The following is a 144,179-nucleotide window of genomic DNA, read 5'->3' as shown; positions in this document are numbered from 1 at the left end:
TTTTGATCAACATCCACACTAATCTGTACCTCCCAGCTCCAAGATTTCTCCAGAGTTGCGCCAATCCTTTGGAATGCTCTACCCCAAGAAATTAGAACCACAACTTACACAATTTCAGGTGCTCCCTAAAAACACATCTGCTTAGGGCGGCTTATCATGTTCCCTAATCGAAAATTATATATATATATATATATATATATATATATATATATATATATATATATATATATATATATATATATATACAGTGGGGCAAAAAAGTATTTAGTCAGTCAGCAATAGTGCAAGTTCCACCACTTAAAAAGATGAGAGGCGTCTGTAATTTACATCATAGGAAGACCTCAACTATGGGAGATAAACTGAGAAAAATAAATCCAGAAAATCACATTGTCTGTTTTTTTAACATTTTTTTTGCATATTATGGTGGAAAATAAGTATTTGGTCAGAAACAAACAATCAAGATTTCTGGCTCTCACAGACCTGTAACTTCTTCTTTAAGAGTCTCCTCTTTCCTCCACTCATTACCTGTAGTAATGGCACCTGTTTAAACTTGTTATCAGTATAAAAAGACACCTGTGCACACCCTCAAACAGTCTGACTCCAAACTCCACTATGGTGAAGACCAAAGAGCTGTCAAAGGACACCAGAAACAAAATTGTAGCCCTGCACCAGGCTGGGAAGACTGAATCTGCAATAGCCAACCAGCTTGGAGTGAAGAAATCAACAGTGGGAGCAATAATTAGAAAATGGAAGACATACAAGACCACTGATAATCTCCCTCAATCTGGGGCTCCACGCAAAATCCCACCCCGTGGGGTCAGAATGATCACAAGAACGGTGAGCAAAAATCCCAGAACCACGCGGGGGGACCTAGTGAATGAACTGCAGAGAGCTGGGACCAATGTAACAAGGCCTACCATAAGTTACACACTACGCCACCATGGACTCAGATCCTGCAGTGCCAGACGTGTCCCACTGCTTAAGCCAGTACATGTCCGGGCCCGTCTGAAGTTTGCTAGAGAGCATTTGGATGATCCAGAGGAGATTTGGGAGAATGTCCTATGGTCTGATGAAACCAAACTGGAACTGTTTGGTAGAAACACAACTTGTCGTGTTTGGAGGAAAAAGAATACTGAGTTGCATCCATCAAACACCATACCTACTGTAAAGCATGGTGGTGGAAACATCATGCTTTGGGGATGTTTCTCTGCAAAGGGGCCAGGACGACTGATCTGGGTACATGAAAGAATGAATGGGGCCATGTATCGTGAGATTTTGAGTGCAAACCTCCTTCCATCAGCAAGGGCATTGAAGATGAAACGTGGCTGGGTCTTTCAACATGACAATGATCCAAAGCACACCGCCAGGGCAATGAAGGAGTGGCTTCGTAAGAAGCATTTCAAGGTCCTGGAGTGGCCTAGCCAGTCTCCAGATCTCAACCCTATAGAAAACCTTTGGAGGGAGTTGAAAGTCTGTGTTGCCAAGCGAAAAGCCAAAAACATCACTGCTCTAGAGGAGATCTGCATGGAGGAATGGGCCAACATACCAACAACAGTGTGTGACAACCTTGTGAAGACTTACAGAAAACGTTTGACCTCTGTCATTGCCAACAAAGGATATATTACAAAGTATTGAGATGAAATTTTGTTTCTGACCAAATACTTATTTTCCACCATAATATGCAAATAAAATGTTAAAAAAACAGACAATGTGATTTTCTGGATTTTTTTTTCTCAGTTTGTCTCCCATAGTTGAGGTCTACCTATGATGTAAATTACAGACGCCTCTCATCTTTTTAAGTGGTGGAACTTGCACTATTGCTGACTGACTAAATACTTTTTTGCCCCACTGTATATATATTCCATTCACTATCTCGGAATATAATTCTCCAACATACTCCACCGCACCCAAAAGCACCATAAATACTGACTGGTGACTAGCTCGTGCGCAGCTTTATCTTTCTCCATTTCCTCAAGATGGCTGAACCATCATTGTAAATAAGCCCCTGTACCTTGTGTCACACCCACCTCATTGTAGATTATAGCTCTTACAAGCGGGGTCGTCATTATTGTGCTTTAATTATTTTATTATCTTTAACTTTGTTACTTATGACTGTTGTGTATAAACTGTTGAATTGTAAAACGCTGCGGAATATGTTGGCACTATATAAAGATTATTATTATTACATGTTTGTATAATGGTCACATAGCGTACTTGTGCTCCTGTACATTAATTTAATACTAAAAAGGTGCACAGGCCCTATTTTTCGTTATATAGTGACAAACACTAAAGTAGTGACAACCATTTATCTGTACTTATCAGAGGCAGAATGACAATGATGGAAAATGCTAAGGAGTCTGCTGAAAATTATCCCTTTAAGGAAAAGTAGTATGAGTCTAACCTCCCCCAGTGGCCTGAATGAAAACTGCAAGATTACTATATACCGTATATACTTGTGTATAAGCCGAGTTTGTCAGCGTATTTTTTTGTGCTAAAAACGCCCCCCTCCCCCCCCGACTTATACTTGAGTTATTGTCCCAGAAGACGGTGTGGGAGGAGGCTGCAGAGTTGCAGGTCCCAGAGGCAGGAGACGGCAGCTGCAGCTAAGTCCTGTGCCCCTGCTAAAGGGAAATGAATATTCACTGCGCTGGCAGTGGATATTAATTTCTCTTATAGCGCGCACATTTACAGCCGCAGCCTTTCAGCACACATCCTACTTACTTTCCCTGTGCACCCTCGCTGCATCTCGTTCCAGGGCCAGCAGCTCTTCAAGCTGAGCGATCATGTGGCCCCACTCGTTAAGGTAATGAATTTTCACCTCTCTTTACTCCCATAGGTGTGGAGTGAATATTCATTACCTTAATGAGCGGGAACACGTGATTGCTCGGCCAGAAGCGCCGCTGGAACTAGATGCAGCGAGGGCGCGCAGGGAAGGTAAGTAGGATGTTTTTTTTTGTTTAGTTTTTTAATAGGAACCATGCATACAGGTACGGGGGAGTCAGGGATGGGGAGCTATGCATACCAGGATAGGGATGAGTGGACAATGCATACCCGGCTTATACGCGAGTCAATAAGTTTTCCTATTTTTTTGTGGCAAAATTAGGTGCCTCGGCTTATACTTGGATCGACTTATACATGAGTATATATGGTATATTCTTTTAAATAAAGATCGTAATCTGAAAGCAAAACAACAATTGTTGCCTTAGCATTACATGCAATACAAGAAAAAAAAAAAAATCAAGATTTCTGATGATTACTTCTCTTTACATTTCTTTTAAAGGTGGTCCTATGATGGCAATAATGGTGGTAAATAGTCTTCAGCTGGGTGAAGGCCATATTGAAGCTCAGTGGCAATGGTGCAGGAGATTGCTGAGTATTTATGATTTACAAATGTTGCACATGGTTAGTTAGGTGTGACATGTGTCATGTAGGAGTTTGCATAGGTTTGAAGGTAATCCGAGAAATATACAGAACAATTGGAACTTAATTGTAATGTGTTATGAAGTACATAACTGTCTGCAGTTTACAGTCCAGCAATATGCTATCAGAAATCATTTCCATTACATGGTTAAAGACTAGTGTTTTACATTTGGTTAAGGGGCATTGAAATGTTAAGACGTAAAAATTCCCATGTGCCATAAAAGTACCAATGAGCAGATCTCATGCAGTTAAAGGCTTATATAAGACATTTAGGCTACATATATAAGCATGTAAAACAGATTTACTTACATACGGCTATAATCATCTGATCAATGCATAGGTAATTGATTACTGAATATTTGGTGTATTATTATTTTACCTTATAGTGTCTTTTTGACAAAATCTTCAATAAGTGGATTTGGTGATTTTCAATGTCTATCAGTGCTATCTCATATCTTTGGGTAACATCGATCCTTAAGTGAACCGTCTCTGCACAGACGGAGATGTCCCAGCTCTCCTGGAAAAAGAACGACTGAGAGAGGTTTTCTCACATACAAGCCCCGGACCTAGAGAACTGGCAATGTGTGCCTGTCAGTCAAAACTAGCCCATACTGGCAGGCCTCTCAAAAATTGCCACTATTTTTATCCTTGCATTCAGTCATGGCAAAAAAAAAAAAAACAACGGTTTGCAGTGTCAGTTCCCAGCGAGACATAACTTGTGTGAACTGGATGGAGCAGGCATAGCTGCCGCTGTATGAAGGGTTACATTGGGTAAGAGTTCAGACACACATTACATTCGTGTTTAGAATTGGGCACAGGAACCACAATCTACACTGCACTCGTTTCTACTTAGTTGACTAAATATGTCTCCAAATTTAATGAAAGCAGCACATAATTTAAGAACAGTTTCTGGATATTTATTATTAGGCAGAGGTGTATCTAGGCTTTCCGGCACCCGAGGCAAGAATTCACTTTGGCGCCCCCCTCAAGCAGTTTGAGTAGTCATCGTGTGACCAATCATTCATATGTGATTTGCACACTTACAGTCACATGCCGACAAGCTGCTATTCCTAATTCTCTCCATGTTCAGTGAAAAACTGAGAAAAGCTAATTGTCATGTGACTAAGTGTAAAAATTGCATATGAGTGAAGCGGCTAGGTGATGACTGAAGGAACCAGCAAGCAGAGCTGAATCCTGACTGAGGATATCACACTCCGTTAGGATTGGCATGCTACAAGGCTTCATTTTATAATTTAAGGGTGCGTACAGGTTTGAGATAAAAGTCTTTAATCACTTTAAGTGACTACAAGCTTTCCAAATTCTCATAGTGTAAGCACTGCACACTTTTGGGGTTCTACCTTTCAGGTGGCAAGAGTGGACGGTCATGTGAGCACAAGTATGCGATTTGTATACTTATGGCCACATTCCGACTAGACACTTGCTCAATTCATTTTGATTGAGCGAAGCAATGCATGTCTAATCATCAAGTGACCACATGTATGCAAATTGCATACTTCCAGTTTCATAACATCCCATTCTCACCGTTGGCACCAGACAATCTTGACAGCATGCTGTGGGCGCTGTGAGAATTCAGCAGTTACAAAGAATTACTGATGACTCATCACTGATCCTCTGCGGATTTGATAAATCCGCAGGGCAAAAACTGTGTGTTTTACCGCGGTTTTTGCACGGATTCCACTGCGGTTTTACACCTGCGGTTTTCTATTATGAAGCAGGTGTAAAACCGCTGCGGATTCCGCACAAAGAATTGACATGCTGCGGAATGTAAACTGCTGCGTTTTGCGTTTCCCATAGGTTTACATTGTACTGTAAACGCATGGGAAACTGCTGCGGACCCACAGCTGCGGAAACGCTGTGGATCCACAGCAAAATCTGCAGCGTGTGCACATACCCTGAATGCTCCTAACATATAAAACATACGAAACCTACAAGAAAAATGAGCAAAAACCCTGCTGTAACTAAATAAGTAAAAAGCAAAAGCACATTTGAATAACAGAGTTCTTAGCAATACTGTTTTTGATCAAAAATAGCATAAAAGCCATCCCACTGTCGACAAGGTGAGCCTGATCGGGACGGTCCTACACTGTCTAAAATTGACCTCAATGTGTGAATAAGGGCTGACAAAAGCATAAGAGCACCATTAGAACAGGCCTTACTGATTTGCCAATTCCCAAACATTTTCTGGACAATAAACATTCGGTTAATCAGTTACGTTTCAGAGTAATAGACAGTGTCCCTACTTTGAGAAGAGGGGGTGATAGATTAACACTTCTAAAAAGGAAGGAAATGAGCTGGATCTATGAATTAGGGTCCTTACAACCCAGGGGCCTGAATCTAGACTTTAATTTACAAGTATGTGTCCCCAAAGAATAGCTGTACTTTGATTGTTGTTATGTCGTCATCAGTGTTCTTGTTTTTATTCACACATTTTTGTTTGTTATATTTTATTTTTTCCAATAGACAATGGATGCGACAGTCGGTGGACAGACTATTGGAGTTTTTTGGAAATTGCATTTAAGATTTTGTCTTCTACTCAATGAAGAATACATGGATTTTGTATACAGGCCTCTGATGTATTGTCTCCCGACTGCCTCATTATATGGGTATAAGGTGTGTTTATGGGATTGGGCTTGGCTTGTGTTGACACAATTTGTATATTGTATATCATTTTTGTATTGGAAGGTGGCTCTGTATGAAATCGTTTTTTTTCCTATCGCCACGACAGCACCCACAACGAGAGAGGGGATCCGCCCCCCTTCCGGACAGGAACCTACAGGTTAAAAAGGGGCGGTCCCCCTCGCCCTCCAGTTTGGGTTCCTGTCCGGACGGCGGGAGCCTACAGGTCTCGTTCACCTACCCGGGTCCGCCAAGCCTCTGTGCGGTGTCCAGGTGAGAACGGCAGAGTCGGGGGCCCGGAAGCAGCGTCGGGGGAAGTCCTGTGTCCAGCTTCCCCCCTCGTCTGGCAAGGAGCGGCTGAATGTCGGAGTGGCGTTCCCAGGGGAAGGCACGCCGCCCTGGGTCGTCCACACGCGCGCGACGCTGCGGGAGCAGGTCGGCGCTTATGACCCGGAAGTGATCTAACGACTTCCGGAGGAGGCCGGGAGGAGGAGCACGGGACCTTTGAAAAGAAGGCAGCGCTTGGTGAGTGGTGTGCGGCAAGATATCTTCCACAGGAGACGCCGAACACCGAAAAGGAGAGCAGCAAAGGAGCAGCAGCAGATCTCAGAGTGGAGATGTGGCACGCGGGCAGCAGGATCCTGGCACGTCACATCGCACCTCACCCCCTCAGAAACCGGTACTCTAATTTCATCAGCAGTGGTGAGTGTTATATCTGAGCCACTGGCTGATACAACTGTCTTCTATACTATGTTTTGTTATAGGGGAAGAAGGTCTCAAAGTCCAAACATAAGCAGTGTGCGTTATGCACGGAGCCACTACCTGACACCTATGTAAAGAGATTATGTCAGACGTGTATATGCCGTACGTTAGAGGAAGAGGCTCCCCTTCGTGTATCGGATTTGAGGGAAGTAATTAGGGAAGAAATAAAATCTTCTCTTAAATCTAAGCGGCATGAGAAGAGTAGTATGGAAATGGTATTCGATTCCAGCCCTTCATTGCAAGAGGGCGAGTGCTCGGAGAGTTCATCACCATCCTCCTCAGATGAGGAAGGAAGGCCTTGCTTTGCCACAGATAATATGGAGACTTTAATTAAGGCAGTCCGTGCGACTATGGGTGTGGCTGAGAGTAAAGGGCCGAAAACAACCCAGGAGATCATGTTCGCAGGGCTGAGCCAGAGAAGTCGCAAAGCTTTCCCGGTGGTAGATACCATTAAAGATCTGGTCAAACGGGAGTGGGACAAGCTGGATAAAGGGTTCTTACCTTCGGCCGCAAAAAGAAGGTACCCCTTTGAGGATGACACCTTATCCCAGTGGATGAAGATCCCTAAAATAGATGCAGCAGTAGCCTCTACCTCGAAAACAGGCTCGCTACCGTTAGAAGATGTTGGACTCCTTAAGGATCCTTCAGACAGGAAGGCTGACATGCTCCTTAAGAAGGTATGGGAAGCATCATCTGGAGCCTTTAAGCCCGCAATCGCAGGCACCTGTACGGCAAGATCAGTTATGGTCTGGGTGACTCAGCTGGAGGAACAGCTTAAAGCAAAAGTACCCAGGGATAAATTGTTAAACTCCCTGTCTCAGGTCAGGGAAGGAGCGGCTTATCTAGCGGATGCCTCGATTGATTCCCTGAAATTGGCTGCAAGATCGGCGGGTCTCTCAAATGCAGCCCGACGGGCACTTTGGCTAAAAACCTGGAAGGGGGATGCTCAGGCAAAAGCCAAATTGTGCTCCATTCCATGTAGGGGTGAGTACCTATTCGGCCCGGTGCTGGATGACATCCTTGCAAAGGCAGAAGACAGAAAGAAGGGATTTCCTAAAACGTTTAATCCCACTTTTAGGAATGCCTTCCGGAGACGCATGCCCTTCAGAAGATTCCAGTCAGACCAGCAGGGAAATAATCGCGACTGGGAAACATCGGATCAAAATAAGAAAGGTGGATACTATAAGAACCCTTCATCTTTCTCAAGACGTAGACGTAATTACAGATAAAGCTGATCTACCAGTAGGGGGAAGACTAAAGTTCTTCTCGGATAAATGGAAAAAGATTACTTCTAGTGCCTGGATAATGGGGGTGGTTGAGTCAGGATTAAAATTAGAATTTTTGAGAACTCCACCAAATCATTTTGTGATAACATCACTGGACACTCCGGCCCAACAACAGGCCTTAGAATTAGAGATTCAACAATTGCTTACAAAGCGAGTTATTGAAGAAGTACCAAAACATCAGGAGAAGACGGGTTTTTATTCTCCGCTATTCTTAATCTCTAAACCTGATGGGTCCTTTAGGACTATCATAAATTTACGTAAATTGAATAAATATCTTCAGTACCACGCTTTTAAGATGGAATCCATTAAGTCAACAACTAAGCTTTTGTTTCCTAGGTGCTACATGTCGGTCTTGGATCTAAAAGATGCGTACTACCATCTTCCAGTTCACAGAAATCACCAGCAATTCCTCAGGATGGCAGTATGGGTAAACCATCAGATTAAACATTTCCAATATTTGGCAATGCCCTTTGGTCTATCCATGGCACCTAGAATTTTTACTAAAGTTATCTCGGAAGTAATGGCCCATATTAGGGAAAAGGAAACCCTTGTAGTGCCCTATCTAGACGATTTTTTGATAGTTGGAAATTCAATTGCTCAGTGTACGTTTAGGGTAAATGCCATAATATCATCCCTACAGGAACTCGGGTGGATAGTCAACTGGGAAAAGTCAAAACTGGAACCCACAAGACGTCAAATCTTTCTAGGAGTTCTTCTAGACTCAGAAGATCAGTCATCCTTCCTACCAGAAGAGAAGAAGCAGAAGATTATTCAAAGAATCACGGCTGTAAGGAAAACTCCAAACTTAAGTTTAAGAGACGCAATGTCTCTACTAGGATCTTTGACTGCGTGTATATCGGCAGTGAGATGGGCTCAGGCTCATACTCGAATGCTTCAATACGAGGTTCTTCAAGCGGAGAAAGATCTTCACGGTGCTCTGAGCAGAAAATTCGGTCTATCACCCGCCACTCTTCACGATCTGAGATGGTGGCTCAATCTGGCACATTTGTCAAAAGGGGTTCTCTGGACCATCACTCCGAACAACGTAATTACAACAGATGCCAGTCCGTTCGGTTGGGGGGCCCATATGGGAGACATTCTAACCCAAGGGCAATGGTCGATTCAAGAATCCCAGAATTCCTCAAATCTAAGAGAGCTAGTGGCAGTCAAACAGGCTCTTCTTTGCTTACTACCATCCCTGAGGAATGCACATGTACAAATACAAACAGACAATATGACTGTGGTAGCCTACATCAATCATCAGGGGGGGACAAGATCACGATCCCTAATGACCACTACAGCACAGATATTGTCTCTGGCCGAGAATCACTTACAATCCCTGTCGGCAGTTCATATAAAAGGGGAACTCAATATAGAGGCGGACTATCTCAGTCGCCATTCCCTGCGTCAGGGAGAGTGGTCCCTAGACCAACAGATATTCGATCGAATAGTCAATCTGTGGGGTTTGCCGATAATAGATCTATTTGCTACGAGGAAGAACAGGAAGGTCAGGAGGTTCGCATCCTTACACATAGCAGACCAACCATTCATAGTGGATTCCCTTCGTGTCCGTTGGGACTTCCAGCTGGCATATGCCTTTCCTCCTATGTGTCTGATTCCGATAGTTCTCAGGAAGATCCGGGAGGAAGGAGCCACAGTGATCTTAATTGCCCCCTTCTGGCCCAGGAGGCCTTGGTTCTCTCTCCTCAGGACAATGTCAGTGACCGATCCCTGGGTGTTGCCAGTGGTTCAGGAACTCCTTTCTCAAGGTCCATTTCGTCATCCAAATTTGGAGACTCTTCACTTAACGGCTTGGAACTTGAGAGGGAGCTTCTGAAGGAGAGAGGGTTCTCCAATGCTTTAATTACTACCTTATTGAAAAGCAGGAAGGAGGTTACTACAAAGATCTATACAAAAATTTGGAAAAAATTCCTTATGTTTCATCAGCAACCATTAGGAGATAAGGCTCCGATTTCAGCTATTTTAGAATTCCTTCAGAAGGGCTGGGAATTGGGTTTAGCAGTCAACACTCTGAGAGTTCATGTTTCAGCCTTGGGAGCTCTATATAACAGTGATGTAGCTGGTAATAGATGGGTTACTAGGTTTATTAAGGCATGTCAGCGTTCTAACCCAATCCATATTGTAAGAATCCCCCCTTGGGATCTAAATTTGGTGCTTGAGGCGTTGACTGAACCTCCTTTTGAGCCATTAGACTCTATTTCGATAAAAAATTTAACTTTAAAGACAGCTCTACTTTTAGCATTAACGTCTGCCAGGAGGGTCAGTGATATACATGCGTTATCAGTAGATCCTCCCTATCTTATAATTCTCCAGGATAAGATTGTCCTAAAACCTGATCCTGCATATTTACCAAAAGTAGCAACTAAATTTCATAGAAGTCAGGAGATTTATTTACCATCTTTCTATGAAAATCCAGGTTCAGAAGAGGAGAAAAAATATCATACCCTAGATGTAAAGAGGGCGATATTAGAATACCTGGATAGGACACAAAGCTGGAGACAGAGTAGGGCTCTGTTTGTTTCTTTCCAGAATCAGAAAAAAGGTTCTGGTGTCACGAAGAACTCTATCGCTAGATGGATTAGAGAAGCGATATGTCTTGCCTATTCTGCCAGGGGAGTAACACCACCAGAAGGCATCAGGGCGCACTCCACTCGGGCCATGGCATCATCCTGGGCGGAGAAGGCAGATGTCCCCATTGAAATGATATGTAAGGCGGCAACTTGGTCATCACCTTCCACCTTTTATAAGCACTATCGCCTTGATCTATCTGCTAATTCCAGCTTACAGTTTGGCCGTTCAGTACTTAGTGCTGTGGTCCCTCCCAGTTAAATAGTCTTTGAAAGTCTCTCGTTGTGGGTGCTGTCGTGGCGATAGGAAAACCGGTTTTTACGTACCGGTAATAGGATTTTACAGAGTCCACGACAGCACCCATACATTCCCCCCCGTATTTAGTTACTTATTCCTGCACTCTGTTGGAAGGTGTGCCTTAGAGATCACTCTATAGAGGTGGTGGTATTTAGTAGTGTTTAAGATAATATTGTCATGTACTGGTTCATTGGCGGTAACCCTTGTACTCTGGAACACAAACTGGAGGGCGAGGGGGACCGCCCCTTTTTAACCTGTAGGTTCCTGTCCGGAAGGGGGGCGGATCCCCTCTCTCGTTGTGGGTGCTGTCGTGGACTCTGTAAAATCCTATTACCGGTACGTAAAAACCGGTTTTCTTTTTTTTCTTCTAGCAGCAGTTAAGCTGCTGTCCTCTGTCGCGGTTACGTGGGTCCGCTCTTGGGGGTGTGTGCGCATCTTCGCTTGATTTGTCTACCTCGTGAACTCACGGGGGGCTTGTCGGGCGGATGATGTGCGGGTGCCTGCATGTTGCGGTGCCCACCGGACCTGCGACTTGATGTGACAGCTTGCGATTAGGTTACCTAGGTTACCACTTCCAGTCGCGGTCACATGGGCCCCAGGTGGTGGGAGTGGCGTTTGCTGTGCTGCTGTACATGTCCACATCGCGGTCATGTGATGTGGGCGTGTCTGGTGGATGTGCGCTTGCGCTCTCGCAGTGCGGTGCCCGTGGGACCTATGACCCGGTGGTGTAACCCGAGGATGGACGCACTTGTACTATGAAGGTATGGAGGTATTATGTTATGGATTATCTGATTGGCGTCCTTAGGAGCACACCTATGTGTGTGCCGATACCATTCGCTGCCTTTGTTTTTTGGCGCCGGTGTAGGTTGATGTCTGATTGGCTTTGCGGATTTCAATATGAACATGGACATTGGCTGGATACTACCATGGAAATGAGGATGCCTTGCTTCTATTCGCCGAACAGAAGATAAACACATCATCTATTTATGTTTATGATTGTATAGTGAGATTATCTATGTGGGATATTGGATTTTATGATTGTCAGAGTATTATACGTTTATCTGATGTGTCTTTTGTATTATGTTTTTATGTAATTGCTGGCTGGATGGTGATTGGTGCCCTGTGTGGTATCCACACTATTTAAACCAGCCTACTGTGCTGATATGTATGCTTGAAAAAGACCATATTTTTGGTAGAAACGTTGCTGTATTATGGCTTAATAAATTTTTCACTTTAATACTACTACACCCGGTTGGAGCGCTGTTCATCTATTTTGAAACTTGTCTGGATATCCGGGATGGTTCCCTGGACATAGAACGGGCGCTCCATGGAGTGAGTGCTGTCCGTCCCTCCTTCTCTTTATTCCTGTGGGCATGCATGAATTGGCCAAATTATGTGCCAAGCGTCCTAGCTTTTGCCTAGTATCCAGAAGCAGTATTGCTATTCATATTTCATATATTTCACATTGACATGCTTTAGCACTACAGAGTGCAACTTTTTTTGTTTATTGTATATGGAGGTAGCTGCTCCTAGTTGGCCCCTGTTCACATTAGCTTGGAAGTGCCAGTCAGTTTTTTGTCACCACCCTGAAATGAAGCGTCATCAGTAAAGTTCATTTTAGGGACTGGACTAGTCCAAGCTCTACCTGAGAATGAGTTGGTTGTCAATTCCAAAGTATGCTTAGTACAAGCCCCCATCGTACCGTGCAATATCCTTTTCAGCCCACAGTGACAGTGCTTTCTTGCCAGCTCAAACTAGAATTGACGAGCTGACAACAGAGCAGACTGTCAGTGTGCATTGAAAGGAGAGAAAGTGGTGAGCAGGGAAGAGCCGTGCCCCCGAAGTGATGCCTGGGGCTGGGTTTGTCTCCGCTCACCTAATTCTCTCCTTACAATGCACACTGACATGGCACTCTGCTACTGGCTCATCACTTCCAATTAGTGGTGGTGATGGGGCATTGTCACTGAGAATAATACTAATAATTTTATTTTAGTCCATAGTAAGAAGGGAGCTCCTACTGAGCATACAAAGGAACTAACAACCAACGCATTCTCATTACAGCAGGAAGTAGCCCAGCCCACTGATGACACTTCGCTTCACGGTGGGGACAGAGGCTGTGGCAGTGACCGCGGCATCTGCCCTCTGATGTTTGAGCATCCAAGCATGCACTGGGGATTTTTAAATTAATCATCAAAACGGAAATAGGCAAAAAAAATGAAAACAATTCACTGCCTTATAATCCCCGTATTAATATTTCCACCATATAACAATGACCCTGTATCGCCATATAATAAAAACAAGTATACATAATAAAAAGGCCAATGGCCTACTAAATAATATTATGGCCCCCACAGCTCCCCTATGCACTATATGATGCCCCATACTCTCCCTTTCCCAAGCCCCATAATAATAATGACATAAATGTTTTTTTTACTCAATCCTGGTTCCACGTAAGTTCACCACAGCTGCGGTCTCCTCTTTTCGCTTGCATATGGGCAAATGCAGGGGATGGCAGACAGCACCCCCTGCAAAGCGCTGGCCGTCTACAGGCCACAGGAAGTAGCCTGTGCGCTGAAACAGCTGTTGATAGCATTGGCGTCATAGGGGCACCAATACTATTAATAGTTTTCCAGGCTGATGCAGCCCATGGCCTAACTGGCCCATCTGGTATTTTTTTAGATTTGCCATATGGCCATGATGCCAAGTTGGCCAAACGTGACCTGCGGAACATCTTATGAGTATGGGCACTTACAGACAAATGATGCTGGGAAAGAGAGAGATCAAGCTGGTTGAATTTCAACACTAGTTATTTTTTTCTCCTGGGAGACAAGCAGTCACCAGGTATACTGGTTTACTTTCCTTTCCCCATATAGAAATATTGAGAGATACCTACTTATCAAATGAGTTATCAGTCGGTAGCAATCTGATGTATATGGACTTTAGAGATGATTTTAAATGTGAGATGTATACAGTGGAATGTAAAAGTTTGGCCCCTTGGTCAAAGTTACTGTTATTGTAAACAGTTAAGCAAGTTGAAGATTAAATGATCTCTAAAAGTTAAAGATAACAGATTTCCTTTGTATCTTAGGCAAACTGTATATATATATATTTTTTTCATCTTAAACATTAAACAAATTTACAAAAAGGAAAATGGACCGTTGCCCAAGTTTGGGTACCCATGGAAAATGGTGAGCTCAGATAACTTTGACCAAGTCTTCAGACCTTAATTAGCCTGTTGGGGTTATGGCTTGTTCACTATCATGGTTAGGAAAGGTCAGGTAATGCAAATTTTCCAGCTTTATAAAAACCCAGTGTCCTCTAACCTTTTATAAAAAAAAAAAAAATAGCAGCCATGGGTTCTTCTAAGCAGCCGCTTAGCACTCTGAAAATGGTGGAGGCCCACAAAGCAGGAGACAACTATAAGAAGATGGCAAAGCTTTTTCAAGTTGCCCTTTCCTCAGTTCGATATGCAATTAAGAATGGCAGCTAACAGGAACAGTGGAGGTCAAGATAAGGTCTGAAGACCAAGAAAAATTTCAGTGAGAGATGCTTGTAGGATTGCTAGAGAGGCAAATCAGAACCCCCGCTTGACAGAAAAAGACCTTCAGAAATATTTAGCAGACTCTGGAGTTGTGGTACATTGTTCAATATTATTAAAGATGACTAGCTAGATATGTTCTAGACTGAAGATTTACTGCCAAAGACTATACCTTCAATATCAAAACGAGGCTAAGCTGCTCAACAACGCCCAAAAACATAGGAACTGTGGTACAGAAAATGGCAGTAGGTGCTCTGGACTAATGAGTTAAAATGTGAAATATTTGGCTGTAACCGGAGGCATTTTGTTTGCCATAGGGCTAGAGAGCGGTACAATAAGGACTGCCTGTTAGCAACAGTGAAGAATGGTGGAGGTTCCTGGCAAGTCTGGAGCATTACAGCCAATGGAGTTGTGAATTTTTGTATTTTTCCATCATGCAGTAAAATCAGGGAGACATCTGACTGGCTCCACATTTATTCTGCAGCAGAACAGGAAATGTAAAAGAAAACTGGTTCCAGTTCCTGTGCGGATATTAAAACTTGATGCTTCATTTAAAACTTCAAAAATAGCAAATGTACATGTGGAAGAAAGAAAAAAAAAAAAAGTAATGTGTTTCGAACACTAACAGGTGTTTGTCACAGCTAGCTGGAAAATGTTCCCAGCAACAAAAAGTATTCTCATTGATCAATGAAAATATGATGAGAACAAGTGCTAGTGAAACAACTAATTAAAACAAATCAGTATATAGAGAAAATAATAACAATGAATACTAAAAACAGAGACATAATCTATGCAAAAAGAAAAAAAAAAAAACAAGACAGTTACAAAAATACAAAATAAAAAAATATAAAGATACATTAGTGTAAGTAATGATACATAATCTCTCTCTACATAAATTCCCAAGTTAGAAATCCAAAACGCCTCTCTCGTTAGCAAACACCTTATGGCATCTCTTCTTTGTGCCAGCCTGTTAACCGCTCAATAACTACAACTTGGAATGAAGAGCACTGTCTTTGATGATGGTACATAAAGAGTTAAGTAGCAGCAGAAACATTGCAATTTGGAAAAATACTGGGTAAAATAATTTTTCCTATAGAGTGAGCTTTTGTGGGGGCAGAATATGACAGCCATCATGCAACAATAAGGATAAAATTTGATCCTCAAATAAAAACAGGAAGATATTTAATTTTGAATAATATTTTTAATGGACAAAAATTATGAACTGTTTTGGAGAGACAAAATAGGTTTGGATAATCAAAGATTATAACTGATTGAAGATCTGTCATATATTTTGTTTATTTTTTATAAATCAGGTTTATTGAAGCAAATAAACAATACAAACAATGGTACAGTGCTGAAACAATTGTTAAACTCGACGGGGTACAACCCGTAAATCGTACAAAAGGAGAAAGTCTCAGCAAGTATTAAACGTAGTTGGCCACTGCCAACGACAACACTTTCAAGTTAGCAATGATACTTTTCATAGTTGAAACATATAAACAGCATCAAAGGCAATCAAGCATTACTAGCTATATTTAATTGTTTATATTAGTATAAAATGTCGCTAGATATAAGAAGTAAGCAGAAGTAGAAAGAAGTAAAGAAACGGAAAGAGGAGGAAAGAAAGAAGAGAAAAAGATTAAAAAAAAAGGAGGGGGGGGGAGGAGGAGGGGTGGAAGGAAAGCGGGTGAAGGTAAGAGGGTACGCTAGGTATGAGGAATGCGGCACCCCTCCCGGGCTGACCCCAGGCCCCATGTAGTGGAGAGAAGAACATTGAGTCACCAACATTGGCTTTATGCCACGACAGCAGGCCAGAGGATAGGGGCAACAACCGTTACGCGAACGCTCCCATATCGGCTCCAGATAAGAGATGTCATATTTAATCCAATCTGCGCTCTTTTATGCTTTTGTTATAGATCTGCCTCTCTCCATCATCCAGTTAGGGTAAAAATCGATCTTGTAGTCTATAACAAGATTTTTTTTAATTTCTTATGTTGCATCTGATGGGTCACTGCAGTTCTTAATGATTCTTGTACCGGAATGGCTTTTGTTACATGTTTTGGATGACAACTTGCAGCATGCAAGATGGTACTTCCAGAAAGGGGTTTACGATATAATGAAGTACTGATCAATTTTTTAGGGACTCCTCATGGTTGCAAATCCAAAAAGTTGATGTTGAAATAATGGTAAAAAAATGTAAATTATAAGTATTTGAAATAGTGTATTTAATGAATGCATTTAATAATCAAGATGAAGAGCAGATCATCGATGTATCTGCCATACCACACAATAGAGTCAGTGAATGGACTCAACACAAAGTAAAGATGTTTCAAATTCCCAAAACTGCCAAAGAGGGGGACCACTTAGCTCCCATTGAAACTCCCTTACGTTGGAAATATTTTTTTATCAAACAATAAGTGTGTGACATAAGGAAGATTGTAATTTGAATAATAAATTGCAGCAAAAACTCAGTGTACATGTCAGATACTTTGAGATGGAATGTCAATGCTTCAATAGCAATATCCTGTGGGATTGATGTACACAAGGAAATAACATGGCAACTGATCCAAGTATATCCATCAAACCAATATCTCCCCAACATCTGGTCTAAAATGCCACCAGAGTCCCTGACGTAGCTTGGGATACTTTGGGCAAGGGGCTGTAATCCACTAAAATGTTCATTAGATGAACCGTTTCCAGTAATAATGGGTTTCATCGGAGTAGGAACAATACCTTTATGCACTTTAGGAAGTACCGTACATGTAGTGTAGGATTTTCCACAATTAGACAATCAACTTGTTTTTTTTTTTTAGAAAAGATATCTAATGCAAAACCCTCATAAATTAGATAATCAGATAATCTAGAAAAATTATCAGTTGGGTTAGCTGGTAATCTAGAATAACCAGAGGATTCATCAAGCATGTTCAAAATGTTAAGTCCCATACATGTCAATGTTCATGATAACCACCATTCTGCCTTTGTCTGACATTTTAACAAATACAGTGGGGCAAAAAAGTATTTAGTCAGTCAGCAATAGTGCAAGTTCCACCACTTAAAAAGATGAGAGGCGTCTGTAATTTACATAATAGGTAGACCTCAACTATGGGAGACAAACTGAAAAAAAAAAAATCCAGAAAATCACATTGTCTGTTTTTTTTAACATTTTATTTGCATATTATGGTGGAAAATAAGTATTTGGTCAGAAACAAAATTTCATCTCAATACTTTGTAATATATCCTTTGTTGGCAATGACAGAGGTCAAACGTTTTCTGTAAGTCTTCACAAGGTTGCCACACACTGTTGTTGGTATGTTGGCCCATTCCTCCATGCAGATCTCCTCTAGAGCAGTGATGTTTTTGGCTTTTCGCTTGGCAACACGGACTTTCAACTCCCTCCAAAGGTTTTCTATAGGGTTGAGATCTGGAGACTGGCTAGGCCACTCCAGGACCTTGAAATGCTTCTTACGAAGCCACTCCTTCGTTGCCCTGGCGGTGTGCTTTGGATCATTGTCATGTTGAAAGACCCAGCCACGTTTCATCTTCAATGCCCTTGCTGATGGAAGGAGGTTTGCACTCAAAATCTCACGATACATGGCCCCATTCATTCTTTCATGTACCCGGATCAGTCGTCCTGGCCCCTTTGCAGAGAAACAGCTCCAAAGCATGATGTTTCCACCACCAAGCTTTACAGTAGGTATGGTGTTTGATGGATGCAACTCAGTATTCTTTTTCCTCCAAACACGACAAGTTGTGCTTCTACCAAACAGTTCCAGTTTGGTTTCATCAGACCATAGGACATTCTCCCAAAACTCCTCTGGATCATCCAAATGCTCTCTAGCAAACTTCAGATGGGCCCGGACATGTACTGGCTTAAGCAGTGGGACACGTCTGGCACTGCAGGATCTGAGTCCATGGTGTCGTAGTGTGTTACTTATGGTAGGCCTTGTTACATTGGTCCCAGCTCTCTGCAGTTCATTCACTAGGTCCCCCCGCGTGGTTCTGGGATTTTTGCTCACCGTTCTTGTGATCATTCTGACCCCACGGGGTGGGATTTTGCGTGGAGCCCCAGATCGAGGGAGATTATCAGTGGTCTTGTATGTCTTCCATTTTCTAATTATTGCTCCCACTGTTGATTTCTTCACTCCAAGCTGGTTGGCTATTGCAGATTCAGTCTTCCCAGCCTGGAGCAGGGCTACAATTTTGTTTCTGGTGTCCTTTGACAGCTCTTTGGTCTTCACCATAGTGGAGTTTGGAGTCAGACTGTTTGAGGGTGTGCACAGGTGTCTTTTTATACTGATAACAAGTTTAAACAGGTGCCATTACTACAGGTAATGAGTGGAGGAAAGAGAAGACTCTTAAAGAAGAAGTTACAGGTCTGTGAGAGCCAGAAATCTTGATTGTTTGTTTCTGACCAAATACTTATTTTCCACCATAATATGCAAATAAATTGTTAAAAAAACAGACAATGTGATTTTCTGGATTTTTTTTTCTCAGTTTGTCTCCCATAGTTGAGGTCTACCTATGATGTAAATTACAGACGCCTCTCATCTTTTTAAGTGGTGGAACTTGCACTATTGCTGACTGACTAAATACTTTTTTGCCCCACTGTATATCTGACATACAGTATGTGACAGTTCATACAATGCTTTTTTAAGTTGGGGAGAAAGATTTGAAATGGATGGAATTGTGGACAAATTGTTCTAGTGAATTTCTTTTATAACTGTAGTTTATAAAATGTTATAGTTTTAGCAGTTGAAAATAATAAATTAAACAATCACATAAAGAAAAACAACTTCAAGAATCCTCAAAGATGAAGTACAATAAAAATGGATTATTGGGGAACACTTCCTGTTCGGGAGAATTTTAAGATCTTTCAATAAAGGTCTTGGAAATAGTCCATTCATTCAAAACGGGATTGAATTGGGTAAAACAGATTTTTTTTAATTTGTAGTTAGGTGCTTAATTGAGATCACCCAAGGTAGTAGTTGTGTCCACATCTCCCACATTCAAAATTGCACTTCGCAGAAGAACAACCCCCACCATACAGCCAGTGTCATTAAGAACCATCTTCAGAGGAAAGAAGCACGTGGCAGCCGGGAAGTGATAATATGGCTCTGATCCTAAAATCAGCCAGTCTGTCTACAATTACATGATGACACAGAAGGATTTACAGAATCCAACATCCACAGAAGAGCTGTGGTTAGTTCAGTGGTGGCCACAGATGGAAGAGGACTCCTGTGCATAAACAATATATGGGCCCCACTTTGTGTCCATGAGAAAAGCTGCTTACTGCTTGGAGGTGGAAATTCGCCCAGCCCAGTGCGGCTGCAGGGGGCCCAGGGGCTAGTTCTCCCAAATCTTTGGAACCAACTGTTTACGCTGTTAAGACAAAGAGCACTCATGCCAAATATTGATTTGATTTATATTTGTCTATTATTTACTCACTTTGCATTTTGTTAATTTTAAAAACTAAATTATGAAAAGGAATCTGTCAGCAGGTTTTGCTATTTAACCCAAGAGCAACATAATGTAGGGGTTGAGAGCCTGATTCCTGGGATGCATCATTTGTTTTATCATCAGGAGATAATTACTACTGGAATAGTTGAGGTACCACTAGGGTAGCTGAGACCCTGAAGAACATGGCTGTGGTCGGTTTTTACCGTTCCCAGTCTTGTGATCACTTATTTACTGAATAACGGCGATCGCAAACAAACAAGTCAAGATTTCCCATTCATTTCTCTCTCCTCTGATATGATCTACCATACCAGAGGAGAGAGAAATGGGGACCCCCTGAGACCCCCCCCCCCGGTATCCCTGGACCCTCTGTCTCTGTCCCCCAGGATCTTCCTCCTGGAAGAAAATGGCGGGCGCATGTGCAGTGCGTCCGCCATGAACTGCCGGCTGGTACCTTGCAACAGTAGATTTTTCCTATTGGTTCATTTTGATCACCGTGATAGGGTCTAAATCAAACCCCCTGTATCACCCCGTTAATTAGGTAAAAATAATTTAAAAAAAATGTATTTTTTTCCCCATTCTTTGCAGTTAAGGTTAGGGCTACGGTTACAGTTGTGGTGTTGGGGTTAGGGTTGGAGTTAGGGTTGTGTTGAGGATACGGTTGGGATTAGGGTGGTATTGGAGTTGGGGTTATGGATTAGGGTCAGGAGTAGGGCTGGAGTTAGAATTGGGGGGGTTTCAACTGTTTAGGTACATCAGGGTTCTCCAAATGCGACATGGTGCCACCATTGATCCCAGACAATTTTGCGTTCAAAAAGTCAAACTGTGCTCCCTCCCTTCTGAGCCCTGCCATGCGCCCAAACAGTGGCTTTCCCCCACATACATGATATCGGTGTACTCAGGAGAAATTGCACAACACATTTTGTGGTCCACTTTCTCCTGATACCCTTGTGAAAATAAAAAAAAGTTTGGTTCCAAAGTAAATTTTTTGTGAAAAAAGTAAAATGTTCATTTTTTCCTTCCACATTTCTTTAGTTCTCGTGAACCACCTGAAGGGTTAATAAACTTCTTTAATGTGGTTTTGATCACCTTGAGGGGTGCAGTTTTTAGAATGGTGTCACTTTTGGGTATTTTCTGTCATACACACCACCCAAACCAACTTCGAATGTGAGGCGGTCCCTAAAAAAAGGTTTTGTAAATTTTGTTGGAAAAATGAGAAATCGCTTATAATATCCTAACCAAAAAAAATAATTATGTTTCCAAAATTGTGCTGATGTTAAAGTAGACATGTGGGAAGTTTATTTTGTGCGATATGACTCCCTGATTTAAAAGGGAACCAGCCCCCCCCCCCCCCCAGGCGTTTGTAACTAAAAGAGCGGGAGTGGTAGTTTAGCCCGGGGGGGGGGGGGTGTGTGTGGCTTCACCCCCCCGTGGCTACGATCGCTCTGATTGGCTGTTGAAAGTGAAACTGCCAATCAGAGCGATTTGTAATATTTCACCTATTATAACTGGTGAAATATTACAATCCAGCCATGGCCGATGCTGCAATATCATCGGCCATAGCTGGAATCACTAATGTGCCCCCACCCCACCGATCACCCCCCCAGCCCCAGGATCTGTCCGGTACACTGCTCCGGCTCCCCTCCGTCCTGTGCTCCGCTCCCCCCGTGCTCGTGTCCGCTCCCCCCGTGCTCCAATCACCCTCCCCGTGCTCCAATCACCCCCCCTGCACTCCGATCCACCCCCCCGTGCTCCGTTCCACCCCCCGTGCTCCGTTCCACCTCCCCCGTGCTCCGTTCCACCTCCCCCGTGCTCCGTTCCACCCCCCCGTGCTCCGATCCACCCCCCCATCATACTTACCGATCCTGCCGGGGTCTGTCCGTCTTCTCCCTGGGCGCCGCCATCTTCCAAAATGGCGGGCGCATGCGCAGTGCGCCCGCCGAATCTGCCGGCCGGCAGATTCGTTCCAAGGTGCATTTTGATCACTGAGATATAATCTATCACAGTGATCAAAATAAAAAAAATAATAAATGACACCCAAAAGGTAGGGACAATAAAAAAATAAAGAATTTTTTTTTTCCACTAACGTCAGAATAGGGTTAGGGGTAAGGTTAGGGTTAGGGCTTCGGTATGTGCACACGTATTCTGCTCCTCTGCAGATTTTTCCGCTGCGGATTTGATAAATCCGCAGTGCTAAATCGCTGCGGATTTATGGCGGATTTACCGCGTTTTTTCTGCGCATTTCACTGCGGTTTTACAACTGCGATTTTCTATTTGAGCAGTTGTAAAACCGCTGCGGAATCCGCACAAAGAAGTGACATGCTGCGGAATGTAAACCGCTGCGTTTCCGTGCAGTTTTTCCGCAGCATGTGTACAGCGATTTTTGTTTCCCATAGGTTTACATTGAACTGTAAACTCATGGGAAACTGCTGCGGATCCGCAGCGTTTTCCGCAGCGTGTGCACATACCTTTAGAATTAGGCTATGTGCACACAGTGCGGATTTGGCTGCGGATCCGCAGCAGAGTTCCATCAGGTTTACAGTACCATGTAAACCTATGGAAAACCAAATCCGCTGTGCCCATGGTGCGGAAAATACCACGCGGAAACCCTGCGTTGTATTTTCCGCAGCATGTCAATTCTTTGTGCGGATTCCGCAGCGTTTTACACCTGTTCCTCAATAGGAATCCGCAGGTGAAATCCGCACAAAAAACACTGGAAATCCGCGGAAAATCCACAGGTAAAACGCAGTGCCTTTTACCCGCGGATTTTTCAAAAATGATGCTGAAAAATCTCACGATTCCGCAACGTGGGCACATAGCCTTAGGGTTAGGGTTGGAATTAGGGTTGTGGTGGGGTTAGGGTGGTGGTTAGGGGTGTGTTGGGGTTAGGGGTGTGATTAGGGTTATGGCTACAGTTGGGATTAGAGTTAGGGGTGTGTTGGGGTTAGTGTTGGAGGTAGAATTGAGGGGTTACCACTGTTTAGGCACATCAGGGGTCTCCAGCCAATCTCGTATTCAAAAAGTCAAATGGTGCTCCCTCAATTCCGAGCCCCGACGTGTGCCCAAACAGTGGTTTACCCCCACATATGGGGTACCAGCATACTCAGAATAAACTGCGCAACAATTACTGGGGTCCAATTTCTCCTGTTACCCTTGTGAAAATAAAAAAAATGCTTGCTAAAACATCATTTTTGAGGAAATAAAAATGATTTTTTATTTTCACGGCTCTGCGTTGTAAACGTCTGTGAAGCACTTGGGGGTTCAAAGTGTTCACCACATATCTAGATAAGTTCCATGGGGGGGTCTAGTTTCTAAAATGGGGTCACTTGTGGGGGGTTTCTACTGTTTAGGCACACCAGGGGCTCTGCAAACTCAACGTGACACCCGCAGACCATTCCATCAAAGTCTGCATTTCAAAAGTTACTACTTCCCTTCTGAGCCCCGGCGTGTGCCCAAACAGTGGTTTACCTCCACACATGGGGTATCAACGTACTCAGGAGAAACTGGACAACAATTATTGGGGTCAAATTTCTCCTGATACCCTTGGGAAAATAAAAAATTCTGGGCTAAATAATTATTTTTGAGGAAAGAAAACGTATTTATTATTTTCACGGCTCTGCATTATAAACTTCTGTGAAGCACTTGGGGGTTCAAAGTGCTCACCACATATCTAGATAAGTTCCTTTCGGGGTCTAGTTTCCAAAATGGGGTCACTTGTGGGGGGTTTCTACTGTTAAGCCACATCAGGGGCTCTGCAAACGCAACGTGACGCCCGCAGAGCATGCCATCAAAGTCTGCATTTCAAAACGTCACTACTTCACTTCCGAGCCCCCACATATGGGGTATCAGCGTACTCAGGAGAAACTGGACAACAACTTTTGGGGTCAAATTTCTCCTGTTACCCTTGGAAAAATAAAAAATTGCAGGCTAAAAGATCATTTTTGAGAAAATAATTTTTATTTTTTATTTTCATGGCTCTGCGTTATAAACTTCTGTGAAGCACTTGGGGGTTCAAAGTCCTCACCACACATCTAGATTAGACCCCCAAAGGAACTAGTTTCCAAAATGGGGTCATTTCTGGGGGGATCTCCAATGTTTAGGCACACAGGGGCTCTCCAAACTTGACATGGTGTCCGCTAATGATTGGAGCTAATTTTCCATTTAAAAAGCCAAATGGCGCGCCTTCCCTTCCGAGCCCTGCCGTGCGCCCAAACAGTGGTTTACCCCCACATATGAGGTATCGGCGTACTCGGGAGAAATTGCCCAACAAATTTTATGATCCATTTTATCCTATTGCCCATGTGAAAACGAAAAAATTGAGGCTAAAAGAATTTTTTGTGAAAAAAAAGTACTTTTTCATTTTTACAGATCAATTTGTGAAGCACCTGGGGGTTCAAAGTGCTCACTATGCATCTAGATAAGTTCCTTGGGGCGTCTAGTTTCCAAAATGGGGTCACATGTGGGGGAGCTCCAATTTTTAGGCACACGGGGGGTCTCCAAACGTGACATGGTGTCCGCTAAAGAGTGGAGCCAATTTTTAATTCAAAAAGTCAAATGGCGCTCCTTCCCTTCCAAGCCCTGCCTTGCGCCCAAACAGTGGTTTACCCCCACATATGAGGTATCAGCGTACTCAGGACAAATTGGACAACAACTTTCGTGGTTCAGTTTCTCCTTTTACCATTGGGAAAATAAAAAAATTGTTGCTAAAAGATAATTTTTGTGACTAAAAAGTTAAATGTTCATTTTTTCCTTCCATGTTGCTTCTGCTGCTTTGAAGCACCTGAAGGGTTAATAAACTTCTTGAATGTGGTTTTGAGTACCTTGAGGGGTGCAGTTTTTAGAATGGTGTCACTTTTGGGTATTTTCAGCCATATAGACCCCTCAAACTGACTTCAAATGTGAGGTGGTCCCTAAAAAAAATGGTTTTGTAAATTTCGTTGTAAAAATGAGAAATCGCTGGTCAAATTTTAACCCTTATAACTTCCTAGCAAAAAAAAATTTTGTTTCCAAAATTGTGCTGATGTAAAGTATACATGTTGGAAATGTTATTTATTAACTATTTTGTGTCACATAACTCTCTGGTTTAACAGAATAAAAATTCAAAATTGCAAAATTTTCACAAAATTTCCGTTTTTATCACAAATAAACGCAGAATTTATTGACCTAAATTTACCACTAACATGAAGCCCAATATGTCACGAAAAAACAATCTCAGAACCGCTAGGATCCGTTGAAGCGTTCCTGAGTTATTACCTCATAAAGGGACACTGGTCAGAATTGCAAAAAACGGCAAGGTCTTTAAAGGTCAAAATAGGCTGGGTCATGAATGGGTTAAGGGCACAAAAATTAAAAGTTAAAAAAAATTGCAAAATTTTACCACTATCATGAAGTACAATATGTCATGAAAAAAAAAATTCTCAGAATCAGTGGGAAACATTGAAGCATTTCAGAGTTATGACCTCAAAGTGGCAGTGGTCAGAATTGTAAAAATTGGCTTGGTCATTAAGGACAAAATTGTCACTAAGGGGTTAAAATGTTGTATGTTAATATTTTTCTTGCCTTAGAGAGGTGGAAATTTTGCTAAGGACCACATCTAAATCTCACCATTTATTATTATTATTATAATATATTAATGGAACATCTGAGCTAGTCAGCTGATTCTGAAATGCTGCATCATAAAACGTGAATCCCCTTCCTCATCTTTAGCTTGCACAAGTATATTTGTATATATATTTCGTTAACCACATTGATTAAATGCCTGGTAACCTTCCAGCAGAAACATAAAAACTTGTACAAGTAAACCATGCACTCGAATCATACTGCTGAAACCACTTACAAACAATGTACCGTATGTCCAAGATGTTGCTCCAGAACATAACATGGAATCACTGCATCCTACATGGCGGATGGATAGAGACGCTTAGAGGGCATACATAAATCCCCTCAAACAGAATATTGATACATTGACATACAGTATTTTCAAGTTAGAAATGTATTCAGATCTAATACAAAGTCTATGGGATAATATAAACCATTTTATAAGCTTATTTGAGCCCAACAGTTTGTCACACCGGTAACTTGCACACCTTCTCAACGCTGTCCTACTCACTGCGGTTACCGCTCTGCTCCACCAAATGTCAGGCCATCGCGCTGAACTGCCTCTGCAGCTCTCCCACCTCCGCTGCATTCCCATTGCTGGAGAGCGTCCACCTGTCAGGTTTAGCTTCCCTAGCCCATCGGGATATATTAGGCAACTCCTCCATCCACACCTTGCCTCAACTTAGGTTCCTAGTTGCAGTCTGTCTCTAGAAATCTGTTAAGGTGCATGTTCGTTTGGATTTGCCTATTACTAACACAGCTTGTTCTCTTATCTCGTCTGACCTTTCTGCTCCTGACCCTGGCTTTGTATTCTGATTCTGTGCTGCCCGCTAGACCACGTCTCTATCCTTGTCCTCTGTAACTCATGTTTTGCCTCCGACCCTTTGGTTGGTTGCAGGTTCGTGGACTGCCTTGGAGTGGCACCTGGTGGCTGACCAAGCTTTATCATCAGAGGCTCTAGTGAAAACCAGGTTAGATACTTAGTCAAACCCCTCCAGGGTAAGCCTGGCCAGTGGCGCAGTAGGTCTATATGCATCGTTGTCACACAGATTGACCCCATTTCTATGCAATCATAGTAATATTCAGTTGAGGGAGCAGCGATGGTCACCACTCAGAATCATTCTTTATACGGAGCGTTGGCCGGCATTTTGATTGACCGCTTGGTCTACAGCGCATCTGTCAAAGTGTCGGGGCGAGCCTAGAGCGGCTGATCACAATGTAGTGAACAGTGATTAAAACTGCTCAGGGCATTTCTTTATGACTGAGAGCTGGTGGCTCCAGGTAGGAATACGGTTCATGTTCTCCCAGGAGCCATGGTTTCTGGATAGCACAACAACGGTATTAACCAGCAGAAACACATCAGTGGTTTACATATGAATTCATGCCCGGACCAGGACACATCAGCAGGTAGTGATAGTGCAGTGAACTCCTTTGTCACCATGGTGTTCCATGTCTTCTAGTTACATGCGCCTGTAAGAACACAACATGAAAATGTAGGAAGCTGTATAAGAACATGAAAAAATAAAAAAAACAAAATACATCTAGTCTAGAGGAAGGGACTGACATGTGACACCTTTCAGACAGACTCCCCATGTCCCCTCCTTACACAGAATGCTCTCATCACACACACACACTATTCCTTATGTATGTCCCTGTATCTCACAGACTGCTCCCTATACCACTCGTTACACAGACTGCTCCTTATACCACTCCTTACACAGACTGCTCCCTATACCACTCCTTACACAGACTGCTCCTTATACCACTCGTTACACAGACTGCTCCCTATACCACTCCTTACACAGACTGCTCCTTATACCACTCCTTACACAGACTGCTCCCTATACCACTCCTTACACAGACTGCTCCTTATACCACTCGTTACACAGACTGCTCCCTATACCACTCGTTACACAGACTGCTCCTTATACCACTCCTTACACAGACTGCTCCTTATACCACTCGTTACACAGACTGCTCCTTATACCACTCGTTACACAGACTGCTCCTTATACCACTCGTTACACAGACTGCTCCTTATACCACTCCTTACACAGACTGCTCCTTATACCACTCGTTACACAGACTGCTCCTTATACCACTCGTTACACAGACTGCTCCTTATACCACTCCTTACACAGACTGCTCCTTATACCACTCGTTACACAGACTGCTCCTTATACCACTCGTTACACAGACTGCTCCTTATACCACTCCTTACACAGACTGCTCCTTATACCACTCGTTACACAGACTGCTCCTTATACCACTCCTTACACAGACTGCTCCCTATACCACTCGTTACACAGACTGCTCCTTATACCACTCCTTACACAGACTGCTCCTTATACCACTCGTTACACAGACTGCTCCTTATACCACTCCTTACACAGACTGCTCCTTATACCACTCGTTACACAGACTGCTCCTTATACCACTCCTTACACAGACTGCTCCTTATACCACTCGTTACACAGACTGCTCCTTATACCACTCGTTACACAGACTGCTCCCTATACCACTCGTTACACAGACTGCTCCTTATACCACTCGTTACACAGACTGCTCCCTATACCACTCGTTACACAGACTGCTCCTTATACCACTCCTTACACAGACTGCTCCTTATACCACTCCTTACACAGACTGCTCCTTATACCACTCCTTACACAGACTGCTCCTTATACCACTCCTTACACAGACTGCTCCTTATACCACTCCTTACACAGACTGCTCCTTATACCACTCGTTACACAGACTGCTCCTTATACCACTCGTTACACAGACTGCTCCTTATACCACTCGTTACACAGACTTCTCCTTATACCACTCGTTACACAGACTGCTCCTTATACCACTCCTTACACAGACTGCTCCTTATACCACTCGTTACACAGACTGCTCCTTATACCACTCGTTACACAGACTGCTCCTTATACCACTCCTTACACAGACTGCTCCTTATACCACTCCTTACACAGACTGCTCCTTATACCACTCGTTACACAGACTGCTCCTTATACCACTCGTTACAGAGACTGCTCCTTATACCACTCCTTACACAGACTGCTCCTTATACCACTCGTTACACAGACTGCTCCTTATACCACTCGTTACACAGACTGCTCCTTATACCACTCCTTACACAGACTGCTCCTTATACCACTCCTTACACAGACTGCTCCTTATACCACTCCTTACACAGACTGCTCCTTATACCACTCCTTACACAGACTGCTCCTTATACCACTCCTTACACAGACTGCTCCCTATACCACTCGTTACACAGACTGCTCCTTATACCACTCCTTACACAGACTGCTCCTTATACCACTCGTTACACAGACTGCTCCTTATACCACTCCTTACACAGACTGCTCCTTATACCACTCGTTACACAGACTGCTCCTTATACCACTCCTTACACAGACTGCTCCTTATACCACTCGTTACACAGACTGCTCCCTATACCACTCGTTACACAGACTGCTCCCTATACCACTCGTTACACAGACTGCTCCTTATACCACTCGTTACACAGACTGCTCCTTATACCACTCGTTACACAGACTGCTCCTTATACCACTCGTTACACAGACTGCTCCTTATACCACTCGTTACACAGACTGCTCCTTATACCACTCCTTACACAGACTGCTCCTTATACCACTCGTTACACAGACTGCTCCTTATACCACTCGTTACACAGACTGCTCCTTATACCACTCCTTACACAGACTGCTCCTTATACCACTCCTTACACAGACTGCTCCTTATACCACTCGTTACACAGACTGCTCCTTATACCACTCGTTACACAGACTGCTCCTTATACCACTCGTTACACAGACTGCTCCTTATACCACTCCTTACACAGACTGCTCCTTATACCACTCCTTACACAGACTGCTCCTTATACCACTCGTTACACAGACTGCTCCTTATACCACTCCTTACACAGACTGCTCCTTATACCACTCCTTACACAGACTGCTCCTTATACCACTCCTTACACAGACTGCTCCTTATACCACTCCTTACACAGACTGCTCCTTATACCACTCCTTACACAGACTGCTCCTTATACCACTCCTTACACAGACTGCTCCCTATACCACTCGTTACACAGACTGCTCCTTATACCACTCCTTACACAGACTGCTCCTTATACCACTCGTTACACAGACTGCTCCTTATACCACTCCTTACACAGACTGCTCCTTATACCACTCGTTACACAGACTGCTCCTTATACCACTCCTTACACAGACTGCTCCTTATACCACTCGTTACACAGACTGCTCCTTATACCACTCGTTACACAGACTGCTCCCTATACCACTCGTTACACAGACTGCTCCTTATACCACTCGTTACACAGACTGCTCCCTATACCACTCGTTACACAGACTGCTCCTTATACCACTCCTTACACAGACTGCTCCTTATACCACTCCTTACACAGACTGCTCCTTATACCACTCCTTACACAGACTGCTCCTTATACCACTCCTTACACAGACTGCTCCTTATACCACTCGTTACACAGACTGCTCCTTATACCACTCCTTACACAGACTGCTCCTTATACCACTCGTTACACAGACTGCTCCTTATACCACTCGTTACACAGACTGCTCCTTATACCACTCGTTACACAGACTGCTCCTTATACCACTCCTTACACAGACTGCTCCTTATACCACTCGTTACACAGACTGCTCCTTATACCACTCGTTACACAGACTGCTCCTTATACCACTCCTTACACAGACTGCTCCTTATACCACTCCTTACACAGACTGCTCCTTATACCACTCCTTACACAGACTGCTCCTTATACCACTCCTTACACAGACTGCTCCTTATACCACTCGTTACACAGACTGCTCCTTATACCACTCGTTACACAGACTGCTCCTTATACCACTCCTTACACAGACTGCTCCTTATACCACTCCTTACACAGACTGCTCCTTATACCACTCGTTACACAGACTGCTCCTTATACCACTCGTTACACAGACTGCTCCTTATACCACTCCTTACACAGACTGCTCCTTATACCACTCCTTACACAGACTGCTCCCTATACCACTCGTTACACAGACTGCTCCCTATACCACTCGTTACACAGACTTCTTTCTATTGCCTATCCTCACACAGGCTTGTGCCCCCTCCTTACAGCCTTCTCCCTATGCCCTCCCTACTTACAGACCTCTCCGTGTGCCCCCTAATAACACAGACCTCTCCGTGTGCCCTCTAATAACACAGACCTCTCCGTGTGCCCCCTAATAACACAGACCTCTCCGTGTGCCCTCTAATAACACAGACCTCTCCGTGTGCCCCCTAATAACACAGACCTCTCCGTGTGGCCCCTAATAACACAGACCTCTCCGTGTGCCCCCTGCTTACACTGACTTCTCCCAATGCCACCCACCACAGCCTGCTCCCATCTTTCCCACAGCCATCTCCCCTCCCCCATGACCCCGCCAGTCTGCTCCATCCCCGTATTGCTGCCGCCGGTTGCCCCCAGAGCAGCGGTCCGTCCGTGTCTCCTCCGTATAGCGCTGTACACAGCAGCACGCCCCGCCCCTGCTCCCGATCACATGCCCTCCTTACACCACTCCGCCGTCGCTGCTAGCTGTCATGGCCAGCGCTGCTGTGGGACTATGCCCGGGGAGGAGGCGGCGGCGGTGGCGGCAGTGAGGCGCGGGTCACCCTGCAGCCCCTATGGATGCTATGTGCCCAGCCAATTCCCAGCGCATTGTTGCACCTCCAGGACGCGCCCTTGTGCTGCCGCCCAGTAGCCGGACCCTCCGCCTGCAGCATGCTGACTCAGCAGTCCCAGCGCACGGAGATCCCAGCGGCAGATTCCACGGGTGAGTGCAGCCTGGCACCGCCGTGTCCGTCCGTGCAGGGATGGGGAGCAGGGCAGTGACGTCAGCAGCACCCTGGATGTGACTAGTCACTGTGCCATCTGTGCCTGGCACCTCCGCACTGTGCAGCCCCCGGCTGTGTGGCAGCCAGTGCTCTTTCCATGAGTAGCAGAACATTGGGCTTGTGTCATGGCGTCTCTTCCATCACCTTGTGTGTATCCGTGTCCCTCAGGCTGCACCTCATGTATGAAGGTGACATGGTGACTGTCCCATACGTGTCCCACCACGTCCAGCTCTATGGGGTCCTCTAACGTCTCTGCTTTCTGGGGTACTCTGCATGCCAGTAAGGCTTTCTTCAGATTGCCTTTTTTTTCTATTCCATTTTCATACCTGAAACAAAAAACCTGAAACCTGTGTTTTGTTTTTTTTAACCATTGATTGCTCTGTATTGGAAGCTTCATTATCTGGCTTCATAGAAGATTCCCTAATTTTTCTTCTGGCTCCACCTAAATAATCTGTGTTTGGGGGTCTTGTTAAGGTGGCAGCAGATCTACAATGACAGCCGTCGATCAGGCATGTTGTATTCAATATGTCTGATCCCTCTTCCTAGGACACAGACTGAACACATCCGATTGTTGGCCAGTCACCACCTTCTCATTTGCAGGGACACCTAGGCTGGATTTACAGATTTAAGGCCAGTTTTTGTGGCATTTTGCCAGGACTTTTGTAAGTAAGTTGGCAGTAGCCGGACGTTTGATATCGGTCATATAAAGGGGGTGTCAGAATAGGGTCTGCAGTCACTTTGTGCTTCTCCTGAATCTTGGTGGTCTACATGATTCCCCTCTGTCTTCTGACCTTATGTATGTGATTTGCTTTCTCTTCACCACAAGCCCTCCAGACCCCGGAGCTCCTCTAGTCTCTTCTATTGCGAGAGTCTAGTGGGGTCATGACTGTATATCACATATATACCTTCACATATACACCTTCCACCTGCATGGGGTATCCTGGGGCATTGTGCCATTCAATCTGCAGTCAGTGATTTTGATTGCAAGCTTTGCTTAAGTCTGGACAATCCCTTTAAGCTGCTGTTCGCTAAAATTTTGGACAGCCAAAAAGTCTAATCCAACTCATATTCTGCTGACTTGCCAAGTTTTCTTTCCACTAGTGAGTGTGACAGATGCTGGTCAATTGTGATTATCGCAAACGCTTGATCTGCCTTGTTGGGTTTTGTGTTCGGGTAATGTACTTTAAGGGGTTGTCCACAACTCGAACAATCCCATCTCAATCAGCATGTTTGCACCAGTAAAACAGCAATACTTGCTTGCACCGTTCCAGCAGGGTCAGCACTCGCTCCTCTGGGCTTGCGTCACATTATGTCATGCGAGCCCTGCGCCCAATCAGCGCTGGCTTCACCCTTCTCTCCTTCAGACAAATGAGAGATGAAGAGGACGTCAGCGCTGCGGCTGGTTGCTCAATTCTTCATGTTTGGTCCCGCCGGGGGGAGAGTGAAGTCAGCGCCGACTGGGCACAGGGCTCTCGTGACATAAAGTGATGTGAGCCCTGGGTGATTGTGCGCCAGCACCTGCCGGGATTATAGGTGTTATGTTACTGGTGCAAGCATGCTGATTGAGAATGTTGGAGTAGTAACCAACCGCTTTAAAAAGTCATTCATGTCCATCAGTGACAGGCCACAGGTCATGGCAGAGGTTCAGAGGCCATTTATTTTTTTTAAAGTTCTCTGCTTGATGTTGGGATCATTTATCTTTTTTTACTGTCTTTCTTTGGTTATTTGTCTCCATGGCAGTAAATATTTATTCTGTGCAGATATTGGATATGCAAACATTTTCCATGATAAGCCTCCTCTTTCTTGCCTGTTTATATATTTGTAGCTCTCCAATTCTTGGTGGTTGGGTGGTGCGTGACAACTTTTCTAGTGTCAGTCTCAGAGAAATAAATGAGGCTCTTAGCCCAGGTCAGAAGACCTACGGTTGGGATGGCCAACATGGACCCCAAAATACCCCCTACGGCATATAGCACACCATGCCTTTATCATACTTGGAGAGCTTCAGAATCTGATGTTGACGCTTCTCTGGTTAGTCTTAAAATAGATCTTATGTTTTTAATAAATCATATTCCTATACCACAAATGTATACAGGGAGGAACTGCCGGGACTGAAGCAGTATTTCATTACTGTTCGCTCTGATGGTTATTTATCCTTTCCATACCCGGCACATGGTTATAACGGCATCGCCTTTTTGTATCTTCACCGAATTTACAGTTGCCGTCTAATGCAGAGTTTCTCAAACTGTGAAGTGGGTCCCACTGATGAAGCACCCCGCCACTGTTGGTGAGGGTTGGCGCCTGCTTTAATCATTTAGTTTATCGGACTGTGGGTGGGCACTGATTGTTCCTCCGCGCTGCTCTAAGAAATGAGCTGCAAAATTTAGCTCCACTTTAGCATTGGACGTCCAGGATAACTGCCCCTCCAGACCCCCCTCCATACACTACTCCAGGAGAAAAACTTGAAAATAAATAAATTATTAACTAAACTTATCTTCTCATAAATCAGCCATATGAGTGGCAATAAGAAATTTTGTAATATGTCTTTTTAGAGAAATATTACAGTTGAGGTAAATTTTTGCAGGACCCTGGTCTGGCAGCCACATCGGTAGTCTATGGCATTCAGTTCAGAGCACTGTGAACCTCCTGCGGCATCCCAGCTCCCCTCCTGATCAGTAAGTCCAGTGATGTCATTACATGGTGAGGTATGTATGATGTCATAGGGGCCTACAGATCAGAAGAGGCTCCAGGGAGGGAGCAGGCAGTAGCAGGCTCACAATGCTTTTCTTTTTATTCACCTCTTTCATACTCAAAAATTGCTCAAATCTACAATTATTAGTGTGGGAAAATGCTACAGCCTTTGCCTATGTTAGCCTACAGAGAGAAAGGACTAAGAACAGGCAGTACACAAAGAGAGCAAGGGAAAATAATTGAAGATCTATGAGCCATAATGGCAATGTTAGGCTCACCTGGTGAGGTGGATTCTCTAAGCCTCAGGTACGGGTGGGCACATTGGCCCCGGGTGCTGATGCAGGAGGGCATGTGGGCAGCGAGGACTTGGCACACAACAATCTCAGAAGCAGCAAGACAGATGAAGCACCCAACTGGCATGAATGCACTCACACCAAACATAGGACTAATCTCAAGACACAGGTGTGTGTCTACATGGGCCTTAAAGGGACACTGTTACCTGAATTTGGAGGGAACAATCTTCAGCCATGGAGGCGGGGTTTTGGGGTTTTTGATTCACCCTTTCCTTACCCGCTGGCTGCATGCTGGCTGCAATATTGGATTGAAGTTCATTCTCTGTCCTCCGTAGTACATGCCTGCACAAGGCAATCTTGCACAGCGCAGGCGTGTACTATGGAGGACAGAGAATGAACTTCAATCCAATATTGCAGCCAGCATGCAGCCAGCGGGTAAGGAAAGGGTGAATCAAAAACCCCAAAACCCCGCCTCCATGGCTGAAGATTGTTCCCTCCAAATTCAGGTGACAGTGTCCCTTTAAATAGGTCTATGGAGATGATGTCATTGATCTACTCAAGGCAACTTGCAAAACCCGACGTGGAGCACAACAGACCCAGGGCAAGGAAATGAAGCCTGGGATACCTGGAACAGGTGTGTAACCGGCAAGAGATGGTGTTAGTACACATGTAACACAAACGGCAGCTTATTCTGAAATGTCACCTGTAAGTTCAGTTATACTAAAGAACAGTCTGTGCAGCTGCTATATAATGCAGGTGAATTGGGCCACATTGCGACCCCCCCAGGGCACCATGACCTTAGCAGTGATTTGGAGTTTTTTGTATGCTTGTTGTTGTTCTACTGTAGGTATCTCAATGCGACTCAATTTTCCTGTATTATGATGCTACGTAACAGTCAGGGTTGTGGAGTTGGTATACAATGGACCGACTGCTAAAATAGATAGTAAAATGGGTTCAGTGGTACAATGCAGTGTGTGCTGTAAATGTTTTCATAATAATTTGGGAAAGTTATGAAATGTCCTATAAATGTCTGTTCTGTTCCTAATCTGAGGATCTCGGCATTTAGTTGAGATGAATCTGTGCTGCACTTTATGTACAGGCTCTGTAGTGACCAGTGCTGGGCAGTCGTAGATAAGATGAATCTGTGCTGCACTTTATGTACATGCTCAGTAGTGAGGCGGTGCTGTGGGGTCATAGATTAGATGAATCTGTGCTGCACTTTATGTACATGCTCAGTAGTGACCAGTGCTGTGGTGTCGTAGATGAGATAAATCTGTGCTGCACTTTATGTACAGGCCCAGTAGTGACCAGTGCTGTGGGGTCATAGATGAGATGAATCTGTGCTGCACTTTATGTACATGCTCAGTAGTGACCAGTGCTGGGCAGTCGTAGATGAGATGAATCTGTTCTGCCCTTTATGTACATGCTCAGTAGTGACCAGTGCTGTGGGGTCATAGATTAGATAAATCTGTGCTGCACTTTATGTACATGCTCAGTAGTGACCAGTGCTGTGGAGTCATAGATGAGATGAATCTGTGCTGCACTTTATGTACATGCTCAGTAATGACCAGTGCTGTGGGGTCATAGATGAGATGAATCTGTGCTGCACTTTATGTACATGCTCAGTAATGACCAGTGCTGTGGGGTCATAGATGAGATGAATCTGTGCTGCACTTTATGTACGGGCCCAGTAGTGACTAGTGCTGTGGGGTCATAGATGAGATGAATCTGTGCTGCACTTTATGTACGGGCCCAGTAGTGACTAGTGCTGTGGAGTCCTAGATGAGATGAATCTGTGCTGCACTTTATGTACATGCTCAGTAATGACCAGTGCTGTGGGGTCATAGATGAGATGAATCTGTGCTGCACTTTATGTACGGGCCCAGTAGTGACTAGTGCTGTGGAGTCATAGATGAGATGAATCTGTGCTGCACTTTATGTACATGCTCAGTAATGACCAGTGCTGTGGGGTCATAGATGAGATGAATCTGTGCTGCACTTTATGTACATGCTCAGTAGTGACCAGTGCTGTGGAGTCATAGATGAGATGAATCTGTGCTGCACTTTATGTACATGCTCAGTAGTGACCAGTGCTGTGGTGTCGTAGCTGAGATGAATCTGTGCAGCACATTATGTACATGCTCAGTAGTGACCAGTGCTGTGGAGTCATAGATGAGATGAATCTATGCTGCACTTTAATGTACATGCTCAGTAGTGACCAGTGCTGTGGTGTCATAGATGAGCTGAATCTGTGCTGCACTTTATGTACATGCTCAGTAGTGACCAGTGCTGTGGTGTCGTAGATGAGATGAATCTGTGTTGCACTTTATGTACATGCTCAGTAGTGACCAGTGCTGTGGTGTCATAGATGAGATGAATCTGTGCTGCACTTTATGTACATGCTCAGTAGTGACCAGTGCTGTGGTGTCGTAGATGAGATGAATCGGTGCTGCACATTATGTACATGCTCAGTAGTGATCAGTGCTGTGGTGTCGTAGCTGAGATGAATCGGTGCTGCACTTTATGTACATGCTCAGTAGTGACCAGTTCTGTGGAGTCGGGGTCAGGAAAATTGAGGAGTCGGAGGTTTGGCTTTCCGACTCCATAGCCCTGGTAGCAACGGCACAGATGATCTTTGGCTGTATGACCTGTGTCACTGGTTAAATTCCCCATGTAGCCTCAGCCTTAAGGGTAAGTTCACACAGGGCGTTTTTGGTGCTTTTTTCTGCAGCAACCTGATCTTCTTGGCAGAAAAGAAGCTGCGTAAAAAACGCAAGTTTAGTTGCCTTTTTTTTGTGCGTTTTTTAGTGCCTTTTTTTCTCTCTGTCCATGCTAATGTCCTTGAATTTTCAGCATAAAACCGCAGCAAATAATGATACCTGCGTTTTTGCTGCGTTTTTTCAACACCCATTCAAGTCAATGGGTGAAAAATGCAGCAAAAACACTGAAAGAAGTGACATGCTCTATGTTCAAAAAACGCAGCAAAGCACAAAATACTGATCACACAAAAAAAAAACCAATGTGTGTGCATGAGATTTCTGAAATATCATAGACTTTGCTGGTACTGTAAAAAGCATCTGAAAATTAGCATAAAAAAAGCAGCAAAAACTCCCAATGTGAACATACCCTAAGGCTGTTTTTATAAATGTGGCATGCAATACTAAAGGTACCGTCACACTTAGCGACGCTGCAGCGATACCGACAACGATCCGGATCGCTGCAGCGTCGCTGTTTGGTCGCTGGAGAGCTGTCACACAGACCGCTCTCCAGCGACCAACAATGCCGGTAACCAGGGTAAACATCGGGTAACTAAGCGCAGGGCCGCGCTTAGTAACCCGATGTTTACCCTGGTTACCATCCTAAAAGTAAAAAAAACAAACAGTACATACTTACCTACAGCCGTCTGTCCTCCAGCGCTGTGCTCTGCACTCCTCCTGTACTGGCTGTGAGCACAGCGGCCGGAAAGCAGAGCGGTGACGTCACCGCTCTGCTTTCCGGCTGACCGACGCTCACAGCCAGTACAGGAGGAGTGCAGAGGACAGACGGCTGTAGGTAAGTATGTACTGTTTGTTTTTTTTTACTTTTAGGATGGTAACCAGGGTAAACATCGGGTTACTAAGCGCGGCCCTGCGCTTAGTTACCCGATGTTTACCCTGGTTACCAGTGAAGACATCGCTGAATCGGTGTCACACACGCCGATTCAGCGATGTCTGCGGGGAGTCCAGCGACCAAATAAAGTTCTGGACTTTCTTCCCCGACCAGCGATCTCCCAGCAGGGGCCTGATCGCTGCTGCCTGTCACACTGGACGATATCGCTGGCGAGGACGCTGCAACGTCACGGATCGCTAGCGATATCGTCTAGTGTGACGGTACCTTAACAGAGTGAGGCACAGGCAGCCCCATGTTTTGGTTGAGGAAGTCCCATTGGAAAACCATTAAACATCTGTGCTTGTATTATATTCTAAATGGTCGAATTATTCTCAGGCAGGAAGAATTTGGCTAATTTCTATGATTTCCCCCTGTTCCCACCTCTGTACGGTCGGTACACTAAAGGACTATGGCTGATTTGATCAAGGCTGGCGGTATCGCATGGCAGCCTTGAGCCTATAGCCCGCTGGATGTGCCAGATTTCTTAAGAGGCGCTCCACTTTGAATTATACTGGCACATCTTTTGAGCAGTCTGTGCACTGGAAAATGAAATCTATGTAACCTTGTTCTGAAATTGGCAAAAGAGGTAAAAAAAGGTCTCCAGGTGCTAATGACACTTGTGACAAAATTTGCTCCGTTTGAATGCAAGAAAACTGGCGTCAAGATGGTGATAAATTCCCTCTTCTGTTTTATGCACCTGCACTAAGCGAGGTCCACAGCAGCGCTCCTTTCTCCACTGACAGATCCGGAAATAGCTGTAGTGCAGAGGTGATCTCCTGCCACATTTGGAGACTGTAGTGATTGATTCCAGCCATGGTGTAATGACGGCATTGCAAAGGAGACATTGCCAATCGCCATGAAATTCCAGGGCGATCCATTAATTAAGGCCCTTTTTGCCCTGTCTGTAAAAAAAAAAAAAAAATATTTAAGGCGTCTGAGATTTTGTTTGAGGCTGAAGTAATTATTTTGACTAATTATCATTTTACAGTGAATGCGGCTGATGTGTCTATGTATCAGAATTATGGGCTGCAGACGTATCTCTTATAATCTTATTGATTTATTATAGATTTCCAATGTGTGTGTATAAAAATATTGTCTGTGCGGGATTTTTTCATAAGCTGTCCAGAAAAAAATAAAAAGTCAAGTTGTGAACCCTACAGGATACTTGTCCTGTCATTAATGACGAGATTAGGGTAAAAACGCGTCATTTTCTTTCATGTGCATTTTGGTGTCAATTCTGCAAAAAAGGTTCAGATTCAGATTTTTGCAGCCAAAACCACTAGTCAGACGTTAACCACATGTTTAAGGCATGTTAAAGGGAAACTGTCACCAGGTTATGGCTGCCCTGAGAGCAGCATGATGTAGGGGCTGAGATCTGATTCCAGGGATGTGTCACTTACTGGGCTGCAGATCTCTGAATGCTGAGTTCTGCATAACCCCGCCCACACCACTGATTGGCTGCTTTCTGCCTACACAAAATCAGTGGTGGGGGCGTGGCCACAATCAGTGGTGGGGGCGTGGCTAGACTACCTGCCAGCAGATTTACTAGTCCTCTAGTGATAATCTCTTGCTGATCAAACAGTGATTTTATCAAAACTGCAGCAAGCAGCCCAGTAAGTAACACATCGCAGGAATCAGAGTCTCTGTCTTTATTTTGTGCTGCTCTCAGATTAGGAGGCAAAAATTGGTGACAGATTCCCTTTTAATTATAGTTGAGAGAAACAAGTGGAAGGCAAATGATAGGGACATAAGTGATTTTGAAATTCTATGGACCTATAAATATATTTTGTGTCGCTAAATTCAAGCTAAAATTCAGAAACATTACTGGGCAGCATCTGTAGAGTGCCTGTGAATTAATTCCATCATTCAGAGTTTTATGCAGAATTCAGGGAAATATAATAATAATAATAATCTTGCAGTCAATAATGTGCATCCATTGCCCAAATATAGGTCACAATGGGAAATGCTGGCTGCATTGTTCACTTCCTCGGGTCTGTAATTGGGAATGTGTGTTTCTGCAGTGCACATGTTTAGTATTTCATCATTGTTCTATATGTTCTATATGTCGGATACTCAGGACACCATTATATTAGGAGGCTGCACTGCCATTGACCTTAGTGTGTACAGTGCTCTGCATCCTTGCTGTTCCCAGGTTATAGAGATTTCTATTGTGATGACACAGATTTTTCCACTGTATACAGTGGATTAACCACGTGGTATGCAGGCCGCTGCAGACAGCGCGGTGTATCTGCTGCTCTGAGTGCTAATGCGGCGCTCTGATGTGTCTGCCTGATGTACGGTAATTACGGTTTTCCAGGCGGCAGGAACAACCCTCATTACACTTTCATCATGCATCCTCAGCCTGTGTACCTCCATAGATCACTTGTGCAGGGGCTGCTGCCTGTCATGGGTCCACTGTGCTGTTTTCTCCCCGTTCTATAGATCTGTCCTTACTGTTCTCAGATTTACTTGTTTTGTGCAGACTGTATACTCTTCTTAACAAATACGCTTCTGCAGGGGTGGGCAATTAATTTGCCACATGAGAGACCGTGACTGTTATGGAGGGGTCGAAACAATAGGCTGAAATTAATTCTACTCAATATTAATATTGATATATTATAATGATGATATTATTTATAATTATATTAATATTAATTGTAGCACTTAACCCCTTTCTGACATCTGGCGTAATACTACGCTGATGTAGGACTCCCTCCCTTAGATGTGGGCTCCGGTGCACATGTCAGCTGTTTTGAACAGCTGACATGTGCCTCTAACAAATAGAGAACAAGACTAGCACATCCAAGCTAGTGTGAACAGGCGCCAACCAAAAAAACATATAAGTTGAAAAACGATAAAGGTTGCACCGTTATTTACCAAGAATGATTACTCTAGAACATTGAAAATGCATTACTGCCATAGAAAATTGGAAAAAAGCGCTATATAATGTACACATGAAATATTTATCTGTAAAAATTGCTATGAAAAAAGGAAGGTACGGTACTTCGCGCATAAATTGGCAATGTATGTGAGCCCAATTGCCACGTCAAGGCGTCCTTCGTAATTGGGTCCCTGTCCTGTTTTGTCACCTCTCCTGTCAAAAAAGCCTACAATTTATGGGTCAGGAGTGGACCAGCTAACTGCTTAAAATAATAAGTAAATAATGGTGCAACCTTTATTGTTTTTCAACTTATATGTTTTTTTGGTTGGCACCTGTTCACACTAGCTTAGATGTTCTGGTCTTGTTCTCTATTTGTATTAGGCCTTTTAGATAGCTGGTCCACTCCTGACCTATAAATTGTAGGCTTTCTTGACATGGCAATTGGGCTCACATACATTGGCCAATTTATGTGCAAAGTACCTTCCTTGTTTCATAGCAATTTTTGCAGATAAATATTTCATGTGTACATTATATAGCGCTTTTCTCCTGTTTTCTATGGCAGTAATGCATTTTCAGTGTGCCTCTAACAGCCGCAGGTGGAATCGCGATCAACCTGTGGCTGTTAACCTGTTAAATGCCGCTGTCAATCTCTGATTTCCCTTATATACTGTTAGAACCCCACGCAGCCTCTCCATATACAGCTTGAGCCCCACACAGCCTCCTCTATATGTAGCATGAGCCCCGCACAGCCTCCCCATATGCGACATGAGCCCCACGCAGCATCCCCCATATACGGCATGAAGTCCACAGCCTCTCCATATACAGCTTGAGCCCCACACAGCCTCCTCTATATGTGGCATGAGACCCGCACAGCCTCCCCATATGCGGCATGAGCCCCGCACAGCCTCCCCATATGCGACATGAGCCCCACGCAGCATCCCCCATATACGGCATGAAGTCCACAGCCTCTCCATATACAGCATGAGCCCCGCACAGCCTCCCCATATGCGGCATGAGCCCCGCACAGCCTCCTCTATATGTGGCATGAGCCCCACACAGCCTCCCCATATGCGGCATGAGCCCCACGCAGCCTCCCCCATATACGGCATGAGGTCCACGCAGCCTCCCTCACATACGGCATGAGGTCCACAGCTTCCCCATATACTGCATGAGCCCCACATAGCCTCCCCATATACTACAAGAGGGCCCCATCGCCTCCCCATGTGCTGCATGACACCCCTTTGCCTCCCCATGTGCAGCATGTCACCCCAATAGCCTCCCTATGTGCAGCATGTCACCCCCATAGCCTCCCCATGTCCAGGATGAGCCCCCATAGCCTCCCCATGCCCACCCAAACATCCCATATGCATGAAAAAAAAAGAACACCACATACTCACCTCGGTCCTGTTCTCCGGCGCTCTGCTTCTGCTCCAGTCTCGCTGTCTCCGGGGCGCTGACTTCCCGCAGTACACAGCTGACACGATAAAATCACGTCAGCTGTTTCACACGCTGATTGGTGGAGGAAGTGGCCGGAGACCTCTCCTCCACCAATGCAGGCAGCGTGCGGGCACGGTGCAGACCGTGGGCCACTGTTTTCTGCCCCTCAGCTGTCTCGGTCCGTGGGCCAGACTGAGACAGACAGAGGGACGGATCTGGGCCGCACTTTGCCCAGGTCTGTGCTTCTGCATACACACTGTAGCTGGATTATTGATAGATGGCAGGTACTGAATATGGTTACTCCATTGTCAAAGTTGCCATAAATGTGTTCTTTTTTATGCAGGCTACAAAAAAGTCAGTCTTGTTATCCTAAGAAAATAAAAAACATTGTTATTATGTGCCGGAGTCTTTGCCAATTCTTTGCATTATGTAATTGTATACTGGCAGGCTGATAATAATATAGTGTACTAGATGGTGTCCCGATTCTAACGCATCGGGTATTCTAGAATATGCATGTCCACGTAGTATATTGCCCAGCCACGTAGTATATTGTCCAGTCACATACTATATAGCTCAGCTACGTAGTATATTGTCCAGTGACGTAGTATATTGCCCAGCCACGTAGTATATTGCCCAGCCACGTAGTATATTGCCCAGCCACGTAGTATATTGTCCAGTCACATATTATATAGCTCAGCTACGTAGTATATTGTCCAGTGACGTAGTATATTGCCCAGCCACGTAGTATATTGCCCAGCCACGGAGTATATTGTCCAGTCACGTAGTATATTGTCCAGCCACGTAGTATATTGCCCAGCCACGTATATTGCCCAGCCACGTAGTATATTGCTCAGCCACATAGTATATTGCCCAGCCAAGTAGTATATTGCCCAGCCACGTAGTATATTGTCCAGTCACGTGGTATATTGTCCGGTCACGTAGTATATTGCCCAGCCACGTAGTATATTGCCCAGCCACGTAGTATATTGCCCAGCCACGTAGTATATTGTCTAGTCACGTAGTATATTGCCCAGCCACGTAGTATATTGTCTAGTCACGTAGTATATTGCCCAGTGACGTAGTATATTGTCTAGTCACGTAGTATATTGTCTAGTCACGTAGTATATTGCCCAGTCACGTAGTATATTGCCCAGCCACATAGTATTCACTTGTATTGAGTGAGGCAGCACCCTGTCTAGTGACATGGCCGTCCAGTGGGCATGACCGACTAGAGGGAACAGCGTTACTCCATACAAGTGTATGGAAGTGAGGCCGCTCCTACTGGCCGGGAGTTTGAATAACTCATACAGTGGAGAAAATAATTTTCAATGCTCTTACTGAGGGAAGGAGGTTGTTTGCCAAAATCTCGTGATATATGACCCCATCCATCCTCAGTTTCTTCCTGAAAATGATTGCAAACACAAAATTCTTTGGTACTATTATCTTCATTTAATTTGTCTTAAATGAAAAAACACAAAAAGAATTGTCCTAAAGCCAAATTGGATATACCGTATATACGTATATACTCGAGTATAAGCCGAGATTTTCAGCCCAAAATTTTGGGCTGAAAGTGCCCCTCTCGGCTTATACTCGAGTCACGGTGGGCGGCAGGGTCGGCGGGTGAGGGGGAGAGGGCGCTGAGGCATACTCGCCTAGTCCCGGCGGTCCTGACGCTCCCTCTGCCCGTCACACGGTCTTCAGTGCTGCAGTACTTCCCCTGTTCAGCGGTCACGTGGGACCGCTGATTAGAGAAATGAATATGCGGCTCCACCTCCCATAGGGGTGGAGCCGCATATTCATTTCTCTAATCAGCGGTTCCGGTGACCGCTGATAGAGGAAGAGGCTGCGGCACCGAAGACCGTGTGACAGGCAGAGGGAGCGGGACGCCGGGAGCAGGTAAGTATGTAATATTCACCTGTCCGCGTTCCACACGCCGGGCGCCGATCTGTCTTCGCGTCCTCTTGCTCTGACTGTTCAGGTCAGAGGGCGCGATGACGCATATAGTGTGCACTCCGCCCTCTGCCTGATCAGTCAGTGCGGAGAGACGCCGGGACCGGACGCTGAGGAGCTGCAAGCAAGAGAGGTGAGTATGGCATTTTTTTTTTATTGCAGCAGCAATGGCACAGCTTTATATGGCACAGCTATGGGGCAATAATGAACGGTGCAGAGCACTATATGGCACAGCTATGGGGCAATAATGAACGGTGCAGAGCACTATATGGCACAGCTATGGGGCAATAATGAACGGGGCAGAGCACTATATGGCACAGCTATGGGGCAATAATGAACGGCGCAGAGCACTATATGGCACAGCTATGGGGCATTAATGAACGGCGCAGAGCACTATATGGCACAGCTATGGGGCAATAATGAACGGCGCAGAGCACTATATGGCAGCTATAGGGCAATAATGAACGGCGCAGAGCACTATATGGCACAGCTATGGGGCAATAATGAACGGTGCAGAGCACTATATGGCACAGCTATGAGGCAATAATGAACGGTGCAGAGCACTATATGGCAGCTATGGGGTAATAGTGAACGGTGCAGAGCACTATATGGCACAGCTATGGGACAATAATGAACGGTGCAGAGCACTATATGGCACAGCTATGGGACAATAATGAACGGCGCAGAGCACTATATGGCACATCTATGGGGCAATAATGAACGGCGCAGAGCACTATATGGCACAGCTATGGGGCAATAATGAACGGTGCAGAGCACTATATGGTACAGCTATGGGGTAATAATGAACGGTGCAGAGCACTATATGGCATAGCTTTCTATGGTACATCTATGGGGAAATAATGAACGGTGCAGAGCACTATATGGCACAGCTATGGGGCCATAATGAACAGTATGGAGCATCTATTTTTATTTTTGAAATTCACCGGTAGCTGCTGCATTTTTCACCCTAGGCTTATACTCGAGTCAATAAGTTTTTCCAGTTTTTTGTGGCAAAATTAGGGGGGTCGGCTTATACTCGAGTATATATGGTAATTCCACACATAAAAAAGGGGGTGGACAAAAGTATTGGCACTGTTTGAAAAATCATGTGATGCTTCTCTAATTTGTGTAATTAACAGCACCTGTTACTTACCTGTGGCACCTAACAGGTGTTGGCAATAACTAAATCTCACTTGCAGCCAGTTGACATGGATTAAAGTTGACTCAACCTCTGTCCTGTGTCCTTATGTGTACCACATTGAGCATGGAGAAAAGAAAGAAGACCAAAGAACTGTCTGAGGACTTGAGAAACCAAATTGTGAGGAAACATGAGCAATCTCAAGGCTACAAGTCCATCTCCAAAGACCTGAATGTTCCTGTGTCTACCGTGCGCAGTGTCATCAAGAAGTTTAAAGCCCATGGCACTGTGGCTAACCTCCCTAGATGTGGACGGAAAAGAAAAATTGACAAGAGATTTCAACGCAAGATTGTGCAGATGTTGGATAAAGAACCTCGACTAACATTCAAACAAGTTTAAGCTGCCCTGCAGTCCGAGGGTACAACAGTGTCAACCTGTACTATCCGTCGGCTTCTGAATGAAAAGGGACTGTATGGTAGGAGACCCAGGAAGACCCCACTTCTTACCCCGAGACATAAAAAGCCAGGCTGGAGTTTGCCAAATCTTATCTGAAAAAGTGCCTAAAACGTTTTGGAAGAATGTTCTCTGGTCAGATGAGACAAAAGTAGAGCTTTTTGGGCAAAGGCATCAACATAGAGTTTACAGGAGAAAAAAAGAGGCATTCAAAGAAAAGAACACGGTCCCTACAGTCAAACATGGCAGAGGCTCCCTGATGTTTTGGGGTTGCTTTGCTGCCTCTGGCACTGTACTGCTTGACCGTGTGCATGGCATTATGAAGTCTGAAGACTGCCAACAAATTTTGCAGCATAATGTAGGGCCCAGTGTGAGAAAGCTGGGTCTCCCTCAGAGGTCATGGGTCTTCCAGCAGGACAATGACCCAAAACACACTTCAAAAAGCACTAGAAAATGGTTTGAGAGAAAGCACTGGAGACTTCTAAGGTGGCCAGCAATGAGTCCAGACCTGAATCCCATAGAATACCTGTGGACAGATCTAAAAATGGCAGTTTGGAGAAGGCACCCTTCAAATATCAGGGACCTGGAGCAGTTTGCCAAAGAAGAATGGTCTAAAATTCCAGCAGAGCATTGTAAGAAACTTATTGATGGTTACCAGAAGCGGTTGGTCGCAGTTATTTTGGCTAAAGGTTGTGCAACCAAGTATTAGGCTGAGGGTGCCAATACTTTTGTCTGGCCCATTTTTGGAGTTTTGTGTGAAATAATCAATGTTTTGCTTTTTGCTTGACTCTCTTTTGTGTTTTTTCATTTAAGACAAATTAAATGAAGACGATAATACCAAATAATTTGTGATTGCAATAATTTTCAGGAAGAAACTGAGTATTATCTGACAGAATTGCAGGGGTGTCAATACTTTTGGCCACAACTCTATGTTGACTTTTGAATTCATGTGGTTGGTTGCGAAAACAGACTTTTGATTGTGTAAAGGTACCTTCACACATAACGATATCGTTAACGATATCGTTGCTTTTTGTGACGTAGCAACGATATCGTTAAGGAAATCGTTCTGTGTGACAGCGACCAACGATCAGGCCCCTGCTGGGAGATCGTTGGTCGCTGAACAAAGTCCAGAACTTTATTTCGTCGCTGGATCTCCCGTGGACATCGCTGGATTGGCGTGTGGGACACCGATCCAGCGATATCTTCACTGGTAACCAGGGTAAACATCGGGTAACTAAGCGCAGCGTCGCTGTTTGGTCGCTGGAGAGCTGTCACACAGACAGCTCTCCAGCGACCAACGATCCCGAGGTCCCCGGTAACCAGGGTAAACATCGGGTTACTAAGCGCAGGGCCGCCCTTAGTAACCCGATGTTTACCCTGGTTACCATCGTTAAAGTAAAAAAAAACAAACGCTACATACTTACCTACCGCTGTCTGTCCTTGGCGCTCTGCTTCTCTGCTCTGGCTGTGAGCACAGCGGCCGGAAAGCAGAGCGGTGACGTCACCGCTCTGCTTTCCGGCTGCCCGCCGCTCACAGCCAGACCAGAGAAGCAGAGCGCCGGGGACAGACAGCGGTAGGTAAGTATGTAGCGTTTGTTTTTTTTACTTTAACGATGGTAACCAGGGTAAACATCGGGTTACTAAGCGCGGCCCTGCGCTTAGTAACCCGATGTTTACCCTAGTTACCAGCGAAAACATCGCTGAATCTGCGTCACACACGCCGATTCAGCGATGTCAGCGGGACCTCAACGATCAAAAAATGGCCCAGGCCATTCCGACACGAGCAGCGATCTCACAGCAGGGGCCTGATCGCTGCTACATGTCACACATAGCGAGATCGCTACTGAGATCGCTGTTGCGTCACAAAATTGTGATTCAGCAGCGATCTCGCTAGCGATCTCGCTATGTGTGACGGGGCCTTTAGTCTGTAATGTTGACAATTTGTTGTGACACATTGTGCTCTTATCCTGGATAACTAGTGATGTTTGCTGATGCTAATTACACATTGTCTAGGCCAGCTAGTTTGTTGACTTTTAAAGTAGAGTAAGAAAAACTATGCAAATAGATTAAATAATCAAACAGTGCTACTTGATGTTGTCAATATTCTTCCCCTTTACCTACAAATACTGAATGAAGGACACTTGTTAATCATAAATGGAGGTTATATGCCTCTGTGAGTGACAGAGAGAGAGTTTCAACCAAGACATCCAAACATCCAAAGGACCAGAGACGAGACAGCAGCCATGACATCGTGTCTCCATCACAAGGAACGCAGATTTATCCTTCTACAGGATGCCAGTGTAGGGGACCGCTGCCCCAGCTGGAAGAATACAGATCTGTCCAATTGACCATCGTGAATCCATGTATACGTTTGGAGAAAGCCAGGATTGGGACACGCCGATTGCCTGGCTCAATGGATATGTTCGAAGAAGCCAGGTTGTGACCCTCCGGTCAACTGGCCTTTTACCTGGATGAGCTGTCATCTTCCTATGCTTGTCATTCCCGCCTCTCTGTGCGTGCCGCAGGTGGAGAAAAAGGCCCTGGAAGATCTAAAGTAACAGGTGCATTCCCAGTGAGTCAACGGAAGGGTGAGACTCTGTAATGTGCACCATCTTGGGTACTGTGCTGGGACTGTTCTATGTGTTATCTGCCTGTTTTGTGGTTCAAGTATTGCCACACTGTTTTACCCTCAACCCGTGTTGTCTGGGTAGTGTTATGTCCATGGTAAAAGTGGAGCGGGCGTATGGTGGGACGATCCATGGTCCATGTGGTTTCGGCTAGCGAACCGGGGCACCCACCACCCCCTTGCCCCGTGTCTCCACAGTTGGCTACTATTTGAAGGTTTATGCTGTTCCCCCTTCCTTAAAGATATATATGGTCTTGCTTTATGATGTTGCAGGCAGCAAACTATTCGCCATGGCATTTCCAACCTCTTTGATGTGTGTCACATGTGCTCAGTATGATCACCCGCTCATCTGTGAGAAGAACAAAACACCAGTGGCAGACCTGGCAATTGTGGTGTTCTCTGGTAATTGTGAAATGGAGCTGCATGGTGCTGGGGTGTAAGCACAGATCCATCTACAAGATGTCAGACCCTCATGTCACCCTCACAGAGTCTGTTTCTGACAGTTTGGTCAGAATGATACACACAAGTAGCCAACTGGAGGTCATTTTGTAGGGCCCTGACAGTGTTCCTTCTTGCACAAATGAGCAGATACCGGTCCTGCTGCTGAGTTGCTGATCTTCTATGATCCTGTCGGAATTTCCTTATGTAATGGCCAATGTCCTGGTATCTACTTGAGACTGTGCTGGGCGTCACAGCAAATCTTTTGGAGATGGCATGTACCGATTTGCCATTCTATCGGATTGTGCCTGACGGCTAAAACCTGATGTGTGAAAGCAGCCAGATATATGGATAGATACAGCTATGTATCTATAGATATATCTATCTATAAATATATCTATAAATAGATATATCCATAGATATATAATCGAAAGGCCGATGTTTCTAAAGCTACTTTCACACTTGGGTTTTTAGCAATCCGTCGTTTTGGGAAAAAAAAACGGATCCTGCAAATGTGCTCGCATGATGCGTTTTTTACCCATAGACTTGTATTAGCGACGGATGGCCACACGTCGCGTCCGTTATGCAACGGAACCGTCGTGTTTTGGTGGACCGTCGGCACGAAAAAACGTTCAAGTGAACGTTTTTTTTGTCCATCGCGTCCGCCATTTTCTACCGCGCATACGCGGCCGAAACTCCGCCTCATTCTCCCCGGACTTCAGAATGGGCAGCGGATGCGTTGAAAAACTGCATCCGCTGCCCACGTCGTGCACAAATTTCACAACGTGCGTCGGTCCGTATGTCGGCCCGACGCATAGCGACGGACCCGTACCGACGCAAGTGTGAAAGAGGCCTTAATGAGCGTTTAATTTAAAAAAGGAAAAAAACGGCGTTGGCTCCCGCGCAATTTTCTGCGCCAGAGGGGGAAAGCCGGGGGCCAATATTTGTAGCCTGCTATGAATATCAAACCGCAGCTGTCTGCGTAGCCTTTACTGGCTATTAAAATAGGGGGACCCCCCCAAAAAATGACGTGGGGTCCCCCTATATTTTATAGCCAGAAAGGCTATGCTGCTGGCTGATATTCATAGCCTACAGAGGGCCATGGATATTGCCCCCCCCCAAAGCTACAAATACCAGTCCTTAGCCGCCCCAGAAATAGCGCATCTGTGAGATGCGCCAATTCCGGCACTTAGCCCCTCTCTTCCCACTCCTGTGTAGCGGTGGGATATGGGGTAATAAGGGGTTAATGTCACCTTGCTATTGTAAGGTGACATTAAGCCAGGTTAATAACGGTGAGGCGTCAATAAGACGCCTATCCATTATTAATCCAATAGTAATAAAGGGTTAATAAAACACGCACACATTAGGAAAAAAGTATTTTAATATTCTTCATTTAACCATACTTACCATTTTTCAGCGCCTCCAAAAAATTTAAAATAATAAACCGTATACTACCTGTCCGCCGTAGTCCAATTAATAACGAGTGTCCGACGATGATCTCCCCTATAGAACAGTGACATCGGGTAGTGTCACTGCTCTATAGGACCCTAAGTGACACACTGACAGGAGACAATGGCTCCTGCAGTGCATCACTGAGGTTACTATAGTTCAAAGTCTCACTTTATGGCAATTGCTGCGTGGGAAAATTTCTCACACAGCAATGCCAAAAGTGAGACTAGGGACTATTTTTTTTTTACAGCAGCGGAGGAATACAGTGCGGAGGGATACCTTCCTCCCGTCATTGTGTTCCTGGAGCCCCTGGAGGAGAGCGGTCGCATCAGCTGATGCTGCCGTTCTCCACGGGAGATCGTCGTGGGACACTCGTGGATTTCTACGGACAGGGAGTATATTGGTTGTTTGTTATTTTAATCTTTTTTACAGATGACACTTGGTTCGGGGAATAAAGTGACAAGTAATGGTGAGTATGTACTCTGTTTAATGTACTGTATGTCTGTATGTATAGTCCGCAGAGAGCCCTGGCAGCCTGCACAGAGCCCCCGGCAGGCACGCACATACCCCCGGCAGCCCGCACAGAGCCCCCAGGCAGTCACGCACAGAGCCCCCAGGCAGTCACGCACAGAGCCCCCAGGCAGTCACGCACAGAGCCCCCAGGCAGTCACGCACAGAGCCCCCAGGCAGTCACGCACAGAGCCCCCAGGCAGTCACGCACAGAGCCCCCAGCAGTCACGCACAGAGCCCCCAGCAGTCACGCATAGACCCCCGGCAGCCCGCACAGAGCCCCGGCAGCCCGCACAGAGCCCCGGCAGCCCGCACAGAGCCCCGGCTGCCCGCACAGAGCCCCCGGCAGCCCACACAGAGCCCCCGGCAGGCACGCACAGACGCCCAGCAGCCCGCACAGAGCCCCCGGCTGCCCGCACAGAGCCCCCGGCAGGCACGCACAGAGCCCCCGGCAGGCACGCACAGAGCCCCCGGCAGGCACGCACAGAGCCCCCGGCAGTCACGCACAGAGCCCCCGGCAGTCACGCACAGAGCCCCCGGCAGTCACGCACAGAGCCCCCGGCAGCCCGCACAGAGCTCCGGCTGCCCGCATAGAGACCCGGCAGCCCGCACAGAGCCCCGGCAGCCCGCACAGAGCCCCGGCTGCCCGCACAGAGCCCCCGGCAGCCCACACAGAGCCCCCGGCAGGCACGCACAGACGCCCAGCAGCCCGCACAGAGCCCCGGCTGCCCGCACAGAGCCCCCGGCAGGCACGCACAGAGCCCCCGGCAGGCACGCACAGAGCCCCCGGCAGGCACGCACAGAGCCCCCGGCAGTCACGCACAGAGCCCCCGGCAGTCACGCACAGAGCCCCCGGCAGTCACGCACAGAGCCCCCGGCAGCCCGCACAGAGCTCCGGCTGCCCGCATAGAGACCCGGCAGGAACACACAGAGCCTCGGCAGCCCGCACAGAGCCCCCGGCAGTCACGTACAGAGCCCCGGCAGGCTGCACAGAGCCCCGGCTGCCCGTACAGAGCCCCCGGCTGCCCGCACAGAGCCCCGGCAGCCTGCATAGAGCCCCAGCAGGCCGCACAGAGCCCCGGCAGCCCGCACAGAGCCCCGGCAGCCCGTACAGAGCCCCCGGCAGCCCGCACAGATCCCCGGCAGGCCGCACAGAGCCCCCGGCAGGCCGCACAGAGCCCCCGGCAGTCACGTACAGAGCCCCGGCAGGCCGCACAGAGCCCCGGCAGGCCCGTACAGAGCCTCGGCAGGCCCGCACAGAGCCCTGCCAGTCCCACACAGACCCCCGGCAGCCCGCACAGAGCCCTGGCAGGCCCGCACAGAGCCCCAACATGCCCGCACAGACCCCCGCAGGCACGCACAGACCCCCAGCAGGGCCGCACAGACCCCGCCCGCACACACAGACACGCAGTCTCCGCCCACGCACAGCCCACACTCCATTATAGTGCATCATTGCACTATGGGAACTTCCGATTCTGGTATCCGATATCGCAAAAGTATCGAAACTTGGTATCGGAATTCCGATACAGCGAATATCGGCCGATACCCGATATTTACAGTATCGGAATGCTCAACACTATTCAGCACCGATCTTTTGGTGAACGAACAGTTATCGAACAGAAACTCGAACCCTGGCAGCCTGCACAGAGCCCCCGGCAGGCACGCACATACCCCCGGCAGCCCGCACAGAGCCCCCAGGCAGTCACGCACAGAGCCCCCAGGCAGTCACGCACAGAGCCCCCAGGCAGTCACGCACAGAGCCCCCAGGCAGTCACGCACAGAGCCCCCAGCAGTCACGCACAGAGCCCCCAGCAGTCACGCATAGACCCCCGGCAGCCCGCACAGAGCCCCGGCTGCCCGCACAGAGCCCCCGGCAGCCCACACAGAGCCCCCGGCAGGCACGCACAGACGCCCAGCAGCCCGCACAGAGCCCCGGCTGCCCGCACAGAGCCCCCGGCAGGCACGTACAGAGCCCCCGGCAGGCACGCACAGAGCCCCCGGCAGGCACGCACAGAGCCCCCGGCAGTCACGCACAGAGCCCCTGGCAGTCACGCACAGAGCCCCCGGCAGTCACGCACAGAGCCCCCGGCAGCCCGCACAGAGCTCCGGCTGCCCGCATAGAGACCCGGCAGGAACACACAGAGCCTCGGCAGCCCGCACAGAGCCCCCGGCAGCCCGCACAGAGCCCTGGCAGGCCCGCACAGAGCCCCAACATGCCCGCACAGACCCCCGCAGGCACGCACAGACCCCCAGCAGGGCCGCACAGACCCCGCCCGCACACACAGACACGCAGTCTCCGCCCACGCACAGCCCACACTCCATTATAGTGCATCATTGCACTATGGGAACTTCCGATTCTGGTATCCGATATCGCAAAAGTATCGAAACTTGGTATCGGAATTCCGATACAGCGAATATCGGCCGATACCTGATATTTGCAGTATCGGAATGCTCAACACTATTCAGCACCGATCTTTTGGTGAACGAACAGTTATCGAACAGAAACTCGAACAGCCGAATTTTAAGCAAATTGTTTGAGTTCGACGAACGACTCGAACACCGCCCAAAACAGCTCGAATTTGAAATTGGCGAACAGTTCGACTCGAACACCGCTCATGTCTAGTAGTGACCTGAACACCAGCTGAACACAAAACTAGAGAAGAAGAATTCCGGAAGGATAAGGAAAGAGTATTTGTTTGTGGCCACCACCTGCAGAACCATAGTCTGTTTGGGGGGCAGTGTTCCTGTCACCTATCTGATGCGTCTGTTCTCACTTTCATTTGTACCCAAACTGGTGAAGATGGTTCACAATCTCTTACACTTCATAACTGGACCCATTGATATTCCTGAAGTTAACTGACCTGAAGTTAGGTAACACTCATTCAGACGTTGGTGTTTTTTAAGCATGATGCAAAAACAAGGTGTCATCAGTATTTTGGATCCGTGCTTCATCATGGGCAATGTCAGTTTTTACTATCGGTGATCATATATGGCTAAATAATTTACAAAGCGTCTCCTATCCTTTGCAGTGGTAAACATGGACAGCACACTGATGGCACATAGACTATAATGGGTAGGTCTGTGAAAAATGTGGATAGAACACGTACGTGCAATACAGATGTCTGAATGAGGCCTTATACTGTGATGTGCAAGTGCTCCCTTCATATTTTTGAGCAATGTACTTTTATTCAGCAATTTTTCCATATATAATATAGACATTTTTGACAGTCTGATGCGTTAGTGCTCGTCCTTGTGCTGTGTCCATTCTCGCGGAGGCTTTCGTCATTACTGATGATATTGCTGTCAGTCATTGAGGGGATAGATAATGGTGAACCTATCAGGCATGAAATTGTAGATGAAATGCCCCGGCTCATTCCTGGGGATTAGTCTGCTCCACATTTATGTCATAATTACAATAGGAGACAGACATCAATTCTTACAGTGACCTCTCACTTGGATGAGAGGTTGTCCAGATAAAAAGGCTTATCTGTCAGTCTCACTGAAAAAAAAGAGCTCAAGTACATTGGAAAATACAGTACAAATAAATACCGTAACTATTATATATACTGTAAATATATTCCTTTTTACCAATCGGATGAGGGTTTTTCCTCTGGGTAGACAGCTAAGCACTTGCAAGCAATCACATAAATTACGGTATATGTACCCGCATTGCGTTTGTCAGATCTGGAAAATACGTGCAGGAATTCTTCAGTCAAATAACAAATTTGTGAAGTATGTTTTTAAAATGCATGCTTTTGGTGACAAAGCAATGGACAAGAAGTATAATTAAAGTACAGGTTGGAAAAGTAGCAATTACGATGGCATGTCCAACTCTACCAGGCCCATTAGCCACCTTAGTCCTTACAAATGGGAGCGGGAGGCAGGTGGAACTGGTGTGATGACATCATACCAACTGCACGGTGATATAATTGTAGATAAGGTCAAGGTTTTGGCCTAGGTATATGTTTTGGTATTTGGCATTGGGTACCCTAGACAATTTCTGTAGATTTGACATATGGTTTAAAGGTGACCGGATAGGATATCAATGTCTGATCAGAGGGGGTGCGACACCTGGCAGCTCTCCCGATCAGCCGTTCCCTGTGTCAGCAGGGACCGGAACTGCTCCGTTCCAAAGCTACACAGAACAGCTCCGTTGACGGTACAGTGACTGCGGCCTGGTGATGCACCTACACCCTCTATTGATTTGAATAGGTGACACATGTGCATTACACGGCCAATATACAGTCGACGATGTTGTACAGATCCATAAATGAGCTGTTGGCGGCCGACACCGAGAACAGCTGATTGGCAGGAGTGCCAGGTGTCACATCCCCACCGATCAGGTATGATGACCTGTGTCAAAGACTATCAATATTAAAGTCTCGGACAACCCCCTTTAACAAAGCTTATGAACAGGAGTTGCGTCGATGAGACAATCCCTCCTGTAGACTGCAACTATTTCATGGTGACTAAAAAAGTGGCCATTGTGATGAGAGGAGTATAACGTGTGCCAGGGGTGGTTTTCTTTAATCCCTCTTATGTATCGATGTGTTAGGATAGTTACACACGGCATCTTTATTTAGGCGATTCTGGCTTGAAACCGCTATCAAAAAAAAAAAGAAGCTCAATAAGCATTAAAAATAATGAACATACGCACAGCAATGTCAAAACGACTTGCTGTGCATGTGTAATGTCTTTTTTCACTTCTTCCACCTGCTTCAGGCCATGTTCACACAGTGCGTTTTTTTCTGCGGAACCGCAGCGTTTTTGCCGCTGCGGTTCCGCAGCTGTTTTCCATGCAGGGTACAGTACAATGTACCCTATGGAAAACAGGAACCACTGTGCACACGATCCTGAAATTCAGAAAAAAAGCCGCGCTGAATAGCTGCAGGAAAAAAGAAGTACCATGTCACTTCTTTTTTCGGAGCCGCAGCGGTTCTGCACCCATAGACCTCCATTGTGAGGTCAAACCCGCAGTAAAACCCGCAGATCAAAAATATATCTGCGGGTTTTATTGCGGTTTGTGGTGCCGAACCGCTGCAGCAGGAAGTGCGGGGAAGCGGGCGGAAGTGCGTGGGCGGAGTGTGGCTGCCCCGATCCCACCCCCCATGCTCCGATGCCCCCCCCGTGCTCCGATGCCCCCCCCTGTGCTCCGATGCCCCCCCGTGCCCTAATCTCCCCCCCTTATACTTACCGGGACTCCCGGTGTCCGTCCGGCCGTCTTCTCCCTGGGCGCCGCCATCTTGCAAAATGGCGGGCGCATGCGCAGTGCGCCCGCCGAATCTGCTGGCCGGCAGATTCGTTCCAAAGTGCATTTTGATCACTGAGATAGGTTATATCTCAGTGATCAAAATAAAAAAAAAAGTAAATGACACCCCCCCCCCCCCCTTTGTCACCCCCATAGGTAGGGACAATAAAAAAATTAAGAATTTTTTTTTTTCCACTAAGGTTAGAATAGGGTTAGGGGTAGGGGTAGGGTTAGGGTATTTTCAGCCATTTTAACCCTAAAAAACTTCCTAGAAAACACACAGACTCTGCATAGAAAACTGCATCAAAAAACGCATCAAAAAACGCACCAAAAAAGGACCTGCGTTTTCTGCAAAGAGCTGCGGTTTTTAGTCCTGAAAAAAAGGATAGAAATCAGGAACGTGTGAACATACCCTCAGGCTTTGAAACCTGTGAAGTGACCGGTCCATTTTTTATGCGGCTTCTGCTTGGAAGCTGCTACAAGTTTATTTATAAAATTTAAAAAAAAAATGCTAGTGGGAAAGACACTGCAAAAAATGACAAAAAGATGATAAAGAAAGCGGTTCAGAAAAACACCTTCAAAAACCATGCCGGTACGTTGGCGCTTAAAAGCTGCTGTGTGCACATACCCTACAGGGGTTCTCCGATCTCAAACATTTCTTACATGCTCACAGGATATACCTAGATGAGGCGACTACCGGCAGACACTCTATACACAGTAGTTCAGATTTCCGTGAATTGCTCTCCATGCTCTAGGTATGGGAGTTGGCCGCCATAGAGGGTGACCTGCACACGTCGGTGTAATCCAGATAGAATGCCCCTGTGTCTTCTGAACCCGATTTAACTTGTACTCTGTAAAAAGTAACTTCATATGGTGCCCATACCCCCTTTATAGCTACACATTCTACAGCCATCATCATCTGTCAGTGAAGACATCGGGAGGTCTCGTACAAATAAGATAATCTTCTGGTCCCCCCAAAATCTGTGAGTTTTTCTACAATGTGTATACAGGCCTTAAAGGGAACCTATCACCTAATTTTTGAGCTATGAGCTGCGGCCACTGCCTTTCGGGGCTTATCTACAGCATTCTGTTATGCTGTAGATAAGCCCCCGATCCGACCTGAAAGAGAAGAAAAACAAGTTTTATTATACTCACCCCGGGGCGATCCGGTCTGATGGGTGTCGCAGGTCCGGGTCCGACGCCTCCCATCTTCATGCGATGTCGTCATCTTCCTTGCTTCGTGTTGCGGCTCCTGCGCGGGCGTACTGATCTGACCTGTTGAGGGCAGAGCACAGTGCTGCAGTGCACAGGCGCCAGGAAAGGTCTAAGAGGTCCAACACCTGCGCACTGCAGTACTTTGCTCTGCCCTCAACAGGACAGATAAGTACGCCTGCACAGGAGCCGCAACACGAAGCAAGGAAGATGATGACATCGCATGAAGATGGGAGGCGCTGGACCTGCGACACCCATCGGACCGGATCGCCCCCGGGTGAGTATAATATAACTTGTTTTTCTTCTCTATCAGGTTAGATTGGAGGCTTATCATTGCAGAATGCTGTAGATAAGCCCCGAAAGGCAGTCGCCGCAGCTCATAGCTCAATGAGGTGACAGGTTCCCTTTAAAAGAAATCTGTTACAAGGTTTTTGCTATGTAAACTGAGAGCACTATGATGTAGAGGGCAGAGACCCTTATTCCAGTGATGTGTCACTTACTAGGCTCTGTCATTGTATTTCAATACAATTTGTATTTTATCAGCAGTAGGTTATCACTACAGGACTAGATGTCTTGTACCTTGTAGTCCAAGCGCACCCCTCAGCCCCCTCAGCAGCTTCCTGTCAATCTACACTGGACACAGAAGGCTGTCAATCAGAGGTGTGGGCGGAGTTAGACAGAGCCCAGCATTCAGAGCTCTGTTTGATCTGCAGCAGAGAAAACTGTGATTCTGTCCCAGTAAACTAAGTGACACAGTGCTGGAATCCGGGTCTCTGTCCCTAGATCGCGCTGCTACCAGATTACATAGGAAAACCTGCTTACAGATTCTCTTTAAAGTCCGGTACCAGACATGTTTATTCTAAATGTTTGGTGCATGAAAATTTAAAATGAACCCATACAGCACACAGCTCAAAGAAGAAAATTTGAATATCACCACAATTTTTTTTGGGGGGGGGGAGGGGGAGGAGCAGGAGGAGGCAATTAGTAAGTATCATTAGCAAATATTGATATTGAGCTTGTATTTTACTGATGCAATAAATCTCGGGGCTGCTGTGCTCTGCCTGTAGGTAACTTGCTGTCTGTCTTCTTGCCAGACGCTAATATATTATGGGCAATCAATGATCGTTTTCAGATGTAAATATTTAACAAATCTGCTCACAAGCCAAGCTGAGCCTGATCATGGCATGTATGCAAATGTCGGCTCTTTGCCTGTGTACTAGCAGCAAACTGAGCCCCATCCGAAGACTGAAGCCCCCAACACCTGCTGCAACCTAATACATGTTCTAGGCGGCGGGGCCAGGGGGCGTCCAGACAGCTGAAAATATCAGGATGACATGATTGTGCACTTAGCCCACGCATCAGCCGCTCAATCATAGACTCCCTGAAGTGGAGCATTAATTAGTCTTCTATTTCTAATAATCATTAATGGAAAATTATAGTTTTATGTCTGTGGCCATCCCGCCAAATGGTGCAATGTCCAAACCTTTACCAGTCCTTGTACACCAAAGCCAGGAGCCAGTGCAAATGAAAGATTTACTTTAATTTGTGTAGGCCCCACTCTTGGTTTTGGCTTACGACTGACTAAAATACAGCAGTGTGAATGTGGCCTGTATGATTCTACTACTTTTAAAAAAAAAAAATGTTAAAAAATGTTGTATTCTATAATTTAACCCCCCTAAATGATGTGTCCTATTTGGGATCTTAAGATGCAGCCCCAGTTTGCAAATCCGATGTGTCACTTTATGTGATAATAACCTTGCAACCCTTCTACTTATCCAGATGTTTCTGGAAATGTCAATTGTTAATTTTACACTCATTTTCTTTTATAAGTTTTGAGATTATTTCCAAATCTTTTCTTTAACACAACAGGTGTTACCAGACACATGCAACTTCAGAATTCATTCCAAGATATTTGTTCGTTTTTAGAAATTTCCCTAGTTTGGTGCAAACCCAGGCTTAGAAATGAAGGAGCGTCTCGCAGATTTTTGTGATTCCTTGTTTAGGTGCAATGTTTTCAGGTACCATTTCAGTTGAGGTAAAACTTGCATAAAACAATAAGCAAATACCCTGTGGTAAGTAAATACAGTAAGTAAATAGTAATAGTACATGTAAATAACATAGGGCACTTTCATAAAAATAAGTGCAAGGCTGTGTGCACACGTTCCGGATTTTTCACGTTTTTTTCGCTATAAAAACACGATAAAAGCGCAGAAAAAAACGCATACATATGCATCCCATCATTTATAATGCATTCCGCTATTTTTCTGCATATGTTGCGTTTTTTTCCACGAAAAAAACGCAGCATGTTCATTAATTTTGCAGATTTTTTGCAGATTTCCAACTATATTATTGCATTGGGAACCTCCGGAAAAATCTACAAAAAAAAAAACTAGCGAAAAACGCAAAAAAAAAACGCATGCGGATTCCTTGCAGAAAATGTCCGGTTTTATTCAGGAAATTTCTGCAAGAAATCCTGACGTGTGCACATAGCCTAAAAGCCATTCCACCGTGTCAAGGTGACCCAATCAGTATGGTGTTATCTTTAGCATTAAACCTCACTATGTGCCCTCAGACCTCAATAGACGGTAGCAGAGCAGGACTCAGGCCTGACTGTTTTGTCCCTCAAATGGAAAGTTATATAGACAAGATGCCCAAATCAAAAAGAAGGGGGGCATTCTTGCAGGCACAGAGAGGTGAAATGCTAGAGATGGGTCCATTCCGATTGGGCACACCTTGTCACACTTTTTGGATCAAAATAGTGATAGACAAGTACCTTATTCTGTCATGGGTTAATTGACCATATTGGAAAACTCTGAGCTCAATTAGCCACTCCCTTCCCCTTTATAATCTGCGTTCTGATGCATATCCATGTCAGAGCTAGCATTTGCTGCATGGCTTCAGGAGGAAGAGGTGTTCATATGAGAAGGAGTGTTGAAGGAGTTATCTTTGACCGTTGCGTGGTTTGTAAGTGTGGTAATTCCCTTCACTTCTCTACTTTTGTTTATTCCCCATCCTCCACTTCCCGGTTAATTTCTCTGTTTTATGTGATTGAATATTTTGTATGCCTGAAGTTTTTTGTTAACCTTTGTGTGTATAGCCTTGTTGGTCAGTTTGGTATACTGCCGTGCACAATAGCGCCCCTCTTCCCCGGGTGGGGGGGAAGAGAACAAATGGAGGGCTATCTCAGGAAATAAGGCAAGGGTGGCGGCTTCGGCATCTTCACCTTCAGAAGTATCTCGGGGAATAGGGTGAGCTAGGGCGCCCCTTAGTGGTAGGATCAGGGAAGGAGCCCCTGGTCCCGGGTCACCTGACAGCTGTGTTGTGACACTATCTTTTTATCCTAGGTTTTGTCTGTTAATGGCCACAGTGTGAATGTTCACCTACATGTTGCATTTACACCAGCATGTGTTTCGACCCCATTTGAAAATGAAACCCCTCTCCCTCTAGGAATTCAACTTGGGTTGTAGTCATTATTTTGACACCAAAGATGTTTGATAGTTTTATAGCGTAGGCCATGAAAATGTAAACTATTTTGTTTTCCAAAATTTAGTTTTGGTAATATTTTATTATTTAACCCCTTTCTGCCAATGGACATACTATTCCGTCCATGTGGGGTGGGCCCTACTTCCCAAGGACGGAATAGTACGTCCAGCGCGATCAGCCGCGCTCACGGGGGGAGCGCGGCCGGGTGTCAGCTGCCTATCGCAGCTGACATCCGGCACTATGTGCCAGGAGCGGTCACGGACCGCCCCCGGCACATTAACCCCCGGCACACCGCGATCAAACATGATCGCGATGTGCCAGCGGTGCAGGGAAGCATCGCGCAGGGAGGGGGCTCCCTGCGGGCTTCCCTGAGCCCCCCGCAGCAACGCGATGTGATCGCGTTGCTGCGAGGGTCTCCTCACCTCCCTCCCTGCTCCAGACCCGGATCCAAGATCGCCGCGGCATCCGGGTCCTGCAGGGAGGGAGGTGGCTTCACAGAGCCTGCTCAGAGCAGGCACTGTGAAGCCTGCAGTGCTGCAAGTCAGATTGTTGATCTGACAGAGTGCTGTGCACACTGTCAGATCACCGATCTGTGATGTCCCCCCCTGGGACAAAGTAAAAAGTAAAAAAAAAAATTTCCACACGTGTAAAAAAAAAAAATTCCTAAATAATGAAAAAAAAAAAAATAATTATTCCCATAAATTCATTTCTTTATCAAAATAAAAAAAAACAAACAAAAGTACACATATTTAGTATCGCCGCGTCCGTAACGACCCCACCTATAAAACTATATCGCTAGTTAACCCCTTCAGTAAACACCGTAAGAAAAAAAAAAAAGAGGCAAAAAACACGGCTTTATTATCATACCGCTGAACAAAAAGTGGAATAACACGCTCTCAAAAAGACAGATATAATTAACCATGGTAACGCTGAAAGCGTCATCTTGTCCCGCAAAAAACGAGCCACCATACAGCATCATCAGCAAAAAAATAAAAAAGTTATAGTCCTCAGAATAAAGCGATGCAAAAATAATTATTTTTTCTATAAAATAGTTTTTATCGTATAAAAGCGCCAAAACATAAAAAAATTATATAAATGAGGTATCGCTGTAATCATACTGACCCGAAAAATGAAACTGCTTTATCAATTTTACCCAACGCGGAACGGTATAAACGCCTCCCCCAAAAGAAATTCATGAATAGCTGGTTTTTGGTCATTCTGCCTCACAAAAATCGGAATAAAAAGCGATCAAAAAATGTCACGTGCCCGAAAATGTCACCATTAAAAACGTCAACTCGTCCCGCAAAAAACAAGACCTCACATGACTCTGTGGACCAAAATATGGAAAAATTATAGCTCTCAAAATGTGGTAACGCAAAAAATATTTTTTGCAATAAAAAGCGTCTTTCAGTGTGTGACGGCTGCCAATCATAAAAATCCGCTAAAAAACTCGCTATAAAAGTAAATCAAACCCCCCTTCATCACCCCCTTAGTTAGGGAAAAATTAAAAAATGTAAAAAATGTATTTATTTCCATTCTCCCATTAGGGCTAGGGTTAGGGCTAGGGTTGGGGCTAGGGTTGGGGATAGGGTTGGGGATAGGGTTAGGGTTAGGGCTAGGGTTAAGGCTACAGTTAGGGTTGGGGCTAAAGTTAGGGTTAGGGTTTGGATTACATTCACGGTTGGGAATAGGGTTGGGATTAGGGTTAGGGGTGTGTTGGGGTTAGGGGTGTGGTTAGGGTTACCGTTGGGATTAGGGTTAGGGGTGTGTTTGGATTAGGGTTTCAGTTATAATTGGGGGGTTTCCACTGTTTAGGCACATCAGGGGCTCTCCAAACGCGACATGGCGTCCGATCTCAATTCCAGCCAATTCTGCGTTGAAAAAGTAAAACAGTGCTCCTTCCCTTCCGAGCTCTCCCGTGTGCCCAAACAGGGGTTTACCCCAACATATGGGGTATCAGCGTACTCAGGAGAAATTGGACAACAACTTTTGGGGTCCAATTTCTCCTGTTACCCTTGGGAAAATACAAAACTGGGGGCTAAAAAATAATTTTCGTGGGAAAAAAAAAGGATTTTTTATTTTCACGGCTCTGCGATATAAACTGTAGTGAAACACTTGGGGGTTCAAAGTTCTCACAACACATCTAGATAAGTTCCTTGGGGGGTATAGTTTCCAATATGGGGTCACTTGTATGGTGTTTGTACTGTTTAGGTACATATGGGGCTCTGCAAACGCAATGTGATGCCTGCAGACCAATCCATCTAAGTCTACATTCCAAATGATGCTCCTTCCCTTCCGAGCTCTACCATGCGCTCAAACGGTGGTTCCCCCCCCACATATCGGGTATCAGCGTACTCAGGACAAATTGGATAACAATATTTAGGGTCCAATTTCTCCTGTTACCCTTGGAAAAATACAAAACTGGGGGCTAAAAAATAATTTTTGTGGGAAATAATTTTTGTTTTATTTTTACGGCTCTGCATTAGAAACTCCTGTGAAGCCCTTGGTGGGTCAAATTGCTCACCACACCTCTAGATAAGTTTCTTAGGGGGTCTACTTTCCAAAATGGTGTCACTTGTGGGGGGTTTCAATGTTTAGGCACATCAGTGGCTCTCCAAACGCAACATGGCGTCCCATCTCAATTCCTGTCAATTTTGCATTGAAAAGTCAAAAGGCGCTCCTTCCCTTCCGAGCTCTCCCATGCGCCCAAACAGTGGTTTACACCCACATATGGGGTATCAGCGTACTCAGCACAAATTGTACAACAACTTTTGTGGTCAAATTTCTTCTCTTACCCTTGGGAAAATAAAAAATTGGGGGCGAAAAGATAATTTTTGTGAAAAAAAAAATGATTTTTTATTTTTACGGTTCTGCATTATAAACTTCTGTGAAGCACTTGGTGGGTCAAAGGGCTCACTACACCTCTAGATAAGTTCCTTAGGGGGTCTACTTTCCAAAATGGTATCACTTGTTGGGGGTTTCAATGTTTAGGCACATCAGGGGCTCTCCAAACGCAACATGGTGTCCCATCTCAATTCCTGTCAATTTTGCATTGAAAAGTCAAACGGCGCTCCTTCCCTTCTGAGCTCTCCCATGCGCCCAAACAGTGGTTTACCTCCACATGTCGGGTATCGGCGTACTCAGGACAAATTGTACAACAACGTTTGGGGTCCATTTTCTCCTGTTACCCTTAATAAATTAAAACAAATTGGAGCTGAAGTAAATTTTTTGTGAAAAAAAGTTAAATGTTCATTTTTATTTAAACATTACAAAAATTCCTGTGAAACACCTGAAGGGTTAATAAACTTCTTGAATGTGGTTTTGAGCACCTTGAGGGGTGCAGTTTTTAGAATGGTGTCACACTTGGGTATTTTGTATCATATAGACCCCTCAAAATGACTTCAAATGAGATGTGGTCCCTAAAAAAAAATGGTGTTGTAAAAATGAGAAATTGCTGGTCAACTTTTAACCCTTATAACTCCCTAACAAAAAAAAATTTTGGTTCCAAAATTGTGCTGATGTAAAGTAGACATGTGGGAAATGTTACTTATTAAGTATTTTGTGTGACATATCTCTGTGATTTAATTGCATAAAAATTCAAAATTGGAAAATTGCGAAATTTTCAACATTTTCGCCAAATTTCCGTTTTTTTCACAAATAAACGCAGGTAATATCAAAGAAATTTTACCACTATCATTAAGTACAGTATGTCTCGAGAAAACAATGTCAGAATCACCGGGATCCGTTGAAGCGTTCCAGAGTTATAACCTCATAAAGGGACAGTGGTCAGAATTGTAAAAATTGGCCCGGTCCATAACGTTCAAACCACCCTTGGGGGTAAAGGGGTTAAAGACGTATGTACACTATCATATCTTACACAATTACCCCTCTTTTGGGGCATTACCCTGTATGTGGCTATAAGCTGGTGGGACTGAGAAAGATAAAGTGAAGTTCAGGTTGTTATGCACATGGTGATATTCTGTTTATTTTTATGTTTCAGCACTTTTATCCAATTTAATCACTTTAAAAGAAAGTGCTATACTTTAGGAGACATAACTTTTTTGTGTTGAATGTGGTGTGTGAGGTTTGATTTGCTGCAGGAAAATCTGTGCTTTTATTGATACCATTTTGGATAAATGTGACTTTTTAATTGATCTTTAAAAAACTTCTCTTATAGACTAGCATGTTAGCCTCTATGTTAATATAGCAATAGCCATATGGATTGTAATTGGGGAGAAATCTAAACCCTCATTCATATGCACTTGCACTTTTATATTTCGAATCTACATGGAGATATATACTTTAAATATGATTAATATTACATTGAATAATGCCATAATTCTATAATTTTTGATTACGATATTATTGCCTGATTGTTTTTTTTCTAGTTGTGTCAGATTTTTATAAAAACTTTTTAATCTATTAAGGGAATTCCACCCCTTTATACTGAAAAAAGTATAATAATGACTATGCAAATAATTTGAACTGATGGATGCATAAAATTACTGCTATGATATGCAGAAATTATTTGTTGTGCAACTCCTCACAAAAGAGGCACCTTTTGTTTTATGAAACTATATGTTGTTTTGTTCTTTTTTAAATAATTTGACTAATAAAATATATTATTTTAAAAATAAATCCGTTGAAGAGGTCACTTCTGTGACGAAAAGAGTCGGGCGGATACAGATATCTCCCTTGCCGTCACCAATCTGTGACGGAACTTACATAGTTACAACCTCTGGCGCCTCCCTTACCCTCAGGTCAGTCAGGGAACTGCACCTAGGATCAGTAGTCACCAGAGAGGCTGCCCTGTTACGTACTGGTTATCAGGGCACCCTGCAGTGAGGGTGGGGTATATATCACCAGTCCCAGACCGGGAATATATATATAAACCTCTGGTCCATCACTGTCAGGATCCACCAATAACACTATAACGGTATGCTACCACTAGTTGCTCGTTAGATATAAGCCCAGTCCGTTAACAAGCTTATATTGGGTCAGAAACCAACCCCAGGTAGCGCATAAGTACAAGCCAGACTCACAGAGGTGGGAAATCAGGTTTCGAGATAAAAGAGCAGACCAAAATTAATTGATATTTTAATTGCCGAAAGGCGCACTAGTTAATACAAATATATACAGAGTAATACACAAATATTGCAGCCAGAAATACAGATAAAGGTAGGGTACATTATGGTATTGCAGTTAGCTGTATGTGTCCAGTTACGTTCCTTATAGTATGTGGGCTCGGGGAAGCACTTGAGTTCACAGGTACTTTCTTAGTTTCTGGTACATCTCCACGCGTGACGTGACCCGGTTTCTGTGGTAGAACAATGATGCTAGCTAACGGTGTGTGGGTAGCTTCTAACTCTTAGCTCGCCCCTCCCATATTTGCCGCTGCCCCTCTGGGCCGGACTGAAATCTTTGGCCTGACCTTCTAGCTGAAATAATTCCCAATATCTAGGATGGGTCATAACTTCCTAGTGGGAGGTCCAAACGGGACGACTGACGTCTTAACAGGGTTCGTTGGGGCTGGACCGATACGGAGAATCCAAACTCCAGTCGGCTAAGTGGTTCTGGAGAGCCAGTCTCGGTAGCTCGGTATCTCGGGCAGCTAGAGAACAATGAGAACCAGGTGTGTGTGCAGAGGGCTCCCAGGTTTCTGGTGGTATATTGGACATAACCCTGAGATGCATGGTACTCTCATAATTCATCTGTATGTGTCGGCGCCTAACCGTCTAGGGCTTCCAGTGTTAGCTTACAGCACTGCACAAAAGACAGCAGGGGGTTCCAGCTCTGTTCCTCCTCACATTAATGGACATGGGGCCTCTAATTCTCTTGCCATATGGCATGTTCCTGTTCTTTTGGGAATTTGTGTACTTATCTCTTGGGGGGGTTGGGGGGGCACAGTTCAGGAGTGGAGGGAGATCTCTGGATAATATATTGGGCCTGAAATTAATGAATCAAAATGGAGTCTCCCTCGTCCCTCAATGTGGGACATCTTGAATTATATTACAGTATGTGACATCACACTAATGGATACCTTTCTTTGATCTTAAATTACCCTGTATGTGGCTCTAAACTGCTGTGGCTGAGAAAGGTAACGTGAAGTTCAGGTTGTTATGGACATTGTGATATTGTTTATTTTTATGTTTTTGCACTTTTATCTAACTAGTTGGCCCGTGTGAAATTTTCGCACAATGGTTGTCGGGGACGCAGGCAATTTCAGAAAATTCAAGCTGGTCAAATGTTAATGTATTTAATGAGATGATGAACACAGAGAGGTATTTATATATGTAGATTGGTAATACAATAAATTAGTTTGATAAGTAGAGGCTAAAAAAATGTCTTGAGGTTGTGGTGCCACCTGCAGGTTATTGTATTTTTTTTCTGCAGGTTTCTGAAAATGAATGTTTAAACTGTATTTATTGATCAATTCGTGAATGTGTGGTGTGTTTGTGTCTTTTCTTGCTGAAGGGGGCAAGTTTACATTTCAAATGGTGTACTATTTGTGTGTGTGGGGTGAAGTAATCACCGAAAAAGCAGTGCATGTTTACAAATGTGTTTGCATATGTGAGTCACCTGCAGTGAAGTGTGCAAGCCTCGAATTTGCCTGAAATAGGCTGAGCAAGCACTTCGGCAAGCTGGAAAGACCCCAAGGCAAATGCCACCTGCAGGTAATTTGACCTTTAAAATAGTGTATCATTTGTGTGTGTCGGTGGAGTATAAACGAAGCAACTTGAGGTCGTGGAGCCACCTGCAGGTTATTGTTTTTTTCTGCAGGTTTCTGAAACTGAATGTTTAAGCTGTATTTATTGATCAAATCGTGAATGTGTGGTTTGTGTGTTTTCTTGCTGAAGGGGGCAAGTTTACGTTTCAAATGGTGTATTATATGTGTGTGTGGGGGGCAAAGTAATCACCTAAAAAGCAGTCCATGTTTACAAATGTGTTTGCATATGTGACTCACCTGCAATGAAGTGTGCAATCCTCAAATTTGCCTGAAATAGGCTGGGCAAGCACTTCGGCAAGTTGGAAAGACCCCAAGGCAAATGCCACCTGCAGGTAATTTGACCTTTGAAATGGTGTGTCATTTGTGTGTGTCGGTGAAGTATAAACGGAGCAAGTGTGCAATTTAATAGGCAGTGCATGTTTACAAATGTGTTTGCATATGTGACTCACCTGCAGTGAAGTGTGCAATTGTCCAATGTGCCTGATATCGGCTGGGCAAGCTGGAAAGCCCCCAAGGCAAATGTTAGGATTTGTTTGTGATGTCTAAGCAACTTTGTGGTAGTGTGCTTTGGGGTAGTGTGGTGCTACCTGCAGGTCATTTTTCCTTACTGGAGATTTATGAAAATTTATGTTTAAATGTTTAAACTGTATTTTGTGATCACATCGTGGATGTGTGGTTTGTTTGGCTATTTTCTTCTTGAAGGGGGCAAGTTTACCTTTCAAATGGTGTATCATTTGTGTGTGTGGGTGCAGTATGACCGGAGATACAAAGTAATCACCGAAAAAGAGTGTTTAGAAATAATATATAAGGATTTAATCACTTTGCCATACTTTAGTAGTTCATAACTTTTTTTCTGTTGAATGTGGTGTGTGAGGACTTATTTGTTGCAGGACAAGCTCTGTTTTTCTTGGTAGCATTTTGGGTAAATGTGACTATTTAATTTGAATTTTTTTTTCTTTTTTGGGGAGGTGGGTGCAAGATTACCAAAAACAGCAAACAGGTTGGCGAATGTACCCGAGGTCTTATGGAGAGCTAAGCAGAAATTGCAATGCTTATCCATGAGAAAGTCTTGCTGCCACAAAAGAAACCTGAGTTATTATTTTTATGGCAGTTTTTATACATAAAGATAACCTGTTGTTTTTATTACCATGTTTAACATTTGGATAGGGGGACACGGGGCGCACTTATCAAGCTTCAATGACAGAAAACTGGTGTGAAAGCTTCAAATAGTGACAACATTTTTCTACAACGTGGAGTTGTGCAAAAATTTAGCTACTTTTTGGCATCTTCACATTAGTTTAGGTCAGCATGAATGGGCGGGGTTGGGGTGGAGGCAGGATAGAGTGGCCACACCCTCCTGTCCAGTTCAATAAAAGTGGCGACGTTTCGGCAGCCAGAAATACTACTACTCCAGTTTTAGCCTTGAGTAGCATTTCTACTGCTGTGCACGGAGGGGCTGGCCACTGTGAAATTCATTAAGTGGAGTTCGCCTCCTTAATTCGGAGCATTGGACTCCCCCAAGACTGGTACAGCACGAGCGAGCGCTATGCCAGTCTTAATTAATTGGATTCGGTATGTTTGAGAGAACAGTTACTATAGATAAGTTAATATACACAGCATGATACGACCTTCACGCACTAGCATTAAAAAAAATCCATATTTGCTGTTTTTTTTGGTGAGAATCAATTTTCGCATTATACATATATTATTATATTACGTGTCACATGCCTGCATTTTTTTGTGTTCATTGAGTGGCTCAAATTTTAAATTGCACAGGACACACAAGAGTATCACCTCCAAAAATTGGAGTTTATTTTTTTTTTGGAAGACCAAAATGTTTCCTGACATTAAGCATAAGACATTGGCCTAAATAATTTTTTTCGATAAGGATGCTGTCGCCTTTGCTACATTTTTTTATGACATTGGGATAACGAACAATCCCAAATTAAATGACTTGGCCTCGTAGACTAACTGTTGAGGTTGCTGTTTGTACGTAGTTTTCACCATGGAGTCGCAGACAAATCGCACAGATTTTGTGTTATGCGACCAAAGTAGCCGTCCTGCCCTAATCCTGACTTTTGGGAATTAGAAGGAGAAAAAACGGCACATTGTCCGTTTTAAAATAATTTTGTGCTTGAGGAAGGGACTCGTGGTCCAGACTTTCGGAGGTAGAAACCCCAGCTCCGCAAAGGAAAATGGCACTGTAGGTCTTGCTGCAGTGTAAATTCATTTTATTCCGGCAACGAGTCAAAAAATGATATGGTCCCTGGTAAGCCCACACTTGCCGAATTTCCTGATTCCCGGCTCCTCACAGGTCCTTGACATGAAAGAGATCTTATGATTTACGTTATTGCTCTACTAGATTTCTGCCTACCTGCACCCGCAATGGATGTCCTTGACAAAGACCGCTCCCAGTCGAAACGTTGGACCATACCAGTTTTTGAATCCTTGCCGGATCAAAAATGGTTTTTACACTGCAGCAAGACATACAGTCTCAGTTTCCTTTGTGGTTCTGAGGTTCCTACCCCAATAATCCTGGCTGTTGGGCATACTATAACGTCATGGCATCTGTTGTGTATTTTGCTGATCTCGCACAATTTGTACTTTATAGTGATGGTAAATTGATATTAATCATGACATGTCTAAATGGTTTGCTTTGCAGAAATATTGTGATGATCTGGTAATTAAGTAAATGCAGAATATTCTACTTGTGCCAGATGTTATGGTGATTGAAGATATATAAAGCATCGCTCGTATTTCATTTGCAGTTTTATTGAATGATAAAATATTTGAAGGGCAGTTTAGTATATTTCAGTAAAGCAGCCTAGGCTCAGATTGCCCAATAATTCTTCTTCTGCATAGAGCTGCCATATTGTACGTTTTTTTGCAGTCCTGTATTGTACTGTGTATTTGCAGAAGTTTTAGGTTTTGTGCAGATTGGAAGTAGAGTATATATTATGCCTTGTGTCTAGCCTTTACTCATTACATAATTATCTTGTTTAATGGGAACCAGGTAATAACTATGATTGACTGGCTGTGGTTCACTGTTGTGAATTCTGTGGCAGAGCTCCCTCCTGTGGTCACGAGTGGTACTGCGGCTTCTGAGTTTCCTTCCTCAGGTGATGTGGTGAAGTCATTAGGTGCTGTTCTATTTAACTCCACCTAGTGCTTTGCTCCTGGCCTCCAGTACTGTTATGATTAGGTAATTCAGAACCACAATGGACCTTGAAGTTCAGAGCACACAAAGTGACCTGACAATAACCAAAAGACATAGGACGAGCTCTGAGACGTGGGAACTCTGCTGACCGCAATCCCTAATCCTATCCAACCACACTAGAGGCAGCCGTGGATTGCGCCTAACGCTCCCTATGCAACTCGGCACAGCCTGAGAACCTAGCTAGGCCTAAGATAGAAAAACAAGCCTACCTTGCCTCAGAGAAATTCCCCAAAGGAAAAGGCAGCCCCCCACATATAATGACTGTGAGTAGAGATGAAAATACAAACGCAGAGCTGAAATAGATTTAGCAAAGTGAGGCCCAACTTACTGAACAGACCGAAGATAGGAAAGATAACTTTGCGGTCAACACAAAACCCTACAAACAACCACGCAGAGGGGCAAAAAGACCCTCCGCACCGACTAACGGTACGGAGGTGCTCCCTCTGCGTCCCAGAAGCTACCAGCAAGCAAGAAAAACCAATTAAGCAAGCTGGACAGAAAAAATAGCAAAACAAAAATAACACAAGCAAAACTTAGCTTATGCAGAGCAGACGGCCACAGGAACGATCCAGGAGGAAGCAAGACCAATACTAGAACATTGACTGGAGGCCAGGAGCAAAGCACTAGGTGGAGTTAAATAGAGCAGCACCTAACGACTTCACCACATTACCTGAGGAAGGAAACTCAGAAGCCGAAGTACCACTTGTGACCACAGGAGGGAGCTCTGCCACAGAATTCACAACAGTTCACTGCCAAATGACCTGTCAATCAACCAGAGGAGTGTGGTGCTAGGCAAGGGAATACATCGCGAGACAAAGGAGCTGGAAGTGCATGACCACAATGCACTTCCAGACTCGTCTACAGAACTTCAACATGTTATTTTTCACTGCTGGAGCAATCTCTTGGGGTCATGAAGGGATCGTCTGGCTTATTTTTTAAAAGGATACACAGTCATAGCATTATCAAGCCTCTTTTAACATGTCAAGGATATGGACACATATGGGCGCCAACATACACACCCATAATCCATAGTAAAGTTGAGTATCTTTGTAGTCATGTTGCTCTATTTATTCTGTTCTGATTTTAAGCCTTTACATCTAATAATATACTCCAAAGCTGCATTCACTGTTCTTCCCTTTGCTATAGGAAACTGTGAACCGTAAACCTTAACACCTCCATTATTCCATTATTATTTTTGACATACAAATTCTTATTATCAGTACAATATGTAAATGTAATTACCCCTTATAGTGACATTTATATGGAAATCAGTAGGCATCAATCACGCTCCTTCTCCAACTGGGAGCTAATAACTGGGAAATGTGTAACTAGAAAATAACCTGTTTAAATCATGTTCGTAAGTAAAATACATATTTTTTACAATTTAAAAAAAATTAATTTTCCATATACCGTAATTATATATGTATACATAGTGATGAAATCTTGTAATTGTCAAACTTGATTTTTCAGCAGTCTTATTATCATCACAGACAAGATTAATATAAATGGTAATACCTCTATACACAGCTAAAAACACAAAAGCCACCCTTTATGGACAGTGGCTGCAGTGATGATTAAAACATAGTTTTTATTTTTGAATATCTGTTCTGCATTGTGGAGATGTTAGCTTGTAAAGTTTAGCCTATGATTTTATGATAAGCCCAACAAGGCATCACTGGAGATTCTTCTCTGGGAGTGTGTAGTTTTTCCCTTGCAAGACTTGACAAATCATAAGCAGGAGGTGTCATGAAGGGGAAAAGGTGTGAGACATGCAATGATACATGGCCCTGATCTCCTCCTTGACCTCTGCACCTACTGTGTAGAGTAGAGCCATCTCATTACAAACACCTCTAGCAGTTTTCAGCTTGGTAGTCAGTGTGGGAGGAGTAGAGCAGAACTGACAGTGCCCTGAAATAGATGCTGAAAAGAGGTGTTTGTAATGACACACATCTTTGCTGTACTCCTCCTTCTCCCATGCTGACTGCCTTTAGGTGAAAGCTGTTGATATTTTAAAGACTCATAGCTCTGCTTTACCTTCCCCCCACACTAACTGCTGTGGGATAAAAGCTGCTAAAGGTGTTTGTAGTCACACACAGCTCTACTTTACCCTGTAGGTGCAGAGATCATGCAAGAAAGCAGGTCTGTCTGTTGCTACATGTCTCAAAGGAGAAAGCCTGCTCTAAGGTTTTCTGGGGCATGTTATTTTTTTCATTCCTACTTGTGATTGGTCATTGTCATACAGGAGAAAAAGTACACACCTACCAGTGAAGAATCTCTGCTAACGCCCGTGCATTAGAACCTAATGGAGATTAAACATTTTAAAAATAAAAAAAAAAATGTTTTATTCAGCTCTGAAGCCACTATTCCTTGATGTAGCCAGTTTAACATGAGAAAACTGGTGAAAGGTGATCTTTATCATGTATATGATATAAAGCAGTAGGTCATTTTCTAATAAAACATTCTCTTTAAATGACTTTTCAAATCATCTTTAGTATCAAAGGATGATTTAGCTGGGTGTAGGTCACCTAGTAAACTATCTTGGACAAAAAAAGTACATTTTAATCATACTAGTTTATTTTTTTTATTGTAGGATCTTTTAATAGAAGAAGACGAAATTCCATATTTGTTACTGTGACACTTTTCCTGGTATCCATACTAATTTTAACTGTGGGTCTGGCTGCAACCACCAGAAGTGAAAATGTCACCGTGGGCGGCTACTATCCCGGTGTAATAGTAAGTCTAAATAAAGTACTTTTGAACCTTTAGAAAACTTTAAATTTGTATGTACAGGGAGCCCCTGTGTACGTTGTCATCTTTATTAGATCCATCAGTTTGTTGTAATTTACATTTCTAAAAAAAAAAGTGTTAATAAATAAATAAATAAAATGAACTGAAATATACGTAAGTTGTAATGCATCTAAAATAGGAGCATGTTCACACTGGTCACCAAACAAACAGCCAACATAGAGGCAAAATGAACAAATACCCTGCTGTAAGTGAATACATAAAAGCAGTAGTGCATATAAATAACGTAGGGTACTTCGTAAACACAGGTTTTGAATTACAAAAAAGCTTTAAATCCATCCCACCAGTGTCAGGATGAACCCAAATCGGGATGGTCCTAACCTCTAGTATTAAAACCTTACCATGTGGCAAAGTGACATCAGTGTGAATAAGGGCAGAGTAGGACGGGGTCCCGAATGGATTACCAGCAAATGGGAAGCTATATCAACGTTATGCAAAGCTCCAAAAAAGGGAGGAGACACCATTACCTGCACTGCTGGGTATCCATTTGGGACCCGCTCCTGCTCGGCCCTTATTCACATTGACATCACTTTGACACACGGTATTGTTTTAATACTAGAGGTTAGAACAGTACCGATTTGGGTTCACCTTGACGCTGGTAGGATGGATTTTATGCTTTTTTTAAAGAATCAAAAACAGTGTTTACTAAGTACCCAAGGTTATTTGTATGCACTATTGCTTTTACTTATTTACCTCCAGCAGGGTATATGTTCATTTTTTTCTGTCTTGGTTTTGTTTGTTAGCAAATGTGTTCACCTCTCATTGGAGATGTATTGTCCTACAAACCCATAATATCCAGAGAAACCAGTAACTAATATCAATATACAAACTGCTACATAGTATAAAATTACTGTGCATGAAAGAACACATTTCTGTCCAATCATCCAGTATTTAAATGACAGTCATGGCCAAAACTTTTAAGACTGACACAAATTTTACCAAACTTGCTGCGTCACTGTTTTTTAGATCTTTTAGGCAGATGTTCCTATGGTAACTGAAGTGCAATTATAAACATTTCATAAGTTTTTACACTTCTATTGACAAATCATCAAGTTTATGTAAAGACTAGAGATGGGCAAACCCAAACAGTAAAGTTCGGGGTCTATACCGAACATTTCTCCTTGTGAACTCTCTGAGCTTAGCGGTGCACCGTGAGACTTTTCTTCACTGTGCTAGCGGTGATCTCAGCGAGGTCATTTAGTTCAGGGGCCTGGCTGGAAACGCAGCCTCAGTGACTGGCGGTAACCTCGATGACATCACCACTAGTCACTGAGGCTGCGAACGCAGAAGGTCATTCCCCAGTGGTTCTCAGCCTGGACGGTCGCATTTTGGCACTGTCCTGGCTGAAAACTGTCCACAGACATGGATTACGGCGTGGGACAGAATGAGAGGCATATGAGGGATATGGTTGTTTTTTTTTTACAGGAGACGCTGGCTTCAGAGGAATTGGGCATTAGGTGAGTATTTTTGTTGTTTATTATTTTATGTTTATTTTTTTACAGGAGGCGAGGGCTTTGGTGGAATAGGCATTAGATAAGTATAACTGTGCTTGTTATTTTTAAATAAAAAAGTAAAAGTGTTTTTTTTTCTTCAAATAATGGATATTATACTTGCCGAGTGTTTATTTACAATGCAACTATAGGATTAGTAATGGATAGGTGTCTTATAGACGCTTCTCCATTACTAAACCTGCCATTATGATTCTCCAGGTCATTACGAGTTCATAGACACCTAACATGACTAGGTTCTCTTTTATCTAAGTGGTGAAAAAAAATTCCAAAGTTTGCTAAAAAGAAAAAAAAAATTGCGCAATTTTCTGATAACGGTAGCGTCTCCATTTTTTGTGATCTGGGGTCGGGTGAGGGCTTATTTTTTGCGTGCCGAGCTGACGTTTTTAATGATACCATTTTGGTGCAGATACGTTGTTTTGATCGCCCGTTATTGCATTTTAATGCAATTTTGCGGCGACCAAAAAAACATAATTTAGGCGTTTCGATTTTTTTTTTCACTACGCCATTTAGCGATCAGGTTAATCCTTTGTTTTTATTGATAGATCGGGCGATTCTGAACGCGGTGATACCAAACATGTGTAGGTTTGATTTTTTTTTTTTTATTGTTTTATTTTGATTGGGGCGAAAGGGGGTGATTTGAACTTTCATATATTTTTTATTTTTTTTATATTTTTAAACACTTTTTTTTTTTAAATTTTGGCATGCTTCAATAGCCTCTAGAAGCATGCAGAACTTGATGGCCTCTGCTACATAGAGGTGAAGCACAGATCACCTCTTATGTAGCAGAAATGCAGGGTTGCTTTGAATGCCGACCACAGGGTGGCGCTCAAAGCAATCGGCCATCAACAACCATAGAGGTCTCAAAGAGACCTCTGGTTGTTATGGCAATGCACCGATGACCCCCGATCATGTGACAGGGGTCAGCGGTGCGAGTACTTCCGGCTGCGCGGCCAGGAGCGCTAGTTAAATGCCGCTGTCAGCATTTGACAGCGGCATTTAACTAGTTAATGGGCGCGGGCGGATTGTGATTCTGCTCGTGCTCATTGCGCGCACATGTCAGCTGTACAAATGTCAGCTGTCACCGCCGGAGCCCACCTCAAAGCGGGGGTTCTGCCAGCTGATGTACTATTCCGTCAGCTGGCAGAAAGGGGTTAAATTATTAATTTACAGCACAGGTGCTGGCTGATATGTCATTTGACAGCGTGGGAACCGTGCCTCTCTGACTGGTGGTAATGATTTTACCGCCGATCAGAAGCAGTGTTTGTGGTACTGTCATGCACATGACAGTGTGGCAAACATTAGATGTTCTGGTCCCCCATTCAACTGAATGGGGTCCGGGTTAGGGTTCAGGTGCTGTTCTTGTACCCAAACCTACCTTTTTTTTAACTGTTTGGCTGAACCCGCCGGACCTGAAAATTCAGGGGTCCGACCATCTCTAGAAAAGACTCAATATTTACAGAGTTGACCCTTATTTTCAAAACTCCTGTCCTTTGCCCTGGCAGCAGAATATCCGGTTCTGGGCCAAATCCTGCCTGATTGCAACCCGTTCTTGTCTAATCAGCGCTTATGAAATCCAAAATTTGTGTCCGTCTCAAATCTTTTGGCCACGACTGCAGGTATTTCTTGAATATTGAAAAATTAGCCAGTTGAACATATAAGACAACCTTGTCTTTTTTCTTTTCTTTTTCTCTTTCAGCTTGGATTCGGATCCATACTAGGAATAATTGGATCCAATCTAATCGAGAATAAAAGACAGATGGTAAGTGTAATAATATATTATAAAACATGAAGCACAGATTTTGTTAAAATGAATGAAATTGTAACTTTATTAGCTCCTTTTATTTAGCGCTTGTACCTTGAATCACATCTCCCACCTCCCTACACAGTATAATGTCCCCACAGCCCCCCACACATTATGATGTCCCAACGTTCACCTGACAGTCCCCCACAATTACCTACAACGTATGATCCCATCGAAATCCCCAGAAATAATTGATTTGCACTCAAATCTGATAGGAGGTGCTGGTAAAGAGGGGAATTATCCCAAAATATCATGGAGGAAGTATCCACACACTCTCAAGGTTTCTTTTGAATTGCAGATTTTTATTATGAAGTACAGTAGAGCATGGTCAAGTGTGACATTTCAGGACATAAAGCGACTGACCAGATAAGGTTGATTCGCCCCGTTCTGGGTCTTTGTCTTATGGTCACTGTTTTCAGCAAGTATCTCAGAAATGATCTGGCGCCAATGCAGTATATACACATATATTTATTATATACATTTTATAAAGTGTTAAATCATGCTTTTAGAACAAGCAGGGCTCAGTAATACCTTTTTCCAAGTTTAAAGGGGTTGTCCAGTGAAGATAAGTTAGCGCGTATCAATAGGATAGGTGATAACTTCTAAATCGATGGGAATTTGACCACTGCACCATTCATACCCTACGGGGCTATTGAGCGCTGCCATCTGCTTTTTTTTGGGTGACCCATGGGGAATGAGTTGAGCAGCGGGGATAATGGTGCCTGATTCTGCTGATTGGTGTGATTCTCAGTAGTCAGACCCTCGCCGATCTAGAAATTGGTGCACCTCCAGACATAACTTCAAAATGTGATTTCTTGCTGCTGGAGCCGCGCTTTTGGGTCACAAATTTTTTTGTCATAAAGGGATAGTACGACTTATCGCTTAAAAGGGGTACATCATTGTATTAATGATTGGGGGGATGGGGGTGTTAATATTTTCGATGAGTTCCCATTTAAGAAAAGTCAGTTCAGTTTTGCCTGTCTATATTTTGCATACTTGTCTATTCTCACCTTTTATCTTGTGTTTTCAGCTTGTTGCATCAATAGTTTTTATCAGTTTTGGGGTGATCGCGGCTTTCTGCTGCGCTATCGTAGATGGTGTGTTTGCTGCAAGACATCTGGTACGTACCTCTTAAGTGACGTCCCTACATTACATTTGTTTGGTTTAATTATGCATTTTTAGCTTATTAACTGTGAGTAATTAAAGGGAGAGTTCATGTTTATAATTTAGGAGCCATTGGTTTTTCTCTTTTCATATGCTAAGAATACCCCAGAGTTAGAGATCTACCTGAATGAATAGTACTAGGTGGAAGTCCCTAATGGAAAACTCAATTTTGTCAGTATGTCATTTTTAATTAAAAAAAATTCTGGTCTAATGAATATCTTAAATAGAATGTGCCATTGGAAAATGGCCAGTTTGAATCAAGTTTTTTTGTTAAATGTATTTTTTCAATTTTTGTTTGATAATGTTTGCGTCCGTTTTACATATTACTATTTATACTTAACAAAAAATCTGAAATCTTTCAATTTTCCCACTGTCCACCAAGCATAATGCTAGATTCATGTTTCTTGCCGGTTACAAGAGACAGGATTACAGTGTAAGAGGACCTCTTGAGGCTAGAGATGGAGCAGATCACTTTGAGCAGCCTGGTCCATAGTCCAGGTCAGTGCTCTCTGGCCCTGGACAGGCGTGAGGAGCAAATTCTCTGACCTGGGTTCCTCGTTGAGGAATTTCATTCACTGGCTTGGTGTGACATAATCTGTGCGGCGCAGAGTTGACCACACGCCAGCTCTGAAAATGATAAGACGAGCCCAGAAGGTCAAGAAATTCACGCAACTCCTGTTTACGGACCAGAGAGCCCTGACCTGGACCATGGACCGGGGTTGCGCAAAACGATCTGCTCATCTCTAATTGAACAGATAAAATAGGATCCAGCATCTACAGAAGGTCATGGTCACAGCACACCACCTCCGCCTACCTTCTTATAGTGAATTGAGCTGATTGGACCTGCCTGGAACAATCTCCAATATAACGTCAGTGAGTAAGAGCCGGTCTATGGTTGATGATAATCAGATGAATTTTCAGAATGTATTATTTATTGTTATTGTCACTAAATCTTGCACCAGCACAAAGTATATTGGGACATGAGAATGTAGAATTAGTGGTCAAGAAGTGATATGAATTAACAACGATTTTACTTTTAAAGGATCTCAGACCAATCTACGCAGGCAGATGTCGATACTTTACCTCTGCTGGAGAAGATCAAGCTACTGACACTGTGGAAGTAAGATTATCATGACGTACTGTGCTATACCTGCAGGAATTACTGACCAAGGAGGTTTACCATGTTATGTATCCATGTCTTGTCCAGGTTACTTGCCAGATGCCGACACGGGGCTCGTGCTCTCTGAAGATTAAGAGCAACACATGCTATTGCTGTGAGCTGTATAACTGTGGAAGGTAAAAACGGCAAGATTTGCTGCTCAAATTTAGCACTAATCTGATACTGATTATTGGCAACTTGCTTGTAACAGTTGTGGCAACTTGTAGGTAGAAGAGTTATCACATTCAATTGTATCATGTTGCAATGTAGCATTATTGTAACAACTCTGTTGTCGGTTGACCTGGGACCAAGGGCTTCTTCCCTGTCCCTAGTGCTAGGGGGCACCCTAGCTCGCCCTGTTACCTGGATTACTTCTGAAGGTGAAGATGCTGGGGCCACGTATCTTTCCTCATCTCCTGAATCCGTCCTCCGTCTGTACCCTTCTCTCACCCAGGGAAGAGAGGAGTAGTTGCGCATCGTAGTACACCAACCAGATGAACAAAATAACACAAATAGGGGCAACAGAAAATACCAGGCATACAAATATACACTCACAGATAACAGAGGAATGCATTGGGGAACGGAGGATGGGGAAAAAAAACAAGAAGGAGAAGGAAGCGGAATTATCACACTCACGAAACCAAGCAATAGTCACAGATACACCCACCAACCGGTGGTCCTGCGGTGGTGGTACAGTGGCAAGGGTGGTGGGCGGTGAGCAGTAACCCTGCGGCAGCGGCATATGGCGGCCGTCATTCTTCTTCTGGGGTCTGGCGTCCAGCTTCAAACTCAGTGCAGGCACAAATGGAGGAAAGCCGATATCTCCATTCGCACCTGCCTCTACGCGATGTCTCCGGGAAAATGGCCGTGGTGCAGATGGAGATCTCAGCAACAAGATCTCCGTCTGCGCATGCGCTGCCCCAGCTGCCATTTTCCCAGAGTCCATCGCATAGTAAACAGTGTGGGGCCTTTGGGCTTTCACAAAATGTTAGCGGAGCTCCAGCACCACCGTACACCCGCAGCACCACCGTACACCCGCAGCACCACTCTTACCTCCTCCAGCAGCGACCCTGCTCCACTTTGGCCTGCACCACCGAACACCAGCGGAGACCCTGGGACCCCGCTTCACCGCAGCAACCCCCCCTGGTAAGCAATAAGATGCCTGGATTGTAATAAGTCCACCATTTTAGTAAAAAAATGTGTTTTATTGTATTTTTCTCCTCAAAATTTGGGGTGCGTCTTATAATCCTGCAAGTCTTATAAACCGCAAAATACGGTATATAACAATGTGATTAAAAATATGTAAAAACAATAACATTAAATAATAAATCCTCTTATAATGGATAGCGATAAGGACATGATGCACAAAACTGTCCTAAAAATCATCCAGTGGAAAGTTGTGTGGGTTTTTCGTTGGTGGGCTTTGCTGCTCCTCAGCTCTGGTAACAATGATCCAGCCACTTCTGCCCCCAACACTGCACATAACATTCTTTATTGCAGCTTCTTCCATGCTCCAGTGTCATTCATGTTGCATTAGCCATTTGTAAATGTGCCTAAGTACCTCTAACAAGAGCGTCTACAACGGCATGAATGAAGAGATACAATTCTCTTTCGTTCTCCTCAATGCTTGCAGTTCTGCTAGGAGTAGATGACCATAGTGACAATCTTGGAGGAAGAGATCCAGTTCACGTTTATATTGCAGCGTATGCAGGGTTAGTACCAGGCAAGCTAACGGGAGCAGAGCTTTAATGAGGACGAGACCGGGACATATTGGGGAAATTATATTGCTATGCAATTAACCTGAGCGCTACTCCAAAAGTTCAAAATCCTGATTCTGAGATAGTTTTTTCGTGACATATTGTACTTCAGGATAGTGGTAACATTTCTTTAATGTGACTTGTATTTGTGACAAAATCGGAAATTTGGCGAAAATTTAGCAATTTTTATTCCCTTAAATCAGAGTCATGTCACTCAAAATAGTTAATAAATAACTCCGGCAGATTTCTGTGCCACAATACACTTCAGCTGAATGTGTGTCCGAGGATGCACATCCAATTGCAGTTTGCTCTGACTTTGGTGTGCCCCTCACTCGCATAGGCCAGGTCGCGACCTCTGCGATCGCCATCTTTACGCCCCTGTTGTTGAGTGATTGGCTCTCTGATCAGACCCTGTCCCAGGCCTAATTGTCAGCCAGATTGCCATTTCTGGGTCTAATATTGGACCAAGTGTGAGGCAAGCTTATCCATTGTAACGGGGTCTACCAAGCTGGGGTGCCTCTTTCAGTACCACCCCGTGTTTCAGGAGGTCCAATCTGCTTTGGCTGGAGTCTGAATGAAGGACGCTGGCTGGAATTGCTTGGTTACATGGGCGCATATAAAAGATCACTGCTTCTCCACGTATTTCCAGTCTGACAACACTTTTCTCACAGGACACAGAATATATCACACAGATACAGAGGGCAGGCCAATATAAAAGCGGCAGGCCAGACATACATTACAATAGCCGCAGGTGGCCGGAGCCTGCCGATATTTACTGTGGGAATTACAAAGGTGGGGGGCGGACAAAAGGGGAATATCGTGTCCCCTCTGCCCAGGGGCGCAGCCTGTGGGCTGATGCATTAGGGACATGCATCTCACATGGAACCTATTATACATACATATAACTGCACAACATTTTTCTGGGTGCTGAGTGGTTCCGTAACACGTAACATCCATTGTTTGGCTGCTCTATCTGCGTGGTCCCAACAGATGGGATTCTCTTGTTCTATATCATCATTAACCAACGCTGGCCTGGTTTGAAAAGCTAGATAATGAAAAGTAGTTTGAAAGTGCTGTAGACTGTAGTTCCACTAAACAAGTAAATTGGCTAATTTAAAGAGGACCTTTCACGTTTCATGTTCAACTGGACATATGATGTAATACTGGCTTCAGAACAGAATTAAATATATTATTGTTATTATTAGCACTCAAAGTATTTGGCAACTAATGAGTTTATTTTCATTAAGTCCTTGTGGGTGTTATCAGATTGTTTTTACTGGGGGTGTGTACTTCTTCTCCCTGTGTAATACTGACCAATCATAAGCAAGCAGCAACACACAGGGAAAAGAAGTGCCTTTCCAGCCATTAGCACAGTACATGCAACCCCCCCCCCCAAAAAAAAACAAACAAAACACAAAAACCTTGACCTTGAGCATAATTTAATGACCTGATAATAACAATCCTGTTTCCTTACATTTATAGGGCTGGAATTTCAGGTCTGTACTATGAATATATTGATGTTAAAAGCTGCCAAGATGTTATACATCTGTACCACTTACTTTGGTCGGTAACTATACTGAACATTGTGGGCCTGTTCCTGGGGATTATAACCGCTGCAATACTTGGTGGATTCAAAGATATGGTAAGAAATTATTTCCTTCTTGTTTTATTCTTGCTTGTAGTCATTTCACTAGTGTAGAGCAGTCATTTCTCAAATTATTAGATTTCTGTGTAAAACTGAAGAGTACAAATTAATGCAAGTGATGACTCGAGCTTGTGTAGTTTCCAGGAAGAAGTAATTAGTATTTTGCTTGCACAAGATCAGAGAGATACTTGTCCAATACTTTAATATAAAGTTATTACATGTTTATGTTTACAGAATCCTACTATTCCTGCCATTAGTTGTATTGTGGAGACCCCACGTCCTACTGTACAGTACAACACAAGACCACCGGTGCCGTCCTACAATACCTACTATCACAGCACTCCACACCTGCCACCTTACACTGCCTACGACTTGCAGGTATGGAAATAGAAGGGGATTTTTATTTATTAGTGGGCAGAATTGAAATGTCACGTTTACAGTCACGGGGGTGGTGCCGGTGCTGGTTCAGTCACTGCGCTGAGAATACAGAGCGGCCGGCCCCGTGACTGAACGCCATTCCATTTATTTGAATTGTGATGTGTTGCCGTTCTGCTTCTCACACATTGTGTGGTTGGAATCATATACAGTAATGGCCGAAATTGTTGGCACCCTTGAAATTGTTGCAGAAAATGAAGCATTTTTTTCCTGAAAATTATTGTAATTACACATGTTTTGTTATACACATACTTATTTTCTTTGTGTGTGTATATGAACAACACAAAAAAAAACTGAGGAAAAAAAGGCAAATTGGACATGATTTCACACAAAAGCCCCAAAATGGGCCAGACAAAATTGTTGGCATCCTCAACTGAATATTTGGCTGCCCACCCTTTGGAATAAATAACTGCAATCAATTGCTTCCTATAACCTTCAACAGGCTTCTTACACCTCTCAACTGGAATTTTTTCCCACTCTTCTTTTGCGAACTGCTTCAGGTCTTTCATATTTGAAGGGTGACTTCTCCCAACAGCAATTTTAAGATCTCTCCACGTGTTCATTGGGATTTAGATCAAGACTCATTGCTGCCACTTCAGAACTCTCCAGCGCTTTGTTTCCATCAATTTCTGGGTGCTTCTTGAACTAAGCTTGGGGTCATTGTCCTGCTAGAAGACCCATGACCTAGGACGCAAACCCAGATTTCTGACATTGTGACCCAAGATCCTTTGTTAATCTTGAGATTTCATGATGCCTTGCACACACTCAAGATATGCAGTTCCAGAGGAAGCAAAACAACCCAAAAATATCTTTGAGCTTACACCTTATTTGACTGTAGGTACTGTGTTCTTTTCTTTGTAGGCCTCATTACGTTTTTGGTAAATGGTAGAATGATGTGCTTTAACATAAAGCTCTATTTTGGTCTCCTCTGTCCACAAGACGCTTTCGCAGAAGGATTTTGCCTTACTTGCATATATTTTGTCAAACTGCAGTCTAGCTTTTCATGTCTCTGTGTCAGCAGTGGGGTCTTCCTGGGTCTCCTGCCTTAGCAGATATTTTGCAACAATTTTGGTTCTCCGACAGTTCTCGTCTCCTCTTTCTGTTCTCCATGCTTAATGGCACACACAGACACACAATACAAAGACTGAGTCAACTTCTCCCCTTTTTATCTCGTTTCAAGTGTGATTTTCATATTGCCCACACCTGTTACTTGCCACAGGTGAGTTTGAATGAGCATCACATGCTTGAAACAAAGTTATTTACCCACAATTTTGGAAAGGTGACAATAATTTTGTCCTTCCCATTTTGGGGGTTTTGTGTTAAATGATGTCCAGTTTGCTTTTTTTTTCTCTATTTCTTTTGTGTTGTTCCAATACTCACAAAAGAAATAAACATGTGTATAACAAAACAAGTGTAATTACAATAATTTTCAAGGAAAAATACTTCATTTTGTGAAACAATTTCAAGGGTGCCAACACTTTTAGCCATGGCTATATGAGATCGGCTAACAGGATGTACGGCCTTTTTGCTGTAGGGGGCAGTACAGGTGACATTTCTCATTCTACCAATAATATGGATGAAGCAACAGCCTTCTTCAAACAAAGCCATGTTTTGCAAAAAAAGTTTTTGTATTATTTATATTTATTACCATTTACTTAGTCATAAATTTGTGTCTTTATTACATTTAGGCTGTGTGCACACGTTGCTGAATTTTCGCGAATTTTTAGAAAATATTCTAAAAATGTCAATGCAACAATAATCAATAAACAGTAGTAAAAAGAGACACAATAGAAAGAGAAAGGCAACACTAGTGCCACGTACGGGAGACGAATCTCAGGAAGGATAACCAAATATAGTCATTAAATATACCTGAATAAATTACAACAAAAAATTATAGGACAATTCAAGGTATCACATCAAATCAATAGAGCCACTATAAATAGTAGCTGAGTACGCCATGCGACTGCTATGTGAGTGTGCGTTTTTTTCCCTCACCTAGCATCCGTGTGACAAGCATATGCCATGCGTTTTTAATATCCGCTTTTACAAACCGTAATTCTACTAGAAATATGTCGGCGAGATACATAATTAGTGCAGTGCATGTGTAGTTTACTGTACATGTACAGTCGTGCTCAAAAGTTTACATACCCCGGCAGAATTTTTGCTTTCTTGGCCTTTTTTCACAGAATATGAATAATAACACCAAAATGTTTTCTCCACTCATGATTTGTGGTTGGGTGAAGCGATTTATTGTCAAACTACTGTGTTTTCTCTTTTTAAATCATTATGACTTTTTTTTTGTTTTTAAACTTTTTTAGCTGCCTGGACACTTTCTGCAACTGGGGCTTATTTTTGGAGTAGGGCTTATATTGTAAGCATACTCCAAAAAGCCTGCAAAATCCTGCTTGTGCTTATTTACGGGTAGGTCTTATATTTGGGGAAAATAGGCCTCTGACAGCTATAGTAACCCGACAACCCACTAGCTCTGCTCCTCCTGCCACTGATAAAATGGGTGTGCTGGTGGCATCCGCAAGATCAACATATCGAAAATGATTGTTATGGAGCGCCAATTAACACCGGGCCATGACTTCCAGTTTTCTCATTAAGTGTTAAATGTCTGATAGTTATGGGCCCGCCTATGGAATTTTAAGAATGCAGGGGATCTGGTCTTTCCCATTTATTTTCCACCAGAATAAGACAGCTGCCACATCAGACTGAATGGGGGGTAGGTATCGATATTTTCTGCAGTGTTAGGCCGGGGTCACACTTGCGAGTGCAGTGCGAGAGAATTGCACGAGTCTCTCCCATCAATACCCGGCACTGGGACCGGAGCGTTCAGCTTCATAGAAATACATGCAGCCGCACAGTGCGGTCCCGAGTGCCGGGTATTGATGCGAGAGACTCGTGTGAGTTTTTCGCATTGCACTCGCAAGTGTGACCCCAACTTTAAGGTGTGACAATAAAACTATATATACAGGGCACAATTGGAAAATGCTAGTCCGGGCTTGTAGAGAGAGCACTCAGGACCGGATTATATAATTGTAACATGACAAATGACAAACAACTTACTATTGTTGTTGAATTAGAAAATAGAATTCTTAAGCCCTCTGATTCTATTCTTCATCTTTTGGGATACATGGTTTTATGTGTATTAAGTATTATTTTTCCTGCCTACCCTTTCAACCCTTCCCCATTGCATTTTTTTCTTTTCTCTCATTTTTTCTTATACTATTTCCTCCTACTTAAAACTAGATTATGAAAGAGAATACCAGTAATTATTTTCCGAGACCACAAAAGCTTGTGATGGACTTTAATATTAAGAATTAAAAAAGGGCAACAAGTCCATACTTTCTCTTTATACAATGATTCACACGCTTTTTTAAAAAAAAAAATAAAACATTAAAATAAAAGCAGGCCTCGCAAATGTACTGTACAGGATTGTCTGAGTACTAGGTGTAAGTGCAGTATGTAAATGTATTTTTTGGTAAAGTAACTATAATGCATTTGTTCGGCAGCATTCCACTGTGTTTCCGGCTTCCACCCCCTCCGGCTTATCAGACGATCCGAACTCAACCTCACAGTCCGGTCCCAGTTTCATGTGGCCGTCCAGCGCGCCACCTCGCTACTCTCCACCTTATTTTCCGCCAGATGAAAAGCCTCCACCATACACGCCATGATCTGTATCGGCAGCGATTCCCACCTCCTACAAAATGCAGGCCAAAAGTCCGCCAAACAATATGAAGTTTTTTATATTTATGGAATAAATGTAAGATTTCCGCGTGGAATGGACGACTGTGTAAATTCTAAGTGTACATACGTGTGCAAGATGCCTCAGGCGCAACACTGACTTTTCAACTTCTGCCAAACGGAAAATGCACATTGTCCGCTTTACATTGATGTCCCGAAAAAAAGGGAAAAGAGTATATAATGGTGCATTGATTTCATTGTTGCACTAGGTTTTGTGTTTCCTTTTTTGTGCAAGTGTATACTTTCTTTACTATGTATAGTGATTCACAGTTTTTCCATGGCCACTGTGTGAAAATATCTGCCTGGGCAACCTCACCGACGCAACTTGCCTTCGGATCACGCTTTCTCCTTGTAAGTGGAAGCAAAAGACGCCGCGGGGAGATGATTGTCGAAGTCTTAGTGCTCAGTACAAGTGGATCAAGTGTGGATGAAAAACTTTCGGAGTATTTCATTAGCACAATAGAAGTTAATGAAAACTTCCATGGAGGAGAGACTGTTTACATCGCAATCCGGTGAGAGTGAGGAGAACAGGCAAAGTCTCGTCTTATCATGCAACATTGGTGCCTCTTATAAGTTTGTGAAGATCTCACTGTGTAACATGAAATAAAGTCTGATGTGCAGCAATACTGTGGTTAACGGCGATATGGTGTTATTCCGACAGCGAAATCAAGCCTGACGTTACGCATTATAGTGGCCCAACCAAACACCTATGGAAAATACAAGTGCGTCTGGTTCTGCGTTAGAGTGATTCTCCAGGATTAAAAAGAAATAATCTAATTCTTGAAATTTTTTTTTTTTTAATAACAGTATTCAACATTTCTGGCCACAGCTGAAACAACTTCTCTTTGTCTCTCTGCTTCTGCCCATTCCTCCCATGTCCATTGACTTATACCGGCAACAGATGTAACCTGATCACTAAGTGAAGACAAATTTCAGCAGATTTTTAATGAGGGCATGGTACATGGAGAGGGAGAAAGTGATTGATAAGTAGGGAGACATTTTTATTTTCTAAAATATATTACACAGATTTTGTACATGTACTGAGATTCAAAAAAAAAAGTGGTTACTATTTAAGATTCACATATACTTAATATCAAAATCTGAAATTTTGGATGGTTGCTGGCTTAGATTTATTTAGATGTGCAGTGTACTGGTACTTCACGAAAACATGTATAATGGGCTTAATCGAGCCAGGCTACACTGTATCGAAGGTGTTTGGTGACTCAGTTCTGGGATCCTGACAATTATCATGTCCAGGTCACCAGGTCTTTCCTTGGTTTCTCTGGCTTAGAGCAGGAAGGTAAGACTCTGCCTACAGTCCTGCCCTGGAGCACGGGCATCTCACTAACCGAAAACTCCTAAACATTGATTACACCCCAGGTATCATTTTAATCAGTGTAACAGCGCCACCCTGACAATGCCTGTAGTTTACTTAGCAAAATGCTGCTGACAGGTTTGCTTTAAGCCTTAAGGTATAGTCATATTAAGCGACGCTGCAGCGATATAGACGATGCCGATCGCTGCAGCGTCGCTGTTTAGTCGTTGTGTGGTCGCTGGAGAGCTGATCACACAGACAGCTCTCCAGCGACCAACGATGCCGAAGTCCCCAGGTTACCAGGGTAAACATCGGGTTACTAAGTGCAGGGCCGTGCTTAGTAACCCGATGTTTACCCTGGTTACCATTGTAAATGTAAAAAAAAAACAAAACACTACATACTTAGATTCCGGTGTCTGTCGCGTCCCCCGACGTCAGCTTCCCTGCACTGTGTAAGCGCCGGCCGTAAAGCAGAGCGGTGACATCACCGCTGTGCTCTGCTTTACGGCCGGCGCTGACACAGTGCAGGGAAGCGGACGCCGGGGGACGCGACAGACACCGGAATGTAAGTATGTAGTGTGTTTTTTTTTTTTTTTTTACATTTACAATGGTAACCAGGGTAAATATCGGGTTACTAAACGCGGCCCTGCGCTTAGTAACCCGATGTTTACCCTGGTTACAAGTGAACACATCGCTGGATCGGCGTCACACACGCCGATTCAGCGATGTCAACGGGTGATCCAGCGACGAAATAAAGTTCCTGACTTTCAGCTCCGACCAGCGATGTCACAGCAGGATCCTGATCGCTGCTGCCTGTCAAACACAACGAGATCGCTATCCAGGACGCTGCAACGTCACGGATCGCTATCGTTCTAAAGTTGCTCAGTGTGAAGGTACCTTTACTTTACTTTAATGGGGTCTTCCCACTAAATAGATGATAAAAAAACATTTAGTGGGAAACCCCTTTAATGCCAACTTTAATTTTCTTGGCCAAACTAGTAACCATCTTTTTTTTTTGTTTCCCTTTTAGTAAATAGTATACATATGTTACAAAGTTTTCTAAGCTTGTTATATTATCTTAGATAAATGTGCTGATTTTTCACAGTGTGGATGTTAATAGGGAGTAAAAAAAATGCGCTCAAATTGTGCGCTCACTAAGGGTATGTGCACATGTTGCAGATTTTGCTGCGGATCCGCAGCTGTTTTCCGTGAGTTTACAGTACCATGTAAACCTATGGAAAACAAAATCCGCAGTGCGCATGCTGTGGAAAAAAACGTGCGGAAATGTAGTGTTGTTTATTCCGCAGCATGTCAATTCTTTGTGCGGATTCCGCAGCGGTTTACACCTGCTCCATAATAGGAATCCGCACAAAAATCACGCTAAATCCGCAGTAATTCCGAAGTGCGGATTACCTGCGGATTTACCAAAATCAGTCTGGAAAAATCTGCACCACTTTCCACAACGTGTGCACGTGGCCTTAGAGTGCTGTGCGGAGGATACAACACCTATAGAAAGCGATGGTAAACCCAACTGCTGCCAATCCGGCAGGGGTAGAAGGATCCACCTTGCCTGTGAGAGTATTGAGAAGGAATTCCATGGGACATTGGACAGTCCGGCTGCACAGCTGGTGTAAAATGATCCAAGGGACATAGAATTTTAGCACTCAAATGCTTAGTTTTATACATCACAAAAAAGTTTTAGTGAGAAAATCTTTGTCCCATGGGACATTCTATACCAGCAGTGCAGCTGGAACGTTGTATCTCCATTGGAATTCCTACTGGGCTGATCATTTAATCTCAAAATTCTCAGTTCATGGATAAAATCTGTATTCAGTAAAGACTGACTTTCCCATTACTGAGATAGGCGATAGCAGTTGGTGCTCATAAAGTTCTATAGAGAAGAGTAACTCTCGTTTCAGGAGAACCTGTCAGCAAGATTTAGCATTTTTGCCTGCAGTATTGTATGGACTACCAAAATCACCCAATGCGGTTTAGAACCTTTGTGAGTCAGAAATCTTTATGAATGAAAAGGCTTATACCAGATTTTTTTGTACTTGTATGCACAATTCTAATTGATAACAAATTACTCAAGAGAATGTGTTCCTTAAACTTGATGCATTCTGTTGCCGAATGTGGGCGCGGATATCGAACAGTTCTGAATGTCACATCCGGAGATGAGTGAGCAGCCACAGCTCTTCCTCTGGATGTCCGGTGAAGGGGACATACAAGCTGACTGGCCGCAGGGATTGCCTGACATTATGTCACGCAAGCCCTTGTAAAGTCAGTGCAGACACCGCTGGAATGGCGCAGGCACCAAAGGAGAGTATAGGTGTTATTTCACTTGGAGGGAGAAAACAATGATTGAGAAGAGGCTTTCCGAGTAGTGGACAACCACTTTAACTCGCTCACATCGTGAACACGTGCTTAATAACCGGTTCCAATGAAATCCTGTTACACGAGTCAGGTTGAAAAAGTGTTTATTGGTTTGCCATAAAAAGCTCTAAAGTCTAAAGGCTCAAGTATCAGTTAGTGAAAAGTAGCACAGGACTTTAAAAAAATAAAATAAACAAAAAAAAAAAAGGTTAAGGAAAAGCTGTACAAGTAATAATATATACACAACAAGACTGGTACAAAAAAATGATTTTGGAATAAGATCATTGAAGAAGAAAGGACATACAACCCAACTTCTTAGAGACAGACATATGCATTCCCCGATGGACAGTGACAACAGAATACGCTAACTGGTTGTTATGTCGACACCGGTTTCTTTCTGTACATACGAGACTGGAATGCTATCTGAAAAGCAATATATTTGCCAGGGCTCAGGAAGTAAAGACTTCAACCTTAGAACTGTAACCTCAATATACAAGAGACATCTAGCAAGTAGGGGTGAGTAATAATGTGCCGACAGTAACGGACTGGTGGCGGCTTTTCTTGCTTGCAGTTTAGCATCTTTAGACAGTGCAATGGTCTAAATCAGTGTTCCCTAAGTCCGGTCCTCAAGAGCCACCAACAGGTCATGTTTTCAGTATTTCCTTAGTATGGCACAGGTGATAACTGCATCACCTGGACAGGCAATAATTCCATCACCTGTGCCATACTAAGGAAATCCTGAAAACATTACCTGTTGGTGGCTCTTGAGGACCGGACTTGGGGAACACTGGTCTAAATACTGAAAGAATGGGTTGCATAATTTAGTAGCATGCGGTTTCTCCAGGAACTCACAAGTAAAATATTTCTTAATAATCATAGTATTTGTTTCCTTGAAACCCTTCCATAAAACCCAGACCAAAGATGTTACACAAGCACCAAATAGGACATGTCAGTTTTCAAGTCTCTTCTCCCGGTCTCATGCTATTCAGGACCACTGTTAGAACTTCCAATCTTATTTACTGGTTTTAAAGCTTTTTTTTTTTTTAAAGAAAAAATAACATTTCCATGTAAAAAATACTTAAACGCTTAAAGTGAACTGATGAATCATTAAAACGTTTAACCTTTCTGGCATACACAACCCATATGCCGTACATGCATGTGGTGGGGACAACCTATGGCACCCAAGACTTACACTGAACGGTGGGTGCTGCCATTGGAACCTAGTCCAAGTGTTCACTGGTGCTTCAGCTGTTGTGAGACTACAGATACCAGCATGCCCAGCAGTTGGCGAACAATCTTTGCAATTCTCTACATTAAGTCCTGCCACAGCAAATTCGGGGGTTCTTTAATTGTTAACATATAAAAGGCATAGGAAGTCGTCCACGACGTGACTTATTAGTATGAAGGACTAAGGCCCAGAGATTCATGAGCATCTCCTAATAAATAAATGCACACACTATTAGGAAAAGATGTGTTAACATCACAACCCTGTGATTGTGAAGTTTTAGCTTTAATGACCCATTTCTCCGTCATACTACTCGGGCCGCCTCTCGTCAGTGCTCTATAGGCATTTATACAGCTGATATCATAGCTTATATATACAGATACCTGCACCAAGTCTTTGTACAATGTTCAACATCCACAATGGTATCATCACACATAAAAAAACAAGTATCACTAGTTTAACCAAATCTTCATTATAAAAGAGAAAAGGCCATAGTAATTTGCCTACCGGCACTATGCTAGCTACAATAAGCCCAGGATCCTGCTCAGGTCATTTACACAAGCCGTATCGGTGTGCAACTACTTCTCCATGTTCTGAAAAAATGGCTGGCCCATAGCGAGCAAAGTAACACATAGACAGAGACTAAAGGAAAGGTGAAGGAGAAAATCAAACGTAGAAAAATAATTTATATCTGTAAAATCCAGTGGGGGAAAAAATATCTGCACTAGAACAGCTCCAATGTGAGAGGGCATCCTGTAACAACCTAGCACATCGCCGCTGAAATTCTCAGGATATGGGATTTAATCTGTCCTCTGCCTATTTTGCCTGGGTGAAAAGGGGGCGACTTAGGTTTCCATGAGTTGCATGTGAATAATGCGTGAGAACAAAGATGAAAAGAAAGAAGATGTTAATAAACTTTCATGGGCAAAATTAAAATATGACCACTCACAATTTTATTACTGTTACGTTTGGCAATGTTATGTTGACAAAGCAGCTGGATCAGGTCACCAGATTTCACAATACAAACTGCTCTTAGACCAGATGAGGCTGGCGTATTTACTTTGCAACTCCTTGTCAGAATGACTGTATAACCCCCACTGTTAAGATGGGAATTTTATTAGTGATTAGTGAGTATACTCGTTACTCGAGATTTCCCGAGCATGCTCGGGTGGTCGAGTGTTTTGGGGTGCTCAGAGATTTAGTTTCTGTCTCTGCAGCTGCATGATGTACGGCTGCTAGACAGCTTGAATACATGTGGGGATTTCCTAACAAACAGGCAACCCCCACATGTACTCATTCTGTCTAGCAGCCGCAAATCATGCAGCTACTGCGACAGAAGCTAAATCTCCGAGCACATCCAAATACTCCATCACCTGCGCATGCTCGCTCATCACCAAATTATACCAATCAAGACATAGCATTAAATAGCTGGTGATCAGTGATGAATCTAAGTGTATTCAGTCTGCTCCCACCCAGCCTGAAAGAGGGACACTGAGCAGTAGACAATCAGGCTACGTGTGAAACTTCCATAAAGGATTATACACCCTTTGTGATGGGGATTTTAAGAGTAAATAGAGCAGCTTCCTCAGGTCCAAGAATTCTACGAAAATGGATCATCCCCACCTGCAGTTCGTGTCATAATAAAAAAAAGCACTCTACTCACTTACGCCATGTTCACTGTCGAATCTCTGCCTCGGTCACCGGCACTGATGTCCCGTCAGCAGCGCATCCAATCACAGAGCTCAGCGACTGTGCTGTTGATGGGACATTAGTGCCATTGCCAATGTCAGACATTCAGACTATCTGCAGAAACTACTCGCCAGTGAAGGAGAGTACAGCGCGTTTTTTTTTTTAACAAACTGCAGCAGGGGGCTCAACATTATATGAAAGAGAACAATCCCTTTAATATTGTATGCAGTGTGCATTGTGGAATCTGGTGACTATTCTGCGGGCCGCTGTGAGTGAAGACATAACTTGGGCTAATTTAACTGCGGTCATCATGTAGCCCTAGCCCAGGTTCTGGTCTTCTCTACACCAATACACCCTTTATAACCTTGAGGCTTGTGCAGATGCACGAGTAATAATTCCTGCATGTTTGTTACGGTGTGTGTTTTTTTTTTACAAAAAAATGTAAGTTGCAAGGCATTGTATGTTAATGTACCACCAAAATCACAATTTATACCTCCTTACAGTAAATGTGATACAAGAGTACATGTTGAGGTTTATTTTTCAGAGACATTTAAAAAAAAATAAAAACACAACTATTATTGTAACTTAAAAAATGAAACCGTGACATCAGCAGGTCTTCAAAGTTCAAAGGAAAACTGTCAGCTGACTCGTGCTGTCCGAACCATGGGGAGCGACAGGCAAAGTCCGGCAGCATTATTGTTACTCTGAAATGGTGCGGCGTTTCATAGAAAACTTACTTTGAAGAGCTGGCCGGACTATGCGCCTTGTATGATTAGTCCGAGATTGGCAGCTCTCCCAGCCCCACTCCAGATAGAAAGACCCGCAGGGTGAGGAGAAGCTGCTGGGGACTGGACTTGGACTAGTAATCCAAGATGCACAGTCCCCAGTCAAAACTATAATTATGCAATATTTTAAAGTAAAGCATACACGGAATGCAATAATGCAGCCAGACTCGGATTTATGCTGTGTGGTCTGGGCAGCAGGAGTCGCCTGACAGATTCCCTTTGACGGGATTTACTAGAATCACAACATTGCAGGGAATCATTTCTCAGAAGAATCCATCCCCTTTAAGTTGTTTATATGGTCCTGTTGCTCCCTGAAAGAGAATGTCATCCACACATCTACTGATGCAATCTGTTGCTTCCCCAATGAAAAAGTTACTGTTTTAATTCACATGTAAAAAGGGCTTAAGAGCAGGGCTGTGGAGACGGTAAGCCAAACCTCCGACTCCTCAATTTCCATGACACCAACTAACTCCTCGACTCTACGGCCCTGCCAGGGCTGTGGAGACGGTGAGCCAAACCTCAGACTCCTCAATTTCCATGACACCAACCAACTCCTCGACTCCATGGCCCTGCGAGAGCTGTGGAGACTAGTGTTGAGCATTCCGATACCGCAAGTATCGGCCAATATTTGCAGTATCGGAATTCCGATACAGAGTTTCGATATTTTTGCAATATCGGGAATCGGTATCGGGATGAATAATCATGTGTAAAATAAAGAATAAAAATAAAAAATATTGATATACTTACCTTCGGACGCGCCCTGGTTGTAACCGCTGCAACCGGCAGCCTCCCTTCCTAAGAATCAGCGAGTGAAGGACCTGCGATGACGTCGCGGCTTGTGATTGGTCGCATGAGCGGTCAAATGAGCGGTCACGCGACCAATCACAAGCCGCAACGTCATCGAAGGTCCTTCACCCTGCATTCTTAGGAACGCAGGCTGCTGGTTACACCGCTAAGGTCCAGGGTCCGCTAGAGGGGTGAGTATATCAATATTTTTTATTTTTATTCTTTACATGAATATGGATCCCAGGGCCTGAAGGAGAGTTTCCTCTCCTCCAGACCCTGGGAACCATTCCAGGATACATTCCGATATTTGTGTCCCATTGACTTGTATTGGTATCGGTGATATCCGATATTTTTCGGATATCGGCCGATACAATCAGATACCGATACTTTCAAATATCGGAAGGTATTGCTCAACACTAGTGGAGACGGTAAGCCAAACCTCAGACTCCTCAAATTCCATGACACCAACCAACTCCTCGACTCCAAGGCCCTGCCAGAGCTGTGGAGACGGTAAGCCAAACCTCAGACTCCTCAATTTCCATGACACCTACTCCACCAAAATGGGCTCCAACGCCGACTCCACATCCCTGCTTAAGAGCTCTGGGTGTGTCAAACAACTTTTCAAGTTTCTGTTCCTTGCCCAGCCCATATTCCTATATTTGGTCAAGCCAGTGAGCTATCTGTCAAGGTGGATAAAGGTGGAGATGGAGGGGTGGGTGGCACTTAAGCCTCATTTTCATATGAATTAAAAGCAGCAATTTTTCAGTTCGGGAGTAGCAGATTGTATCAGAAAAGGATTGGATGCCATTATCTTTCAGAGACCAACATCGCCATATAAAGATTTTGGCCATGGGATCATTTTGACAGATTCTCTTTAAAAGGTCTATCCTTAGGATATAGAGTAACGCTGTAATACCCAGCACAGGCGTGTTGCATATATGTACACCGAGAACTCTCCAACACTGCGGGCTCTTGAAACAGCTGATTTACATAAGTGCCAGCATCTGGACCGCAATAGGCCATCAATACTGTGATCCTAGGAAACCCCTTTAATGTGCAATTGAGAATACTTTGTAAAAAAAAAAAAGTTATTAAAGCGGCTGAAAACCTAATCAAATGCCTTATTTTTTTAGTTCTCGATGCACTGCTTTTATAGAAGGTATGCTTTCCACGGTACAGGTTTTAACTTCCAGTTCAGCAGTTGAGGAGTGGAAGACCTTAGATAGTTTACCTGTCTAAGACATTGCCAAATAAAATTTCTCCATTTTAAAGTGCAAACATGCCTAAAATATTCGGCAGCGGGAACTGTCTAACTCACACCGGAACATCAGTAAAATGTAATTCATACATCTTTATTTTATTTATTACAAAAGTTCTGTGCCTAACTATTTCCTATACAATGATTGCGAATACCAAGGTATACCAATAGTCTCTGTAAATCTTGTATCATTGGCCGCTTAGGAGATTGTTGAGACGATGCCCTCACATACTGGATGCAACGTAGAAGAAAGTCTAAAACTAGGCTGTTTTGTAAGCTATATTAAAATGATGTATTTAAGAGAGAAAAAAAAATCCTGACCGCAGTTCACCTGTTAGATCCATGTACTCCTTGCTCTCATTACACTGAATGTTAATATGATTAATAGGATTCTGGTATAACAAACTCAAACTCAGTACTGCCTTCCGAAGTAGTTGGTTTAAACATGTTCTGGTTGGACTGCTGAAGGAAGATATCGTCCCAGTTTACAGGTTTTGGCCCCTCGTTAGAGTGGTTCTGGTTCTCTGCAGACGCTGGTTCAGATTTGTCTGGGTCAATGTCATACACGATTCCGCCATCACTGATAACGGGGACAGAATTGGAACTATCCGCAATGTATGCATACTGTCTAATCTGTAATGTCTTGCATGGGTTTAGGCGGTAAAGCTTTGAGTCTCCAGCAGGGTCCATACTGTGCACTGATCGAATGTGTGAAGCCATGACTTGGTAATTAATAAATGAACTACCACAGGTCAAGCACTGATATCTTCTTTCTCCTGTATGATGAATTTCATGTTTTGTACGATATTCTGCAAGAGGGAAGACTCTCTCACAATAGCGACAAGGATATTTCTTTTCCCAAGAGTGAACGTTAAAATGTCTCCGTAAACTCGTCAGACAAACGTACGATCTTTTGCACACAATGCAGATATAATAGACTCTTCCGTCGACGATGAGCTCGTAGTGATCTTCATGCTTTATTTTCATTCGTTTACGATCTGGAAAGCCATCGTCATCCTCTAGCTTGACCAACCCTTCTTCCTCTTCCTTGATGGGGATTACGATGTCATATGTATCCTCCCCAATATTTGCATAAACTTTGCACCCTGTTGACAATCCCTCGATCTCGGAGGCCGTGTCCAATGTAATTATTTTTTTTCCATCCAGTATGCGCCGAGGCTCTGATGAATCCTTGCTGGTTCCAGAAACAACATCAGCAATCTTAATTTTATATTCTCCCGGTTTTGAAGATGATGCGGGGCTGAATGTGACCACTTGCTTTTTTTGAACTCCATCGAAAGAAACATTTTTGTGTGTAATTGTGGGCTGTTCCAAAGATACCGCTGAAGACACAGGACATGATGAAATGCCGTTGCCGTCCAGTATCAGTTCTGTTTTAGGCTTAATAATACCAATTGGTTGTAGTTTTGGCAAATTTTGAGTGGCATCAGAGGCTGCTTGCTTCCTATCTAATCCAGCTGTAACCAAAGAAGCAGCATTTTGGAAGGTCTGGTCCGGAAGAGCCACCGAAACCGGTGCAAGTTGTGGAACAGGAGGGACAGCTGAACAGTTTGGAGGAGGATTTGGAGTGGTTAGACTTATATTAACAGGGGGTTGAGGCTGAGGTTTAGTGTCCTGGACCGGCTGCGGAGATTGGCTAGATGGTGCAGCAATTTTTGTATCAGAGACTTGACCATTAGTAGCAAGAGTTGGAGTTTGCGAGGATTCTTTTTTTTCTGATGTCACTGGTTTGTCTGGCATAGTCTCTGAACAAAAGATCACATCATCGTCATCGGACTCATCCTCTATTATATTGGGTTCATCACTGGAGTACAAGGCGAATGCATCGCCGATGACTGGTATCCTCGAGACACCCGCTTTACTAGATGATGGGCTGTTTTTTGCAGACTCTTGTGATTTTGGATCAGAATTAGACTGGGCCTCGGGAGAATCATCCTTTTCTCCACCAGCCATGCTCTTCACTTGTGATAAAGGTATTCCAAGCTCTGCTATAAAAGGAACTCCCAGCAATTTTCCAGATTTGATCAGCTCCTCCAGCATGTCGCATTTCACGCGAACAATTTTAGCGCTGTAAATATAGTTAAGAATTTCTGCAAAAATTTCAGCTCTGATAAAATTCAATTCCACCACAGCTCCAGCGACAATGAACAGCTGGTGGAAATAAGTGCTGCAGGCAGAAAGTATATTCTTGTGAGCTCTGAATTTGCGGTCTTCAACGATGACTGTGACGTCACAGTATAAGCCCTGCAGCCGCTGGTCATTTAAAGATTGCAATAAGCTGCCAGAGTACTGCGTGTCTGTGGCCGTAATCAACTTTTTCCCCTCCATGTCTGTAAGCAAATACAAAAATGTGTCAGTAAAGGGACATTTTATTCTTCTGCTCACATGCTAATATACAATATCACCTGTAAATTGCCATCCTATTACTCTAACTTTACATAAAGAATATGGCCACACATGCACACAAGCTTCATCATTACTTTCAGCAGGGAATCCTCGGTATGGTACTAAACAAATGTGATTTTGCAAGGAAAGTAGTGCAGTAACTTCATTTTGTAGTCACAGAAGCTGTACAAGAAAACATTTATTTCACCCCAATAGCGATTGCAGGGACATGTAATGTAATGGGGTATTTGAAGCTACATCCGCATCCTCACTTAAGTTCTAGCCATACATACAATGGGGAAGGGCATTATTTATATTTTTCCATAAGGGAACCTGTCATCTACAGGTTAATAGTGTTGTGAAGCTGACTGGAACCTGCACTGGGAGCCATGCTGCCAAAAGAAAATTAACTTTATTCTTCACAGTAGCCTCAGGCTTTCAATCATACGCCACTATCCTGTAGATTAACCCCATATCTGCATGTCAATAGTATTTTTTTTTTTTTACATGACAGGTTCCCTTCAAAAAACAAAACACATTTATAAAATGTCGTATGATAACAAGTGGGTGTGTAGCCGCACTAATTACTAATCTCCAATGCACACTTGTGGGCCGAATGGTACAAAAGTTGCAAGAACTACAAGCAGCATTTGACAAGTTTCCTTCAGCATGTATTATTTCTTGGATAATATAGAAAACTGTGCCCTCTAGTGAAGAGTTTCTGTACTGCAGTAACCCCTTCTGTGTTTTCCGTCAGTACTGTACAAATTCAAGAAGAGAGAACTCCTTTAGTAGCAATTACACTACTCACAAGAAGTTTAAGATTAGTGATGAGCGAGTGTACTCGTTGCTCGGGTGACCTCCAAGTATTTATTACTGCTCGGAGATTTAGTTTTCATCACGGCAGCTAAATGATTTACAGCTACTACCCAGCCTGAGTACATGTGGGGGGTTGCCTGGTTGCTAGGTAATCCTCACATGTAATCAAGCAGGCTAGTAGCTGTAAATCATGCTGCTGAGGCGATGGAAACGTAATCTCCGAGCAGTCATAAATACTCGGGAGACCACCCGAGCAACGAGTACACTCGCTCATCACTATTTAAGATATTTGGCTTTCGGGAGAAATTTCAGGATGACCCTAAAATGCCCTCTAACGCATCAGGTGAGCTTAATGTGACCTTCTCTAAACTTTTGGATGCACATTGCCATCCATAATTGTAACGCATTTCAAAACCGGCATGCGTTGCGTTAGAGATGTGTTACTTTGTGACACACCCTCGAACGCGGTCTACCGTGTTTTCGGGGCCATTAGGTCTAACGCACAGCGAAAAGAGGCATTCGCTATGCATAGACCTCTATTACTACTGCATGTCAACGCAATGCTACCATGCATTGGAGCATGCGTTAGCGCAATCGTAAAAAAAAGTGAATTTGGGCATCAGCGTTGGCGCATCCGTTTAATGGATGTTAAACGGATGGCACTAACGCGATGGGAACCTAGCCTTACCGACTCCACAGCCCTGTTTTGCGATGGTACATAGCCACCACTGTGTTGGCTTTGTTTCAATAAATTGTTTCAGATGAGGAAATAACCATTGTTGCTTTTACGTAAATGCCCCATATTTATGATAAAATATATCAAACTTTTTACGTTTTCCATACATTACACCCGAAAGCCAAATATCCCTAACTTTTTGGGAGTAGTGTATATATAAAGAATGCGATAATATAGTCACCGGGAGCAGTCTTCTGTGGTGATAAGTGACAGCATGTGACCTCTAAAACAAGCCACTGTTAATGTAAAGGTACCGTCACATTTAGCGACTTTAGAGCGATATCGCTAGCGATCCGTGACGTTGCAGCGTCCTGGCTAGCGATATCGTTGTGCTTGACACGCAGCAGCGATCAGGATCCTGCTGTGACATCGTTGGTCGTTGCTGAAAGTCCGGAACTTTATTTCGTCGCTGGATCTCCCGCAGACATCGCTGAATCGGCGTGTGTGACGCCAATCCAGCGATGTCTTCACTGGTAACCAGGGTAAACATCGGGTTACTAAGCGCAGGGCCGCGCTTAGTAACCCGATGTTTACCCTGGTTACCATTTTAAAAGTAAAAAAAAAAAAAACACTACATACTTACATTCCTGTCACGTCCCTCACCTTCAGCTTCCCTGCACTGTGTCAGCTCCGGCCGGCCGTAAAGCAGAGCACAGCGGTGACGTCGCCGCTCTGCTTTACGGCCGGCGCTTACACAGTGCAGGGAAGCTGACGCTGGGGGACGTGACAGGAATGTAAGTATGTAGTGTTTTTTTTTTTTTTACTTTTACAATGGTAACCAGGGTAAACATCGGGTTACTAAGCGCGGCCCTGCGCTTAGTAACCCAATGTTTATCCTTGTTACCCGGGGACTTCGGCATCGTTGGTCGCTGGAGAGCTGTCTGTGTGACAGCTCTCCAGCGACCAAACAGCGACGCTGCAGCGATTGGCATCGTTGTCTAGATCGCTGCAGCGTCGCTAAATGTGACGGTACATTTAGACACACTCAGAATGAGGCAAGAAAGTAACCGCAGACCCGGTGATCTGACAGGTTACAAATGTGGCCTCGTGCCACTGGAGTGGACCAGAGCGCCGCGGAAAACAGCGACCGGCGAGTATGGTACTGAAATTACTACACATGAGTGCTACTACGGGGACAACTAAGTAGAAATTACAGGAGTTCTTCTTTAAATAAAATCTGTGCTGCTGGCTTTGTAAGGCCAAACTACGTTCCCATGTGAAGGATTTTTAATTTGGGAGAGGCTGATGGACAGGTCTGGCCACTCTCTACTCCATACACGGCTATTTTGTGGTTTGCTGGGCGAGCTGAAAAAGTGAAAAGCGGCACTCACCGGGTATGCGATTCATAAATCTTTTCTTTTGACTTTATTGGAACGAAGATTGGTGAGCGGAGGGCAGGGAGTGTGCAGGAGAGAAACTGAGAATGACGGCCGTTTTGAGCAGCTGCACTTTAACAGGTTCAGCTACCGTCTTTCTCGGTTTCTCTCCTGCACACTCCCTGCCCTCTGCTTACAAATCTTTGTCCCAATAAAGTTAAAATAAAGGATTTATGAGTCGCATACCCGGTGAGTGCCGCTTTTCACCACCGATAGATGTGATGCATAGCGTATTGCTCTGCAAGAGAGTTTTGAAGACTATTTATACCGCCATATGCTGGGACTTGTGCCTTATCAGCTTCTCTGAACGTTAAAGAAAAAAAGAAAAATCCCATCCAGATTCACAGCTAACGTTAGCAAAAATTGTAAATCTGCAGTGCAAGTCAATTTCCAGCAGAAACGGTCTACAGTATATGGATGACACTCGTAAAATCTCCTCCACGTGTCTGGTACTGTAATGATCTGTGGGTTATAATTGCACAAGTCGGCGGGTAAAACCTTCAGAAATTCTGTCCTGTGCGGACTTCCATAAGGTAAAACTTAAAACTGCACTGATCCCCTGTAAAGCCCTGGCCGAACTTGTTCTGACACTAATGATGTGGCTTGCTGACCTGTGACCCCTGCAGAGGTGTGGACATGTCATCACTGGAGTCAGGTGAATAAAGAAAGGGGTGCGGGGAAGATCAGAGAAGCAAGGGCTGGAAAGTATTACTACTTTTATTTATACCAGGGAGGCTTTATGTAAAAAAAAAAATATAGGTTTGGATAACTCCTTTAACAATAAGTGTACATGACTGTCTCCTACATTGGACATGGGTGCAGGTGACAGGTTGCCCAATGTGACACTTCACACAATGGCTCAGCTCAGTTTGCTCATCACCTGGATATAAAGTCATATGAGACTAGAAGTAACCTGCATTCACATAAAAAGCAAGGTCAGACGAAAAGAAATAAATGCTACTTCTATATGTATGTAATGTTACGTAACCGCTCTGATGGGGTTCTCCAAACTATCTCAAACTAACACATTTCGGATGAGGTCCCACTAATACCCGTGATAAGATTATATCTCACGCCTTTGCCCCTTATCACAATGAAGCCTTAGATCGGCGTCACACACGCCGATCCAGCGATGACAGCGGGTGATCAGCGACCAAAAAATGGTCCTGATCATTCCCCAACGACCTCCCAGCAGGGGCCTGATCGTTGGTCGCTGTCACACATAACGAGATCGTTAGCGGGTCGTTGCTACGTCACCAAAAGCGTGACGTTGCAACGATATCGTTATGTGTGACTCCAGCTTTAGAAGCCACAGACAGACACCATGCACATACATGATCTATGTTCCCTTTGTCTCTGGGTTCAGGTTACGGGCTCGGAGCATGTGCAGTTTTATATAAACCTTCTCGCAGTGTCTACCTCCCCCTCACGCCTGATTATTTTGGAGCCATCTCCATCTTCGTTGTTATTCTGCCTGCTGAACCTGGGATCTCGCTTTCTCTCTGCGGATGACTCCAGTCTCAAATAACACAGCAGGTTATTTTGTTGGGAAGACGGATTCTTACACCCAGATCAACGGAGTGAGAGAATAAGCAGAAATTAGACTCTACCATCAGCGGTAGCAGATCTCGTAGCAACCCTATGTGACGGCATGACAACATTACACCTTGGGAGGCAGCGAGACAAGGCCTACAGCTCAGGGACAACATGTTTGCCTAAACTACATTGTGACATTTTCTGATCACGACCCTTTGACTTTATCCTGACACCACTGAGCAAAGCGAAAAGCTCCATATCCTTTACAGAATGCTCACAATTCCCTAAGATACTGGCAATCATATACACAATTACCCACAGAAGTCTGCGTCCCATGATCTACATCTGGTCCCTCTAAATTTTCTATGAGAAAACTTAAAGGGCTAAATACTATTACCCTGCAGATCTAGGGTTAATCTTCAAGTTAATATTGTTCTAAAGCCGTTTGGCCGCTGCACAGAAAGCCCGGCTGCCAGTCAGTGCCGGGGCGTGATAATAGCCGCTGCTCACTATGTATTGAGTAGTGACTGAAGTTGCGCCTCTATGACTGAAAGCCCAAGGCTGCAGGGAGGAATAAAGTTCAATTCCTCCCAGAGGCCGGAGGCCACACATTTTAAAACACTTTACCCAGCAGATTAACCCCATTCCTGCAGGCCAACAGCGTTTGAGGACAGGAGAGGTTCCCTTTGAAACAGTCATGAGATTTAAGCTTCTCCAACCCCTGGGCTCTTCCCGTCTGGTTGAAATATCAAGTCTCACACTATTTAAGTATGGGGAGTCATGTCAATCAAGCTGAGGTGGCAGAGGAGGCTGTGGGTATCTCATGCTGCTTGTTAGGACAGCGTGAATCTGATCACAGGCTCCAGCCATATAACGTAAGTGTATCCATCTACTATGCGAACATACAGCTTAACAGTTATCAAAACTGTCTAACAGAAGAAGTGGTCTTGTTGCCCACAGAGCTCAATCATAGCACAGATGCACTATAACTGGTAGTTGTGGGCAATAAAGGGTGCTTTTCTGTTGGGCAGTTATATGTGCGGCTGTATGGTAGCCCAGATGGGTACACTTCACTAGGTGTACTGCTTCTGTAATATGGCGGGAACCTATCACCAGATTCATGCTGACCTAACTTTAGGCTGCACAAATGGCTGACAAGTTCAGCAGAAAGAAGCAGTGTTTGGGGTTTAATGTTTAGTATGGCATAGAGACCAGACAGGAGAGGCTCCTGATGCAGCTAGCTGTCTTACAGCCAGACATAGGCCAAGGAGAAGGGGGCCAAGGTAGACCACCAGAGATACATATTGCTCTAAGACAACAGTTGCACAGCTGGATACCAAAGTGCCAGTCCTTTTTGTTCCTTGGTGTGAGGTCACCACTAGAGATGTCAGACAGCATTCAGAGCAGATGCCTATATATACTTGGCTGTGTGGGGGGAGCTCTCTCTCAATATATATATATATATTTTACACGCACATATTGAAGATCATGGAAATAAGTGGAGCTGGGCGCGGCTCCACAAAATCTTTCTTGAAGGGAACGTGTCAAACATCTACCCCCAAAACCATCATTTAAGACTGTGTAGCCTTTTTGATGATAAGCCAGTTGACCCCAAAGTGATGGTACTGAAGTGCAAAATGGTTATTTGCAGTTCGGTATCAATCAGTGCCGATGCACCTCCAGCTCCTCAGCTCACTGCTGTATTCCATGCCGAGCGCCACCATCTCGCATAATTGACAGGTTGTTTGCTCTAGCACATGGCCACTGACAGGTCAGTCTGGGGAGGGTGGTGCCAGACAGGGAATTCAGCGCCAGGCTGAGGAGCCGCTGCTGCATCATCACTCCCTAATGCACCGTCACAGATTTGAGAGTCACTGAAAATGAGAAGACGGTGAGTATGGTACCGCCATAAGTACACACACGACACCAGGTAGAGATGAGCGAATTTGTTCGGCTCCCTCCTTATTCAGCAAGTTATAGCGCTTAGGGAATAAGCTGCAGAGGGAACCTGGAGCGCTCTTGCTGATCAGCGGTCACCTGGGTGTTGGGCTCCCCATGCATGAGTTGTGACAGTGAAAGAGCCGCGACACATGCAGCTGCGGCACTGACAGCTGATCAGCCGGCGCGCTCCATGTATCCGGGTTCCCTCTGCAGCTTATTCTGTAAGCGCTATAACTTGCTGAATAAGGAGGGAGACAAATTTATTCACTCATCTCTAATCCTGGGTGCTTAAATAGGAGCTGATGTGCAATACTGGAGAGCGGCCACTAAGAAGTGATGGCGCCGTGCTGTCCTCTCCGCTGCTGATAATTATGGGGCTTCAATATCAGATCGGAGGGGCCGTTCATCCAGCTCCGCAGCCCAACACATTGGGTCAGGGTAGTGGAAACGCCTGCAAGTGCTGGGACTTGTTGGTGCATCAGTTCCTTCACAGTGAGATGCTCCTGAAGCTTCCCGGCAATGACAGGCGACACCCTGGAGCTCCAATTATTAGGGTCCGGTCACCTACCAATGCATACACAGAACCTGACCACGGCCAGACCTGGGTATGAGGAGCTGCTATTCCCACAGCAGCGGAGGACACCTACACGGCTTTGCCTGCCTTTGATTTGAACAGTAACACTCCCATACATCCCGATGACGGATGTTAGCGGGGAAGCGGCTTTAACCCTTTATTGGGCTCATGCTGACATGATCTATCATTCATCGCCCGCTCCCCCTGGTGATAGACTCCTCCCAGGTATAGGATGGGTGCATACCCCCATTAGGCGGGGAGGGCTGTGTCAGCCATGCAGTAGCACATGCGGCTGTGGTGGCAATACAGATGTCACTTCTCGGCAGGGTCCACGGCCATCACCCTGGGCATTGTGCACGGGGGGGGATCACGTTGCGCGCGGGGGGGGGGGGGGGGGGGATCACGTTGCGCGCGGGGGGGGGGGGGATCACGTTGCGCGCGGGGGGGGGGGGGGGGATCACGTTGCGCGCGGGGGGGGATCACGTTGCGCGCGGGGGGGGGGATCACGTTGCGCGCGGGGGGGGGATCACGTTGCGCGCGGGGGGGGATCACGTTGCGCGCGGGGGGGGGGATCACGTTGCGCGCGGGGGGGGGGATCACGTTGCGCGCGGGGGGATCACGTTGCGCGCGGGGGGGGGGATCACGTTGCGCGCGGGGGGGGGATCACGTTGCGCGCGGGGGGGGGATCACGTTGCGCGCGGGGGGGATCACGTTGCGCGCGGGGGGGGAGCACGTTGCGCGCGGGGGGGGAGCACGTTGCGCGCGGGGGGGAGCACGTTGCGCGCGGGGGGAGCACGTTGCGCGCGGGGGGAGCACGTTGCGCGCGGGGGGGGGGGGGGGATCACCTTTCCCCTTCGTATCTCCAATCCGCAGACTTATTCCACAGTCAGGGGCGCATTGGACCGCCCAGCCAGCGTCACCGTCCATCTCCCAGGGTGAGGACCTGACAGAGGCGGTGAGCGGCCTGCTGACAGCCATCCATCACTGGGGTCATGGCAGCCGGCATGAGGGGCCGGCAGGCTGGGGAGCAGTCAGGAGGGGCCCGGCCTATCCCTCCATGTGCGGCACCTCCCAGGAGATCGCATCAGACAGTCGGCCGATCCCCTCCCGGTGCCGGCCTCCATGCTCCCGCGGCCTACACTCCCGCACAAGGCGCCGGCCTAGAAGGCCTCAGTGGCCGCCAGCACCGCGCTGTCTCCAGCACCGCCCCCGCCCCGTGCACAGCCCGGGCCCCGCACCAGCCCGACAACATGGCGGCAGCGGCCTCACAAAGGACGGCAGTCCGGCACTGCTACTGCTGGCGCAGCTAGGCCCGGGCTTCATGGCGGCACGTTGCCGCCCCCGCTTCACAGAGCGCGTTGGTCTGACTGCCCCGGTGCCGGAGCCCGCGGGAGCACAGGCCCCGGCCGCCCCCTGCTCGGTGGTTACCTGGTGTCCCCGGGCCACCCGGTGCCTCGGCTTCCGCAGACAACGAATGAAACAGGCTCCTCCCGCAGCCACCGAGCACCGCCGCAATACCAAGCTGTGACCAGCAGAGGACACCCGCGGCGACCCCACCGCCCGAACTCAGGAGCGAAGAGCTCGGAAAATGTCGTCAATTTCCGTCAGTGGAAAATCTCGCGAGGTTTACATTTCTTCTTTCTATGGCTGTAAGGCGCTGTTTCCTACACGAATACATTCGGCTGGTTGTTACAGTGAGGTGACGGAGCCATACTGAATGAAGCTGCCAGTGCGCGCAGCAGCGAGGCCGTACTAACGTCCCTGCGCGGAATAAGGAACCGGCCTCTTTGTTCTACACGAAGCAGACACCAGCGCCCCCTGGTGCTCGGCCGCGGGCATCACACCACGGTCAGCTCTGCTGAAGGGACGGCGCCAGCACGTGCGGGATTCTCCGCAGCCATGACCGCGCTGCGCGTTCACATGCGCGCTGTCCAGGGTCCTGCTTCACATCTCGCGGGGCTTTGTGTTCCGTGGACCGGTACCGAGTGCATAACACCGGACTTAACCCCTTCACCCCGAAGCCTGTCTTCACCTTCCTGACCAGGGCCATTTTTTACAATTCTGACCACTGTCCCTTTATGAGGTTATAACTCTGGAACGCTTCAACGGATCCCGGTGATTCTGAGAATGTTTTCTCGTGACATATTGTACATTCTGATAGTGGTAACATTTCTTCGATATGACTTGCATTTATTTGTGCAAAAAAAAAAAAATGTGGCAAAAAATTTAGCAATTTTTAAACTTTTAATTTTTATGCCCTTAAATTAGAGAGTCGCATCATGCAAAATAGTTAATAAATAACATTTCCCACACGTCTGCTTTACATTACTACAATTTTGGAAACATAATTTTTTTTTCTTAGGAAGTTATAAGGGTTAAAAATTTACCAGCGATTTCTCATTTTTACAACAAAATTTGCAAAACCATTTTTTTAGGGACCACTTCACATTTGAAGTCATTTTGAGGGGTCTATATGACAGAAAATGCCCAAGTGTGACACCATTCTAAAAACTGCACCCCTCAAGGTGCTCAAAACCACATTCAAAGAGTTTATTAACCCTTCAGGTGTTTCACAGGAATTTTTGGAATGTTTAAAAAAAATTGAACATTTAAGTTTTTTCACAAAATTTTTACTTCAGCTCCAATTTGTTTTATTTTACCAAGGGTAACAGGAGAAAATGCACCCCAAAAGTTGTTGTACAATTTGTCCTGAGTACGCCGATACCCCATATGTGGGGGTAAACCACTGTTTGGGCGCACGGCAGAGCTCGGAAGGGAAGGAGCGCCGTTTGACTTTTCAATGCAAAATTTGCTGGAGTTGAGATCGGACGCCATGTTGCGTTTGTAGAGCCCCTGATGTGCCTAAACATTGAAACCCCCACAAGTGACACCATTTTGGAAGGTAGACCCTCTAAGGAACATATCTAGAGGTGTGATGAGCACTTTGAACCTCCAAGTGCTTCACCGAAGTTTATAATGTAGAGCCGTAAAAAAAAATCTGATTTTTTTCACAAAAATTATCTTTTCACCCCAAATTTTTTATTTTCCCAAGGATCACAGGACAAATTGGACCCCAAAAGTTGTTATGCAATTTGTCCTGAGTGCGCTGGAAAGGCCTTTGGCATCTGGCTTCACAACTTAGCAAAATATTTTTAAATGAAGTATGTCAGTAGGATTTTACCCCCAAAAGTATTTATGTAGATGTAGCTTTTTCAGAGACCAGTCCAGAAATACCTTTACATGGCCAGTATGTTCCTCCATTGCGGAGAAATGAGTGTTTGAATTTATATGCAAATGAGGCTGAAGAGCTAGTGTAGATCTGAAGCCTGTGTCACTCCAGCTCTTTCCCCACCCAGTGCGGCTGCTTTCTTGACTTAGGCCGGGATCACACATGTGGGAAACACGTCCGTGTCTCGCATGTGAAAAGCAAGCTCTGGCGCCGGCACTTGGGAGCGGAGCGTGCGGCTCCATGTGTTGCTATGCGGCCGCACGCTCCTCTCCGAAGTGCCGGCGCCAGAGCTTGCTTTTCACATGCGAGACACGGACGTGTTTCCCGCATGTGTGATCCCGGCCTAACAGCCTCTATGCTGTTAACCTCAGTTAAAGGGAACCTATCACCCCCAGAATCAAAGGTGAGCTAAGCCCATTCTGTAATGCTGTAGATAAGCCCCCGATGTAACCTGAAAGATGAGAAAAGAGGTTAGATTATACTCACCCAGGGGCAGTCCCGGTACGATGTGCGTCGCAGTCCGGTCCGGGGCCTCCCATCTTCTTACGATGAAGTCCTCCTCTTGTCTTTAAGCTGCGGCTCCGGTGCAGGCGTACTTTGTCTGCTCTGTTGAGGGCAGAGCAAAGTACTTCAGTGCGCAGGTTGAGGGAAAGGTCAGAGAGGCCCAACGCCTGCACACTGCAGTACTTTGCTCTGCCCTCAACAGGGCAGACAATGTACGCCTGCGCCGGAGCCGCAGCGTGAAGACAAGAAAAGGACGTCATCATAAGAAAATGGGAGGCCCCGGACCGAACCGAGACACCCATCAGATCGGACCGCCCCCCTTCCCGACCTCCGCCGTACAAGTACTGCGCATGTCGTGCCTCCCCCTTTGATGTGGGCCCCGGCGCTGAGCCCACCTCAAAGCCGGGACATGTCAGCTGTTTTGAACAGCTGACATGTGCCAGAAACAGCGGTGGGTGAAATCATGATTCATCCGCCGCTATTAACCCCTCTGTGACCTTAGACGTACTATCCCGTCGAGGTGCCCTGGGCTTATCTGACCCTGGACGGGATAGTACGTCATAGCGATCGGCAGCGCTCACGGGGGGAGCGCCGCCGATCGCGGCCGGGTGTCAGCTGCTTATCGCAGCTGACATCCGGCACTATGTGCCAGGAGCGGTCACGGACCGCCCCCGGCACATTAACCCCTGGCACACCGCGATCAAACATGATCGCGATGTGCCGGCAGTGCAGGGAAGCACCGCGCAGGGAGGGGGCTCCCTGCGGGCTTCCCTGAGCCCCCCGCAGCAACGCGATGTGATCGCGTTGCTGCAGGGGTCTTACCTCCCTCCCTGCCTGCTCCAGCCCCGGATCCAAGATGGCCGCGGATCCGGGTCCTGCAGGGAGGGAGGTGGCTTCACAGAGCCTGCTCAGAGCAGGCACTGTGAAGCCTGCAGCGCTGCTAGTCAGATCAGTGATCGGACAGAGTGCTGTGCAAACTGTCAGATCACTGATCTGTGATGTCCCCCCCTGGGACAAAGTAAAAAAGTAAAAAAAATTTTTTCCAAATGTGTAAAAAAAAATAAAAAAAAAATATTCCAAAATAATGAAAAAAAAAATTGGGTACAGCCGGGACCAGCTGCTTCGAAAGCATCACCAAACCGCGCGCCGTAAGGCGCGCGAATTTTTGCCTGTAGGACATTATTGCAAGAGAGCTTGGCTGAGTAGATTACACAAGAAGGAAAACACACAGCAAGTCAGCAGGATCTAGGAGCAACATGGCAGATGTGACAACCTACATGGTGAGCTGCAGCATGTGCTACATGTTCACAGATCGACCAGAAGAAGACTCCAATTTCACCTGTCAGAAGTGTAGACTAGTGGCCCTTTTAGAAGAAAAGGTGCGGGGTCTGGAAGAAAGAATAGCAACTTTGAAACTCATCAAAGAGAATGAAGACTTTCTAAACAGAACAGAAGCATCTCTACTGGTCACAGAAGGTGCAAAAAGTGTCAGAGAACCTCCAAAAGCAGATGAGTGGAAGCATGTGACCAAAAGAAGCAAGAAGACCATGGAGAAATCACCAACCACACAACTGAAGAACCGATATCAAATCTTTGTAGAGGATGAAGATGGCACACCTAAGAATGAAGCAATACCAGCAAGCAAAAAAGAAAAGGGCACACAGCAACAAGTGACAGCAAAAAGTACAGCCAAGAAGCAACGAAGAGTGGTGGTGGTGGGAGACTCACTACTGAGAGGCACCGAAGCAGCCATCTGCAGACCGGACATAACTGCAAGAGAAGTATGCTGCCTTCCAGGTGCGATGATCAAGGATGTGACCGATAGGATACCAAAGCTCTTCAGCTCCAAGGACGTCCACCCATTTCTTCTGATACATGTTGGCACCAATGACACGGCAAGGAAGGACCTACCGACAATCTGCAAGGACTTTGAAGAGTTGGGGAAGAAAGTAAAGGAACTGGATGCACAGGTAGTTTTTTCTTCTATCCTTCCAGTAGACGGGCATGGCACCAGGAGATGGAACAGGATCCTTGATGCAAACAACTGGCTAAGACGATGGTGCAGACAACAAGGATTTGGATTCCTGGACCACGGTGTGAATTACTGGTATGATGGACTCCTCGCCAGAGACGGACTACACCTCAACAAACCTGGGAAACACACATTCGCCAGAAGACTCGCTACACTCATCAGGAGGGCGTTAAACTAGAAGAAGAGGGGACGGGAAGAAAAACATTAGACTCGAACAAAGACGACCCAGGAAAACATACTCAGAAGGGAGGTAAGAACATTTCTAAAACAATCCACAGTGAGGAGATTGGAACAAAACAAAATCCTCTAAACTGCATGCTCGCAAACGCCAGAAGCCTGACAAACAAGATGGAAGAACTAGAAGCAGAAATATCTACAGGTAACTTTGACATAGTGGGAATAACCGAGACATGGTTAGATGAAAGCTATGACTGGGCAGTTAACTTACAGGGTTACAGTCTGTTTAGAAAGGATCGTAAAAATCGGAGAGGAGGAGGGGTTTGTCTCTATGTAAAGTCTTGTCTAAAGTCCACTTTAAGGGAGGATATTAGCAAAGGGAAAGAGGATGTCGAGTCCATATGGGTTGAAATTCATGGAGGGAAAAATGGTAACAAAATTCTCATTGGGGTCTGTTACAAACCCCCAAATATAACAGAAAGCATGGAAAGTCTACTTCTAAAGCAGATAGATGAAGCTGCAACCCATAATGAGGTCCTGGTTATGGGTGACTTTAACTACCCAGATATTAACTGGGAAACAGAAACCTGTGAAACCCATAAAGGCAACAGGTTTCTGCTAATAACCAAGAAAAATTATCTTTCACAATTGGTGCAGAATCCAACCAGAGGAGCAGCACTTTTAGACCTAATACTATCTAATAGACCTGACAGAATAACAAATCTGCAGGTGGTCGGGCATCTAGGAAATAGCGACCACAATATTGTACAGTTTCACCTGTCTTTCACTAGGGGGACTTGTCAGGGAGTCACAAAAACACTGAACTTTAGGAAGGCAAAGTTTGACCAGCTTAGAGATGCCCTTAATCTGGTAGACTGGGACAATATCCTCAGAAATGAGAATACAGATAATAAATGGGAAATGTTTAAGAACATCCTAAATAGGCAGTGTAAGCGGTTTATACCTTGTGGGAATAAAAGGACTAGAAATAGGAAAAACCCAATGTGGCTAAACAAAGAAGTAAGACAGGCAATTAACAGTAAAAAGAAAGCATTTGCACTACTAAAGCAGGATGGCACCATTGAAGCTCTAAAAAACTATAGGGAGAAAAATACTTTATCTAAAAAACTAATTAAAGCTGCCAAAAAGGAAACAGAGAAGCACATTGCTAAGGAGAGTAAAACTAATCCCAAACTGTTCTTCAACTATATCAATAGTAAAAGAATAAAAACTGAAAATGTAGGCCCCTTAAAAAATAGTGAGGAAAGAATGGTTGTAGATGACGAGGAAAAAGCTAACATATTAAACACCTTCTTCTCCACGGTATTCACGGTGGAAAATGAAATGCTAGGTGAAATCCCAAGAAACAATGAAAACCCTATATTAAGGGTCACCAATCTAACCCAAGAAGAGGTGCGAAACCGGCTAAATAAGATTAAAATAGATAAATCTCCGGGTCCAGATGGCATACACCCACGAGTACTAAGAGAACTAAGTAATGTAATAGATAAACCATTATTTCTTATTTTTAGTGACTCTATAGCGACAGGGTCTGTTCCGCAGGATTGGCGCATAGCAAATGTGGTGCCAATATTCAAAAAGGGCTCTAAAAGTGAACCTGGAAATTATAGGCCAGTAAGTCTAACCTCTATTGTTGGTAAAATATTTGAAGGGTTTCTGAGGGATGTTATTCTGGATTATCTCAATGAGAATAACTGTTTAACTCCATATCAGCATGGGTTTATGAGAAATCGCTCCTGTCAAACCAATCTAATCAGTTTTTATGAAGAGGTAAGCTATAGGCTGGACCACGGTGAGTCATTGGACGTGGTATATCTCGATTTTTCCAAAGCGTTTGATACCGTGCCGCACAAGAGGTTGGTACACAAAATGAGAATGCTTGGTCTGGGGGAAAATGTGTGTAAATGGGTTAGTAACTGGCTTAGTGATAGAAAGCAGAGGGTGGTTATAAATGGTATAGTCTCTAACTGGGTCGCTGTGACCAGTGGGGTACCGCAGGGGTCAGTATTGGGACCTGTTCTCTTCAACATATTCATTAATGATCTGGTAGAAGGTTTACACAGTAAAATATCGATATTTGCAGATGATACAAAACTATGTAAAGCAGTTAATACAAGAGAAGATAGTATTCTGCTACAGAAGGATCTGGATAAGTTGGAAACTTGGGCTGAAAGGTGGCAGATGAGGTTTAACAATGATAAATGTAAGGTTATACACATGGGAAGAGGGAATCAATATCACCATTACACACTGAACGGGAAACCACTGGGTAAATCTGACAGGGAGAAGGACTTGGGGATCCTAGTTAATGATAAACTTACCTGGAGCAGCCAGTGCCAGGCAGCAGCTGCCAAGGCAAACAGGATCATGGGGTGGATTAAAAGAGGTCTGGATACACATGATGAGAGCATTATACTGCCTCTGTACAAATCCCTAGTTAGACCGCACATGGAGTACTGTGTCCAGTTTTGGGCACCGTTGCTCAGGAAGGATATAATGGAACTAGAGAGAGTACAAAGGAGGGCAACAAAATTAATAAAGGGGATGGGAGAACTACAATACCCAGATAGATTAGCGAAATTAGGATTATTTAGTCTAGAAAAAAGACGACTGAGGGGCGATCTATTAACCATGTATAAGTATATAAGGGGACAATACAAATATCTAGCTGAGGATCTGTTTATACCAAGGAAGGTGACGGGCACAAGGGGGCATTCTTTGCGTCTGGAGGAGAGAAGGTTTTTCCACCAACATAGAAGAGGATTCTTTACTGTTAGGGCAGTGAGAATCTGGAATTGCTTGCCTGAGGAGGTGGTGATGGCGAACTCAGTCGAGGGGTTCAAGAGAGGCCTGGATGTCTTCCTGGAGCAGAACAATATTGTATCATACAATTATTAGGTTCTGTAGAAGGACGTAGATCTGGGTATTTATTATGATGGAATATAGGCTGAACTGGATGGACAAATGTCTTTTTTCGGCCTTACTAACTATGTTACTATGTTACTATGTTACTAAAATATTATTCCCATAAATACATTTCTTAATCTAAATAAAAAAGAAACCAATAAAAGTGCACATATTTAGTATCGCCGTGTCCGTAATGACCCGACCTATAAAACTGTCCCACTAGTTAACCCCTTCAGTAAACACCGTAAGAAGAAAAAAAAAAAAAACGAGGCAAAAAACAACGCTTTATTATCATACCGCCGAACAAAAAGTGGAATAACACGCGATCAAAAAGACAGATATAAATAACCATGGTACCGCTGAAAACGTCATCTTGTCCCGAAAAACGAGCTGCCATACAGCATCATCAGCAAAAAAATAAAAAAAGTTATAGTCCTCAGAATAAAGCGATGCAAAAATAATAATTTTTTCTATAAAATAGTTTTTATCGTATAAAAGCGCCAAAACATAAAAAAATGATATAAATGAGGTATCGCTGTAATCATAGTGACCCGAAGAATAAAACTGCTTTATCAATTTTACCCAACGCGGAACGGTATAAACGCCTCCCCCAAAAGAAATTCATGAATAGCTTGTTTTTGGTCATTCTGCCTCACAAAAATCGGAATAAAAAGCGATCAAAAAATGTCACGTGCCCGAAAATGTTTTCAATAAAAACGTCAACTCATCCCGCAAAAAACAAGACCTCACATGACTCTGTGGACCAAAATATGGAAAAATTATAGCTCTCAAAATGTGGTATTGCAAAAAATATTTTTTGCAATAAAAAGCGTCTTTCAGTGTGTGACGGCTGCCAATCATAAAAATCCGCTAAAAAACTCGCTATAAAAGTAAATCAAACCCCCCTTCATCACCCCCTTAGTTAGGGAAAAATAAAAAAAATGTATTTTTTTCCATTTTCCCATTAGGGCTAGGGTTAGGGCTAGGGTTAGGATTAGGGCTAGGGTTAGGGCTAGAGTTAGGGTTAGGGCTAGGGTTAGGGCTAGGGTTAGGGTTGGGGCTACAGTTAGGGTTGGGGCTAAAGTTAGGGTTAGGGTTTAGATTACATTTACAGTTGGGAATAGGGTTGGGATTAGGGCTAGGGGTGTGTCTGGGTTAGAGGTGTGGTTAGGGTTACCATTGGAATTAGGGTTAGGGGTGTGTTTGGATTAGGGTTTCAGTTATAATTGGGGGGTTTCCACTGTTTAGGCACATCAGGAGCTCTCCAAACACGACATGGCGTCCGATCTCAATTCCAGCCAATTCTGCGTTGAAAAAGTAAAACAGTGCTCCTTCCCTTCCGAGCTCTCCCGTGTGCCCAAACAGGGGTTTACCCCAACATATGGGGTATCAGCGTACTCAGGACAAATAGGACAACAACTTTTGTGGTCCAATTTCTCTTGTTACCCTTGGGAAAATACAAAACTGGGGGCTAAAAAATAATTTTTGTGGGAAAACAAAAAGATTTTTTATTTTCACGGCTCTGCGTTATAAACTGTAGTGAAACACTTGGGGGTTCAAAGTTCTCACAACACATCTAGATAAGTTCACTGAGGGGTCTAGTTTCCAATATGGGGTCACTTGTGGGGGGTTTCTACTGTTTAGGTACATTAGGGGCTCTGCAAACGCAATGTGACGCCTGCAGACCAATCCATCTAAGTCTGCATTCCAAATGATGCTCCTTCCCTTCCGAGCCCTCCCATGCGCCCAAACGGTGGTTCCCCCCCACATACCGGGTATCAGCGTACTCAGGACAAATTGGACAACAACATTTAGGGTCCAATTTCTCCTGCTAACCTTGGAAAAATACAAAACTGGGGGCTAAAATATAATTTTTGTGGAAAAAAAAATATTTTTTTATTTGCACGGCTCTGCGTTATAAACTAGTGAAATACTTGGGGGTTCAAAGCTCTCACAACACATCAAGATGAGTTCCTTAGGGGGTCTACTTTCCAAAATGGTGTCACTTGTGGGGGGTTTCTACTGTTTAGGTACATTAGGGGCTCTGCAAACGCAATGTGATGCCTGCAGACCATTCCATCTAAGTCTGCATTCCAAATGGCGCTCCTTCCCTTCCGAGCCCTCCCATGCACCCAAACAGTGGTTCCCCCCACATATGGGGTATCAGCGTACTCAGGACAAATTGGACAACAACTTTTGGGGTCCAATTTCTCCTGTTACCCTAGGGAAAATACAAAACTGGGGGCTAAAAAATAATTTTTGTGGGAAAAAAATTTTGTTTTATTTTTATGGCTCTGCATGATAAACTTCTGTGGAGCCCTTGGTGGGTCAAAGTGCTCACCACACATCCAGATAAGTTCCTTAGGGGGTCTACTTTCCAAAATGGTGTCACTTGTGGGGGGTTTCAATGTTTAGGCACATAAGTGGCTCTCCAAACGCAACATGGCGTCCCATCTCAATTCCTGTCAATTTTGCATTGAAAAGTCAAACGGCGCTCCTTCCCTTCCGAGCTCTCCCATGCGCCCAAACAGTGGTTTACTGCCACATATGGGGTATCAGCATACTCAGGACAAATTGGACAACAACTTTTGATGTCCAATTTCTTCTCTTACCCTTGGAAAAATAAAAAATTGGGGGCAAAAATATAATTTTTGTGAAAAAATATGATTTTTTATTTTTACGGTTCTGCATTATAAACTTCTGTGAAGCACTTGGTGGGTCAAAGTGCTCACCACAAATCCAGATAAGTTCCTTAGGGGGTCTACTTTCCAAAATGGTGTCACTTGTGGGGGGTTTCAATGTTTAGGCACATCAGTGGCTCTCCAAACGCAACATGGCGTCCCATCTCAATTCCTGTCAATTTTGCATTGAAAGGTCAAGCGGCGCTCCTTCCCTTCTGAGCTCTCCCATACGCCCAAACAGTGGTTTACCCCCACATATTGGGTATCCGCGTACTCAGGACAAATTGGACAACAACTTTTGTGGTCCATTTTCTCCTGTTACCCTTGGTAAAATAAAACAAATTGGAGCTGAAGTAAATTGTTTGTGTAAAAAAGTTAAATGTTCATTTTTATTTAAACATTCCAAAAATTCCTATTAAACACCTGAAGGGTTAATAAACTTCTTGAATGTGGTTTTGAGCACCTTGAGGGGTGCAGTTTTTAGAATGGTGTCACACTTGGGTATTTTCTATCATATAGACCCCTCAAAATGACTTCAAATGAGATGTGGTCCCTAAAAAAAAAATGGTGTTGTAAAAATGAGAAATTGCTGGTCAACTTTTAACCCTTATAACTCCCTAACAAAAAAAAAATTTGGTTCCAAAATTATGCTGATGTAAAGTAGACATGTGGGAAATGTTACTTATTAAGTATTTTGTGTGACATATCTCTGTGATTTAATTGCATAAAAACAGGTACTATCAAAGAAATTTTACCACTATCATGAAGTACAATATGTCACGAGAAAGCAATGTCAGAATCACTGGGATCCGTTGAAGCGTTCCAAAGTTATAACCTCATAAAGGGACAGTGGTCAGAATTGTAAAAATTGGCCTGGTCATTGACGTGCAAACCACCCTTGGGGGTAAAGGGGTTAACTAGTTAAATGCCACTGCCAAACGCTGACAGCAGCATTTAACTGGTACTTTCGGCCGCGCGGCTGGAAATGAGCGCATCGCCGACCCCCTTCACATGATCGGGGTCGGCGATGTGTCAGGACAGTAACCATAGAGGTCCTTGAGACCTCTATGGCTACTGATGCCGGCCTGCTGTGAGCGCCACCCTGTGGTCGGCGCTCATAGCAAGCCTGCAATTCAGCGACAGAGCAGCGATCTAATGATCGCTCCTATCTAGCTGAGCCGATCGTGTTGTGCCTGCTTCTAGCCTCCCATCGAGGCTATTGAACCATGGCAAAAGTAAAAAAAATATATTTTAAAAAATATGAAAAAAATATATAAAAGTTTAAATCACCCACTTTCGCCCCATTCAAAATAAAAAAAAAATAAAAATCAAACCTACGCATATTTGGTATCGCGGCGTTCAGAATCACCCGATCTATCAATAAAAAATGGATTAACCTGATTGCTAAACAGCCTAGTGAGAAAGAAATTCGAAACGCCAGAATTATGTTTTTTGGTCACCGCGACATTGCATTAAAATGTAATAACGGGCGATCAAAAAAACGTATCTGCACCAAAATGGTATTGTTAACCCCTTTCTGACCTCGGACGGGATAGTACGTCCGAGGTCAGAAGCCCCGCTTTGATGCGGGCTCCAGCGGTGAGCCCGCACCAAAGCCGGGACATGTCAGCTGTTTTGAACAGCTGACATGTGCCCGTAATAGGCGCGAGCAGAATTGCGATCTGCCCGCGCATATTAACTAGTTAAATGCCGCTGTCAAACGCAGACAGCGGCATTTAACTACCGCATCCGGCCGGGCGCCCGGAAATGACGTCATCGCCGACCCCCGTCACATGATCGGAGGTCGGCGATGCTTCTCCATTGTAACCATAGAGGTCCTTGAGACCTCTATGGTTACTGATCGCCGGTGGCTGTGAGCGCCACCCTGTGGATGGCGCTCACAGCACACCTGCAATTCTGCTACATAGCAGCGAACAGCAGATCGCTGCTATGTAGCAGAGGCGATCGCGTTGTGCCTGCTTCTAGCCTCCCATGGAGGCTATTGAAGCATGGCAAAAGTTAAAAAAAAAAATAAAAAAATGTGAAAAAAATAAAAAAAATATAAAAGTTTAAATCACCCCCCTTTCGCCCCAATCAAAATAAATCAATTAAAAAAAAATCAAATCTACACATATTTGGTATCGCCGCGCTCAGAATCACCCGATCTATCAATTTAAAAAAAGCATTAACCTGATCGCTAAACAGCGTAGCAAAAAAAAATTCGAAACGCCAGAATTACGTTTTTTTGGTCGCCGTGACATTGCATTAAAATGCAATAACGGGCGATCAAAAGAACATATCTGCACCAAAATGCTATCATTAAAAACATCATCTCGGCGCGCAAAAAATAAGCCCTCAACTGACCCCAGATCATGAAAAATGGAGACGCTACGAGTATCGGAATATGGCGCAATATTTTTTTTTTTTCTTTTAGCAAAGTTTGGAATTTTTTTTTCACCATTTAGGTGAAAAATAACCTAGTCATGTTAGGTGTCTATGAACTCGTACTGACCTGGAGAATCATAATGGCAGGTCAGTTTTAGCATTTAGTGAACCTAGCAAAAAGCCAACCAAAAAATAAGTGTGGGATTGCACTTTTTTTGCAATTTCACCGCACTTGGAATTTTTTTCCCATTTTCTAGTACATGACATGCTAAAACCAATGATGTCGTTCAAAAGTACATCTCGTCCCGCAAAAAATAAGCCCTCACATGGCCACATTGACGGAAAAATAAAAAAGTTATGGCTCTGGGAAGGAGGGGAGTGAAAAACGAACACGGAAAAACGAAAAATCCCAAGGTCATGAAGGGGTTAAAAACATCAGCTCGGCACGCAAAAAATAAGCCCTCACCCGACCCCAGATCACGAAAAATGGAGACGCTACGGGTATTGGAACATTGCGCCATTTTTTAAATTTTTTAGCAAAGTTTGGAATTTTTTTTTACCACTTAGATAAAGCACAACCTAGACATGTTTGGTGTCTATGAACTCGTAATAACCTGGAGAATTATAATGGCAGGTCAGTTTTAGCATTTAGTGAACCTAGCAAAAAGCCAAGCAAAAAACAAGTGTGGGATTGCACTTATTTTGCAATTTCACCGCACTTTTTTTTCCCCTGTTTTCTAGTACACGACATGGTAAAACCAATGATGTCGTTGAAAAGTGCAACTAGTCCCGCAAAAAACAAGCCCTCACATGGCCATATTGAAGGAAAAATAAGTTATGGCTCTGGGAACGAGGGGAGCGAAAAACGAGAACGCAAAAACGAAAAAGGGTGAGGTCGTGAAGGGGTTAAAGGAGCCTTGAGTCATGCAGGAGGATTTGGCGCTAGGTGGGGAATAGAGCTGGAGTGACGGAGGCTTCATATCTACACTAGCTCTTTAACCTCATTTACTATAATTTCAAACTCCTATTTCTCAGCGACAGAGGATTTCATGGCTGTTCATCAGTAAAATTGCGCTCACAGGAGGCACATTCACAAATTGAGATCTCAGCTCAATTACGTCTTTATTCAGCCAAGATGGACTAGGAGACCAGCCGTGAAGTCAAACTGTGCACGTGCCACCCACACCAGTGATGGTGGTGTGAAATTTCAAACCAGAGGCAGGTCATTGAAAAATCATGGTCCTGTCATTGAAACTCCGGAGGCAGGCGGAGGGTCCGGAGCAGGAGGAGAAGACCCTACCCACAGTCTGGCCCCTGTGCTCCGAAACATCATTAGAAGACCATTTCAAATGGTGATTAAACAAGAACCACAGGGCGGATTTCTTCGCCAAAGGTATGTATCAGTGTAATCAGTATTACAGCATTATTACAGGCTTTACTTTACAAAAATGTGCTGACAGGTTCTCTTTAATGTGCCGCTAAGTTTTACAATAAAGTATATTTTTTTATATATATTTTTCTCTGACTTTTTATTTGTTTTCTTTTTAAAATATTCTGAAGTCTGCAGTCACATCAAGTGACTGCAGGCTTTTATGCAAGCCTGGACAACCCCTTTAAGGAGAGTGTATATGTGAGTACACATGTGGGGAGCTGTTACTTAGATCAGAAGTGGTTGAGACCGTGTGGGCTTGGATGTCAGCCATGTGGGATAGCAAACTGGGTTGGGCTGTGTGACACTTAAACTCTGTGGAAGGCTATAACTAAGGAGAGGTGGTTAATAGTGATGAGCGAATATACTCGTTACTCGAGATTTCCTGAGCACGCTCGGGGGTCCTCCGAGTATTTTTTAGTGCTCGGAAATAGTTTTCTTCGCCGCAGCTGAATGATTTACAGCTACTAGCCTGCTTGAATACATGTGGGGATTCCCTAGCAACCAGTCAACCCCCACATGTACTTATGCTGGCTAATAGCTGTAAATCATTCAGCTGAGGCGATGAAAACTAAATCTCCGAGCACTAAAAAATACTCAGGACACCCGAGCGTGCTCGAGAAATCTCAAGTAACGAGTATATTCGCTCATCACTAGTGGTTAAGCCTGGAAAGGGTTTGAGAGACGGGCATATAGATTGGGGATGGTTGATCTTTGGCCTGTAGAATTTACTCCTGTAACACCAGTAGACTGAAGGTGAAAGTAGCAGCTATACATTTGAGAGACTATGGGGATATGGCCACTTGAGTGGAGAGTGACCCTCCTGTTGTGAATTCTGTTATCGAACTCCCTCCTGTGGTCATGAATGGTACTTCGGCGAGTTCTGTCCATGGACTCCCTCTGGTGGCTGTGAGTGGAGCTGCTGCTTCTGAGGTTCCTTCCACAGGTGATTTAGTTTATTCTTTGGCTGGCTGCTCTATTTAACTCCACTCAGATCGTTACTCCATGCCAGCTGACAATGTTCTTGTACTGGTTCAGTTCGCTCTTGGATCTTTATGGTGACCTCTCTACTCCAGCAGAAGCCCCTGCTAGTTAATTATTTGTTCATTGTTTTCTTGTCCAGCTTGCTATCATGATTTTGCCTTGCTCTGGGATGCAGAGTGGCACCTCAGCACCGTGAGTCGGTGCGGAGGTCTTTTTGCACACTCTGCGTGGTCTTTTGTAGTTTTTTGTGCCGACCGCAAAGATACCTTTCCTATCCTCAGTCTGTTTAGTTAGTCTGGCCTCCTTTGCTGAAACCTGTTTCATTTCTGTGTTTGTGACTTACATCTTAACTCACAGTCAATATATGTGGGGGGCTGCCTTTTCCTTTGGAAAATTTCTCTGAAGCAAGGTAGGCTTTATTTTCTATCTCTAGGGCTAGCTAGCTCTTAGGCTGTGAAGAGGCGTCTAGGCAGAGTTAGGTACGCTCCACGGCTATTTCTAGTTGTGTGATAGGATTAGGGGTTGCGGTCAGCAGAGCTCCCACTTCCCAGAGCTTGTCCTGTGTTAGTTTAACCATCAGGTCGTTCCGGGTGCTCCTAACCACCAGGTCCATAACACCCTCCCTCTTAAAACTAGGATACTTAGAGAATTTAATCATATGGTTCATCTCTTAGTAGTTTGTGTGGCAATAGCAGCAACATTTGGTGTTTATGAAGTAACATTGACCTCATGAGAACTGTATTGCTCTACAAAGAGGACCTTTCACCAGTTTGAACTTGTTAAACTGGTCACATTCTGGACTAGTGGCTGCAGAACCAAGTAAACGATAATGTTTGTTTTTTAATTTCTCTCTGTTGCAGAGATATTGGCTCGTAAAGTTTAGTCTATAATATATGTTAGGCCATGTTCACACAGTGCGTTTTTTACCGCGGAACCGCGGCGGTTTTGCCGCTGCGGTTCCGCAGCTGTTTTCCATGCAGGGTACAGTACACTGTACCCTATGGAAAACAGGACACACTGTGCACATGGTCCGGAAATTGTTAAAAAAAAGACGCGCTGAATAGCTCCCGGAAAAAAGAAGGAGCATGTCAATTCTTTTTCCGGAGCCGCAGCGGTTCTGCACCCATAGACCTCCATTGTGAGGTCCAAACCGCAGTAAAACCCGCAGATCAAAAATATATCTGCGGGTTTTACTGCGATTTGATGTGCAGAACCGCTGCAGCAGGAAGTGCGGGGAGCGGGCGGAAGTGCGTGGGCGGAGTGTGGCTGCCCCCCCCGTGTTCCGATCCCGCCCCCCCGTGCTCCGATGCCCCCCCCCCCAGTGCTCCGATGCCCCCCCCCAGTGCTCTGATGCCCCCCCCGTGCCCTAATCTCCCCCCCTTATACTCACCCGGCGTCCCGGTGTCCGTCCGGCCGTCTTCTCCCTGGGCGCCGCCATCTTGCAAAATGGCGGGCGCATGCGCAGTGCGCCCGCCGAATCTGCCGGCCGGCAGATTCGTTCCAAAGTGCATTTTGATCACTGAGATATAACCTATCTCAGTGATCAAAATAAAAAAATAGTAAATGACACCCCCCCCCCTTTGTCACCCCCATAGGTAGGGACAATAAAAAAAATAAAGAATTTTTTTTTTTTTTTTTTCACTAAGGTTAGAATAGGGGTAGGGGTAGGGTTAGGGGTAGGGTTAGGGTTAGGGTTAGGGGTAGGGTTAGGGGTAGGGTTAGGGGTAGGGTTAGGGTTAGGGGTAGGGTTAGGGGTAGGGTTAGGGTTAGGGGTAGGGTTAGGGGTAGGGTTAGGGTTAGGGGTAGGGTTAGGGGTAGGGTTAGGGTATTTTCAGCCATTTTAACCCTAAAAAAATTCCTAGAAAACACACAGACTCTGGCTAGAAAACTGCATCAAAAAAACGCATCAAAAAACGCATCAAAAAACGCATCAAAAACGGACCAAAAAAGGACCAAAAAAAGGACCTGCGTTTTCTGCCAAGAGCTGCAGTTTTTTAAAAAACAGTCAGGAAAAAAAAAGGATGGAAATCCTGAACGTGTGAACATACCCTTATAGTCCAAGTGAGCATTACCAGAGATTTCTGTCTAGGGGGTGTGTATTTCTTCAACTGCATGAGGTTGACCAATCAGAAGCAGGCAGGGTCATGTTGGGGAGAAAAGGACACGCCCTCCTCACTGATCTCTGCAGCTACTGTGTACTGTGCATGTAAATTGGAATAATTCCATATGCATTGCCATTGCCTTAGGTGTATACTGCACCTTGGAGGATAAGGATAATGTTATGGTTACATGTGCAAGCTTTTGAGGGCTGAATAAATTTATATATGTTGCCATTTCCATTGTATTGCCACAGAGAAGGATAATGATAGTAGGTATGACTATTACAACATTAACAGTTGGGGTTTTCATTGTTATGCTATATTATACTTCCCAACAAGGTTGCAGACGTATTGTGGAATATTTAGTAGAGATGTGATCTCATTGTCCTCTTGGACAATCTGTTCTTTTGATATTGCTTGCTCTTGTTGATTTTATACATTAATAAAGACTTATAAAAATAATTATCTTAGGGTATTCTTCTTGCGGCTAAGTTAATTTAAGTCTGCATCTGATTTAATTCTGTTGTTGAAGTGCCATAGCAATTTTCATTGGACATTTTTTGGAGTTAAAGGTACTGTGTACTGTAAAGATACAGCAGAGCTGAGCTATGTATCATTATAAACACTTCCAGATCTCATTTCATCACAGTCTTTGTGGGCAGAGAGTGAATGCTGACCGCACTGTGAGATGGGATTCGGAAGTGTTTGTAATGTTACATAGCTCAGCTCTGTGGCATCTCTACAGAGGAACTACAGAGACGAGCGAGGAGAGGAATATGTGTGTTTTTCTTCCCTGCATTACTCTGCCTGTTTATGATTACTCAACCTGATGCAGGTCCACGTCCACAGAGACAAATATCTGGTAACGACTAGTTGAACAATAACAAATTGTAACCTAAACTTTACTGTGGTGAAATATATGTATATACTAGATGGTGGCCCGATTCTAACGTAGCGGGTTTTCTAGAATATGTAGTTAGTATACAGCACAGGCTACGTACTATATTGCACAGTGACGTAGTATATAACACAACCGACGTATTATCTAAAATAGCTACGTAGTATGTAACACAGCCACGTAGTATATAACATAGTCTTGTAGTGTATTGCATGGGTATGTAGTATATTGGTTAGCCACGTAGTGTATAGCAGAGCCACGTAGTATATAACATAGCCACGTACTATATTGTAGAGCCACGTAGTATATTGCACAGCCACGTAGTATAAAACACAGTCACATAGTGTATTGCACAGCTACGTAGTGTATTGCACAGCCACGTATATTGGTCAGCGACGTAATATATAGCAGAGCCACGTAGTATATTGTAGAGGCACGTAGTATATTGCATAGCTACGTAGTATATTGCACAGCCACGTAGTATATAACAGAGCCACGTAGTATATTGCACAGTCGACGTAGTATATAACAGAACCGACACAGCCACATAGTATATTGCACAGCTACGTAGTATATAACACAGAGCACGTAGTATATTGCACAGCCACGTTGTATATTGCCCAGCTACATAGTATATAGCAGAGATGTAGTATATAACAGAGCCCACGCAGTATGTAACAGCCCACGTAGTATATAGCAATGTGGGCACTATATGCGTGGTTAAAAAAGACTTAAAATAAAAAATAAACATATACTCACCTTCCGAAGGCCCCTTGTAGTCTTGGCGCCTGTGTGCGGTGCACGTGGCAGCTTCCGGTCCCAGGGTTGGTATGAGCGTCTGACCTGTGATGACGCCACGGTCACATGACCGTGACGTTATGGCAGGTCCTTCTCGCGTAGCATCCTTAGCACTGGAACCTGCCGCTTGCGCTGCCGAGGACAGCGCGCGACGTCGGAGGGTGAGAATAACCTTTTTTTTTAATTATAATTATTTGTAACATTAGATCTTTTTACTATTGATGCTGCATACACAGCATCAATAGTAAAAAGTTGGTTACACAGGGTTAATAGCTGCGTTAATGGAGTGCGTTACACCGTGGTCCGTTAACACTGGCATTAACCCTGTGTGAGTACTCAGCGCTGACTGCAGGGCAGTAAAGCAGCGGCCATTTCGCTGCCAGACTATGGCCGTTGCTGATTGGTTGTGGCAATGGTCGTGGGCGTTTTGCCACGACCAATCAGCGACTTGGATTTCCATGACAGACACAGGCAGCGACCAATGAATATCCGTGACAGACAGACAGACAGACAGATGGGGGTGACCCTTAGACAATTATATAGTAGATATATATACTGTATATATATATACATATATATATATCTATAATATAACGCTGGGAGCGTCACTCTGTCCAAAGCCTTTATAGACTGCGCAGGCGCAAGCGCCGGCGCAGTCTGGCCCCCACAGAGTGACGCTCCCAGGAGATCGCGGTATGCGTAAGCACTGAACGCATACCGTGATCTCCACCGGAGAGTCAGGGACCGCCAGGAGGGTAAGTATATTCACCTTTCCCCGTTCCAGCGCTGCGTGCAGCTCCGTCTCCCGGCTCCTCTGCTGTGACAGTTCAGAGGGCGCGATGACGCGCTTAAGGCGCGCCGGCGCCGCCCTCTGACTTACCAGTCACAGGCAGAGGAGCCGGAGTGTGTCTTCAAGAAAATGGCGCCAGAAAGCGCGGACTGCGCAGGCGCCGATTCCTGCTGCCGGAATCGGCACCTGCGCAGTCCGCGCTTTCCGGCGCCATTTTCTTGAAGACACACTCCGGCTCCACTGCAGGTGTGTCTTCAAGAAAATGGCGCCGGAAAGCGCGGACTGCGCAGGCGCCGATTCCTGCTGCCGCAATCGGCGCCTGCGCAGTCTGCGCTTTCCGGCGCCATTTTCTTGAAGACACACCTGCAGTGGAGCCGGACGATAGGTGAGTATGGTATTTTTTTATATGGCAGCAGCATACGGGGGCATACACACTGGAGCGTCTTATGGGGGGCATATAATACAATGGTGGCGCAGGATGGGAGCAGCACATGACAGAACGGGCGCAGGATGGCAGCAGCACATGACAGAACGGGCGCAGGATGGCAGCAGCACATGACAGAATGGGCGCAGGATGGCAGCAGCACATGACAGAACGGGCGCAGGATGGCAGCAGCACATGACAGAACGGGCACAGGATGGCAGCAGCACATGACAGAACGGGCGCAGGATGGGAGCAGCACATGACAGAACGGGCGCAGGATGGCAGCAGCACATGACAGAACGGGCGCAGGATGGCAGCAGCACATGACAGAACGGGCGCAGGATGGCAGCAGCACATGACAACGGGCGCAGGATGGCAGCAGCACATGACAGAACGGGCGCAGGATGGCAGCAGCACATGACAGAACGGGCGCAGGATGGCAGCAGCACATGACAGAACGGGCGCAGGATGGCAGCAGCACATGACAGTACGGGCGCAGGATGGGAGCAGCACATGACAGAACGGGCGCAGGATGGCAGCAGCACATGACAGAACGGGCGCAGGATGGCAGCAGCACATGACAGAACGGGCGCAGGATGGGAGCAGCACATGACAGAACGGGCGCAGGATGGCAGCAGCACATGACAGAACGGGCGCAGGATGGCAGCAGCACATGACAGAATGGGCGCAGGATGGGAGCAGCACATGACAGAACGGGGGCGCAGGATGGCAGCAGCACATGACAGAACGGGCGCAGGATGGGAGCAGCACATGACAGAACGGGCGCAGGATTGGAGCAGCACATGACAGAACGGGCGCAGGATGGCAGCAGCACATGACAGAACGGGCGCAGGATGGGAGCATCACATGACAGAACAGGGGAGCAGGATGGGAGCAGCACATGACAGAACGGGTGCAGGATGGCAGCAGCACATGATAGAACGGGCGCAGGATGGCAGCAGCACATGACAGAACGGGCGCAGGATGGGAGCAGCACATGACAGAACGGGCGCAGGATGGGAGCAGCACATGACAGAACAGGGGAGCAGGATGGGAGCAGCACATGACAGAACGGGGGCGCAGGATGGGAGCAGCACATGACAGAACGGGGGCGCAGGATGGGAGCAGCACATGACAGAACGGGGGCGCAGGATGGGAGCAGCACATGACAGGATGGGAGCAGCAAATAACAGAATGGAGGCGCAGGATGGGAGCAGCACATGACAGAACGGGGGCGCAGGATGGGAGCAGCACATGACAGAACGGGGGCGCAGGATGGGAGCAGCACATGACAGGATGGGGATGCAGGATGGAGCAGCACATGACAGAATGGGGGCGCAGGATGGAGCAGCACATGACAGGATGGGGACGCAGGATGGAGCAGCACATGACAGGATGGGGACGCAGGATGGAGCAGCACATACCAGGATGGAGACCATATACCAATATAAATGCTCGCCACCCGGGCGTAGAACGGGTTCAATAGCTAGTATATATATATATATATATATAGAGATGCAAACTCGGCTTTGGGAAAATGGCCGCCGCGATCTCTAATGCGCACGCGCGGCATCCCGCGGCCATTTTCCTGAAGCCCCGTGCAGCAGAGCACTCGATCTGCGCACGCGCGGCCCCAGGAAGATGGCCGCCCCCACCGATGCAAGGGATGACAGCGCAGATCGCGCGCTGTGTCTTCACCACTACGCCACTACGCCACAACGTAAAGCTGAGGAAGAACCACCGATGTCACCACGCCCTCCCGACCTGACCAGCCTGATTGACAGGCGAAAACGGCGACTTTGGTAAGTTATTTCTCAGCATACATGGGGAATCGGGGTACACTACATACACTATAGGAACACACAGCGCAGGCCCTATTTAACAGTATTTATAGCTCAATCTCAAAAAACGGGGTGACAGGTTCCCTTTAAGCAGGGACACACATGGCTTCGCCAGCGCTGATTCCTGCAGCAGCTGGGCAGGTCTGTGTGTCTGGGGGAGAGGAGGCAGCAGCAGGGGCCAAGGGAGAGAGGAGATGGCTGCATACCTGCCTGCCATGCCTGGGCTGGACGCTGAGTTCTGTGCAGGAGGACCTGTGATGATGTCAGGAGTGGGCGGGCTGGAGCATCACATGGCAGCTCAGAGCCCTCCCTCTTCTTGACATCATCACAGGTCCTTCAGGCTCTCCAGTCTCCACTGCAGCTTCCTCATAACCTGTGCTATGGAAATGAAAGAGGGACTGCTCTGTGCACAGTAATGGGATGCTCCAGCTTTAACCTCACCATAGTGTGGCTGGCTGCCACATTTAAGAGGTTAGCCTTTACAAAACACAATAAAGCACTCTGCCACTCCTTTGGTGAACTATAACTCCCAGCATGTCATAGGATCTGCAGGACATGCTGGGAGTTATAGTTCTCAAATGGGATTTTAAAGCAGCACTCCAGTGTTATTTTGCAGTGCTGGAGTGGTGCTTTAACCCCTTCATGACCCAGCCTATTTTGACCTTAAAGACCTTGCCGTTTTTTGCAATTCTGACCAGTGTCCCTTTATGAGGTAATAACTCAGGAACGCTTCAACGGATCCTAGCGGTTCTGAGATTGTTTTTTCGTGACATATTGGGCTTCATGTTAGTGGTAAATTTAGGTCAATAAATTCTGCATTTATTTGTGATAAACACGGAAATTTGGCGAAAATTTTGAAAATTTCGCAATTTTCACATTTTGAATTTTTATTCTGTTAAACCAGAGAGATATGTGACACAAAATAGTTAATAAATAACATTTCCCACACGTTTACTTTACATCAGCACAATTTTGGAAACAAAATTTTTTTTTGTTAGGAAGTTATAAGGGTTAAAATTTGACCAGCGATTTGTCATTTTTACAACGAAATTTACAAAACCATTTTTTTTAGGGACCACCTCACATTTGAAGTCAGTTTGAGGGGTCTATATGGCTGAAAATACCCAAAAGTGACACCATTCTAAAAACTGCACCCCTCAAGGTACTCAAAACCACATTCAAGAAGTTTATTAACCCTTCAGGTGCTTCACAGCAGCAGAAGCAACATGGAAGGAAAAAATGAACATTTAACTTTTTAGTCACAAAAATTATCTTTTAGCAACAATTTTTTTATTTTCCCAATGGTAAAAGGAGAAACTGAACCACGAAAGTTGTTGTCCAATTTGTCCTGAGTACGCTGATACCTCATATGTGGGGGTAAACCACTGTTTGGGCGCACGGCAGGGCTTGGAAGGGAAGGAGCGCCATTTGACTTTTTGAATCAAAAATTGGCTCCACTCTTTAGCGGACACCATGTCACGTTTGGAGAGCCCCCGTGTGCCTAAAAATTGGAGCTTCCCCACAAATGACCCCATTTTGGAAGCTAGACGCCCCAAGGAACTTATCTAGATGCATAGTGAGCACTTTGAACCCCCAGGTGCTTCACAAATTGATCCGTAAAAATGAAAAAGTACTTTTTTTTCACAAAAAAATTCTTTTAGCCTCAATTTTTTCATTTTCACATGGGCAACAGGATAAAATGGATCCTAAAATGTGTTGGGCAATTTCTCCTGAGTACACCAATACCTCACATGTGGGGGTAAACCACTGTTTGGGCACATGGTAAGGCTCGGAAGGGAAGGAGCGCCATTTGACTTTTTGAATGAAAAATTATTTCCATCGTTAGCGGACACCATGTCGCGTTTGGATAGCTCCTGTGTGCCTAAACATTGGCGCTCCCCCACAAGTGACCCCATTTTGGAAACTAGACCCCCCAAGGAACTTATTTAGATGCCTAGTGAGCACTTTAAACCCTCAGGTGCTTCACAAATTGATCTGTAAAAATGAAAAAGTACTTTTTTTTCACAAAAAAATTATTTTCGCCTCAATTTTTTCATTTTCACATGGGCAGTAGGATAAAATGGATCATAAAATTTGTTGGGCAATTTCTCCCGAGTACGCCGATACCTCATATGTGGGGGTAAACCACTGTTTGGGCACACGGCAGGGCTCGGAAGGGAAGGCGCGCCATTTGACTTTTTGAATGGAAAATTAGCTCCAATTGTTAGCGGACACCATGTCGCGTTTGGAGAGCCCCCTGTGTGCCTAAACATTGGAGCTCCCCCACAAGTGACCCCATTTTGGAAACTAGACCCCCCAAGGAACTTATCTAGATGCATATTGAGCACTTTAAACCCCCAGGTGCTTCACAGAAGTTTATAACGCAGAGCCATGAAAATAAAAAATAATTTTTCTTTCCTCAAAAATTATTTTTTAGCCTGGAATTTCCTATTTTGCCAAGGATAATGGGAGAAATTGGACCCCAAATATTGTTGTCCAGTTTGTCCTGAGTACGCTGATACCCCATATGTGGGGGTAAACCACTGTTTGGGCGCACGGCAGGGCTCGGAAGGGATGGCACGCCATTTGGCTTTTTAAATGGAAAATTAGCTCCAATCATTAGCGGACACCATGTCACGTTTGGAGAGCCCCTGTGTGCTTAAACATTGGAGATCCCCCAGAAGTGACACCATTTTGGAAACTAGACCCCCAAAGGAACTAATCTAGATGTGTGGTGAGGACTTTGAACCCCCAAGTGCTTCACAGAAGTTTATAACGCAGAGCCATGAAAATAAAAAAAAAAATTATTTTCTCAAAAATGATCTTTTAGCCTGCAATTTTTTATTTTCCCAAGGGTAACAGGAGAAATTTGACCCCAAAAGTTGTTGTCCAGTTTCTCCTGAGTACGCTGATACCCCATATGTGGGGGTAAATCACTGTTTGGGCACATGCCGGGGCTCGGAAGTGAAGTAGTGACGTTTTGAAATGCAGACTTTGATGGAATGCTCTGTGGGCGTCACGTTGCGTTTGCAGAGCCCCTGATGTGGCTTAACAGTAGAAACCCCCCACAAGTGACCCCATTTTGGAAACTAGACCCCCAAAGGAACTTATCTAGATGTGTGGTGAGCACTTTGAACCCCCAAGTGCTTCATAGAAGTTTATAATGCAGAGCCGTGAAAATAATAAATACGTTTTCTTTCCTCAAAAATAATTATTTAGCCCAGAATTTTTTAATTTTCCCAAGGGTAACAGGAGAAATTTGACCCCAAAAGTTGTTGTCCAGTTTCTCCTGAGTACGGTGATACCCCATATGTGGGGGTAAACTACTGTTTGGGCACATGCCGGGGCTTGGAATTGAAGTAGTGACGTTTTGAAATGCAGACTTTGATGGAATGCTCTGCGGGCGTCACGTTGCGTTTGCAGAGCCCCTGATGTGCCTAAACAGTAGAAACCCCCCACAAGTGACCCCATTTTGGAAACTAGACCCTGAAAGGAACTTATCTAGATGTGTGGTGAGCACTTTGAACCCCCAAGTGCTTCATAGAAGTTTATAATGCAGAGCCGTGAAAATAATAAATACGTTTTCTTTCCTCAAAAATAATTATTTAGCCCAGAATTTTTTATTTTCCCAAGGGTTACAGGAGAAATTGGACCCCAAAAGTTGTTGTCCAGTTTCTCCTGAGTACGCTGATACCCCATATGTGGGGGTAAACCACTGTTTGGGCACACGTCGGGGCTCAGAAGGGAAGTAGTGACTTTTGAAATGCAGACTTTGATGGAATGGTCTGCGGGTGTCACGTTGCGTTTGCAGAGCCCCTGGTGTGCCTAAACAGTAGAGACCCCCCACAAGTGACCCCATTTTAGAAACTAGACCCCCCAAGGAACTTATCTAGATATGTGGTGAGCACTTTGAACCCCCAAGTGCTTCACAGACGTTTACAACGCAGAGCCGTGAAAATAAAAAATCATTTTTCTTTCCTCAAAAATTATGTTTTAGCAAGCATTTTTTTAGATTCACAAGGGTAACAGGAGAAATTGGACCCCAGTAATTGTTGCACAGTTTGTCCTGAGTATGCTGGTACCCCATATGTGGGGGTAAACCACTGTTTGGGCACACGTCAGGGCTCGGAAGTGAGGGAGCACCATTTGACTTTTTGAATACGAGATTGGCTGGAATCAATGGTGGCGCCATGTTGCGTTTGGAGACCCCTGATGTGCCTAAACAGTGGAAACCCCTCAATTCTAACTCCAACACTAACCCCAACACACCCCTAACCCTAATCCCAACTGTAGCCATAATCCTAATCACAACCCTAACCCCAACACACCCCTAACCCCAACACACCCCTAACCCTAACCACAACCCTAATTCCAACCCTAACCCTAAGGCTATGTGCCCACGTTGCGGATTCGTGTGAGATATTTCCGCACCATTTTTGAAAAATCTGCGGGTAAAAGGCACTGTGTTTTATCTGCGGATTTTCCGCGGATTTCCAGTGTTTTTTGTGCGGATTTCACCTGCGGATTCCTATTGAGGAACAGGTGTAAAACGCTGCGGAATCCGCACAAAGAATTGACATGCTGCGGAAAATACAACGCAGCGTTCCCGCGCGGTATTTTCCGCACCATGGGCACAGCGGATTTGGTTTTTCATATGTTTACATGGTACTGTAAACCTGATGGAACACTGCTGCGGATCCGCAGCCAAATCCGCACCGTGTGCACATAGCCTAATTCTAAAGGTATGTGCACACGCTGCGGATCCGCAGCAGTTTCCCATGAGTGTACAGTTCAATGTAAACCTATGGGAAACAAAAATCGCTGTACACATGCTGCGGAAAAACTGCACGGAAACGCAGCGGTTTACATTCCGCAGCATGTCACTTCTTTGTGCGGATTCCGCAGCGGTTTTACAACTGCTCCAATAGAAAATCGCAATTGTAAAACCGCAGTGAAATGCGCAGAAAAAAACGCGGTAAATCCGCCATAAATCCGCAGCGGTTTAGCACTGCGGAGTTATCAAATCCGCAGCGGAAAAATCCGCAGAGGACCAGAATACGTGTGCACATTCCTAACCCTAACCCTAGCCCTACCCCTAACCCTAACCCTACCCCTAACCCTACCCCTAACCCTAACCCTACCCCTAACCCTACCCCTAACCCTAACCCTAGCCCTACCCCTAACCCTACCCCTAACCCTAACCCTACCCCTAACCCTACCCCTAACCCTACCCCTAACCTAACATTAGTGGAAAAAAAAAATTTTCTTTATTTTTTTATTGTCCCTACCTATGGGGGTGACAAAGGGGGGGGGTCATTTATTATTTTTTTTATTTTGATCACTGAGATAGATTATATCTCAGTGATCAAAATGCACTTTGGAACGAATCTGCCGGCCGGCAGATTCGGCGGGCGCACTGCGCATGCGCCCGCCATTTTGGAAGATGGCGGCGCCCGGGAGAAGATGGACGGGACCACGGCTGGATCGGTAAGTATGATAGGGTGGGGGGGGACCACGGGGGGGGGGATCGGAGCACGGGGGGGGGAATCGGAGCGCGGGAGGGGTGGAACGGAGCGCGGGGGGCGTGGAACGGAGCACGGGGGGGCTGGAATGGAGCACGGGGGGGTGGAACGGAGCACGGGGGGGGGTGGATCGGAGTGCAGGGGGGGTGATTGGAGCACGGGGGGGTGATTGGAGCACGGGGGGAGCGGACACGAGCACGGGGGGGGAGCGGAGCACTGGACGGAGGGGAGCCGGAGCAGTGTACCGGCCAGATCGGGGGGGTGGGGGGGCGATCGGAGGGGTGGGGTGGGGGCACACTAGTATTTCCAGCCATGGCCGATGATATTTCAGCATCGGCCATGGCTGGATTGTAATATTTCACCCGTTATAATGGGTGAAATATTACAAATCGCTCTGATTGGCAGTTTCACTTTCAACAGCCAATCAGAGCGATCGTAGCCACGAGGGGGTGAAGCCACCCCCCCTGGGCTAAACTACCACTCCCCCTGTCCCTGCAGATCGGGTGAAATGGGAGTTAACCCTTTCACCCGATCTGCAGGGACGCGATCTTTCCATGACGCCGCATAGGCGTCATGGGTCGGAATGGCACCGACTTTCATGACGCCTACGTGGCGTCAAAGGTCGGGAAGGGGTTAAATATAAGCCCTGTGCCCCCATTCTTATACTCACCCTCCAGCATCTTCATATAGTACTGTACAGACACCACACTTGTCCCGCAGCTTCCAACATAATAACATACTATTATATATAATAACACCACATATAATAGTATGTCATTTATATTATTAAATATTTTACCACATTTTTTAGCTTCAAATATTTTTTTTCCCTATTTTCCACCTCTAAAACCTGGGTGCGCCTTATAGTCCGGTGCGTCTTATAGTCCGAAAAATACGGTACATGTCCGTGGCTGCCATAAAGAGGACCCCAATGCTGGCGAATCTGCGGGCAAAAAAGGAGAAGGTGTGAGAGAATCCCACGCGTATCGCTGCACTGGGCAGCTTCGTCAGGGAAATTTTCCAGCCATGCTTGCAGCCTCTTTATTTTGTGGCAGTAATCTTGTGAACACATTCTGAGTGGCTTGCCCTGTTGTGCCTCTGTGCTGATTTAGCCTACACATTTTTCTGGCCTTTTGCTTCCCTTGTGATGGACATCTAGCCTTAGTCACAGGGTTTCTTTCACTTAGTGAATATTTCACTTGGCTGGGTCTGGCTTATGGTTTGATAACTTTGGGGACGCCCATGTGTTATCGCGATCTGTGTGGTTATATTTATCCATGTCACAAGTGCTCGGCCTGTATATATTTATATGACTGTATTTATATTTATGCATATCAGTGTATGAGCATTTTTCAATATTTTGGGCTGTGGCTCGTTGGTATATCATTACTTAAGTAGTATGGTGTGTTCGTTTTTTGATCCTTATGGGACATGTTTTTAATGTTTTTATATTTTGTATTCTTTTGTGTCTTATAATAAAGTTGTTATTCTTGTGATACATAGGTGTGCACACATTTATGCAGTGTCTTTCTCTTCTCTGGTTCAGTATTTGCATTTTTCATGCATTGTGTAGCACCCTAGTGGATATATTTATATATTGGTTGTGCTCCCGACATATCTCTTTATCTTGTTGACTATAAAAATTGTACATTCACACTGAAGGCATCAAAACTATGAATTAACACATGTGGAATTATATACTTAACAAAAAAGTGTGAAACAACTGAAATCATGTCTTATATTCTAGGTTCTTCAAAGTAGCCACCTTTTGCTTTGATGACTGCTTTGCACACTCTTGCAATTCTCTTAATGAGCTTCAAGAGGTAGTCACCGGGAATGGTTTTCACTTCACAGGTGTGCCCTGTCAGGTTTAATAAGTGGGATTTCTTGCCTTATAAATGGGGTTGGGACCATCAGTTGTGTTGTGCAGAAGTTTGGTGGATACACAGCTGATAGTCCTACTGAATAGACTGTTGGAATTTATATTATGGCAACAAAAAAGCAGCTAAGTAAAGAAAAACGAGTGGCCATCATTACTTTAAGAAATGAAGGTCAGTCAGTCCAAAAAATTGAGAAAACTTTGAAAGTGTCCCCAAGTGCAGTGGCAATAACCATCAAGCGCTACAAAGAAACTGGCTCACATGAGGACCGCCCCAGGAAAGGAAGACCAAGAGTCACCTCTGCTTCTGAGGATATATTTATCCGAGTCACCAGCCTCAGGAAACACAGGTTAACAGCAGCTCAGATTAGAGACCAGGTCAATGCCACACAGAGTTCTAGCAGCAGACACATCTCTACAACAACTGTTAGACCGGGATCACACATGCGAGAAACACGTCCGTGTCTCGCATGTGAAATCCAAGCTCTGGCGCCGGCACTCCAGAGCGGAGCGAGCAGCTCCATGTGTTGCTATGTGGCCGCACGCTCCGCTCCACAGTGCCGGCGCCAGAGCTTGGATTTCACATGCGAGACACGGACGTGTTTCTCGCATGTGTGATCCCGGCCTTAAGAGGAGACTTTGTGCAGCAGGCCTTCATGGTAAAATAGCTGCTAGGAAACCACTGCTAAGGACAGGCAGCAAGCAGAAGAGACTTGTTTGGGCTAAAGAACACAAGGAATGGACATTAGATCAGTGGAAATCTGTGCTTTGGTCTGATGAGTCCAAATTTGAGATCTTTGGTTCCAACCACCGTGCGACGCAGAAAAGGTGAACGGATGGACTCTACATGCCTGGTTCCCACCGTGAAGCATGGAGGAGGAGGTTTGATGGTGCGGGGGTGCTTTGCTGGTGACACTGTTGTGGATTTATTCAAAATTGAAGGCATACTGAACCATCTTGCAGCGGCATGCTATTCCATCCGGTTTGCGTTTAGTTGGACCATCACTTATTTTTCAACAGGACAATGACCCCAAACACACCTCCAGGCTGTGTAAGGGCTATTTGACCAATAAGGAGAGTGATGGGGTGCTATGCCAGATGACCTGGCCTCCACAGTCACCAGACCTGAACCCAATCGAAATGGTTTGAGGTGAGCTGGACCGCAGAGTGTAGGAAAAAGGGCCAACAAGTGCTGAGCATCTCTGGGAACTCCTTCAAGATTGCTGGAAGACCATTCCCGGTGACTACCTCTTGAAGCTCATCAAGAGAATGCCAAGAGTCATCAAAGCAAAAGGTGGCTAATTTGAAGAACCTAGAATATAAGACATAATTTTAGTTGTTTCCTACTTTTTTGTTAAGTATATAATTCCACATGTGTTAATTCATAGTTTTTATGCCTTCAGTTTGAATGTACAATTTTCATAGTCATGAAAATACAGAAAAAATCTTTAAATGAGAAGGTGTGTCCAAACTTTTGGTCTGTACTGTATGTGTGCAGTGGACTATGTATAGATTTATTGTGTCACTGGCAATAATGTAACATCTGTCCTGAAGGCTGCAGGTTCACACCCAAGTGTTAATATGTATTTTCCTGGGACAAGTAGAATTCTGTCTCCAATCTCACCAAGGGGTCCTGCGAGAAGCCAAGAAGAAAGGTAACATTTGACACCTCCTAGCAAATTTGCAGTGATTTTGCTGCATCTGAAATGAGATAAGTGGGCATTTATGGAAGAATTGTCCAGTATTGTAATAAGTAATAGTGACAATTTGGGGTAGTAAAATTACCCAATAAGCTTCCATTATATGTGTGCCAGAACAAGCATTAACATCTTAAAGAGTCCTGTCAACAGTTCAAAAGTGGATAGCTTTTATTCTTATTTGATACCCGCTTGCACATCTGTTTTTTCTTTTCAGAATTCACATTTGGTTATAGAAATATGGACCTTTTTATTTTATTTCTAAATAACTTACTAACTGCTGTCTTTCCCTGTTTCTAGCGGTGCTTCGGTCCTCTTCTCATGCGAATGAAATTCTGACTCCCTGGATCACCAAGGGGAATTTTTGTGAACTGAATGTCAAAAATTCAATGTATGTGATGTAGCCTTGTTCTGAATCTCCAAAGTCTTATGTTATAGGCTATTTATTATACACTATAGACTCTTTCTTCTCTCATTTCCTAAAGTTCAATGTGGACAAAACTGAATTCATCATCTTTCTTCCATCTCACCTAACAACCCTACCAAATTTATCTATCACAATAAATTACATCATGCTTTCCCCTGTACTGAAAGTATGCTGCCTCAGAGTAACCCTCAACTCTAGGGCTCTGTTACCTCAAGTTTGTTATAGTACATTTTGACATCATTATTATATACCTGTGAGAGGGGCAGAGCTGTCTATGTAGGCATGGTCGTATTAGCCACCTTTGTCCATGAGAGTATTTAGCATTAATTGTTTAGTCCTGTGTGTGGGTTGTAGCCTTATTATGGGCTTTTTGTATAAAGTATATGTTTTGAAATGTTTTTAACTGTCTGTATTTTTGCTACTTGTATATGGTGTCTTAATAAAGTTGTGTCTTTACTAGTGCCTTATCCATATGTGTGGTGATCCCCTTCTATGAGACCGTTTCTGTTTTTCTTGCTGTATATGATTGGCTCGTATGTAGGTCTCGGTGTGATCCCACTGACCGTGGTGCCCCCTCATAGTTTTTTTCAACTCAGAGTAACCCTCAACTCTGACCTGTCCTTCAACCCACATATTAATATTTCCTGCTGCCCACAACTCAAAAATAATTCCAGAATCCGGCCGTACATGCCCTCATCATCTCCCACCTTGACTTCTGCAATATCCTCTGTGCCCTCCCTGCTAATGTATATAAAGGCACGGATGATTGACCTTGTGGAGACCAAAACATCCAACACCGCGGAGACACCATCACGTGTTTCTCAACGCAGTGATCCAGAACACTGCCCCCAAATATGCAAATACATGTAGAGGAGCTGCGGAGACACCATCACGTGTTTCTCAACACAGGCAGTGAATAGCCAGGCCTTTCCCCGGGAAGGAACATCCAAGGGAAGGGCAGCATCCAATAAAGGAAAACATCCAATAAAGGAAAACCACCTATGCCAAGCATGGTATCCATCCACAGACAGCTGTTTTGGGGTTTTTGCGCCTCATCAGTGTGGAGTAGGAAACTGGCTATCAGGAGCAGTGCCTAGTAGAAAGTCTATAAAGGCACGGATGATTGACCTCGTGGAGACCAAAACATCCAACACCGCGGAGACACCATCACGTGTTTCTCAACGCAGCGATCCAGAACACTGCCCCCAAATATACAAATGTATGTAGAGGAGCTGCGGAGACACCATCACGTGTTTCTCAATGCAGGCAGTGAATAGCCAGGCCTTTCCCAGGGAAGAAACAACCAAGGGAAGGGCAACATCCAATAAAGGAAAACCACCTATGCCAAGCATGGTATCCATCCACAGACAGCTGTTTCGGGGTTATTGCCCCTCATCAGTGTGGAGTAGGAAACTGGCTATCAGGAGCAGTGCCTAGTAGAAAGTCTATAAAGGCACAGATGAATGACCTCGTGGAGACCAAAACATCCAACACCGCGGAGACACCATCACGTGTTTATCAACGCAGTGATCCAGAACACTGCCCCCAAATATGCAAATGCATGTAGAGGAGCTGCGGAGACACCATCACGTGTTTCTCAATGCAGGCAGTGAATAGCCAGGCCTTTCCCCGGGAAGGAACAACCGAGGGAAGGGCAGCATCCAATAAAGGGCAGCATCCAATAAAGGAAAACATCCAATAAAGGAAAACCACCTATGCCAAGCATGGTATCTATCCACAGACAGCTGTTTCGGGGTTTTTGCCCCTCATCAGTGTGGAGTAGGAAACTGGCTATCAGGAGCAGTGCCTAGTAGAAAGTCTATAAAGGCACGGATGATTGACCTCTTGGAGACCAAAACATCCAACACCGCGGAGACACCATCACGTGTTTCTCAACGCAGTTTCCTACTCCACACTGATGAGGGGCAAAACCCCCGAAACAGCTGTCTGTGGATGGATACAATGCTTGGCATAGGTGGTTTTCCTTTATATGATGTTTTCCTTTATTGGATGCTGCCCTTCCCTTGGTTGTTCCTTCCCGGGGAAAGGCCTGGCTATTCACTGCCTGCGTTGAGAAACACGTGATGGTGTCTCCGCAGCTCCTCTACATGCTCCCTGCTAATGTAAACATGCCCGAGGTGGTAGCCGTAGGCAAGTGTCATATGTCCAACACCCTGGCACGTTACAGAAAACAGGTCTGTTTCTAGTGTGTGTATGTTTTCCTGTTGTTATTGTGGAACTTCCAAACTCCTCTGGCCCAACACGCTTAGCATGGCCATGATTCCCTGTGACCCCAGGAACAGGAAACCCCAACTGTACATAAAAACAAATTCAACTTTACTGTCTGTTTCATTTATCAACAAAGCTCAGCAGGAGATGCAGGTGTCTTTCTATGGGTTGCGGTACATTGGCATGTCCTCATCAAACATTTTCTGCGGCACAGTTGGGGAAACTTCTCACTAGTAGAGTTAGGGACTTTCAAGCTTCCTAGCCATGTATAACACTTTAGCTGCTCCTTCTGGTTTTCTCTATCTTCTGCCCACTTCTCAGTAACCATGTAGATGAAGCATTGGTGGCTAACTCCTTTTCTATATGTAACCCAAGTCTCGCTGACTTGTCTCTTCTCCGACCTACAGCTCTAAAGCTGTGGCTGACACTTTCCATTCCTGGAGACCCGTAGGAACTCTCACAAAGTTGCTGAATCAAAGTTCCCTTCTCCAGCTCGCTTGCTAGGAGTACTCCACTGCCAGAACTCAAGCTCTTCTTCTTAGTTGTTTTACTTCTCTGTCTGTTTGCTTCTTTGTTCTCCTCTTCCATGCACACACACACTACAGTGAAGATCACCTCGACCAGAGAAGTGTCCTTACTTCTTTTCTTGTCTGAACTTACTAAATTAACTTCCTATTCCTGTCATTAACCCAAAATCCTCAATCCTCCCTCCCAACCTCACAGTTAAGCCTGCCTACACTACTAACAGGAAACTGCAGCCACAGAAGGATAACTCAAATACAATACTGTAAAATACATGTAAAATACATTTTCATACACTTAACCACTAGGGGATGTAAGAGGAGTAAAACACCATCCTCACCACCCTTACACTAACACTCTTGTGCCTTTCCAATCCATCCTTAACTCTGCTGTCAGACTAATCCATATCTTATAACACAGAAAAAATTGGAGTTCCATACACGGAAAGGATTTATAAAAAGTTTTGATACATTTTATTGAGAATACCATAAATAAATTAAAGTAACAACAAATTTTTAAAAAGGACAAAAAACCCTAGTGAGGACACAAGTAAATCCTCGACATCACCAATAAGTAAATATAGACTCCCACCATGGTTTAAGTATACACTGCTCTATAGTAATATAGGTTATATTGCACCCAGTTCGTATAACATCAATGTGTGTAAAGATCACCGAATGCCTACAAATCGATGTGTGCTCCAATATCTGTCATAGTGACCAGCACGCAAGTGAAAAGATAGAGCAGTGACAATATATCTAAAGAATCATCTTTCCCATGGTGGAGATAGATCAGATGCCGAGGTACCGAGTCAACCCCCCTGACGCGCGTTTCGCGTATGCTTGTTCACAAAGAGGAAATTTCTCTTGTGAACAAGCATATGCGAAACGCGCGTCAGGGGGGTCGACTCGGTACCTCGGCATCTGATCTATCTCCACCATGGGTAAGATCCATATCTTGCCTCACTACTCCACCACTTCTCCCCTCTGCAAATCCCTTGATTGGTTCCCAATTCCTCAATGTATTCAGTTCAAACTACTAACATTGATTAACAAAGCCGTCCATAATCTGTCTCCACCATATATCTACGATCTAATCTCCCAATACCTTCCCACACATAATCTCCGCTCCTCCAAAGACCTCCTTCTCCCACCCAAACTTGTACATTCCTCACCCAATCACTTCGAAGACTTATCCAAAGTATCCCACGTCCTCTAGAATTCTGTGGCTCAATATGTCTGATTACCCACCACATTCAGAACTGCAGATAGAACTTGAAACCCCATCTCCTCAAGAAAACTTCAGCCTGCTATAACTTTGCTGCCGCCTAACCACTAGCAGAGCTGATTCTACCCCCCCAACCTACTGTCTCTTTCCCCATTATCCTGTAGACTGCAGTTGCTCTCTCCCCTCTGTACCTGTCTGTCATTGATAGTTTATTCATTGTAATTTATTTGTTTTTTGTATGTAACCCCTTCTCATGTACAGCACCATGGAATCAATGGTGCTCTAATAATAATAATAATAATAATAATAATAATAATAATCAAAGAATCATAGAATTTTAGAGTTGAAACTAAGCTCTAGAGACTTTGTGTGACACCTCCTGCTAATAAAATAGATGTGGTTTCTGGGTCACACCTAGAGCACTGTGTGCTAGTGAGTCAGAATTGCAGTCAAGTGAGTAAGAGGACGACCAGAGTGGCGCTGAAAACCAAGGAAGGTTGCATTTTCATTACACAACATACGTATTTAGACAGACTTAGCAAATAAAAAAAAACCTTGGGAGTGCTGATTGGTGCATTGCAAGAGCCATAGCTTTCTATTATCCGATTCCGAAATGCGTCAGAAGAGATTTTGATACTCAATTTTAAATGTCATCTATGCACATGATGTTTGAATAAATAAATAAGAGTTCATCCTGGGGGACCGAGTGCAGACTTTTCTGCAGTGGATTTATCTTCATGCTTGCTCAGGTCGTCGAGCACCCGGAATGTTAATGGGGCAGGTGTGGTGAGTGATTATACTTGCTTGTTAACCCCTTCATGACCCAGCCTATTTTGACCTTAAAGACCTTGCCGTTTTTTGCAATTCTGACCAGTGTCCCTTTATGAGGTAATAACTCAGGAACGCTTCAACGGATCCTAGCGGTTCTGAGATTGTTTTTTCGTGACATATTTGGCTTCATGTTAGTGGTAAATTTAGGTCAATAAATTCTGCGTTTATTTGTGATAAAAACGGAAATTTGGCGAAAATTTTGAAAATTTCGCAATTTTCACATTTTGAAATTTTATTCTGTTAAACCAGAGAGTTATGTGACACAAAATAGTTAATAAATAACATTTCCCATATGTATACTTTACATCAGCACAATTTTGGAAACAAAATTTTTTTTTGCTAGGAAGTTATAAGGGTTAAAATTTGACCAGCGATTTCTCATTTTTACAACGAAATTTACAAAACCATTTTTTTTAGGGACCACCTCACATTTGAAGTCAGTTTGAGGGGTCTATATGGCTGAAAATACCCAAAAGTGACACCATTCTAAAAACTGCACCCCTCAAGGTACTCAAAACCACATTCATGAAGTTTATTAACCCTTCAGGTACTTCACAGCAGCAGAAGTAACATGGAAGGAAAAAATTAACATTTAACTTTTTAGTCACAAAAATGATCTTTTAGCAACAATTTTTTTATTTTCCCAATGGTAAAAGGAGAAACTGAACCACGAAAGTTGTTGTCCAATTTGTCCTGAGTACGCTGATACCTCATATGTTGGGGTAAACCACTGTTTGGGCGCACGGCAGGGCTTGGAAGGGAAGGAGCGCCATTTGACTTTTTGAATGAAAAATTGGCTGCACTCTTTAGCGGACACCATGTCACGTTTGGAGAGCCCCCGTGTGCCTAAAAATTGGAGCTCCCCCACAAGTGACCCCATT

General features: G+C 44.7%; 3 protein-coding genes across 4 annotated transcripts in view; 1 reads left to right on the top strand and 2 right to left on the bottom strand.

Moving 5' to 3' along the window:
- Window positions 1–3,950, bottom strand: part of ATP1B4 (ATPase Na+/K+ transporting family member beta 4) — a 69,162-nt gene extending 65,212 nt beyond the window's left edge. Inside the window, exon 1 of the mRNA XM_069747188.1 lies at window positions 3,800–3,950. The gene's annotated coding sequence lies outside the window, so the exon portion shown is untranslated. The remainder of the gene's footprint in view (window positions 1–3,799) is intronic.
- Window positions 3,951–31,199: 27,249 nt separating this feature from the next.
- TMEM255A (transmembrane protein 255A) lies at window positions 31,200–87,570 on the top strand. The gene is made up of 9 exons (XM_069747187.1): window positions 31,200–31,463; window positions 73,513–73,655; window positions 76,935–76,997; window positions 78,070–78,159; window positions 79,246–79,323; window positions 79,411–79,499; window positions 82,602–82,761; window positions 82,999–83,142; window positions 86,715–87,570. The coding sequence occupies exons 1-9, from the start codon at window positions 31,319–31,321 to the stop codon at window positions 86,874–86,876; spliced, it is 1,074 nt and encodes a 357-aa protein (XP_069603288.1). The 5' UTR covers window positions 31,200–31,318; the 3' UTR covers window positions 86,877–87,570.
- Window positions 87,571–90,721: 3,151 nt separating this feature from the next.
- Window positions 90,722–107,660, bottom strand: ZBTB33 (zinc finger and BTB domain containing 33). Of its 2 annotated transcripts, XR_011317999.1 has the most exons (3): window positions 107,194–107,660; window positions 94,852–98,728; window positions 90,722–94,769 (listed from the first exon to the last, which is right to left on the bottom strand). XR_011317999.1 is itself a non-coding variant. In XM_069747186.1 (2 exons), the coding sequence occupies exon 2, from the start codon at window positions 98,724–98,726 to the stop codon at window positions 96,759–96,761; it is 1,968 nt and encodes a 655-aa protein (XP_069603287.1). In that variant the 5' UTR covers window positions 98,727–98,728; window positions 107,194–107,660; the 3' UTR covers window positions 90,722–96,758. The 2 variants fall into 2 exon arrangements, 1 of the variants encoding a protein (XP_069603287.1); XM_069747186.1 differs by having other exon boundaries at window positions 90,722–98,728.
- Between the last annotated feature and the right edge of the window lie 36,519 nt (window positions 107,661–144,179).

The sequence above is a fragment of the Ranitomeya imitator genome, chromosome 2, assembly GCF_032444005.1.
Source record: "Ranitomeya imitator isolate aRanImi1 chromosome 2, aRanImi1.pri, whole genome shotgun sequence".
NCBI lineage: Eukaryota > Metazoa > Chordata > Amphibia > Anura > Dendrobatidae > Ranitomeya > Ranitomeya imitator.
The sequence above is the reverse complement of the archived record's forward strand: the minus strand, read 5'-3'. Positions and strand labels throughout refer to the sequence as shown.

Excerpts from the sequence above, each read along its gene's own strand:
- TMEM255A (XM_069747187.1), top strand. The coding sequence starts at position 31,319 with ATGCTATGTGCCCAGCCAATTCCCAGCGCATTGTTGCACCTCCAGGAC. Across the intron at positions 82,762-82,998 it reads TTGGTGGATTCAAAGATATG|AATCCTACTATTCCTGCCAT; the intron begins GTAAGAAATTAT and ends TTATGTTTACAG. Across the intron at positions 83,143-86,714 it reads ACACTGCCTACGACTTGCAG|CATTCCACTGTGTTTCCGGC; the intron begins GTATGGAAATAG and ends TTTGTTCGGCAG.
- ZBTB33 (XM_069747186.1), bottom strand. The coding sequence starts at position 98,726 with ATGGAGGGGAAAAAGTTGATTACGGCCACAGACACGCAGTACTCTGGC.